Source organism: Lathyrus oleraceus, chromosome 5 (assembly GCF_024323335.1).
Source record: "Lathyrus oleraceus cultivar Zhongwan6 chromosome 5, CAAS_Psat_ZW6_1.0, whole genome shotgun sequence".
In the NCBI taxonomy this organism is placed as follows: Eukaryota; Viridiplantae; Streptophyta; class Magnoliopsida; order Fabales; family Fabaceae; genus Lathyrus; species Lathyrus oleraceus.
The window spans coordinates 474,238,301-474,382,479 of record NC_066583.1 but is presented as its reverse complement, the minus strand read 5'-3'; positions in this window follow the sequence as shown (position 1 = coordinate 474,382,479).

Here is a 144,179-nt window from a genome sequence, read left to right as displayed (position 1 = left end):
TTCCTGCGAAGTTCAAGACCCCAGATTTCGATAAGTATGACGGCCACTCGTGTCCTAATTGCTTCCAGGACTTATCTGATGCCTTCATCCAACACTACAAGTATAACATGGATATGGCCCCAGATAGGAGACAACTGCTCAGCATGTCCCAGAAAGACAAAGAGTCTTTTAAGGAGTATGCGCAACGATGGAGGGAAGTGGCCTCGCAAGTCGAACCACCTCTGGCTGAGAAGGAATTAGCGGATTGGTTCATGGATACAGTTAAACCTGTGTTCTATGAAAGAATGGTAAGTAGCGTATCTGCAAGTTTCTCTGACCTGGTCGCTGTAGGCATAAAGGTCGAACTTGGATTAAAGAATGGAAAGATGACGACTACCTCTGAAACATCTGGTAGTAATGCCAAAAAGTTTCCTGGAGGATTTCAAAGAAAGAAGGAGGGGGATACGAATGCAGTATCAACCAGTCAAAGAAGGAGTCAGTCATGGAAGAAACAACACCAATTTTCTCAACAACAACCATTTTATCCAGTACAATATGTCCAACAACCGTATGTGGCAGCTGTCACACCAAATTTTAACCAACCACAAGCTTCAGTTTATCAACCTGTTCCTGCTCAACAAGCGCCGATATATCAGCAAGAGCCCGCGCCACCTGCTTATCAACAGCCAAGGGCACAGGCTCCTCGTCCGCAAAACCCTCAAAATCAAAATAGGGTGCCAAGAAGTAGAGTTCCGTTTGCTTCAATCCCTATGATATACACTGAATTGTACCCGTCATTACTACAAAAAGGGTTAGTGACGCCCAGATCTTTGGGTCCTCCACCAAATCCTTTACCACCATGGTACAATCCAGACGCTCATTGTCCTTTCCATGGGGGTGCCCCTGGACATGATTTAGAAGGATGTTATGCTTTAAAGCATATTGTGCGAGACCTGGTTGAAAAGAAGATCCTGTCGTTTCGAGACGTCGGACCCAATGTCAAGAACAACCCTTTGCCAGCACATGGCGATGTCAATGCCGTCGAAGATGCTTCTGATGTGTGTGTAATCAAGAATGTGGAAGATGTTAAAACTCCATTGCTAGCGCTTCATGCAGGGTTGGTGAGGGCTAGATTGATTGATACATGTCACGATAGCTGTGAGGAATGTGCCATTCAGCCAAAAGGATGTAAAGTGGTACGAAACGACATTCAGAATTTGATGAATCAAGGCGTTTTACAAATTTCTGGTCCAACACTAAATGAGGAAATTTCGGTCATTGAACCTGTCTTTAACATACCTGAACCATTTGAGGTAACTTATCACAGAAGAGATGATGTTCATCCGTCACCCGTGGTGGTATGCATGCCTACACCATTTCCTTTTGAAAGTACCAAGGCAGTACCCTGGAAATACGGCATAATAGTGGTAGATGGAGTAGTGGATGGAAAACCTGAGGCCACTGAAAGTAAGAAAGGTGTGGAGAATGTTGACGTCGACATCACCAATATCGCAGGAACAAGCAGGATGACCCGCAGTGGTCGGATTTATACTCCCAATTTTGATGTGAACCCTCAAGAGCCAGCAAGGGGAGCTGCAAACGTAGATCCTACCCCAGAACGTGGAGGGGCACAGCCGGCTGTGCAAACAGATGAAGCAAGTGAGTTCCTAAGGATAATAAAGAAATCTGACTACAAGATAGTTGATCAATTACATCAAACACCATCAAAGATATCTATCTTGTCCTTGCTTCTGAATTCCGAAGCTCATAGGGAGGCTCTACTAAAAGTGCTTGCTCAGGCTCATGTTACCCAGGATATAACGGTCGGCCAATTCGATGGAGTGGTCGCCAATATCACAGCCTGCAACACTCTAAGCTTCAGTAATGAAGAGCTGCCCAAAGAGGGGAAGAATCACAACCGCGCCTTGCATGTATCCATAAAGTGCCAAGAGGATGCTCTGGCTAGAGTTTTAGTTGACACTGGATCATCCCTCAATGTTCTACCAAAGAGGGCACTTGCTAAATTGTCTTATCAAGGTTCGGAGTTGAAACCTAGTGCGCTTGTGGTGAAAGCTTTTGATGGCTCTCGAAGGACAGTAGTTGGGGAGGTAGAGTTACCGATACAGATTGGACCGCATGTATTCCCCATCAATTTCCAAGTCATGGACATAAATCCAGCGTATAGCTGCTGTAGCACCTCAAATTTGCACCTATCATTGTACATACATTTTCATATTAGGTCATAGCATATCGTGGTCCATTGCATAGCATTGCATTGCCTCTTTTGCCTCAAGTGCAAGCCAATCAAGAAATTGGGTCAAACTGGTCAAGAGATCAGTCAGCCAAGCAAGCAAGTGCATTTCTCAAGGAGCCAAGGCCCTAGGGTTGGTCCAACATGTTCACATGACTTGGGGATCCATTTGAAGTGTTAAAGTCAAGGGTTGAAGGCTCAGAGGTCATCAGTCAATGCACAATCAGGCAGAAACCCTAAAAGTCAACTGTTGGTCAACTGTCCATTTAATCAGTGATTTGATGATTGGATTTGGTTTGAGAGAGTTTATTCATGTCCAAATAGGCCTCATATATCATGTCAAACACCATCATGGAAGAATTTGAAGCCAGATCAAAAATTTCCCAAAATGGAAACTGGACCTGTAACTGAAACTTACCAAAAATGGAAAGTCTTGATCCTCAAAATTACATCATGATACAAGCCTCAAATGAATTTTTGCCCAACATGAAAGTTGAAGATCTTGTTCTCCCATTTCCAAAAAGTCCAAGAACTCTTAGTTCCCATGTGTGGTTGGCAAGTTATGATCGAATCGATTTCAGAAAATCTTGAACTTCAAAAGGCCATATCTCCCAAACCATTTGGCCAATTTTGGTGGGGTTTTTTCCTACAAGTCACATTTGATCCCCTCTTTCCAAAAATATAAATTTCATGAGCCAAAACTTCACCAATCAAAATGGCATTTTTTGACTTATCTCATTTAAATGCAAGTTTGACCAAGGGTTGACTTTTTGATATAATCATTTTTCTACCATTTGGCCAATGGAAATAGCTCAGAAATGTCATTTAAAGTATGTTTGCAAGCTCAAATTATGCAGTACTTGCACCCATCATGTATCCATACTTAGTTGCTTGAATTGGAAGAAAAGTACAAATTCAACCATACCTATCCATACTATCCACCATGCCATGCTTTGTACCAAAAACAGAAGATTAAGACATCATTTTCTGTCAATTGAGAACATTAGAAGCTGCATCAAGCCAACAGAAAATCATTAATGCTAAAAAACTTCACTTTGGCCAATCTTCAAAATCTCCAAAAAATCCTCAAAAGGACCAAAAGCCTTGCCATGCTTGGTACTTCTAACAGCAGGTTTTATGCATCATGAACACTAATGGCAGCCATTTGACAGCAGAAGAAGCATGGTTCACTCTCTCAAAATCTCACCCTGCTGTTGCATTTAAAAGAGCTGTCAAAAGAATTTCCAAAAGGACAGAAAACCTTGCCATGCTTGGTACTGCACATAGCAGTCTTGTTCATCATTTTCTGTCATGCTACAAACCCTTGGCAACTGCAACAAACCAAAAAATTCACTCATTCATTGATACGCATCCTTGGCCATTTTTCTCAAAATCTCCCAAAATCTCAAGTAACCCTAGCAAGCTTTATTGGTTCTCCTCATCCAAGCAACATGGAACAGCAAATTAAAACCCCATTTTCTGTCATGAGGAACCAACAGCAGACCAACAAACTTCATACATGCTAAAAAACTCATCTTTTGTGCATTTGTGATTCTCTGTCAAAACTTCCAACAAAACCTGGCTTTGCTTAATACCATATCTTCCCTCATTTTCTGTCATGTGAAGCCAGCAATAGCAGCCAACATACACAGCAGAACCAACCTGCTTCAATCATTCTCCAAAAACTCACTCATTGGCATTTTTCAAACTCAGTCAAGAACTCTCAATGAACTAAACCCTGGCCATTGCTTTTCACCATCTTTTCAGCATTTTTGAACCTCAAGTTGCAGCCAACATAATCAATCAAAAAAACCTTGGCTCTCATTCTCTCAAAAGATCACATTTTGACCAAGATCACTTTCTGTCAAAAAAACTCAAGTAACCTAACCATGGCCTTGCTTGTGACAATAATCAAACCTCATTTTCTGTCATGAGGAACCAGCTGCAGACAACATTTCACAGCAAAAAAACCATTGTCCTCTCATTTCTCTCAAAGCCTCACTCTTGGCCATTTTCCAAAACAGTCAACAAAACTCCAAATAACCAAGCCTGGCTTTTGTTGATTCATCATCAAGACAACATCATGAGCACATTGCAATCACCTTTTCACATCTGGAAGCACTTGTTCTAGCACTGCATTAACAGCCATTCAACCATGACAGTCCAAGGTTGAAGCCAAGCTAAGCATCCACAAGTCAAAGGACCTTCACCAATCATCATTTGGAGGATTGTGCTTCAGCTGTTTCACTTCAAAAGCATCAAACAGCCACTGCATCTCATCTGCCTTCCCAATTTGGTAAAAATTCGACCTCCCTCTTTTGTCAAATTGATACATGCTTTCAAAAGGTCTTTCCATGCTGAACTTGACAGTGGTCTTAGTTTTAAAAATGGTTGAGTAATGTTTGAATTATGATGAAATGAATGTTGGTCATCCAAGCTTGTCTCATTGATTTCTCTTTGCCCAGCTTGATTTAATGAAAACCAATGTTAGATTTAGGTTGTGTGTCGCTTGATGATCACAATGGTATGACCAATTGCTGTTTCTGAGTGAAAAAGTTTTGGTCGATTGGAAGAGGGATGAATGCTACAGTAGAAACCCTAGGTTTCCATTACCTTGCCCAGATTTTCTTTCATTTCACGTGTGCATGGCCTTTAATTTCACCAGCCAATCAAAACATTCCAATCTATTGGCCAAAACGACCGTGCAGCAATAAGTGGATTCCTATATTACAAAAATGCCATTCTTTCAATATTAATTCAATTAATTTCTTCATTTTATTTCACTTTGATATCCAATCTTCCAAAAATCATTGTGCATCCATTTTTGATCCAAAAATCATGGGGTTTTTTGCATTGCCTTCCCCATGATCTCTAGTATTTTATCATTATTTTTCCAGAATTTTTGGATGAGTGGTTTTTAAATGTTGCTAGGGTTTGTGACATGTATGCATATTTTGTACACTTTGCCAAAACATTTGTGAAATGATGAGAATGTATCCAATGGCTCCCAAATTTTTTGTGCTTAAACTAGACACACTCATGGTGATTTTGGTGTAGAGTTTGTGAATTTATCATTTGTGGTTTGTGAGTTATGATTTTTTGAATTAGGGTGTGACAATTTGTGTCACACCATTGATGTCCAACTTCATGATTTTCATTACCATGCTTCTTGACCTCCAATTGATCTGATTTTTTGCATGAACCTACTCTTGTATGTCTAGTTTACATGTGATTTTTTGTGGATTTATTTGTGGCATTTCCTAATTGTTTGAGATTTTCTCCCCTGGTTAGTCATATGTTGACTTTGTGTGACACATGTTCCCATTTCATTTGTGAAATTCTCATGCTTTATTAGATGGACATGAAATTTGACATGAGATAACTAGACATCCTCATCTTTGCCATGGTTTTAGTCCCATTCATTTATCATACACCATCTCTGATTTATGATTTTTCTAAGTTGATGCATGTTTGGTTGACTTCTTTGAGCATGTTCAAAATTGCTTTGACTTTCTGATTTTCATTGACTGCCTTCCACTTGTCCAAATGGGATGAAATTTGACATGCTTACCATGATATGTGTTAGGATTGATCATGATTTATTTGGTGATTTTTGGAAGTGTTTGAGTTTGCTTTTAATTCAAGTCTTGCTGTTGACTTCTATGAGCTTCTGTTTGCTATACCTTGACCTAAATTGTTCATGAAATGATGATGATGATTGATATGAATGTGAAACCAATTGGGTTTGTTTCTTAAATGTTTGAAATTGATTTTGATTGGGCATTGCTTGCTGTTTTGACTTTTTCATTCATGTTTGACCCTAGGCTTGTCCTAGTGGTCCCGTTACTCACCTTTGAGCTCATGTTTTCAGGTTGACCATCAAATGACCAATGAGACCAATTCTTTTTGATTGAGCTTGCTCAAATATCATTGTCTAACTTATTTGTTTTGTAGGTGGCTTGGCTCACATGCCTTGAGTTTTGTGCCTTGCACATTCATCTACTTCCAATTAACTGTTGGTGTCTGTTCTTTTGCTTTGTTTGAAGTTGCATACTAACATCTGCTTGACTGTTTCAGGTGCTTTTAGCTGCTTAGTTCCTTGTGAACTTTGCTTTGCTTTGCTTGTATAAGCAATTTGCATTGAGGTATGCTTCTAATCTTCATGTAGTCTGGAAGACCTGGCCTGTTACTTGGCCAGGCAACTGTCTGAAGTCCTCCTTAAGAGGCAATGTTTGTGTATGTTTAATTTTGTCCTTGCATAGAGTCAAAGTCCTCCTAAGTGAAGAGGCAATTGGTGGAAGGTAGGGATATGCAATCTATCCCCCACTATTCAGTGTGTCATCTGCTTTGCTCACACCACTGTGTTGATGCATTGCAGATACAAACCCAAGATCTTGTACAATTGTACAGTTGAGTCAGTTTCAAATGTGTAGAAGGGTTCCCACTTTCTGAACCCACACATTCTTGTCTTGAGCTCTCCCAGGCCAGGGATAAGAGCTGTGAAGTCTTATCTTCACTCACCTTTCATCTGCTTCACCTTAGCCCCTCAATGGCAAGGTTAAGAGCAACATTCACCCAGTTCCAGAGGTTTGTTTGTTGAGGTTGATATGACCCCTCGACTAAAACCTAACCCTTGTTTGAGCCACTTGTTTGTGTATAGTGTGTGCTATCTGTGCTTGTAGGATTGTTTGACTTGCTTCCTGTGCAAGTTAGGATTGTTTGACTTGCTTCCTGTGCAAGTTAGGATTAGTTTAGACTTGCTTCCTGTGCAAGTTAGGTTTTGTTTGGCTTGCTTCCTGTGCAAGTTAAGTGTGTGTGTGGCTTGCTTCCTGTGTGAGCCATGCTTAGGATAGGTTGGACCTTGTGCCATTTAGCTAGAAACCTTAACTTAGGGACAATCTTGCATGACAACATCTAGGCTCGAGTCGTAGTCTCCCTAGTTGTGTCTCCCTCTGTTATCTGGTTAGGCTAGTCCTTTATCCCTCTGTAGGGGAACTACATCGCCCTGATCTTCATACCAGATGAAGTATGTAGGCAGGAGATTGAGCTGATCTCTCCGGGCGCCTTTTCTTTTCTTTTGTGTGTGTTTGACAGTTATAGGCTGAGTCCCCGACTCCCTATTAACTTGTTGTGCTGTTGTGTGCTTGGAAGCTGATGTAAGTCCATCGAGTGGCATTTGGGTTCCAGTGTGCGTGTGTTTGGTTCGGATGCTGATGTAAGTCCAGTGATTGGCATTCAGGCTCCACGTTTGCCTTTGCCTGTGTTTGTTTGTGTGCGTGTCAGCCGAGCTACGAATGCTCTGATTCTTCTCTCGTCCGAGAAGATACGTATGCATAGGATGCGATATCCTAGCGAGCATGTGTCGTTTCCCCAGTCCGAACTACTTCGACTCTGATGTCTATGCTTGATAGACTAAGTAGGCCCAGGATGCGATATCCTGCCGAGTCAGTTTCAGTCTGTTTTCTTGTGTCTCTTTCAGCCAGTGTGTGTGTGAGTGTGAGCAGTGTTTAGCAACCAATTTTTCCTTCCTTTTGTGCGTGGATCCCGTAGAGTACTACGGATGCGTAGGGGTGCTAATACCTTCCCTTCGCATAACCGACTCCCGAACCCATTCTCTTTGGTCGCGAGACCATGTCTTTTCCAGGTTTACTCTGAGCGTTTCCTTTCCCTCTTTTGGGATAAATAACGCACGGTGGCGGCTCTGTTGTTCTTGTTTTCCCGCCGGTTTTTCGCGTGATGCGACAGCTGGCGACTCTGCTGGGGACATAAGAGAAGTTGACCTGTGCTGGTCCATCTTCCCTAAGCGAGTCTCTCCTAGCGCTCTCTAGGTTAGGGCTTTGGTTGCTTTATGCTGTTTTATTGCATTCTTTGTATATATTTGCATTTACTGTTTGCATTTATTATTTGCATTAATGTTTGCATTCATTCATATTCATCTGTTCATCTGGCTGTGTTTCTCTGTTTGGGGTGGGAGTTACTCGAGGTAAAAGGCCCAATACCCAGGCTATGAGTGAAATCTAGGAAACCTAGGAATAGAGTGATTCATGGGAAGCGGGTGGTATGGCGCCACTTAGCGGAACATTGATATCACGAGCAGTTCAAACCCTGGTGGGATATTATCGGTGCATACATCGGGTGTGCACAGGATGATATTCTGCGAAAGGTTATTTATGCTGCGTTTCTCTCGACCTTACCCTGGCCTAGATGACACCCGTGAGCGGGGCGGGATTGATCATTTTAACAGGTACAGTTGGTGACTCCTGGTACTGATGTTGACTACGAGTTATATTTCTGGACGCCGGAGGTTTGACCCTGGTATTGATCAGAGGGTTCCGTTTATTTCGGATCCCTGGGCTGAATTTGAGGGTACTCGCTCAGATGGTGACTCAGTTCTCCAGACATGGGTTCAGATGCCAGTTGACCAGTTGACTTTGGGTTACAGATGTTTGTGACTCCGTGTTCAAGCCGAAGCTCCGATCCGGTGTTCTAAGATGCACAACCTGCCAGTCTTGGCTCCATCATTTGCATCATAGCATGTTTATTTTCCAAAAAAAATAGTAATGCATGAAAATGAAAAAAGTTAACTCGCATACGCATATCCTTTTCAGGATCATTCATGATAAAATAGCATCCGCATCATGCATATCATGCACATACTTGCATTACAGACATGTTTGGAGAGACTTCTCACTTCGGTTCCTGACTGAGACAGGATTGCTGACCGCCGACCGCATCGTTACTCAACCAGACTCAATCATCAGAAGATTATGGATCAAGTACAAGCCGAGTTGGCTGAGATGAGGGCAAACATGGCCCAGTTCATGACAATGATGCAAGGAGTCGTTCAGGGGCAAGAGGAGCTGCGAGCCTTAGCCCAGAGACAGGAAGCCATGATTCTGCCACCCAGTCGTGCTTCACCAGAGGGGGTCCCCGTTAATGATCAAATTGCTGTTGTCACTATTCCCGTCAATAACTACGACGTGGATGATGATTTGAGGGGTATCATAATCAATGGACAGCCTCTTGCTACAGAAACTGTTAATGTCAGAGCAACCCGCGCTCCGGTTCGCCATCCTGGCTCTTCAAGTTCCTCGAGTACTAAGAAGACATACTCTGGGGCACCCAAAAGGGGAGAGATTGAAACAAATGCTGTGCACCGACGGAGGAGTGTGAACAGAGGACAGTATCGTCAGGTCGCTGTTGTGACTATTCCAGCAACTCAACAACAACAGAGAAGACCAGCTCAACAGCATCAGCGTCCACAATGTCATCCTCAGCAGCAGGCTTACCAGCCTCCCATTGATAATCAAGCTGGTACAAGTAATGAGAGGAAGAAGATCATTTTTGATCCAATCCCCATGTCCTACGCCGAATTGTATCCCTCTCTGTTAGAGCGGAACTTGATTACTCCCAGAGACCCGCCGCCCATACCCGTCAACCCTCGGTGGTGGTATAGGCCCGATCAGCATTGTGTGTATCATTCGGGTGCTCCTGGTCATGATGTGGATAGTTGCTTTCAGTTGAAGATGAAGGTTCAAGACCTCGTAAGGTCAGGTATTTTGAACTTTGAAGACTTGGGTCCCCGTGTTAATCAAGCCTGAAGATAACAAGTCCTGGGCTGGCGCCGACTTTTTCTTCAAAAGGGTTGTTCAGAAAACAGAAGCTGCTGATGCAAAGGATACTGACAGTTGTCATCCCTGGAGGGATCTATCGCAATTGGGTCACTGTGGGCGTTCCCACAGTTGTTCATAAGTCAGAGTAACAATCACTTTGTTTAAAAACCCTTCTCCCATGCCAAAAGGAGAAGTGATGACATTGTTGGCAACATTTTGTGCAATGATATTTTCATTCAAATAATTCATGTTAAAACATTTGTTTTCCATTTGTTTTCCCTTTTTGCTTTTTTGCATGAAATTGGTGATCACAAAAAACCCTAAAAAACAAGAATAAAAGCAATCTTTTCATCTGCATAACGATTGTCTTGTTTGATTTTCAAAGAGCTTTTCATCTCTAAATCATTATGCAGGTTGTTTCTCAAACCCATTGAACGTAATGATCAGACGTCATCTCCCAATTTTGAATTCCCTATATTCGAAGCGGAAGAAGATGATGTTGAAGGGATTCCTGACGAGATTTCCCGACTTCTTGAGCAAGAAAAGAAGATCACTCAGCTGCATCTCGAGAATCAGCAGAACAGCCAACTGGGGCACGTATCAAAAAAGAGAGAAAAAGAAAAAAGAAAGAGGAGGGTGCAAAATCAAAAAAAAAAAAAAAAAGAAGAGAAGTCAATCAAAATCAAAAGAATTCAAAAGAAAGAAAAAGAAAGAAATCAAAAGAAAACAAAAGAAAATAGCGCCCTCAAAGTCCCAAGTTGGCTGATGCTGAATTCGATCGAAAAGAAGAGATCAACTGCCATGTGTCATGGTCAGTTATATCAGCAGAGAGTGATGAAAGTATTCGACAAGAAGGTCAATCCTCGTGTGTTCCAAGAAGGCGACCTCGTGCTCAGGAAAGTCTTGTCTTTCGCACCCGATTCCAGGGGCAAGTGGACTTCACAAGCTACAAACGTCCGAACGTTGTCAAGAGAGCCTTTTCAGGCGATGCTTTAACACTTACTACAATGGATGAAGAAGTTCACTCGTCCTGTGAATTCCAGATGCAGTCAAGAAATACTTCGCCTAAAACAAAACAAAAAAAAAAGTAAAAGCTCGCTAAGTCGAACACCCCAAAGGGCGACTTAGGCAAAAAGGAGCGTCTCGGTGGATTGAAAACCCGAAAGGGCGATCCAGGCAAAAGTTAGAGACATTGAAAAAAAAGGAATTTGCATCCCGCTAGATTGATCACCTCACACTGGGGCAATCTAGGCAAAAATTAGGGATTTGGCAAGTAACTGCACCTTGACAAGACTGTGCTCTATATATGTCATCCGTCAGGAATTCTCGATTCGTCGTCGACTGAAGCTCTAAATACATCGAAAATTCAGAATGGTAGAGGAAAGGTCATTATGTTCAATGTAGCCCTCTCCAATATATATCACCGATTTCAAACTTGTACAGATCCATGGAGTCTCGCCCTTTGCAGACTACCATTCCATCACATCAATTTGAGCCTTTATCCAATTATTTGCATCCTTATTTGTTTCAACTCAACAAATGTTTTGCATGTTTTTAATTGATAAAGTATCATTGTTTTCAAAGTAAACAAATTTTTCAAAAAAATTTTGTTCTTAAACAAAGTGAACATTCACAAAGATGGAAGAATACTTAGGAGACCCACAGTGCTCTCCCGGGGGTGGTATGATTACCAACAGGTAAGACAATTGTTCGTATCTCGAGCATGACTGTATCTTTGTCCTGCAGAACCTCGTATGGTCTCTCCTCAGTGAAGTTGCCCGATGCAGTGTTGTTTGAAGTTGTTCATCTTCATGTTCCCGGCAGTACAGATTCTTCCTCCAAATCCCTGTTAGCTCTATTGTGGGGCATCCCCAGTAGAGTGCTGTTTGAGCCCTATCGTGGGGCATCCCCAGCAAGTTTGCTGTTTCGGACATTATTGTGGGGCAGCTCCCCTAGCAGGGTGTTTACTGAAGACTTCAACTTTCGCCTCTCCAGCAGAGCAGTCTTCCTCTCTCCCCCAACATGGGTGTTTTCTTTGAAGATTCAGTATCTGGTGGATCGACATCCCCGTAATCCGACATTCCCTCAGATAGATCCCCCAGTGGAGTTGTTCGCATAAGGAGCTTTATCAATGCTTTTGTATTTCTCATCAGAAATCTGGTTGCTTCTCGGTATCCCTGATTTCCAGCACAAGTTGTTGTGGCGCATCCGCCTGTATGTTGAACTCTGTTCTCCGGTTGCGACTGACGATCCCTCCGGAAGCCTCTGGTGGCCTTCCTCCCCTGCAGGATGATGATTGTTCCCTATTGTCCCAGTCTCCAGTGGATTTTCTTGGCTCTCTGGTGACTTTGGTTTTCTCTCCGGATGATTGATTCCCGGACCTGTGGTTTGAGCATGTCTGTTTGTCAGCATTCATCATACATTTTAGGTAAAGCATACATGCATAATCATAGCATTTAGGTACTCATGTTGCAGCTGTTGCCGTGTATCTGTTGATGATTGCCTCCTGCTATTTGGTAATACAAATCTCCCCAGTAGATTTTCCTAGCAGAGTCGGGTGTGTCTGATCTCTCCATGTAGAGCCAACCCCTTAAGCAGAAAGTGTCAATCTTTTCCTGCCATTGCCCCACTAAGATACATCCTCGTGGATGACGGTTGCTTCCGTTCCCTTCCTAATGGGATGGGTTTTCCCTATTGAGTTCTTTCCTCATTAGGATGAGTCTTGATTCAGTCTGCCTTTTTGGATCGATCCTAAATTGGCTTCTTGTTGACTATCTCTTGTGCTGCCCTGGGGCATAAATGAATAGTCGCTCACTAACCGGCACTCATTCATCTTATCCTCAGCGGAGTTTGTTGGCCTCTACCTACTACCCGGTAGTTGTAAGTCCTATCTTTGTGGTTTTCTACCTACTAGCTGGTAGTTGTAAAATCCCACTTTCATCCCCCTAGTGGAGTTTATCAGTAGACTGTTTGTGTGTCCCCCAACAATTGGGTTTGTGATGCTGTTATCTCCAGTACGGCCGTGAGTGCCTATCCCAAGCAAGTTTGTGGGAATTCATCTCCAGTATGATATGACGTGTTATCATCCTCAACAGAGTTATTACTCTCACCACTATGGTTGTTCTCTCCACTAGGATCGTTCTCCTCAGCAGAATGGTGTGGTTTTTCCTCAACAAGCTCCCCGAGTGGAGCGGGTCTTATGAAATACATCTCCAGCAGTGATTCTCCTACATATGGATTGGTTGGGTCGTCCCTAGTGGAGTAATATTTATTTCTCCAGCAGAGTTCATCCTACCAGTGGATTGGACGAGTTTCTGTAGTAGACTGATATCGGCATCCCCAGCTGAGTTGATTCTACCTATGGATCGCATGGGTTATCCCTAGCGGAGTAACAGACATTCTCCAAAGCAGGGTTTACCCTATCTGAAGATTGGTTGGGTCTTCCTCCCAGTGAAGTCGTTTCGCCATTCCCCAAGCAGAGCTCCCCGCAGAGTATTCCTCAGTCAGGGTCTCCCCACAGAGTTGAAGTATCTGATCATTTCGGCTCCCTAGCCAGGGTTCATTTGCATTTTGCATGTAGTAATCATTGCATCCTCAAAAATCGCGTAGCATTTCCATTCATAAATGGAGCATTACGCCATAGAAAAAAAATCAAACATATGCATTCATATGTTCGAAACCCCATTAGACCGTATTCCCTGCAGAGACGGATTTTTGTTCAACCTGTACAACGCATTTGCTACAGTTGCTCCAGTCAACATTTGGTGTTTATAATCCCCACAGAGGTTTATTTCCTCACCTGTTGATGACAGAAAGTTTGTTTCTCCCTAGTGAGACCTCCTGCAAGTGTTCAGCCTAGCCCTGTCATCTTGAGAATGTCAGTATACCCTGTCAGCACCCGGGTGTGTTGTTTCTTTGGTGTCGGTAAACACCATCTTTCGGTGATTTCCAGTCATGCGTAAGTGTCTGGTCTTCTTTGGCGTCGGTAAACACCATCTTTCGGTGATTCCCAGTCATGCGTAAGTGTCTGGTCTTCTTTGATGTCTGTAAACATCATCTTTCGATGTTCGTAACGTCGTCCCTCCCCTAGTGAAGATTCCTCCTCTCCGTTGGTGTCGATAAACGTCGAGTTTTTCCCGATCATCCGTTGATGATTTGGTTGTGTTCACTCTCCCCAGTAGAGTTTCCTCCTCTCCGTTGGTGTCGATAAACGTCGAGTTTTTCCCGATCATCCGTTGATGATTTGGTTGTGTTCACTCTCCCCAGTAGAGTTTCCTCCTCTCCGTTGGTGTCGATAAACGTCGAGTTTTTCCTAGTCATCCGATGATGTCTAGTTGTACCCCTCTCCATGCAGAGTTACCTCTCCGTTGGTTTCGATAAACGTCGAGTTTTTCCCGATCATCCGTTGATGATTTGGTTGTGTCCTTCTTCCCTAGTGAAGTATTCTCCTTCTCCGTTGGTGTCGATAAACGTTGAGTCTCCCTTTCGTCCTATGACGTCTGGTTGAGTTTTCTCCTTCTCCGTTGGTGTCGATAAACGTTGAGTCTCCCTTTCGTCCTATGACGTCTGGTTGAGTTTTCTCCTTCTCCGTTGGTGTCGATAAACGTTGAGTCTCCCTTTCGTCCTATGACGTCTGGTTGAGTTTTTCTCCTTCTCCGTTGGTGTCGATAAACGTTGAGTCTCCCTTTCGTCCTATGACGTCTGGCTGAGTTTTCCTCCTCTCCGTTGGTGTCGATAAACGTCGAGTTTTTCCTAGTCATCCGATGATGTCTAGTTGTACCCCTCTCCATGCAGAGTTACCTCTCCGTTGGTGTCGATAAACGTCGAGTTTTTCCTAGTCATCCGATGATGTCTAGTTGTACCCCTCTCCATGCAGAGTTACCTCTCCGTTGGTTTCGATAAACGTCGAGTTTTTCCCAATCATCCGTTGATGATTTGGTTGTGTTCACTCTCCCCAGTAGAGTTTCCTCCTCTCCGTTGGTGTCGATAAACGTCGAGTTTTTTCCTATTCGTCCTATGACGTCTAGTTGTACCTGTCCCCACGTGGATTTACCTCTCCGTTGGTCTTGGTAAACGTTGAGTTTTTCCCATTACGTCCGCTGACGTATGGTTGTATCCCTTCCAGTCATTCATTAATGTTTGGTTACCTCTCCGTTGGTCCCGATAAACGTCGAGTTTTTCCTAGTTGTCCGTTGGCATCTAGTTGTGATTTCTTTTCCCATTCATCGTCGTTGCGATGTCTGAATGTGGCCGTACCCTTTGAAAACAAAACCAAAAAATATATACCCAGCAATAAATATCAAATCCCAGTGGACGTTTCCATTGTTGGATCCCCGTATTGTGCAAATTCTACGGTTCTTGGTATTCAATCCCTGTTTACCCTGAAAGTCTGACAGCCGTTGCTCTCATCCATTCGGGTTCCCAGCTGATTGAATAGGGGCAGCTGTAGCACCTCAAATTTGCACCTATCATTGTACATACATTTTCATATTAGGTCATAGCATATCGTGGTCCATTGCATAGCATTGCATTGCCTCTTTTGCCTCAAGTGCAAGCCAATCAAGAAATTGGGTCAAACTGGTCAAGAGATCAGTCAGCCAAGCAAGCAAGTGCATTTCTCAAGGAGCCAAGGCCCTAGGGTTGGTCCAACATGTTCACATGACTTGGGGATCCATTTGAAGTGTTAAAGTCAAGGGTTGAAGGCTCAGAGGTCATCAGTCAATGCACAATCAGGCAGAAACCCTAAAAGTCAACTGTTGGTCAACTGTCCATTTAATCAGTGATTTGATGATTGGATTTGGTTTGAGAGAGTTTATTCATGTCCAAATAGGCCTCATATATCATGTCAAACACCATCATGGAAGAATTTGAAGCCAGATCAAAAATTTCCCAAAATGGAAACTGGACCTGTAACTGAAACTTACCAAAAATGGAAAGTCTTGATCCTCAAAATTACATCATGATACAAGCCTCAAATGAATTTTTGCCCAACATGAAAGTTGAAGATCTTGTTCTCCCATTTCCAAAAAGTCCAAGAACTCTTAGTTCCCATGTGTGGTTGGCAAGTTATGATCGAATCGATTTCAGAAAATCTTGAACTTCAAAAGGCCATATCTCCCAAACCATTTGGCCAATTTTGGTGGGGTTTTTTCCTACAAGTCACATTTGATCCCCTCTTTCCAAAAATATAAATTTCATGAGCCAAAACTTCACCAATCAAAATGGCATTTTTTGACTTATCTCATTTAAATGCAAGTTTGACCAAGGGTTGACTTTTTGATATAATCATTTTTCTACCATTTGGCCAATGGAAATAGCTCAGAAATGTCATTTAAAGTATGTTTGCAAGCTCAAATTATGCAGTACTTGCACCCATCATGTATCCATACTTAGTTGCTTGAATTGGAAGAAAAGTACAAATTCAACCATACCTATCCATACTATCCACCATGCCATGCTTTGTACCAAAAACAGAAGATTAAGACATCATTTTCTGTCAATTGAGAACATTAGAAGCTGCATCAAGCCAACAGAAAATCATTAATGCTAAAAAACTTCACTTTGGCCAATCTTCAAAATCTCCAAAAAATCCTCAAAAGGACCAAAAGCCTTGCCATGCTTGGTACTTCTAACAGCAGGTTTTATGCATCATGAACACTAATGGCAGCCATTTGACAGCAGAAGAAGCATGGTTCACTCTCTCAAAATCTCACCCTGCTGTTGCATTTAAAAGAGCTGTCAAAAGAATTTCCAAAAGGACAGAAAACCTTGCCATGCTTGGTACTGCACATAGCAGTCTTGTTCATCATTTTCTGTCATGCTACAAACCCTTGGCAACTGCAACAAACCAAAAAAATTCACTCATTCATTGATACGCATCCTTGGCCATTTTTCTCAAAATCTCCCAAAATCTCAAGTAACCCTAGCAAGCTTTATTGGTTCTCCTCATCCAAGCAACATGGAACAGCAAATTAAAACCCCATTTTCTGTCATGAGGAACCAACAGCAGACCAACAAACTTCATACATGCTAAAAAACTCATCTTTTGTGCATTTGTGATTCTCTGTCAAAACTTCCAACAAAACCTGGCTTTGCTTAATACCATATCTTCCCTCATTTTCTGTCATGTGAAGCCAGCAATAGCAGCCAACATACACAGCAGAACCAACCTGCTTCAATCATTCTCCAAAAACTCACTCATTGGCATTTTTCAAACTCAGTCAAGAACTCTCAATGAACTAAACCCTGGCCATTGCTTTTCACCATCTTTTCAGCATTTTTGAACCTCAAGTTGCAGCCAACATAATCAATCAAAAAACCTTGGCTCTCATTCTCTCAAAAGATCACATTTTGACCAAGATCACTTTCTGTCAAAAAAACTCAAGTAACCTAACCATGGCCTTGCTTGTGACAATAATCAAACCTCATTTTCTGTCATGAGGAACCAGCTGCAGACAACATTTCACAGCAAAAAAACCATTGTCCTCTCATTTCTCTCAAAGCCTCACTCTTGGCCATTTTCCAAAACAGTCAACAAAACTCCAAATAACCAAGCCTGGCTTTTGTTGATTCATCATCAAGACAACATCATGAGCACATTGCAATCACCTTTTCACATCTGGAAGCACTTGTTCTAGCACTGCATTAACAGCCATTCAACCATGACAGTCCAAGGTTGAAGCCAAGCTAAGCATCCACAAGTCAAAGGACCTTCACCAATCATCATTTGGAGGATTGTGCTTCAGCTGTTTCACTTCAAAAGCATCAAACAGCCACTGCATCTCATCTGCCTTCCCAATTTGGTAAAAATTCGACCTCCCTCTTTTGTCAAATTGATACATGCTTTCAAAAGGTCTTTCCATGCTGAACTTGACAGTGGTCTTAGTTTTAAAAATGGTTGAGTAATGTTTGAATTATGATGAAATGAATGTTGGTCATCCAAGCTTGTCTCATTGATTTCTCTTTGCCCAGCTTGATTTAATGAAAACCAATGTTAGATTTAGGTTGTGTGTCGCTTGATGATCACAATGGTATGACCAATTGCTGTTTCTGAGTGAAAAAGTTTTGGTCGATTGGAAGAGGGATGAATGCTACAGTAGAAACCCTAGGTTTCCATTACCTTGCCCAGATTTTCTTTCATTTCACGTGTGCATGGCCTTTAATTTCACCAGCCAATCAAAACATTCCAATCTATTGGCCAAAACGACCGTGCAGCAATAAGTGGATTCCTATATTACAAAAATGCCATTCTTTCAATATTAATTCAATTAATTTCTTCATTTTATTTCACTTTGATATCCAATCTTCCAAAAATCATTGTGCATCCATTTTTGATCCAAAAATCATGGGGTTTTTTGCATTGCCTTCCCCATGCTCTCTAGTATTTTATCATTATTTTTCCAGAATTTTTGGATGAGTGGTTTTTAAATGTTGCTAGGGTTTGTGACATGTATGCATATTTTGTACACTTTGCCAAAACATTTGTGAAATGATGAGAATGTATCCAATGGCTCCCAAATTTTTTGTGCTTAAACTAGACACACTCATGGTGATTTTGGTGTAGAGTTTGTGAATTTATCATTTGTGGTTTGTGAGTTATGATTTTTTGAATTAGGGTGTGACAATTTGTGTCACACCATTGATGTCCAACTTCATGATTTTCATTACCATGCTTCTTGACCTCCAATTGATCTGATTTTTTGCATGAACCTACTCTTGCATGTCTAGTTTACATGTGATTTTTTGTGGATTTATTTGTGGCATTTCCTAATTGTTTGAGATTTTCTCCCCTGGTTAGTCATATGTTGACTTTGTGTGACACATGTTCCCATTTCATTTGTGAAATTCTCATGCTTTATTAGATGGACATGAAATTTGACATGAGATAACTAGACATCCTCATCTTTGCCATGGTTTTAGTCCCATTCATTTATCATACACCATCTCTGATTTATGATTTTTCTAAGTTGATGCATGTTTGGTTGACTTCTTTGAGCATGTTCAAAATTGCTTTGACTTTCTGATTTTCATTGACTGCCTTCCACTTGTCCAAATGGGATGAAATTTGACATGCTTACCATGATATGTGTTAGGATTGATCATGATTTATTTGGTGATTTTTGGAAGTGTTTGAGTTTGCTTTTAATTCAAGTCTTGCTGTTGACTTCTATGAGCTTCTGTTTGCTATACCTTGACCTAAATTGTTCATGAAATGATGATGATGATTGATATGAATGTGAAACCAATTGGGTTTGTTTCTTAAATGTTTGAAATTGATTTTGATTGGGCATTGCTTGCTGTTTTGACTTTTTCATTCATGTTTGACCCTAGGCTTGTCCTAGTGGTCCCGTTACTCACCTTTGAGCTCATGTTTTCAGGTTGACCATCAAATGACCAATGAGACCAATTCTTTTTGATTGAGCTTGCTCAAATATCATTGTCTAACTTATTTGTTTTGTAGGTGGCTTGGCTCACATGCCTTGAGTTTTGTGCCTTGCACATTCATCTACTTCCAATTAACTGTTGGTGTCTGTTCTTTTGCTTTGTTTGAAGTTGCATACTAACATCTGCTTGACTGTTTCAGGTGCTTTTAGCTGCTTAGTTCCTTGTGAACTTTGCTTTGCTTTGCTTGTATAAGCAATTTTCATTGAGGTATGCTTCTAATCTTCATGTAGTCTGGAAGACCTGGCCTGTTACTTGGCCAGGCAACTGTCTGAAGTCCTCCTTAAGAGGCAATGTTTGTGTATGTTTAATTTTGTCCTTGCATAGAGTCAAAGTCCTCCTAAGTGAAGAGGCAATTGGTGGAAGGTAGGGATATGCAATCTATCCCCCACTATTCAGTGTGTCATCTGCTTTGCTCACACCACTGTGTTGATGCATTGCAGATACAAACCCAAGATCTTGTACAATTGTACAGTTGAGTCAGTTTCAAATGTGTAGAAGGGTTCCCACTTTCTGAACCCACACATTCTTGTCTTGAGCTCTCCCAGGCCAGGGATAAGAGCTGTGAAGTCTTATCTTCACTCACCTTTCATCTGCTTCACCTTAGCCCCTCAATGGCAAGGTTAAGAGCAACATTCACCCAGTTCCAGAGGTTTGTTTGTTGAGGTTGATATGACCCCTCGACTAAAACCTAACCCTTGTTTGAGCCACTTGTTTGTGTATAGTGTGTGCTATCTGTGCTTGTAGGATTGTTTGACTTGCTTCCTGTGCAAGTTAGGATTGTTTGACTTGCTTCCTGTGCAAGTTAGGATTAGTTTAGACTTGCTTCCTGTGCAAGTTAGGTTTTGTTTGGCTTGCTTCCTGTGCAAGTTAAGTGTGTGTGTGGCTTGCTTCCTGTGTGAGCCATGCTTAGGATAGGTTGGACCTTGTGCCATTTAGCTAGAAACCTTAACTTAGGGACAATCTTGCATGACAACATCTAGGCTCGAGTCGTAGTCTCCCTAGTTGTGTCTCCCTCTGTTATCTGGTTAGGCTAGTCCTTTATCCCTCTGTAGGGGAACTACATCGCCCTGATCTTCATACCAGATGAAGTATGTAGGCAGGAGATTGAGCTGATCTCTCCGGGCGCCTTTTCTTTTCTTTTGTGTGTGTTTGACAGTTATAGGCTGAGTCCCCGACTCCCTATTAACTTGTTGTGCTGTTGTGTGCTTGGAAGCTGATGTAAGTCCATCGAGTGGCATTTGGGTTCCAGTGTGCGTGTGTTTGGTTCGGATGCTGATGTAAGTCCAGTGATTGGCATTCAGGCTCCACGTTTGCCTTTGCCTGTGTTTGTTTGTGTGCGTGTCAGCCGAGCTACGAATGCTCTAATTCTTCTCTCGTCCAAGAAGATACGTATGCATAGGATGCGATATCCTAGCGAGCATGTGTCGTTTCCCCAGTCCGAACTACTTCGACTCTGATGTCTATGCTTGATAGACTAAGTAGGCCCAGGATGCGATATCCTGCCTAGTCAGTTTCAGTCTGTTTTCTTGTGTCTCTTTCAGCCAGTGTGTGTGTGAGTGTGAGCAGTGTTTAGCAACCAATTTTTCCTTCCTTTTGTGCGTGGATCCCGTAGAGTACTACGGATGCGTAGGGGTGCTAATACCTTCCCTTCGCATAACCGACTCCCGAACCCATTCTCTTTGGTCGCGAGACCATGTCTTTTCCAGGTTTACTCTGAGCGTTTCCTTTCCCTCTTTTGGGATAAATAACGCACGGTGGCGGCTCTGTTGTTCTTGTTTTCCCGCCGGTTTTTCGCGTGATGCGACAGCTGCCTTTTGGGACGCCCATGGATACATGCTGCCGGGGCAGTAACTTCTACTTTGCATCAAAAGATGAAGTTCGTTGTCGATAACAAACTCGTTATTGTCTCAGGTGAAGAGGACTTTATTATCAGTCAACTCTCCTCTTTCCGCTATATTGAGGCTGATGAGGATGCCTTAGAAACCTCCTTTCAAGCCCTTGAAATATCCAATGCTACACTTGAAGAGGTTAAGGATCCTGTTGAGAAAGCTAGTTTGTCACTCGCCTCTTTGAAGAGCGCAAAATCAGCAGTTGAAAGTGGAGGCCCTGCAGGTTGGGGGCAAGTTATCAACGTCAACGAGAAGAATGACCGTTTTGGTTTGGGATATAAGCCTTCTGCTAATGGAGGAGCCCTGGTCCCTGCAAAGGACCGTGTGCGGAGCATTCAAGAAGTTTTCCTGAGCAAAGGATTTATCCATGGAGAACAAGTTGGTGCAGTGGAAGATGGCACTGAAGATGAGGAAACATCGAATCTGATATACCGGTGTGAAGCAGCCTTGACAAACTGGGAAGCGGTTGAAATTCCAGAAGTTTTTCCTGTGTCAAAGTAATTGTTGTTTTCCTTTGTGTGTTTTTGAAAATCCTTAGCTCTGCCCAAGGCTAATGGATCATTTGTAGGGCCCCTTTTGAATTTCAAAAAAATCATTATGACAAATAAAGAGCATTTTGTTCAAATTCTTGTCGTTCATTTATCTATTGTTTTTCTTAAAATGGCAATCCTTTCAAAAAACTACAAAAATATTTTTTACTTCTTTTACATTTTATTTCCATTTTTCTAAAAAACCATCATTAAAAAATATGCAGAATAATCAATAAACCAGTTGAATTCGATGACCCCGCTACTTCCTATAATTTTGAACTCCCCATCTACCAAGCGGAAGAGGAGAGTGAAGAATATTGTGACTTCCCTGAAGAACTGGAAAGGATGCTCGAGCACGAGTCAAAGGCCCTTCAGCCACATCAGGAACCAGTGGAAACAATCAACCTTGGCACCGAGGAAGACAAGAAAGAGGTCAAAGTTGGGACTACACTTGAGGCAAGCATCAAGGAAAGATTGATCAAGTTGCTACATGAATATGTAGATGTATTTGCTTGGTCGTATCAGGATATGCCAGGTTTAGATACTGACATTGTTGTCCACAAGCTACCACTACAGCCAGATTGTCCGCCAGTGAAGCAGAAGCTCCGAAGAGCAAGACCTGACATGGCTCTAAAGATTTGTGATGAGGTGAAACGTCAATTTGATGCCGGTTTTCTAGCAGTTGCAAAGTACCCTCAATGGGTAGCTAACATAGTACCTGTACCCAAAAAGGATGGCAAGGTCAGGATGTGTGTTGATTATAGGGATCTAAACAAAGCTAGTCCAAAGGACGATTTCCCCCTGCCACATATTGACACCCTGGTAGACAACACTGCTAAGTTCGCAGTCTTCTCCTTTATGGACGGATTCTCGGGTTACAATCAAATTAAGATGGATCCAGAGGACATGGAAAAGACCACATTCATCACCCCTTGGGGAACATTTTGCTACAAGGTAATGCCATTCGGTCTCAAAAATGCTGGGGCAACTTACCAAAGAGCAATGGTCACCCTTTTCCATGATATGATGCATAAGGAAATTGAGGTTTATGTGGATGATATGATCGCAAAATCTCAAAGTGAAGAGGATCACATAGACCACTTGCAAAAGCTATTTGAGCGTCTTCGGAAATTTCGACTACGACTGAATCCTGCTAAGTGCACCTTTGGTGTCCGATCTGGAAAGTTGCTTGGCTTCATTGTTAGTCAACGAGGAATTGAGGTAGATCCTGACAAAGTCCGAGCTATACAAGAGATGCCTGCTCCACGCACCGAGCGAGAGGTTAGAGGCTTCCTAGGACGTTTGAATTATATCTCAAGGTTTATCTCACATATGACGGCCACATGTGAGCCTATCTTCAAATTGCTTCGAAAAGATCAAGCAGTTGAATGGAATTCTGACTGCCAAATGGCTTTTGAGAGAATCGGAGAATACCTGCAAGAGCCCCCTATTCTAATTCCACCTGTTCAGGGGAGACCACTCTTTATGTACTTAACGGTGCTTGAAAAGTCAATGGGATGTGTGTTGGGACAACATGACGAAACCGGTCGAAAGGAACATGCTATCTACTATCTAAGTAAGAGATTTACCGATTGTGAATCCCGATACTCACTCTTGGAGAAAACTTGTTGTGCTTTAGCATGGGCCGCTCGTCGTCTAAGACAATACATGATTTGCCACGCTACTTTGTTGATCTCAAAAATGGATCCAATAAAGTACATCTTTGAAAAGCCTGCTTTGACTGGAAGACTCGCCCGTTGGCAGATGTTACTATCTGAGTATGACATCCAATATGTGTCTCAGAAAGCCATCAAAGGAAGTGTGTTGTCTGATTACTTGGCAAACCAGCCCGTTGAAGATTACCAGTCGTTGAAGTTTGACTTCCCGGATGAAGACATTATGGTAGTGAAAGACTGTGAAATCCCAGGACTTGATGAAGGACCTGAACCCGGATCTCGGTGGAAGCTCATGTTTGATGGTTCCTCCAATTACATGGGGCATGGCGTAGGAGCTGTCCTGTTGAATCCAAACGGTGGATATACTCCCTTCACAGCAAGGTTGTGTTTTGATTGCACGAACAATATAGCAGAATATGAAGCGTGCATCCTAGGCATTGAAGCAGCCATTGATCTCCGAATCAAAATCCTTGAAGTATGTGGAGATTCAGCCTTGGTGATATACCAAGTCAAGGGCGAATGGGAAACTCGTGATACCAAGTTGATCCCATATCGTGCCTATGTCATGGAACTAATAAAATACTTTGACGAAATCACTTTCCGTCATATCCCGAGAACTGAGAATCAAATTGCTGATGCTTTGGCTATGTTGGCTTCAATGTACCAAGTCAGGTTCCATAATGAAGCGCCTCTCATTCAGATCGAGCGGAAAGTTGAGCCTGCCTACTGCCAGTCAGTTGAAGAGGAAGCCGATGGTAAACCCTGGTTTCACGACATCAAGTGCTTTTTGCAAAATCAAGAATATCCAACAGATGCCACAACCCTTGACAAGAAAACATTGAGGAAGTTAGCATCTAAATTCTTCTTAAGCAATGGTGTGTTGTACAAGAGAAATCACGACATGATTCTGCTCAGATGCGTGGATGGACGTGAAGCGGACCTGTTGATCAAGGAGATTCATGAAGGATCCTTTGGAACTCATGCCAATGGGCATGCCATGGCCAAGAAGATTTTGAGAGCTGGTTATTACTGGTTGACCATGGAATCCGACTGTTTCAATTATGCTAGAAAATGTCATAAATGCCAAATCTATGCCGACAAGGTACACGTGCCTCCGACCCTACTAAATGTTTTGACGTCACCTTGGCCTTTCTCAATGTGGGGCATCGACATGATTGGCGCCATCGAGCCTAAAGCTTCCAATGGTCACCGCTTCATCCTGGTTGCCATTGATTACTTTACCAAATGGGTGGAAGCCGCCTCTTATGCTAATGTGACAAAGCAAGTGGTAGCACGGTTTCTCAAGAAAGAGATCATTTGCCGTTATGGAATTCCAAGCCGGATCATCACAGATAATGGGACGAATCTGAACAATAAGACCATAAAAGAATTATGCGAGAGCTTCAAGATTGAGCACCATAACTCTTCACCATATCGTCCAAAGATGAATGGCGCTGTTGAAGCCGCTAATAAAAACATCAAGAAAATCCTGCAGAAAATGGTGAAAACCTATAAGGATTGGCACGAGATGCTACCCTTTGCATTGCATGGATATCGGACTTCCGTCCGCACTTCAACAGGGGCAACCCCATTCTCTTTGGTATATGGGATGGAAGCAGTTCTCCCAATTGAAGTAGAGATACCTTCAATGAGAATCTTGATGGAGACCAAGCTAGAAGAGGCTGAGTGGATTCAAAATAGATTTGATCAGTTGAACCTCATAGATGAGAAGCGATTGACTTCTTTGTGCCATGGATAATTATACCAAAAACGGCTTAAAAGGGCTTTTGACAAGAAAGTACGTGTTCGGGAATTCAGAGAAGGAGACCTCGTGCTTAAGAAGATCTTGCCAATACATAAGGACTCACGTGGGAAGTGGACTCCCAATTATGAAGGCCTATATGTTGTGAAGAAAGCTTTCTCCGGAGGTGCCTTGATTCTCACGACTATGGATGATGAAGAGCTCTCACACCCCATGAACTCTGATGCAGTTAAAAAATACTATGCCTGATAAAAACCCGCTAAATCGAAAACCTGAAAGGGCGATTTAGGCAAAAAAGGGTATCCCGGTGGACTGAAAACCCGAAAGGGCGGTCCAGGCAAAAGTTAGGGATGAATAAAAATGGTAGCTCGCTAAGTTGAAAACCTGAAAAGGCGACTTAGGCAAAAAAGAGCGTCCCGGTGGATTGAAAACCCGAAAGGGCGATCCAGGCAAAAGTTAGGGGCATAAAGGCATAAACTGCGTCAGTTGTTACTGATTAACACCGAAGAATTTGAGGTGGAAGATTAATCCAGTTACTCCCCTCAGAAGCAAGGTTTTGGGAAGTCATATCTAGTAGGGATGTTAGTGGTCACTGAATTCAATGTAAACCTTTCCTTATTGCCATTTTCAAAAAAATTGTAATACTCTATGGAGCTACGCCATTGGTGTGCTACCATTCTTGAATAAAATACCAGTTTTCCCAATCATTGTCAAATTGTGTTCATCTATGCTCTTCTTTGTTATGCAAAATGTCCTTTATTTGTCAATAATGAAGTTTTGAAACTTGGAAAAAGAATTTGGAACTTAGAACAAATTTACTTTGATACATGTGAAAATCGAAGGAAAATCATTTGTTTCCCCGAAAGGCTCAAAGTTTGCATAAATGCTCCAGGATCACCAACAAAAGTCCCCATGGAATATAACTCGTTGATCCTCTAGAAGGATGGACCTTTGGTTATTTATAACTATCAATCATGATAGTTTCTCCTCTGGTTGCGCCTGTTAATTGCACGAGTATGAGTTATTGGTGTTGATAAATCAGAATCTCTGTCTCTACAAACACCCAGTCTGCCAAGTGTCAGCATTCTCATAATCATGATCATTCATATATCATGCATAAAAGGAAATGCAAATCATGCATAGCCGAAATGTACTTCGTGCTCATTTTGCATTGACCCAGGTCTTGTTGTCGATCCTAGATCCTTTGACCTCTAATTCCAGCTTGTCTTTGGTATCCCTAAACCAACATCCGGTTTTCCCGGTCATTTTCAAGTCCAATTGTTGTTGGCAAAATCCGTTAAAAGCTGTTTGTAGTCCATTGCTTACGGTCAAAGTCCAATTGTTGCTATTCCGGGGTCAGGTCATACTTGAACTTGCTCTGAAGAGTTATCCAATTTTTGTTCAATTCTATTCAGGTCATGTATGAACCTGTTGTTGAACCTTTTTATTCCGGGGTCCGGTCATACTTGAACCTGCTCTGAAGATCTTTGTTCAATCCTATTCAGGTCATGTCTGAACCTGTTGTTGAACCTTTTATTCCGGGGTCCGGTCATACTTGAACCTGCTCTGAAGATCTTTGTTCAATCCTATTCAGGTCATGTCTGAACCTGTTGTTGAACCTTTTATTCCGGGGTCCGGTCATACTTGAACCTGCTCTGAAGATTCTTTGTTCAATCCCATTCAGGTCATATGTGAACCTGTTGTTGAACCCTTTTATTCCGGGGTCCGGTCATACTTGAACCTGCTCTGAAGATTCTTTGTTCAATCCTATTCAGGTCATGTATGAACCTGTTGTTGAACCTTTTTATTCCGGGGTCAGGTCATACTTGAACCTGCTCTGAAGTTTTTTTTTTTCTCTAGTTTGTTCAATACCATTCAGGTCGTGTATGAACCTGTTGTTGAACCCTTATTCCGGTGTCAGGTCATACATGAACCTGTTCTGAAGAGTTTCCTCCTTGATTATTCCCCAGCGTTGTCAGGTCATATATGAACCTGCTGTAGCATTCTTTTCCTTTATTCGGGTTTAGTAAGTCATGTGTGAACTTACTACCAAAATCCCTTGTATTCTAAGTGTCGTTCATCAAATCTCACTTTGAATACTCCCCAGTGTGTGTCTGATTCTCCAGCAGGACTGTTTCCCCAGCAAGTTGTTTCTTACCATTTGTCTGTCTCCCTGTGGATCATCAGTGTTCCCCATATATTGGTCTGTCTAGTAACATTTCCTGTCAAGGGTCCACCATATCCCTAGCAGGGAAGAAAATTAAAAAAAAAAAAAAAAAAAAAAATCATGCATCCATGCATATCATATCATATCATATCATATCATGTCATATCGTATCATATCATATCATATCATATCATATCACATCATGTCATAGGGATTCAGGATCAAAATCCGGGTCTTCTTAGTATTTAATCATCTTCCACTATGATCATATGAAGAGTGTCCTGCTTCATATTCTCTAGTTGAAGATACTTAAATAGGGGCAACTGTCATACCCCGATTTTGACCCTGTAATTTTTCCATTTTTTCTTTTATTTTTTGCATTTGCATACATTCATCAGTATAAAACGGACTTTAATATCTTGACTTTTTTATTTTTAATTTGATTTTAATTTTGAATTAAGTTTAATTCCAATTGTCAATTTAATCTTAATTGTTTATTTTTACTAATGATTAAAACTCTAATCGATTTTTTATTTCCAAATGAATGTTAGAGTTGATATCCAAGTAATTTTAAATGAATTATAAATTAATTTGATTTTAATTTGGTTTTTACTGATTTGTTATTATTATTTAAATTAATATTTAAGTTAGTTTTGGATTATGCCTAAAAAATCATTTCCATTTTACAAACCAACTTCTCAATTATCCACATTTTATGTTCATTTGCATATCCATAAAAAAGGGCAATATAAAAAAAAAGAGCATGGTACGTAATGCTACATTCTCATACACTTCATTCCATTAATATATCATGAGCATATTTTACATGTTAAAGCCAAGCATGTTTCCATGAGCATAGAAGATGTTAACAAGGTTTTCAAAGGAATGGCATATAGAGATGTTACTTGGAACTCAACAATTACAGCTACCAAAAATTAAGGGTTATAATATGCATCTAATTACAAACAACCGTAAACTACAAATTTGAAGCAACTAAAGCTAGGATTTGGTGTTGAACCGTGGACGTTCGAGCAATATCTTGGGGAGGCTGTTTTCATACCTGCAGGATGCCCACATCAAGTGAGAAATAGAAAGTCTTGCATAAAAGTGGCTATGGATTTCGTTTCGCCTGAGAATGTTCAAGAATGTGTTCAATTGACAGAAGAATTTCGATTACTTCCTAAAAAATCATGGATCTAAGGAAGATAAATTGGAGATAAAGAAGATGGCGCTTTATGCCGCCGATGTTGCCGTCGCTGAAGCCAATGAACTCATGGGAGCTAAATGAATGAAGCCAAAGCCTGCCACTAACAACTTTTTGAAAGAATAACTCGAGAGAAGCAATTTTGCTACTGCCTGTTGGTTTTGTTGTATCATGATTGTAACCATTTTCAAAGAGCCCGTGTAGATGGCTGTATCTTGTTGTACTGTATCATACAAGTCATTGAAAATTACATCGAAGTCCAAGTTGAATATTGGTTGCTGCTACACTGTCACTAGACACTGGCAACATGTGTACAATAAAGCGAAATACTCGTGAATATTTGAAGAGCGGTGTGTTCAACATTGGGGTGTTGGAAGCTAGTTCTAGCCAGTGGTCGTAGATCACAATCTGATTTTTTGCGAAGCTTGAGCGGTAACGGTCTTCCAATCCGGCATCTCCATTGAATTCCATCCATATCTTTAGCAGTCCCAGATGCTGCAACAACAACAGCGGAGCCTTCTGCAACCAAACCAGTCGAATACCTAGCAAATCAGCATGCAGCCGTCACTGTGATTCGAGCACACAGTTGCAACTTCTCCAATCGCCTGTAGCAGCACACACCGATGAGTAGAGCATTAGTTTGACAGAGTTTCGCCTAAAAAGAAATTAGAATTATGGCAATGACCAACAAAAAGCGAAAGAGGCACAGCAAAAATGATGCATCAAACAAGAACCAGAAATCACCAACTAACAAGGAACAAAGGATTACATCACCTTCTACAATTAAGCGTACAAAGTCGAATGAATCTTCCAGCCTTCTTGAAAAGATGCGAGCAAGGTTATCTGGTGGTCACTTTAGGATGATTAACGAGAAGCTCTATACTTGCCCCGGTAAGGAAGCACTTCATTATTTCCGCGAAGATTCATCTCTGTTTAACTTGTATCATGAAGGGTACAAAACACAAATGTCTAATTGGCCAGAAAAGCCGGTTAATGTTATTATCAAGTGGCTGAAAAAACAGACCCCAGAAAGCATCCCTCTAGAAAACAGAACAAACCTTTTCCAATTCTTTCTGTCCTCGCACGGGACATTACTGAACTGGCTTTTGAGGAGGAAGATATCTTTGGTCCCAAATTGAAGAGATAGCATCCTCTTGCTGCTGGTGTTGCGGTTGCTACCCTTCATGTGTGTTATGGAAATGAGTTGAAGAAATATGTTAAAGGTATCACAGAGTTGACACCTGATGCTATAGAAGTGTTGATGGCTGCCGACAAGTTGGAGAAAAGCATGTCTGCAAGAATAAACCTCCTGAGCACGAATCCGAGCCAAGGCCATTCCTGCATCAACCAAATTTTCACAACATGATCAATCTCCAAACTCAAAATACAAGGTTTCACATTAAAGAAAGAGCAACAAAAATTCGGTTTTCTAAAAGCCAAGAAATCGTTTCCAAACACTTATCTCCTTGTCGGATGGGTGCAATGATTTCTGCCATGTCCACAAAACAGCTACCATTTCCTACAGGGTCATTTGAATTGATTCACGGTTCAAGATGCCAGCTGTTACCCCGCTTACATGATAATCTCTGTGGTGCTGATTTTAAATCTTCGAATCTGCAACACAAGGGCAGTTACCGTCCATGGAAAGTGATGAAATTCTACTGCAAATAATCAACTGTCCAAACAATACAAATAATGGTTCAAAGATGAATCAAGGTGATAGGTCAAGGATGAGCAAAGGTTATAACCATGTTTGCTCCTCCAATAACCGGCAAGTCAGAAGTAGCTCCCAATATTCCTTTCAACAATCATGACAGCAGATCATTACCACTATGAGTTACAACAAAAACCTACAAATTCCTTCACATGGTCGAAGGCGGTTAAAAATTTGCTCCAAATTTCACTGCAAATTTCACTGCAGTAAACAATAATTACCAAGCAATTAAAATTCAAAAAAAGGAATTCCCAAATTAACATGAGGACAAAAGAATTGGAGAAAGTGTGGTTCAGATTACCTTTCCGAGTCCAATGATCAAACAGGGCAATCATCTCTGAGCATCAAAAAGCAATCCTGGAACTTTCTCCTTTCGAACTTCTGAGCATCATTTGTAACCCTAATCCGTGAGATAAATAGGAGAGGACGATTCAGAGAGAAAACCCTAATAAAAAAAGAGAGGAGAGGTTACAGCGAAAAACTTCAAAAAAGCAAAAACCCTAGAGAAGAGGGGCGGCCGACGATTCACAAGAAAAAAAACGAGAAAAGAGAGAAGGAAATCGGAGAGTTTCAATCGCAATTGCCATTACCTGAGGCTACCATTCCGGAACACAAAGGGTAGTGGAAGTAGTTCAAAGGGCGACCAAACCGTTGTCGCATTCGCGGTTTCACAGGTTATTACTTTCCCTTTATGTTTGTCGTTTCGTTTACCATTGTTGGATGTTGTTAGATTAAACTCCATTGCCGGTGTTACCTTCGTCACCACCATTTGTGCTTTTCAAAAAAATGAAAGAAGTTGTTTGAGAGAAGGTGGATTTTTTACAAAGAGACGAACACCACCGTTTGCTCTGGCTTGTGTTTTGCCTTTGGTTTTATTTTGAGTATTTGTTAATATTATCATTAATGGTTCGGTTGGCTTGGGAAACAGAGCTAGCGGTGTTTGCTATACCCAACGTATATTTGATGTTCTTTTTGCCGTTTCCCCATGAGCAGCTGACTGTTGGTCTTTATTTGTGACTGTTCGTCACCTAGTCCCACCGCCCAAATGCTCGGCCCATGCTGGCATTTTGTTATTTCGTTTATTATTATTTTTTTTTTCTTTTCTTTTTCTATTTATTTATTTATTACGTTGTTTATATATTTGAGTCACTGCAAGTCTAACAGTAAGTTAGTCATGGCCTGGTGGAAATAGAGGTAGCTCAACTCCTCTTTGGTCCTGTGTTCGACACCCATGTGTATGGTCTTGGTTTTTCAACATTTTTGATTTTCTCATATTTTCTTTAATTCTCACATTTAATTACTACTTAACTAACATGTCTCTATTGTTCATTCATTTTTTATTTATTTATTTTATTTTTTAGGTGATTATTCTTTCTTTGGGATTTATGTGAATTATTTATTTTTATGTGTGAGATATGTTTCAATCATGATAAATCATCTCAATTTCATTGATAAAAAAAAACATTAAAAAGAGTAACAATGATAAATATCACTTAATTCTCGATTCAACATCGAGCCCATTTTCATACCCTTGTAAGTCGATTGCTTTTAAGCATCGCCATCAACCTCTCATGGCTTCCTCTTGGGCCTTCTTACAATGAGCTCTTAAGCAACATCAGTTTAACTTTCAATAATTTCAAACCTCGGTACTTTAATTGTTTTAATCTAATACTCAAAAATCATTTTCTTAATAAAGTTGGAAGAAAAAGGTTACCTGGATGGAATGTCCAGTCGTAATCCCGAATATTAGGCTCAAGCTGTAAGAGCTTGCAAGCCGTTAATATTCGTCTTCTCTCTAATATTCAAATCATTTTCTAAATAAAACGTGAAGAAAAAGGTTGCCTGGATGGAATGTCCAGTCGTAATCCCGAATATTAGGCTCAAGCTGTAAGAGCTTGCAAGCCATTAATATTCGTCTTCTCTTTAACACTCTATATCTAAACCATCTTCTTAATAAAGTCGGAAGAAAAAGATTACCTGGAGGGAATATCCAGTCGTAATCCCGAATATTAGGCTCAAGCTGTAAGAGCTTGCAAGCCATAAATATTCGTCTTCCCTCCAAAACGCCTATAAACATCTCAAACCATCTTCTTAATAAAGTTAGAAGAAAAAGATTACCTGGATGGAATGTCCAGTCGTAATCCCGAATATTAGGCTCAAGCTGTAAGAGCTTGCAAGCCATAAATATTCGTCTTCCCTCCAAAACATTCATAAATATCCGAATCATTTTCTTAGCAATATTGGAAAGAAACAGACTGCCTGGGTGGAATGTCCAGACGTAGTCCCGAGTATTAGACCCAAGCTGTAAGAGCTTGTAGGTCACAAGTACTCGTCTTTCAAACTTCAAAAATACCTAATTCCTACCTTAATACTTTTTCAATAAAGATGGAAATGGAACATGGTGTATACCATGCACTCCTGAGACTAGGATTCGAGATGTATATCTCGCTCATCCAGGTCCTCGCCATCACTCAAAATACATCCAACCAATCAAACCCTTTTCTCGCCGCCGTGCGATTGATCAAAAACCTTTTTCATAAACAAAAGATATATTGTCTTAAGTGATACAAAACAATGTTTCGGCCACGATTGTTGAGTAGAGATAAGTGACGCTTTTCCGAATGTAGATTTATAAATCCGTTCGATGTGTGGTATGCGTCCACTCCTCATCTGTTTTGGGTAAAACAATGTTTTCGTCGATTAATACAATATAGCTTTCGCTAAAATCGACCAACAAACAAACATTTTCTACCCAGAACTACGTAAGCCTTGATTTCTCTTTTGAGATACGTAGGAGCAGGATTTATGAATCTTGTCAGGCCCACTAATTAAAAACTTAGGTTTAGTCCTTCGTTAAAAAATCCAAAAACATCTTCTCTTTTCTTTTGATTCTATTTATTCTTTCCCACCTAATAATTTGAAAAGCCTAATATTTCAACTGACACTAACACACACAACTAACCTAATGGTTCCCGTTGAGTACAACGGACGTGAGGGGTGCTAATACCTTCCCCTTGCGTAATCGACTCCCGAACCCTGATATTGGTTGCGATGACCATATCTTATCCTTTCTTTTGTCTTGGGTTTTATCGATATTTCCCCTTTCCTTTTTAGGAATAAATAAAGTTCGGTGGCGACTCTGTTCAGTCCATCATTGCGAGCGTGCGATCGCGCTTCGCTTTGAAGTCGTATCCCCATTTTTTCGAGGTGCGACAATTATATTCTTGAACTCCAACAGGTACACGGGATATCTTATGTTAAGACATCACACATAACATCTTGTGAACACTCTTTGTTTTACCAAAATTGCTTCCAACACTTAGAACCAACAGATATAGTCGGCATAGAACAGTTGTCCCTCAAGTCCTTGTTGGCGCGTAGCATGGCGATGCTGTTAGAATAAGATTTAGTTTTGCATCTATACCTTGAGTTTTGATGATAACAATGTTGTATTTATGTGAGAATAATTTTGGTATCCTAATGGTTTGTTATTGTGTAGCTTTAACAACCAGTTCTGATTCTGAATACATGACGTGCAACATCATCAGTTTATGAACAATGAGTTCCAAATCCTCTTTTGCACAAGTTATTATAAGTTCTGAAAGATGTTCAATATTACTGCTATGACGATCCTTCTGCTTCTGTGTTGATTCACTCCTGAGAAGCTTCTGAGAAGACGTTATGTTATTGTTGCAACATTCTCTCAGTCCGTGCTTCTGGATGTGACTCTGATCACCAAACTTCAGAAGAATGACAGGCTTCTGAAGTTATGTTATGTAGCTGAAGATTCTGAAGATCTCAAGCTAGACGATTGAAGTTATTAAGGTACTGACTGTAGATTATGAAGATTATGAATATACTGAAGATCTCAAGCCAGACTACTGACGCTGTCAAAGTTCTAACCAAAGATTTTGAAGTTTCTAAATCCAACTCTATGTTTCTTCATGTCATGCTTCATCAACTTTCATCAGAATCCAATGAACTTGAAGATAAGATCAAATGGGAGTGTGATCAAATAGTACATAATACAAATCAAATATCCTCTTCACTACCTGATATCATGGGCAAAGGACAGTACTATATATCACACTTGTCACTGATTTTGTGGGCAAAGGATAATATGCAGTATCATTCCTTTTACCATCCAATAGTGCACAACCGCTCTATGAGCTTTCCCCATTTTTCCCTCCAACGGTCTTCTTCTTATGCTATATAAGTAAGACTTGGAGACTTGAAGAAAACTCCGGTGATACAATATTTTTGACAAGTCTATTTCTTTGTGAAAAGTTATCATTATTTTGTACACAGTTTTTCTTTAAGTATTTGTTTGTCATTTATGTAAAATCTGCTTGTATAGAAGCATCTTGTAACACACAAAATATTATTCAAATTTTTTGTTTGATTCCTCAAGGAGGTTATCCTTGAGAAGACAAATAAGGTTATTCTTTGTGAGTCCCTAAGGAGACTATGGTGTAATTGGATCCTTGAGAAGACAAAGAAGGTTATTATTTATGATTATTGTAATTTGTTGATTATAGTGGATTAAGTCCCCGTGTATAAGACAAAATCACTTTGGCGTGTGGACTGGAGTAGCTTTGAGTTTCAAGTGAATCAAGATAAAAAATACTTGTGTTTTTATCTCTTTGTTACTAACTTGTTAGTGGTATTCTTGTTTTGGAAAAAAAATTGCTTGTAAAACCCAATTCAACCCCCCCCCCCCCCCTCTTGTGTTTCTCACACCTTCAAAGGGTTTATCTACACCAGCTTTGGACACCAACCACCATACTTATCACCTTCGGAAGGGAGAAAAGGGAATGTTTTTGTTTCTTATGGATTTGTACATTTAATGCTTTATTCTTCCAAATATCTTAGAAGTGTTATCATTACGACTCTTGGGAACGTAAACTCTTGAGTGTTACGTGCGAGTGATTGGATACGTTTTGTGGAGTCTTCTTTTTGTATGTTGGATTACAATCTTTGAAAAGACGGTGTTATTGTCTTTGAGTCACTTCTCAATTTATCAAATACCTCTTCTTTGGTGTTTTACTTCTTTGTTCCTAAAATGTTAGTGCATTATGGGCAAGAAATCACATAAAAGTACTCACAAACCCCGCAAAAACTCCTTTTTCTTGGGTGGATTGTGTTTATTCTTCCACTATTTCCGATTTTGCGAAGGTGGGTGGCCTTAGTGATGCTTTTACATAGGTTGGCCCCCCTTCTCACTAGGGAATCTTAAGTCTCATCAAGGATGAAATGATATGCGAAAAGTATGGTGATTGCACCATTCTCTTCTATGAATGCATTTTATTTGTTATGATCTTTCTTCTCCCTTTCACCACCTTTGAGATAGATGTTGTGAAGGACTTAGAAATAACTCATTCATAACTTCACCCCCAAAATCTAGGTGTATGTGAAGGTAAGCAAGTATTGGTGCGAGTATCTGAATGGGGAACCTTCTGCAACTCTTTTCTTTCACCTTTTAAAATGTCGTTGGAGCTCAACGACTCGTGCCTGGGGTAGAGGATTGATCTTTTTTTATCCGACCATGTGTGACTTTGGGCTTCTTCCATAGATATATCCTTTCGAAGATCGTTTCTTTTTGGTTAACCCGGTAGGCCCCGAAGCTCCTATTTTGGTTTGCATAGTCAGCGGCAGAGTGGATGGCCTATGTACTAAGTTGTTCCCTAAGTATTGGACCAAGAGTCACTTTTTGATGGGGAGTCATCTTTATTTCTACAAGTAAATGGATCTTTCTAACAAGGCTTGGTACCAGAAGACCTAGTTGATGATGTTTATCAATAATTTAGGATACTTCAGGGGAGTTACACCTACGGAGGAGGTCGCAAGGATATGCTTGCAACACCTTATTTATGTCTGATTACTGATACGAGCATGTTCCTAAGATGAGAGTAAAAATATCTTTCGTAAGCTGTGGAACCTCCTGGTTGTTTTGTTGTTAATTTTCCTATCACAACCGTGTTTGCTTTACCCATAATTGTATGCAGGTTATATGGATGACGAGATGCATCTTCGACTTATAAGTCAGGGAATATAGTCGATTGGGAGTGATGTTGTTGTGGAGGATTTTGTAACTCTACTAAGCTTTACGGGCCTGACTGTCTGTTTGCTGCTGATAAGGTCTAGCTCTCGCTCTATTGGAGATCGTTGACCTTCTCCTTCGGACGAGGACTGCTCTTACTTGGATAATTTATTCGGGCAAGCTCTAGAAGAAGAATTAGGTCATTTTTCTTGATACACTTGGTGTGCTTCTATCGCTCTAGCCCTTGTTGGATCTGACCACTAGGAGGCACTTTTGTCCGACATGCATCATGTTGAGAAGCAATGGCTCGAGGAGAGCGTTTGTGACCTAAGGCTCAGCGGGATAAATGCCTACAAGAAGTAGATAAAGATTTTACCTCTCTTACTCGCATGGAGAATACCTTCCTTCCCGTCAATCATGATGATTCTCTCTCCAACCAGATGACTCATCTAGTGAAGATAATGGTGAAAAGGAACTAGGATCTGACTTCTATTTGGGGAAGCTTATCATCTACTTATAGGGAACTAGTCACTTCACCTTTAGAATGCCTCTCTGACTCAACAATTGGTTGACTGTATGAGCGCTGCCCTTAAGGCAGCCTCATAGTCGTTTAAGAATGCTTTGCAGTAGGAGAAGCACTTCTACCTCCCTTTGAATATCTCTAAGGAGAAAATCCTACTAGATCAAGTGGTCAAAGATGCAAAGGTCATCTCTCTGCGGAAGTAGACCTGTAGGAATTTTTTAGTGTGTGTTGTATGTAGAGTACCTTGTAATGGAACCATAAATGTATATATACAGTCATGCTTTGAATGAAATTTTTTATACCATACTTTTATACCTTTTGAGGCATGTTTGTAGAATCTTGTATGCCTAGCTCTAGATCTTTGTGAACTTACGAGGTCTTATCTCAAAGTTAATTAAACGCCATTGGGGCCATGCCAACCAATGGTTCGTTCCCCTTCCATCCACCATATGAAACCCAGTTAGAGGTAGAGATGTGTGGCAGACCCACCTCGACATTTGGAGTGGCTAGGTTCCATAAGGGGGTGGATTTGACTGATGTGGCCAGACATGCAAATCGTCTCCGATAACACCCTTTAATTTTCGACAGGGAATTGATTACTTTAGTATGATGTACAAAGATTCTCCAACAACACCCCTGCATTTTGGTTGGAAATTTTTTGCTTTAGTCGAACTTGCAAAACGTCTCCGACAACACTCATAAATTTGGGTGTGGAATTGATTACTTTAGTTGTACCTACAAAGCGTCTCCAATAACACCGATAACATTTGGGGGGATTGATTGCTTTATTCGAGCATGCAAAGTGTCTTCGACTGCACCTCTGACTTTCAGTGGGGAATTGATTGCTTTAGTCGGACGTGCAAAGCATCTCTGACAACACCCCTAATTTTCTTTGTGTTTGCTTTGTAAAGTGGGGGATTGATTGCTCTAGTCGGACGTGCAAAACATCTCCAGAAGAATCCATGACTTTGAGATATACTAGACCTTAATTACATTGGTCGTACCCGAGTTTGTAGTTACTACACACAATCACGGAGAAATGAAGATATTAGAAAATATCATATTTCATTCATCATTGCAAGATTTTTTTTGTACATGCGGAAGATGACAGTATAATCACATCTTTTAATCATGAATAGGAAAAAGGATAACATAACCAAGCAGACTAAACATTACTTATTCTTGTCGCTCGTCATGGTCGGTCTAGCCACTTTTCTGAGGGAGGTTCCTGTTATACCCCCAAATTTACCCTACCTCTTATACAACTTTCATGACCCTAATGCATTAGCATACATTCATCATCCCATCATCTCATTTGCATTTAAAATCATAATAAGAAAGCATAAACTCAAGGAACGGTGTTCATATCTGAGAAGCACCAAAACCTCTTGATCATGATGGGGTGTTCCCAATCCACACTAAACCCTAATGGAAGGCTGAGCCTTCATTGGAAGTTTTTTGTTTGTCCATCTGGCCATCCATGAACCTCAACCTTAATCCCTTAATCATTTTTGGCTTGTGCAAGTCATCTTTTGACTTTGTGCTTTGGCCTTTCCCTTAAGGAACCCTAATATCCAAACATTGATTATGCATCAACCTTGTGAAACTACTCCTAGACACCTTATGCACCCAAATCCTAGTTTGTATGACCTTGATCCTTGAGGAACCTTATGATCTAAGAAACCCTAATTGTGCCCCTTTACTTCTATGCTTTACCTTTTTTCTTGATCACATTATCCTCCATTTTTCACTTCATCATCCATTGGTCCATTAACATCCAATTCAAACTCACTTCATCCATCATTCACTCAAGGAACCCAAGAGATCAATTGTGGCCAAAGTTTGACTTTGGTCAAACAATTGAATTTTTAGTCAACCTTGACCAATGTAAATATACCATTCCAAAACCTTAATCTCCACAACTTCAATCCTCATTCATCAAATATCCATCCACGTCATTCATACATGGCAAGACAAGTAAAAGTTTTTGGTTTGAACCTTTGAATCATTATTTTCAAATCATTGTTTTAATTCATAAGCATGGCCCATAATCATATTGCAAAGCATCAAGGCTTGGTTTCTATCAAGGTTTACTCATTTTAGCTTCAAACAATTATCATTGTGCCTTGGAATTCAGTCAAACTTCAAAATTGCATTTTAGGGCATGTTGGTTGGTCAAGTTTTGGCAAGTTTGGCCTACCATTTGGTCCAAACCCCATAACTTTGTCATATTTTAACCTTTTAAGGATATAATTTGAGCTAAATGTCCTAAATGAATCCCTTTCCAACTTTGTTTCAAGGCCAAATACCTAATTCAATGCATAAGGACCTTAAATTTGGGATTGGCCAAGCTGGTCAAGTTGCCTAGTCAGGCCTAAAATCATGTCATGACCTCCACTTTACACCATTGCCATTTTCACATCACAACACCTTTTGATCTGATTCCTTTTGAAACATATTAAGGGTATGACAAGGTTCACTTGTCCTAATTTTTACTCAAAATGCATGAGCCAATTTTAATTGTCCTAAGTGCAAAGATCAGGTTCCATCATGCTTCATGTACTAGGTCAGTTTAGCCAAACCATGATGCATCATGTCTCAAGTCATCAATCCTTGTGTGTTTCCATCCCATGTAAACATTGAGCATGTTATAACATTTTGTGACACCAATTGCAAGGCTAAATGAATGTAGAAAAAGGACATGAGCAAGCAAAAACCGAAATGTCAAAAAAGCAAAATTGCCCAAAATGGAAACAAGACAAATGGACCTCAACATTGTTGGGACCATCATTGTCTCACCTAAAGTGTTAGGACTTTCAAACCAAGTGGAGGGAAATGAACTGTAGAGGAAAGAGAGAACACTCTTAGCCAATAAGTTTGCAATTTTCACTCAATTTTGGGTCCCAACCATTTCTGAGATTTCCACCCCAAAACTCTAACCTAATTAATCACTCCATAAGCTTCTCTATAAATAAGTGATGCTTCTCCATTCATAAACCAAGCTTCATAGCCATTAAAACTCTGCTGAAAACTCACCATGTTGCCTTCAAAACTAGAGCAATCAATTTTAACCTTGGATCCATTTCCAGCACCAAAAAAACATGTAAACACCTTCATCAAACATCCCCGAAGCTAACTGAAATCTTGAAAGTGATTGAAACAACCTCACCTGAGCTACTCAAATCCATCGAAACCACCAACTGAAACTGATTCCGGCAAGGTAGTTAACACCATTATTTCACTCCAAGTAAGTTACCATTCTACTCCTTATTATCCACTAAAGCTAAGCTCTATTATTTAAGCTTCAATCATTATGTATCCACAATTTTATTTTATTTTTAGGGTTGACTTATAGTTGGTGTTTATCTGAAATACTCCATACTCATGAGTATGGAGGAGGCAACGATGATCAAAGGTTGAATGGAATCCATGGTTGATTCCACTAAAAAACCTTGTTTTGCAGAGGTTTGATTTCCAAATATTCCAAGGTTGAAGATGATGAACATGTTTGTTGCTTCGTGAATTTTTTATTTTGTTTAAATTCAAAAAATGTGTTGGCTTGTTTTCATTGGCTGGTTGTGTGACTTGGATCTTTAGTGTGTGTGTGTGTGTGTGTGTCTTTATTCAACGCGTGTGTCTGTGTCTTCCATCATATTTACTTTTATTAATTAATCAGATCATGTGGTTGTGATTGATCCACTTGTTTTTTTTCAATTGAGTTATTTTATTTATTTGTGTGAGCGTGTTTATTATCAGTCAAAAGCACTTGGCCTAGTGGAAAGGGGATAGGCATGTGAGCTCAAGGTCAGGGGTTCAACCCCTGGCGCCCCTTTGCACATTTTCTCACCCTTTTTCTTTTCTTTTCTTTTTTATTTTTCCTTTCTTCATTTTACTTTCAACCTTTACATTTTTATTTCTTTTTTCTTGTCTATTCCTTTTTACCAAATATTTCATTAAATATTTTCCATCAATATATATTATTTATTCATTAATCATTTTATTTTTTTTATCACTTTAATTAGACATTTTTACCCTTGTATTTAATCATTGTTGATGAGATTCTATTATTGGTCATGGTAATTGGTCTTAGGGTTGATTTAATCTTCAACACTTCAAACATGTTGATTAATGATCAATGGATCATTCTTCACACTTTGAGGTGTTGATAGGTTACCCTTATTTTATCATGTGTGAACCATTTGATTCATAGAGGAGACCTTCACTTATTTTAGCTTTGCTCTTGATTCTATTTGCTTGTGTTGTGTCCATTGATCATTAACCACTAGCACTTGGATTTGAATATCTAAACTTGTACATGATTTAACTTTTAAACTTGTAATTATTTGGGTGATACACTCTTCCACTCTTCAAATCTATTGATATATGATCATGGATCATCTTCAATACTTTGTATCAATGATATGTTATCTTTCAATGCGCCATATTTTGAGTCCTTTGAATTGTGGATAGATAGTCCCTAGGTAGTTACCTTGTGTAATTTGATTACTAACCACTAACATTCATCACTAACCATTGATATTGTTGACCTAATTTATCATCTTGTAATTTATCTTCTTGGCAACTTATTGTATTGTCATTTACTTTCAAGCATCCATTTTCATATTTATCATCATTGTACATATATCTCATGCATCTTTACTTCATTATCATTTACTTATTATCATTGTGTAGTGGTAAAAAATTTGAGATTAAGCTATCAATTAACTTAACTCATAAATCAAGAGTCTCTACCACGCTTTTACTATTTTCAAAGGAAAAGGGGAAAATTACGAGCAAAATCCAAAGAAGTTTTAAAATAAAACTAATTAAAAAAAGAGATAAGGGTTGGGGGTTAATTATGCAAAGGGAAGGTATTATCACCCTAAACATCCATGGTACTCCATGGGAACCTCTTTAAATATATGTATATTTTAGTTTGAAAAGGTGTTGTTTGTAAATGATTGGAGACATGAGGTAAGAAGTATTTTTTTCTTAACTTTTGTGTTTGTCAAGACTTTTGGAGTCTCATGTCTACGTACCAATAAAGTGCAATGGAGGATCAAAACCTCGTAGTTCATGGTAAAAGTAACAAAAAAATGTTTGTTTTGATTCATTTTTAATGAAAAGGCATTTTGTCATTTTTAGGAGAATACTCAACTAGTCACCCACAAGTATGAGAACTTTGCATCATCATGAAAAGGGCTCTAACTTGGATAAGGATCAACAAGTATCCCACTAGCTCTCATAGATGGAAACAAATTATCATCAATGCTACGGGGATAGGAGAATTATATCTCAACTATGGAAATGGATCATGTCTAAACTTTGAGAAATTTTTTAAAAGAAAAAGTGCACAAAGGGCACAAAATTATTTGAGTGAGTTATGCATTTTTTTAATTCTTTTGAAATTGGTCTGAGTATGTTTAAGGTGAAATAACATTTATTAAGGAAAGGCTTTAAAAAATTACTTGACAAAAGTCAAGGTTTATTGAGAAAGTGGTTCAAGTTTGAAAACAAGAAGATTTTTTAAAAGAGGGAGAAGATTTTAAAAATTAAAGAAGGGGAGGAGAAGAAGAAGAGACTATCTTAGAGCATAAAGTAAAAGCTAAGGAGGAAAAATCTGACCAAGAGATAGCAAGATTTATGACATAAGTCAAACAAGAATTCCATCATTTGGATTAAGCCTCAAGCAAGCCAAAATGAGCAAAGTCAAGTCTTTAAAATAAGTCCAAAGTCAAGTCAAGTCAAAATTCAAAGGTATCAGATGGATCCCAAGGTCTCAAATCACCATCTCCCAAAAGCAAGGATCAAGGTCCTAATTCTAAGTCCATAACTCCACAACAATGCTAAGGATAGTAACCTCAAGTTCATGGATCTAGATAATCAATTTTAGGTTTTGTTTTATTAATGCCTTCAAAAGAAAGAGAAAAAAAAAGAAATCCAAATAGACAAAGAGTAAAGAGTATAAATATAAACATATGATATGAGATGCTAAAGTAAAAGTATAAAGTAAATGACCAAATAAGTAAAGAACATAAAATAAGTGATATTAAAATAAAGTTAGTATAACAAAATGTTAGTAAATGGTGTTAGTGATCAAAAAGGGTAAAAACATTTTGTCATTTTTTAGAGAACACTCAACTATTCACTCACAAGCATGAAAACATGGGCCTTTATATCATATATGAGAAAGACTCTAACTTAGATAAAATCAACAAGTATGCTACTAACTCTCATAAGTGAAAAGGAAGTAATATTTTCACACAATACCATGAGGAGTAGGAGACTTACAATCTCACTTACAAAAATGATTCACGTTCAAGAAAAATTTAACTTTATGTTAAACAATCGTAATTGGACTTATGTAGAAGTCACAACTATTTGAGCTCGGTCAATAATAATATTTGTGTTCATACATGCTAGAGAAATGATATGTAAATCATTCTCCTAAAGTTATACCACAAAAAAAAGGAAATGATCAAGCATAGAGACTAGGAGGATGGTCCATTACTTCAATCCTTACTTTATAGTACTTAGGACAAACTTATGCATCAATCCAAAGTACCTTAAATGATCCATGATAAATTAAGAGGTAGATTTGAAATGATGAAAGTTCATCAAGCACCAATCCATACATCATGAATAAGATGGACACAAGTCATCCAATTGATCAAGAGAAAAAGAAAGAGATGAAGAAGAAAGGGACAAGAGAGGTCACACCCAAATTGAATTAAAGATTTGATCAAGTCATCATCAAAATCAATCATCCATTTTGGTGGATTAGGGTTTTCACCCCATCAACATCCAAGATCCATTGAGTTTGATGAGACCTATGGTTCAAACCATCATGATCTAAGGCCAACAGAAGTACACAAAGATCAAACAAATATAAGTACAAAGAGATAAAATAAAATGCATCAAAAAGATTTTTAAAATGAATTTTAAAATAGAAATAAAGTGAAAAATCCATAAAGTACTTCAAAACACCAAATAAATGGCCAAGAAAATTATGAAAGGTTAGAAATAAAATAAGAAGCATATAATAAAATTTTCAGAATTTTAAAATGTAGAAAAGTATTTTTAAAGCAATTAAGATAAAGAAGAGAAGATAAAATTCATAAAAAAATAGCAAATCAAGAAAATAAAATGTGAAAAAATAAAAATCAGATGAAGGAAAATAATAGAGAATTTTATAAATTATTTTGAGATTTTTTGGATGAAAAATGAAATTACTATGAATTTTAAAAGAAAAAGCTATTAACAAAAAGAAAAAAAAGAATTAGAATCAGAAAAATATGGAGCTTTGAATTACGCCTCATTAATTGATGTGGCAGATCCAACACTCCTCAGACTAGGGCGCACTATGGAATTTAACACAAACAACACACGAGATCTAATTCAAAATGAACCAATCAAAACATTTCATTTGTCCAACATGTCTGGCCAAGCTCAGACGACCTGAAACACTCCGGTCATCTTCCCTGGTGATCTCTCACCGGAGTTTCATCATTTGGTAAATTCAGAACAAGAGATTACCACCATTATGATCACCTTCTCATCCTGAATTCAACCTCATGCTCCAAATTTATTTATCTAAACTGAGCACGGGGAATTTCAAAGAAGTTTAAGAAATAAGCAAGCCACGAAAAATAAAATTAAATGATGAACTTGATCAATCAACACCAAATAAGATAGGGGAAAATGTAACACCCCAAATAAAGAAAAAAAGAATTATTTAATTAAGTTGATAATATAATTATTAATTTAATTAAATAAATTGGATTATTGGATTATTATTATTATTATTATTATTATTATTTTGGAATAATAATAATTGGAATATATATATAAGTGGGAATAAAGAAAAGGGTTTCATTCTTAACAAAGAAATTTCACGTGAAACTCAGAGAAGCTGCAGAGAAGAGGAAAAAGGGCAAAGAGCCGAAAGCAAGGTTGAGGAACGGAAAAGCTAAAGCTTAGAGAATTGCCGGATTAACTCAGGTAAGGGGGGTTTATCGTCGGTTAATGGGTATTATAGATTAACATGTCATGGGTAGTGATAAGCCGTTGATTTAACCCTAATTGGGACTGTATATGCTGAAATTGACGTTGGATAAACCGTGTTAAAAACTGCAAATTGAATTGATAGTTGTGTGAGTCGTAAATGTTAGACTATAGCACGGATCACAATTAAAAACTTGATTCGGCACTACTAAATTAAAGACAAATTAGGTTTTCTTAGAAAGGGTTTTAGATGCGGAAGCGGCCGGAAAACCCGATCTGCGTGAAGCTGACGGAACTTGGGATAACTCAGAAAAATCTGAGTCTGCGCGCGAGCGGTCGACCATAGGGTCGGCGTGCGCTGACCCGTGGGGCATGCGCCGACTGCATGCGTCGACGCAAGGCATTTTGGCGCCGACCCGTGAGTTAAGCGTCGACCCCATGCGTCGACGCAAGGGGTCCTTGCGCCGACTCCCTCCAGTTGAGCAGAGCCTTTGCGCCGACCGCGAACTTTGAGCTGACCCCTACGGTCGACTCAAAGCCTTCAATTTTGTTCGTAGACGTGCATGATGGTTTTTTTTGTCAGCAGCGAAACTTGATAACACTGTTGCAGTGTGGAAAATAGTTGATTTTTATGTTGTAAATGCAATTGGTAGTTGCCTTATTGCAGTTAAATTGATGAATAAAAATTGTTGGGTTTGTATTGTGAAATGTTGATGCAATTATGTTGAAAAGTTAAATTTTAAGTTGTGTTGAAAAATACTGAGTTGTAGGCTGATGAGCCAAAGTTGATTTTAAGTTGCTTTGTTGAAAAATACTGAGTTGTAGGCTGATGAGCCAAAGTTGATTTAAGTTGTTTTGTTGAAAAGCTGTTGTGTTGCTGTTGCTATTATGTTGTTAAAGTTTCAAGTCGTACATGTCATATACATCCATATGCATTAAGTCGGAGCTTCGTCTCACACCACGTTGGCCTGGATTGGCAAAAATATGGGGCTTTTGCTCACACCACGTTGGCCTGGATTGGCAAAATTTTAAGTTGAAAGTTGAAGGCTTATGCCTTGATGCCCACTAAACTGGCAATGATTTTAAGTTGGGAGTTTTACTCCAAATGGTACCACATGCATGAAGAGTCGAGTCTCATTGAGTTGCATTTTATGTTGTTATTGAGTTGCCTTTACGTTGTGTTTGAATATGATAATTGAGTTGACTGTGCCGTTGCCTAATGCATGATATAATTAGGGTGATTAACGTGTAGAATTACTTAACATAACATGATAAATTATAATATTTGTTATATCGATTGAGGAACTCACCCTTACAGCTATATTTTTCAGGTAACGAGCAGTGAGTCGAATAGAAGCTAGTGCTTGAAGTCTAGTGTGGTTAGAGGGTCATGCTCTGATAGATGTAACATCGGGACGGGATGTTTGAATTGTTGAATAAATGTTAATTTTGATGAATTACAGATGTTGAAATATTTTATCCGCTGCGTATTGTTAAAGAAGTTTTATGTTGAATAAAATTGAGCATGACTGATTTTATATTGACTTTTGTGAAGAAGTTGTTATGTGACACCCTTGAGATGCATGATTACTCTGATATGTATGATTTAATTGTTGTTGTTTTATTATTAAACATTTGGGGTATTTTAGAAGGGTGTTACATTAGTGGTATCAGAGCAGGTCGGTCCGTCCGGCCAGTTGTCGTGTCGTTTTGTCTAACAATTGTGTATTGTTACCAATCTAACTTTAAGTTGTGTTGTATTGATAAGTTGAAATGGCTGGAAGGAATGACGCTGCAATGGCTGCCGCAATGCAAGCAATGGCACAAGCTGTGCAGAACTTGCCAAATGCTGGTGGGGATGCTGGATCACGTAGCTTGGCGACTTTTCAGAGAGAGAACCCGCCGGTGTTTAAAGGAAAGCATGATCCAGATGCAGCCTTGGGATGGTTGAAAGAGATTGAGAGAATCTTCCGTGTTATGGATTGTACTCCAGCTCAGAAGGTTCGGTATGGTACTCACATGCTAGCAGTCGAAGCTGATGACTGGTGGCTAGAGACTCACGAGAGGTTGACCGCGGCAGGTGAAGTCGTTACTTGGGATGTATTCCGTAGGGAATTTCTGAGGAAGTATTATCCAGAGGATGTCCGTGGTAAGAAGGAGATTGAATTCCTTGAGCTGAAGCAAGGAAACATGTCTGTCACGGATTATGCTGCGAAATTTGTGGAGTTGTCCAAATTTTATCCTCATTACACTGGTGCTGGTGCTGAATTTTCAAAGTGCATCAAGTTTGAAAATGGATTGCGCTCTGAAATTAAGAAGGCTGTTGGGTATCAGAAGATACGCATTTTTACTGAGTTGGTTGATAGCTGCAGGATATTTGAAGAGGACAATAATGCTCATTACAAGATTGTCAGTGATCGCAGAGGCAAGCAACATCAAAACCGTGGCAAGTCGTATGATGTTCCAGCTGGAAAAGGGAAACAAGTAGCTGCTCCGGCTCAGAGGACTAGTAGGGGAGGTGCTCCTACTGGTGTAGTTTGCTTCAAATGTGGCCAGGCTGGTCATAAGAGTAATGTATGTACTGCTGAAGTGAAGAGGTGTTTTCGCTGTGGTAAGACTGGGCATGCAATAGCTGATTGCAAGCACAAGGAAGTGATTTGTTTTAATTGTGGCGAAGAAGGGCATATTGGAAGTCAGTGTCGGAAGCCGAAGAAAGGGAATCAGTCAGGAGGCAAGGTCTTTGCTTTATCGGGTTCTGAGACTTCTGCAGATGATCGTTTGATCCGAGGTACGTGTTATATTAATGGCTTTCCTCTTGTAGCTATTATTGACACAGGTGCGACTCATTCCTTTATATCTTTGGTTTGTGCTGTGAAACTTAAGTTAGAGATATCTGAGATGTTTGGAAGTATGGTAATTGATACTCCTGCGAAGGGTTCAGTGACTACTACTTCGGTTTGTTTAAATTGTCCTTTGAGTATTTTTGGTAGAGACTTTGGGATGGACCTAGTGTGTCTTCCACTAGTGCAGATTGATGTTATTCTGGGTATGAACTGGTTGGTGTTTAACCGAGTTTCTATCAATTGTTTTGATAAGACTGTAGTCTTTCCTGAGATTGAGGAAGGAAAGAGTTTGTTTCTATCAGCAAGGCAGGTGAATGAAGAAGTAGCTGATGGGGCAGAGTTGTTTATGCTGTTAGCAACTTTGGAGGCCAAGGATAAGATGGTGATTTGTGATCTAGCCGTGGTGCGTGATTTTCCTGATGTGTTTCCTGAAGAGGTGAGTGAATTACCACCAGAACGCGAAGTGGAGTTCTCGATTGATTTGGTACCTGGTACTAGACCGATATCGATGGCTCCGTACCGTATGTCTGCTGTTGAGTTAACTGAATTGAAGAGTCAGTTGGAAGATCTGTTGGATAAGAAATTTATTCGTCCGAGTGTGTCACCGTGGGGTGCGCCAGTGCTATTGGTTAAGAAGAAAGAAGGTACTATGAGGTTGTGTGTGGACTACAGGCAACTGAATAAAGTGACGATCAAGAATCGGTATCCTTTGCCGAGGATTGATGATTTGATGGATCAGTTGGTTGGTGCAAGTGTGTTCAGCAAGATAGATTTGAGATCTGGGTATCATCAGATACGTGTGAAGACTGAGGATATTCAGAAGACTGCTTTCAGGACAAGGTATGGACATTATGAGTATTCTGTAATGCCTTTTGGTGTAACTAATGCACCTGGAGTATTTATGGAGTATATGAATAGGATTTTCCATCCATACCTAGACAAGTTTGTTGTGGTATTTATTGATGATATTTTGGTGTATTCGAAATCGGAAGAAGAGCATGCTGAGCATTTGAGAGTGGTTTTGGAAGTTCTACGAGGAAAGAAATTATTTGCTAAATTGTCCAAGTGTGAATTTTGGTTAGAAGAGGTAAGTTTTCTTGGTCATGTGATTTCAAGAGGTGGTGTTGCTGTTGATCCTTCTAAGATAGAAGCGGTATCTAAGTGGGAAGCCCCGAAGTCTGTTGCTGAGATTCGAAGTTTTCTTGGTTTGGCTGGTTATTATAGGAAGTTCATTGAAGGGTTTTCTAAGTTGGCGTTACCGTTGACGATGTTGACTAGAAAGGGGCAAGCATTTGTTTGGGACTCAAAATGTGAAGAAGGTTTCCAAGAGTTAAAGAGAAGGTTAACTACTGCTCCTATTCTGACATTACCGAGTTCGTCGGAACCATTTGAAGTTTACTGTGATGCTTCATTGTTGGGTTTGGGTGGCGTGTTGATGCAGAATAAGCAGGTTATAGCTTATGCTTCAAGACAGCTGAGGATTCATGAGAGGAATTATCCGACGCACGATTTATCGTTGGCGGCTGTGGTGTTTGTTCTGAAGTTATGGAGACATTACTTGTATGGGTCAAGATTTGAAGTTTTCAGTGACCATAAAAGTTTAAAGTATTTGTTTGATCAGAAAGAGCTGAATATGAGACAGAGGAGATGGTTAGAGTTTCTGAAGGATTATGACTTTGGTTTGAATTACCATCCGGGTAAAGCAAATGTAGTGGCTGATGCGTTGAGTCGGAAATCATTGCATATGTCTATGCTAATGGTTAAGGAGTTGGATTTAATTGAACAGTTTAGAGATTTGAGTTTGGTGTGTGAGAGTACTCACAATAGTGTTAAATTGGGAATGTTGAAGTTAACAAGTGGTATTCTGGAAGAGATCAGAGAGGGTCAGAAATCTGATGTGCTTTTGGTTGATAAGTTGACTCTAGTGAGTCAAGGTCAAGGTGGCGAATTCAGAATTGATGAGACTGGTATTTTGAAATTTGGTAGTCGGGTGTGTGTTCCGGATGTTACAGAACTTAAGAAGAGTATTCTTGAGGAAGGACATCGTAGTGGGTTGAGTATTCATCCTGGAGCTACGAAGATGTATCATGATTTAAAGAAGTTATTTTGGTGGCCGGGAATGAAAAGAGAAATTGCAAGTTTTGTCTATTCCTGTTTGACTTGTCAGAAGTCAAAGATTGAGCATCAGAAGCCATCGGGGCTAATGCAACCGTTGGCGATTCCAGAGTGGAAATGGGATAGTATCAGTATGGATTTTGTTTCTGGTTTACCGAGGACAAGTAAGAATTTTGAAGCTATTTGGGTGATTGTGGATAGATTGACGAAGTCGGCTCGTTTCATTCCGATCAGAATGGATTATCCGTTAGAGAAATTGGCTGAGTTGTATATTGAGAAGATTGTAAGTCTGCATGGTATTCCGTCGAGTATTGTTTCGGACAGAGATCCTAGGTTTACATCGAAATTCTGGGAAGGTTTGCAGAAGGCTTTGGGAACTAAGTTGAGAATGAGTTCTGCATATCATCCGCAGACTGATGGTCAGACTGAGAGGACGATTCAGTCATTAGAGGATCTTTTGAGAGCTTGTGTTTTGGAAAAGGGAGGTGCTTGGGATTGTTATTTGCCTTTGATTGAGTTTACCTACAACAATAGTTTTCATTCGAGTATTGGTATGGCACCGTTTGAAGCTTTGTATGGTAGGAGATGTCGGACACCGTTATGTTGGTATGAGTCCGGTGAGAGTGCTGTGATTGGACCGGAGATTATTCAACAAACTACGGAAAAGATTAAGATGATTCAGGAGAAGATGAGAATTGCTCAGAGTCGTCAGAAGAGTTATCATGATAAGAGGAGGAAGTCACTTGAGTTCCAAGAGGGGGATCATGTGTTTCTTCGTGTCACTCCGATAACTGGTGTTGGTCGAGCTTTGAAGTCGAAGAAGTTGACACCGCGATTTATTGGTCCTTATCAGATTTTGGAGAGGATAGGAGAAGTAGCCTATCGTATCGCTTTACCGCCGTCACTTGCGAATTTGCATGAGGTTTTTCATGTGTCTCAGTTGAGGAGGTATATTCATGATCCGTCGCATGTGATCCAAGTAGATGATGTACAGGTGAGAGATAACCTGACTGTTGAAACATCGCCTATGAGGATTGAGGATCGAGAGTTGAAGCAGTTGCGGGGTAAAGAGATTGCCTTAGTGAAGGTAGCTTGGGGAGGACCAGCAGGTGGCAATGTGACTTGGGAGCTGGAGAGTCAGATGAAAGAGTCCTATCCAGAGTTATTTGCTTGAGGTATGTTTTCGAGGACGAAAACTCTTTTAGTGGGGGAGAGTTGTAACACCCCAAATAAAGAAAAAAAGAATTATTTAATTAAGTTGATAATATAATTATTAATTTAATTAAATAAATTGGATTATTGGATTATTATTATTATTATTATTATTATTATTATTTTGGAATAATAATAATTGGAATATATATATAAGTGGGAATAAAGAAAAGGGTTTCATTCTTAACAAAGAAATTTCACGTGAAACTCAGAGAAGCTGCAGAGAAGAGGAAAAAGGGCAAAGAGCCGAAAGCAAGGTTGAGGAACGGAAAAGCTAAAGCTTAGAGAATTGCCGGATTAACTCAGGTAAGGGGGGTTTATCGTCGGTTAATGGGTATTATAGATTAACATGTCATGGGTAGTGATAAGCCGTTGATTTAACCCTAATTGGGACTGTATATGCTGAAATTGACGTTGGATAAACCGTGTTAAAAACTGCAAATTGAATTGATAGTTGTGTGAGTCGTAAATGTTAGACTATAGCACGGATCACAATTAAAAACTTGATTCGGCACTACTAAATTAAAGACAAATTAGGTTTTCTTAGAAAGGGTTTTAGATGCGGAAGCGGCCGGAAAACCCGATCTGCGTGAAGCTGACGGAACTTGGGATAACTCAGAAAAATCTGAGTCTGCGCGCGAGCGGTCGACCATAGGGTCGGCGTGCGCTGACCCGTGGGGCATGCGCCGACTGCATGCGTCGACGCAAGGCATTTTGGCGCCGACCCGTGAGTTAAGCGTCGACCCCATGCGTCGACGCAAGGGGTCCTTGCGCCGACTCCCTCCAGTTGAGCAGAGCCTTTGCGCCGACCGCGAACTTTGAGCTGACCCCTACGGTCGACTCAAAGCCTTCAATTTTGTTCGTAGACGTGCATGATGGTTTTTTTTGTCAGCAGCGAAACTTGATAACACTGTTGCAGTGTGGAAAATAGTTGATTTTTATGTTGTAAATGCAATTGGTAGTTGCCTTATTGCAGTTAAATTGATGAATAAAAATTGTTGGGTTTGTATTGTGAAATGTTGATGCAATTATGTTGAAAAGTTAAATTTTAAGTTGTGTTGAAAAATACTGAGTTGTAGGCTGATGAGCCAAAGTTGATTTTAAGTTGCTTTGTTGAAAAATACTGAGTTGTAGGCTGATGAGCCAAAGTTGATTTAAGTTGTTTTGTTGAAAAGCTGTTGTGTTGCTGTTGCTATTATGTTGTTAAAGTTTCAAGTCGTACATGTCATATACATCCATATGCATTAAGTCGGAGCTTCGTCTCACACCACGTTGGCCTGGATTGGCAAAAATATGGGGCTTTTGCTCACACCACGTTGGCCTGGATTGGCAAAATTTTAAGTTGAAAGTTGAAGGCTTATGCCTTGATGCCCACTAAACTGGCAATGATTTTAAGTTGGGAGTTTTACTCCAAATGGTACCACATGCATGAAGAGTCGAGTCTCATTGAGTTGCATTTTATGTTGTTATTGAGTTGCCTTTACGTTGTGTTTGAATATGATAATTGAGTTGACTGTGCCGTTGCCTAATGCATGATATAATTAGGGTGATTAACGTGTAGAATTACTTAACATAACATGATAAATTATAATATTTGTTATATCGATTGAGGAACTCACCCTTACAGCTATATTTTTCAGGTAACGAGCAGTGAGTCGAATAGAAGCTAGTGCTTGAAGTCTAGTGTGGTTAGAGGGTCATGCTCTGATAGATGTAACATCGGGACGGGATGTTTGAATTGTTGAATAAATGTTAATTTTGATGAATTACAGATGTTGAAATATTTTATCCGCTGCGTATTGTTAAAGAAGTTTTATGTTGAATAAAATTGAGCATGACTGATTTTATATTGACTTTTGTGAAGAAGTTGTTATGTGACACCCTTGAGATGCATGATTACTCTGATATGTATGATTTAATTGTTGTTGTTTTATTATTAAACATTTGGGGTATTTTAGAAGGGTGTTACAGAAAACACCAGAGGGTGAAGGACTACATTGCGGTAACTTGTTTGAATTCAAATGACGCTCATAACTACCTTGTCCAAATGGTGATCAGAGGCTGATGAAGCTCGATTTGGTTAGAGCACTTAAGAAGGTCTCAGAGCTTGGGAATTGTTGTAAAAGCTTCAGAGGATGCCGAAGATGCTAATGGAACCAAGAAACTAAGTTGAAATAGGCTGAAATTCAAAACACGATAGTTTATTTTTTTTTTGGAAAATATCAAGTTGAAGTAGGGGTTTCTTGGCTCTTAAAAGCTTGGAAATGAATGCAGTAGCTTCCTCTATTTATAGGGAATGTGTTTGGATCCAAATACGTGTGGAATCAAGCTTAATTCGTGCAAAGCGAATTTGCTTATGAAGGGAGAAAAATGTGACTTGCAATCCATCAAAACTCAGCCAAATGATGCATTTCAAGGGTCAATTAACTTCTGGAGACTTAGTCAAACATGTTTAGGTCCAAAACACATGCTAATTTGGCTAGGAATTATGATTAGTGAAGTTCAATTTTGGGCAATGGTGATTTCTTCAATTCAAAGTCACCATGTTCAACTCAATGGGGCATCTTACTCAGGAGGCTTTTTGGTCCCATTCTTTTTGCAATGTGTTGACATCATAATAAAGATTACAATGTGACAAGAAAGGTTTCATTTGGATTTTTGAGCACAAAGTTGTGGCATGTTGAAGTTGGCACGAAAAACTGTTCATGTAACTTAGAAATTTCTAAGTATCAAATGGATGAAAGTGACCTGTAATGTTCCAATGAATTCCATGGCCTTCGAAGCATAATTTCATTTTGATCCTTGAAGAAAACTTGTATAGGGCACCACAAATGATGTTGTTCAAAAAGAATCAGCCATAAATGTTGAAAATGAAAGAAGTTGTAATCCTTGAAAGTTGAGAAAAAGTCACTTGAAAATATGTCAAATTTCACTAAGTCCATAAATGACCTATAATGTCTCCAAACTTTTGATGATCCTCCAAGTATAATCGACTTTTTTCATGTAAATAGAAGTTGTAGAGGATGTTAAGAAGAGTTATATGCAAAAAGAAGCATTCAAAAATGTTAAAATGAAAAGGAATTCAAAAATGTTTAAATGAAAAGGCATTCAAAAAATTTCAAAGAAGTTGGTGAATTAATTTTAACAAAGGTTTAAATGAAAAGGCACAAAAGGCCAAAGATTTGAATGGGGTTGTTAGCGATTTTGTATTTTGAAATTTAAGTCAATATGGTTAAGTTTATTACAATTTTGATTTAAGAAAAGAAGTTTAAAAATTCAATGGCATAAGGCCAAAGTTTCTAATCAATAAAACGTGTCTAAATTTTAAAATCACAAGCAAAGAAGGTTTTTGAAAATAGGGAGGGATTTTTGAAATTTAAGAAGGTAGGAGGAGATGAAGAGACTTACCTAAGCAAAAATTTAAAAGTTAAGAGTTGAAAAGATCTGACCAATGAGATGCAATCTGTAGCGGTGTATTCGTCACTTTATGATTTATTGATTAAATCAAAAGTAAAGCATACAAAGAATCGAGTCGCCACCGCACTTTTATTTATCCAAAGGAATGGCTAAAAAGCGAACAAAAGCCTAAGAAGTTTTACACATAGAAAACTAATGAAAAGATCAGAGAGTCTGGGTAAGGGGTTGATTACGCAATGGGAAGGTGTTAGGCACCCAAAACGTCCTAGGTACTCCTAGGGAGCCCTTTTCACATTTGTTGTATAAAAAAGTTTATTTGTTTATGACATATTGTGCAAACATGATTGGGAAGATGAGAAAAGAATGTACAATTTTATTATTTTTGTGTTTGAACGGATGAACCCGTTGCCTACGTACCTCTCCATGGAAGGTAAGGATCAAAACGCCGTAGTTCGGCTAAAAAATTTCCAAAATATGAGTGGGTTCATTTTAAAACAAAAGCCCTAAGGTCTTTCGTTATCCACGGGAGAAAACTCAACCTTATACAAACAACAAGTCCACCATGTGAGAACGGCTTCAACTTGCTAGTGAGGGGTTAACCCTATAATAAGCAAGGAAGTCTTACAATTCAATCACTAAGGACAAGAAGGTGAGATTAATATCAACCAACTAGGATAAATCAAACCTATGGCTAATGCGTGAAAACTTAACAAGAATGGACAAAGCCACAAAACAATTGAATGAGTTGAATTAACCAATTAGGATGTATTCACAAAAGAGTGGTCAAAGTATGATTAGAATTCAATTTAAAGAAGTATTATGAAATGGAGTTTGAAAAATCAAAGGCTTAATGCCTAGGTTTCTAATTTGAAAAGAGATGAGAATGTTTGCACAATAGATGTCAAAGTTTTTTGATTAACATGTGAAAAGGGAGTTTTGGAAACACACACAAAAATGGAAGGGATGAGGAAGTAAAACTTCTTAGATGTTCACCTCTTGAAATCATATGGAAGATGATTCAAGTGTGTCCTTTGGAATAGGCAACAAAGCAAGTAAGCAAATGAACAAAGCAAGGTGATGCCGGATGCCAATCAATGGACTTATACCAATCTCACAAACAAAGGTGGATACCGGATACCAATCAATGGATTTACACCAATCTCCTAAAACAAAATAATGATACCGGATGCCAATCAATGGACTTATACCAATCTCACAAACAAAGGTGGATACCGGATACCAATCAATGGATTTACACCAATCTCCTAAAACAAAATAATGATATCGGATGCCAATCAATGGACTTATACCAATCTCACAAACAAAGGTGGATACCGGATACCAATCAATGGATTTACACCAATCTCCTAAAACAAAATAATGATACTAGATGCCAATCAATGGACTTATACTAGTCTCACACCATATCATTGGAACAACTGCCAAGTAATGGACTTATGCTTGTCTCCTCCATGGACAAAGCAAAAATGCTATAAAGCAAAGCTTATGAAATGATATACAAATGATGATGATAAATGCACAAAGGCACACTTAAGCAAATATGCACAGATGAATCTAGTAAGCAGACAAACAAGTCAATTAGCACACACTATATACAAGCAATTAGGCTCAAGCAAGGTTAGACTTTAAAGTCAACTGGCATGGGGTAAGTTGTGCTCTTAACCTTAACATTGAGGGTTAAGGTGAAGCAGATGAAATGGAGATGAGGGGTGTGCCTCATAGCTCTTATCCCTGCTCTGGGAGAGCTTTGAATAATAGAATGTGTGGGAGTTCAGAAAGTTGGAACTCTCTCCATAAGAGAATGACTCTATAGATCTTGGGTTAATATCCACAATGCATCAACATGTAATGTGAGCAAAGGGATGACACACTGAATAGTAGGAGATGGACTACACATCTCTTTTATCTACCAATTTCCTCATATGAGGACTTTTCCTGCTTGGCACAAAGAGTAAACAATCACAAGCATTGCCTCTTAAGGAGGACCTCAGACAGGTGCCTGACCACATAACAGGTCAGGTCTTCCAGACTACATGAAGAAGAGAGGTTATACCTAAAGTGGTTAAGCAACCAAGCAAAAGAAAGTTCAAAATGAACTTAAGCAACTAATGTACCTGTGGAAACATCAAACAAATCAGTACACTATACAGACAAACAACCAACAGTTAATGCAACAGACAACCAATATAGGCAAAGGCATAAGCCACAAGTCAATCTCAATAGAGTCAACATCAACCTACAAAACACACATTAGTAAGCAAAAGCAAATATCAAATGCTCTCAAGATGAGGCATCATCAATTGTGTAACTTGTATGTGTAACCTGAAACAAAACTTCAAACATGAGCAACCAACCACTAGGTCAAAGCCTAGGGTCAAAGGTGGGGAAAACATTTAAAACATAAGCTGAAATTTGACATGATGAAACTTCAAACAATTATTGACACATAGCAGAAAGTCTCACATCAATATCATTTACCAAATGCATTTTATGATCAATTGAAGGCAAGGTATGCAAGTTGAAACCATATTGTGACATCAGAATGAACAAATGCACATTAATTCAAAAATGATTCAATTAATCTCAAGAAAAATCATGGATAAATAGAACACATCACATAATCAACACATTTGGATAAGTTTAAGCATGGCAAATAAATTCCTTAAGACAAGGTAAGCACAAACAAGCTCAAATAGGACACAATTTGATGCACTAACTTAGCACCAGCCTAAAACAGAATTGACAAATGATAAAGACCTCAAACCAAATCCACAATAAACTTCAAAGTGTCTATAAACAATGTGCAAAATTTCAAGTTCATAGGATACACAACCAACATTTCACAAAGCATGTAAGTTCATGACTATTCAAAAATCCACAAATGGCAATATAGAAAGAAAAATCTCAAACAAATCAGAAATGAATCCTAAAATTCCACAAAACTTCATGAGCAATCCTAACATCCATAAGAAGCAACATGCAAAAAATCACATCATTTGGCATTTATTTGGCATGGAAAAGAAAATTCACAAGTTGAGCAAGAAAAGGTGTGACACACATTGTCACACCTATATTAACCAGATCATATCTCAACAACCATAAATGCTAAAAATGCAAACTTAACACAAAAATGTCCAGCAAGATGTCTAGTTTAAGCATGCAAAGTGTAGCGGTGTATTCGTCGCTATATGATCTATCGATTAAATCATAAGCTAAGAGATACATTGAAATTTCGAGTCGCCACCGCACTTTTATTTATCCAAAGGACTGGCTAAAAAGCGAACAAAAGCCTAAGAAGTTTTACACGTAGAAAACTAATAAAAAGATCAGAGATTCTGAGTAAGGGGTAAATTACGCAATGGGAAGGTGTTAGGCACCCACTACGTCCTAGGTACTCCTAGGGAGCCCTTTTCACACTTGTTATGCTAAATTAATATTTGTTATGACATATGTATTGTGCAAACATGATTGGGATGATGAGAAAAGAATATACATTTTTTATTGGGTTATTGGGTTTTATTTATTTTTGTGTTCGAACGGATGAACCCGCTGCCTACGTACCTTCCATCAAAGGTAAGGATCAAAACGCCGTAGTTCGGCTAAAAGATTTCCAAAAGTGGGTTAGGTTCAATTTTAAACACAAACCCTAGGTCTTACGTTATCCACGGGAGAAAACTCAACCTTATACAAACAACAACGTCCACCATGTGAGAAAAGCTTCAACTTGCCAGGGAGGGGTTAACCCTATAATAGGCAAGGAAGACTTACAATTCAATCACTAAAGACAAAAGGTGAGATTAACATCAACCACTAAGATAAATCAAACCTATAGCTCATGTATGAAAAGATTAATGGACAAAGCCAAAACAAGTGAATGAGTGAAGTTACTGATTATGATTATGAAAATGGAGTCAATGTATGATTAAGGTCAATTCAAATAAGTATTATGAAATGAAGTTTGAAAAAAGGTCAAGGACTTGGGTCCAGGTTTTTAGTTAGAAAACAATGAGAATGTTTGCACAACACTTATGTCAAGTTTGAAAGATAGAGTGTGAAAAGGTTTAGGACATAATGAATGATGAATGGGTGAGGATGGATAGTAAAACTTCTCAGAAGGTTCACTTCTTGAGATCATATGGGAGATGATTCAAGTGTGTCCTTTGGAATAGCAATAAATAATAACAAACAAACGAAGCAAGCAAAAGCGGATATCGGATGCCAATCACTGGTCTTATACCAATCTCCTAAAACAAAATGGGATATCAGAAGCCACTCTATGGACTTACACTAATCTCCACAGGCAAAGAAATAAAAGCAGATACCGGATACCAATAGATGGATTTACACCAGTCTCCTAAAACAGAAAATGGATATCAGATGCCACTCAATGGACTTACACTAATCTCATCAAAAGAAAGCAAGAATGAAATGTGGAAGTCAACTGCCAATCTATCTGGACTTAGGTTAACTCCACAGTATGGTCCTAGGAAATCCAATGCCACATCACAGGGACTTATAATGGATCCTCACATACAAGAACAAAAGCAACAATATGATCACAGGAATGCAAATGCCAACTTACAGGGACTTATAATTGCAAACCTCTCACACAAACAGATAAAACAAACTATGATCACAGGAAAGCAAATGCCAACTTACAGGGACTTATAACTGCAACCTCACATACAAACCAAACAGATCAAATTATGATCACAGGATAACAGATGCCAGCTTACAGGGACTTATAACTGCAACCTCACATACAAATCAAACAGATCAAATTATGATCACAGGATAACAGATGCCAGCTTACAGGGACTTATAACTATATCCTCACATACAAACAGATAAAATAGAAGATATGAGTGACCAATGAGGTCTTACACTCTATCCTTCCATATCACAGGAGCAAATGCCAAAGCAATGGACTTACAATTGTCCTCAATGGGCAAACAACAATGATAGCATCACAAAAAGCAAATGAGATGATCATGCATTAATGGCAATTGATGATGATGATAAATGCATAACATACAGGCAAACAAGTGCATATGAAGCAATCAATCAATCAATGAATATCAGACAGCACACTCTATAGCCAAACAATGGGGGCTCACACAAGAGGGTTTGACTTTGAAAGTCCACTGTAATGGGTGAAGGTCGCTCTTAACCTTGCCATTGAGAGGCTAAGGTGAAGCAGATGAAAAGGAGAATGAGGGGTGTGCCTCATTGCTTCTATCTCAGATCAGAGAGAGCATCAAAGAAAGTGTGGGAGTTCAGAAAGTAGGAACTCTCTCCACATTATTGACTCGATTAGATCTTGGGTATTTATCTCAATGCTTCAACCATGTAATGGGAGCAAAGAGAGGACACACTGAATAGTGGGGGATAGATTGCTTATTCCTACCTTCCACCAATTGCCTTACTTGAAGGACTTTTCCTGCTTAGGACAAATATAAACAAACACAGGCATTGCCTCTTAAGGAGGGCTTCAGACAGTTTGCCCGGTCAAATAACAGACCGGGTCTCCAGACTACATGAAGAAGAAAGGTTTATACCTCAAAGCAAATGCTAAAAAGCAAAGCAAGCAACTAAAGCAACTAAAGTGTACCTGAAAAAGTCAAACTCATTAGTAAACAAGTCAACAATCAAAATCAAAAGAAAATGAACCAATAGTCAACCACAGAGGGACCAATTGTGCAAGGCACAAAGACTCAAGTATGTGAGTCACCTACAAAACAAAGGTTAGCACATTAAACAATCAAACTAAAACACATTTGAATGATCCTCAAGGCATTGGTGCTTAACCTGAAACAGATGAACTCAACATAAGCTTAGAAGACCACTAGGACTAGCCTAGGGTCAAAGATGAAAGAAAAAGTCAAGGCAGCAAGGAAAAGTCAACCCAAACCAAGTCTAAACATTCAAGAAGCATTCTCAATTGGATTCATAGTCAAATCATGCATCATGGTCATTTCATACACAAATGAATGCAAAGCATGGCAAGAGAAGCACACAAAAGTCAACAGCAAAGACTTCATCCAAAAGTCAACTCAACCAATTTCAAAAATTATGAAATAAATCACACTCAATCCTAACATCTAGCATGGTATACATGTAAAATTTCATGGCATTTGGATGAGAGGAAGGCAGTCAACAAAAATCATGAAGTCAAATCAAATTTAAGTAAGCATGGTGAAAGTCAACAAGCATGGGTCAACTTCAAAAAATCATATCAATTTGAAAACAGAAGAGAAATGAATGAGATTAACACCAATGGAAAGCTTGAGATGTCTAGTTATCACATATGAAATTTCATGATCATACAATAAGATTTGAGAATTTCACAAAGGATTTGGCAATGTATATCACAAAAAGTCAACAAAAGACTAAGCATGGAAGAAAATTCTCACATAAATGGAAAACAGCAAGATTAATTCCAAGAAAATTCATACACCAACTAGACATGTAATGGATGAATCATGCAAAATTTGGGGTCAATTGGATAAGAGGAAGCATGTGAACAAAAATTGGGAAAATACATGATCATGGTATAGCACCAAATGTAACACATAACTTCAGAAAATCATAACTCTCAATCCACAAATGATAAATGCACAAACTTTATATGGAAATGAAGGTCAATGTGTCTAGTTTCACCACAAAAAATTTCAGGCTCATAGGGTGCATCATGAGTATTTCACAAAAGGAATGGCACAATGTATCATTTATGCACACATGTTGGAAAAACAATTATCATTTAAAATCCAGCCACTGAAAAATTAATTAAAAATCACAATCAAATACTAGACATTTTCATGAGTTTAATGCAAAAAATCCCACAATTTTTGGAGTTAAAATGAATAAAAAATGAATTGTTGAAGTTGGATGAATAATTGAACAAAGTATGAAACACATAGCATGGCATATGGTCAAACAAGGGTCAACGGATGGCAGACTTGTAATATTGGGCTCACTAATCAAAACGACACAGTTTTGGGGAAGGAAATGAAATGTTCCTATTGGCTCTCAGCCAATGGAACAGTGCACGCAGCCAATAAGCTCAAAGTTCTGAGTTTTTCACATAAACCCTTAGGGTTTCTAACAGCAGCCAAACATACATCAAATAAACCAGTTTCTATCAAACAATCACAACAGCCTGGTATCGAAATGTATCATGCAACATGAGCAACAACAACAGCCAATGTTCATGCAACATAAAAGCATGATTTCTGGAAGAAAATAACAGGGTTTCAACAACATCAGCATTCATGTTTATCAACCAACAAGACAAGCATACTCATGAAAAAAACTGGGGAGGGCAAGGTTGCAGCAGCAGCATAAATCCATCATCAGTCTACAGCATGGCCAACAGCATAGCAGCAAATACAAACAACAGTAGCAGGCAACACTAGCAACACAGAAATTCGACCAACAATTACAACAGCATAGCATTTCATCATCCAACTTCACCCTCATGAACAACAGTCAACAAACAGCATCAAAAATCAATCATGGCAAGGAAACACTGTCATCATTAAGCAATATCAACCAACAACAAAACAAGCATATCAAAGGGAAGTTCTGGAAATGATAGGTTTTACACAGCAGTATGCATCTCCATCATCAACTTTCATGGTTCACCAACATCCAACAAGTTCGAGTAAAAACACACAATGGTATGGCATAATGAACAACAAGCAACATCAACCAATAACCAAGCAAACATTACTCCTGGAAATTCTGGACAAGGAAGTTTTGCAAAATAGCAGCATGTCATATTCAAGCAATCGGCATCATGAACAAAACTAGACCAAGCATACAACAGCATAGCATAATTATGGACAAAGTATTTGGTTTAAACAACAGCAGCATGTATACATTCATCATTTTCAAGCAAAAATCCATGCAATCGAAATTCCAACATGACACACAAACAATCGTGGCAAGGATGCAAGCATACTCATGCACATCTAAACAACAACAAACCAATACGCATTCAAACAAAATTCCTGGGCATACTCATCATAACAGCAGCAGGGCATACATTCGGTTTCATGATTCATCACCAACACGCAAAATCCAAACAGCATGGTAAATAGCAATTGCAGTGGAAATGGTTCAGGTGATCACAAACAACAACATCAACCAAACTTGTGCATACATAGAGACATGATTTCTGGAAAAAGACCAGGGTTTCAACTACAGCAGCATTGGCATTTGTAATCAACAATGTTCATCATCACACAGACAACTTCAAACAGGCACAATCAACAGCATGGCCAATGGAACATCATTATGCAACATCAAAATAACAACAAACCAAACACAACAAGTGGAACTTCTGGTGAGAGTAAGGTTTAACATCAGCAGTATTCATTCATCAATGTTCAAACATGAAAATTTCGGAACATCCAGTAAATGAAACCAAGCATGCCAATAGCATCAGCATGCATCATACAACCTAAATATGCTATTCATTTTCATCAAATCAGCCTGAACAAACCAAATCGATAGGAAACACATTTGTACATGAAAATGAGATTTCAGATTTAAAGCAATATAGTCAACCATTTAACATGATTCAAGCTACAATGGAACAAGCATGGGAAGGACTACAAGACACATGGCATGTTTTGATGAAAAGAGAAGGTCGAGGGCTTACTTGTTTTTGAAGAAAAACTGGAAATAGTGATGGGATGATGTTGCTGTGCTTGAAAAGATGCAGGTCCAAGTTGGTAATGATGATTGTTTGAAGCAACTTGACTTAATCAGCTCAAATCCGGCTCGAGTTCACAAATGCCATGGCTGATGCTTGGTACAAAACAGAGTGAGAAAATGAAGCTCCAGCTGGTGATTAAAGACCCAAAAGGTTTCCAAAGGTTGGTAGGATGTTGAAGGATGCAAGGGAACTCGTGGTCTTTGAGGGTTTCTTTCAAATCGAGCCAAAATGCAAAGTTGCAAGAGAGTAGAGAATGGAGTTTTTCTGTTTGGTGGCTGTGATTCCCTAGGGTTCAAATGACAGAAAACTTCCCTTATGTAGTCTGTTTAAAGCCCTTTAATCAAATGGTAAACTTGTTTATGCTTAATGACACATTTTGCAATTTTGCTAATTGGCATGTAAGTGGAGATTGGAGGGTGTATGCTGTACCCGAATTGGGCCTGGACAGGCTGTACATGACCTTGCCAACTGCTGTTTGTTGTTTGTTCATGCAATGTTAACCTTACTTTGCTTATATGACTCCATTTGCCAAAATTACTAACTTTGCATAAGTGAAAGAGGAGGTACATGCTTGCCACGATTTGGGCTTTGGTAAGGCTGCAAATGACCAATGCAATTGCTGTTTGTGGTCTGCTGCAGAACTGCTGTACCTTGCTTTGTTCTTTTAAGCCATTTGCAAAAATTGCCACATTTGTACTTTAGGCCAAAATGAGGGTAAAATGGTGATATGATGATGATTTTAAGCTTGGAGCAAACCACAAATATGATTTACAACATTTCCAAATTGGCCAAATCAAGAAAAAGTCAAAGAAGCCAAAAGTCAAAGTTTGGTCAAACTTTGAATTTAAATGAAAAAGGTCCAAAAATGCCATTTTGATTGGCAAGGTTTTAGGTCATGAAATTTATATTTTGGAAAGAGGATGAAAAATGTGGTTTGTAGGAAAAAACCCCACCAAATTTGGCCTTATGGTTTGAGAGATATGGCTTGTTGAAGTTCAAAAATTGGTGAAAATGATTTGATCATATCTTGACAACCACACATGGGATTTGAGAGTTCTTGGACTTTTTGAAAATGGGAAGACAAGATCTTCAACTTTCATGTTGGGCAAAAATTCATTTGGAGCTTGTATCATGATGTAAGTTGAGGATCAAGAAGTTTCCATTTTTGGCAGTTGAAATTACAGGTCCACTTTCTATTTCTGGAAAATTTTCTGATTGACTTGATTTTCTTCCATGATGAGGTTGAACATGATAGATGAGGTTTATACAAGCATGAATGAGCTCCTTCAAATCAATTCTATCCATCAAATCTCTGATTAAATCAACAGTTGACCAAGTTTGACTTTTCTAGGGTTTTGGATGACTGGACCACTTCTGATGAATTCCAAACCCTAATTCCTTGAGAACTTGACTTCAAATGATGTCCCAAGACATATGAACTTTTGATTATTGATCATGGTGCCCAAATTCTGCAAGAATGGCCACCATCCATTGCTTTGATTGACTGTTGACTGTCTTTGACCTAATTGCTTCATCTGCAATCAACAAGGTTAAATTGACAATATTTTTGTACTTTTTGGTTAGTAAACATATGAAAAGCAAAGATATACAAATGCAAAGTATGCTTGGTGATCAAGAAACAAACCTACAAGGCAATCTACCCACTAGGAGGGGACAAAGGCATGCAATGATCCTTGAGGCCATGATATGAATGATATGGGCCATGAGGGATCTTAGGGCCCAAAATTGGGGTCTTACAGATGCCCCTATTTAAGGTCATTCTAGCCGGAGAAGTGAAGTTTAGAAATCTTCATCTCGACGCGGTAGAATGGACTTAAATAACAGTAATGAGACAAATTTTGGTCCCTAAGAGACCTCATGATGCAGATGTATGCGTGCAAAAGACACAAATTCTGTGGGGAATATGACTCACACAGAAGAAAAGACGATCCATCGGAGTAATATACTCACCAGGAACAGAGACTCTAATAAGAATCTATGGGGATAATAAAAGAAAAAGAAATGTGTGGACAATACACGACCCCAAACTGGGGAGAAACAAAACTGACATAACGTGATCAAAACACGACTCTGATTAAGGAAAACAGAAAAACAGACTGGAGAACTCACTGGGGAGTGAAGAACTTACACTGGGGAACAGATTTCCAAAGGAAAATAAATCCATTGGAGAGACACAAGCTGACTCCTGGAGAAGCAACAAAAGGTTCCACTGGGGAAGTAACAAAGAAATGAGATGTTACCAGGCATACGGGTAACAAACTCAGGAAAATCTGACTCCACAGGGGGACCGAGGTCAAAATAGGGAGCAGAAAGGAGGGAACACCAAGGATACCGGTTACTGGGTATATAATAGGTGACCTACCAAAGCGTGAATTGGATTTCACTTCCAAAACACTCATCACCCTGAAGAGAGCTAGAAAAGCAAACTCGTTTATAGGATGGACATTCAATTCCACAAGGAAAATGAATCTTACTCTGAGGGGAAAACAATCAAAAGATCGACTCAAGAGTGAACGAGATATAATATCCATTACCGTCAGAACGTGGATAGAATACTCAGATGAGACATATTATTCATTACCGGCAGACCGTGAATAATATACTCGAAAGGAAAATTATCCTGAACCGGTTACTGGGTTGTTTATAGGATAAAATCCGAAGACGTGGATTGGTTTTCACTTCCAAAACACTCATCATCCGAAACACAAACTGGTTAAAGGATGGACATTCGATTCCACAAGGAATGCGAATCTTACTCGACTGGGGAAGATCAACAAAGGACTCCAACCAAAGAGCGCATGAGACATATTATTCATTACCGGCAGACCGTGAATAATACACTCGCATGGCAAGAAACACCAGGGATACCGGTTACTGGGTATATAATAGGTGACCTACCGAAAACGTGGATTGGATTTCACTTCCAAAACACTCATCATCCGAAAGGAGGGCTTGAAAAAGAAAATCGACTTACAGGATGGGCATTCGAATCCACAACGGGAAAACGAATCTTACTCAAATGGGGACACAAACCCAAAGAGTGCATGAGATATAATATCCATTACCGGCAGACCGTGGATAAGATACTCGCATGAGATATATTATCTATTACCGTCAGAACGTAGATAATAAACTCGCATGGTAAGAAACACCAGAGATACCGGTTACTGGGTATATAATAGGTGATCTACCGAAACGTGAATTGGTTTTCACTTCCAAAACACTCATCATCCAAAACACAAACTGGTTAAAGGATGGCTATTCGATTCTATAAAGAATACGAATCTTGCTCAGTTGGGGAAAATCAACAAAGGATTCCAACTAAAGAGCGCATGAGATATATTATTCATTACCGGCAGACCGTGAATAATATACTCGCATGGAAGATTATCCTGAACCGGTTACTGGGTTGTTTAAGGATAAAAATCCGAAAAGAAAGGCATCGGGATACCAGAATAGGTATATAATGATGACCAATCAAAAGGAGCAACAGACATTACCAACAAAAGGGTAAATGAAAGGCGAACTGCTGAGGATAAATTGTAAGCATCCGGCAATTATCGACAGGGACTAGCTGGGGATGCATTGGTAAACAACCAATGATCCGGGGAACAAATCACTAGCATACGGTGAAAAGACCCGCTGGGGATAAAATTGCTAGCATACGGCAATTATCCACAAAAGACTTGCTGAGGATATAAGTGCTGATCTGAGCAACTTATCCAAGCAAAGGAAAATCAACATCAAGAACTAGATGAAGATAACCACAAAAATTAGGGTTTACATCTATCGAATACGGGGTAGAAGACCAAAAACTCCGCGTGGGGATAGAACAAACCACAAATCCGCACGGGAAACAAAATAGGGTTTATAACAAACCACCAACTGCTGAAGAGCAGGAAAATAGGATTTACAACTACCGGGTAGTAGGTAGAAAACCAAAAACTCTGGCTGGAGAATAAAGGGTGTATAACCACAAATTCTGTTAAGAAAGCCAGGAAAAGTAGGACTTACAACTGCCGGTTATGAGGGTAGAGGCCCAAAGACATTCCGCTGGGGAACAACCCGCTGGGAAGCATAAGATATTTGACAAATAGCCGATTCGGGAATAATCCGAAAAGACAGACTGAATCAAGACACGTCCTAATGAGGATGTAACTCAAATAGGAAAATCCATCCCAATATATGTGTTGGGAGGAAACGGAAGAAACCATCATCCACGAGGATATATCTCAGTGGGGAACTGCAGAAGGAAAGACAACATTTTCTGCTTATGGGGTTGACTCTATATGGAGAGATTTTAAACACCCAACATCTGCTTGGGGAGATCTGTAAAGAGATCTATATCACCATAGCAGGAGACACTACAAACAAAAGATATATGGCAAGAAATGCGACATGAATATCTGAATGTTTATGAATATGCATGAATATGCGTGATTTATGTTTGATGAATGCTGACAAAACAGACAATTTTAACACAAACAGATTCAGGAACAAACGTCCGGTATTATACTTCCAGGGGAACAACCAGCTGGAGAGCCAATCTGCGGAGATCTACATGCTGAGAAGCAAAGATCTGCGAGTACTGCTGAAGAAGCAGAGAATCGGAGATATCAGGACACAACCCAATCAAGGTACAGAAAGTCACAACGGGCAAAACAGCCACCAAGACGGATCTGTAGGGGAACAAGAGAAGTCCCAAAGTATCTGCAGGGGATCCCAGTGTCGACTGAGAAACAAAGGTGCATACGCACGAGCACAAACTGCTGTAGGAGCAACTCCACACAACTCCGCTGGGGGAATACCCACTGAGGGAGAATGATATCATCCAAGTAGAATCTAACTGCATAAGCAACTCTACTGGGGAAAACGGTCGGCTACTCTCTTGGGGAACAACCCACTGGGGGGGACCGATCAGACAAGTAGATTCTGGACGAACCACTCGACTTGGGGAGAATACGCATAGCAAACTGATCACAACAAGTAGATTCTGCAATATAAGCCACTCTACTAGGGATCACAAACAGTCGGGAAATCAAATCCGTTCACTGGAGGTCAAAGCCATCATCCGACCATACTGGGGATTGAAGGAGTATCAGCGGGCGAAGCTGCCACAACAAACACTCTGCAGACTATGCTGAGGAAAAGATGGATGAAATACTGGGATATCAACCCAAATCAACCACTGAGTAGGAAAATAAATCCTGCTCTGCTGAAGAGAATAAACTCTGATGGAGAGATAGCAACAATTCCACAAACGACTTCGCCGGGGAGAGGGTAAAGTACTGGGTATCAAACCACTGACTTACCGAGTCTTCAAAAAAACAAACGTGCTGAGGAAACAGACAAATCCTGCTGGCACACTGCATGGGGAGAAGAGGTAACAACTCCACTTGCGACCCTGGTGGGGATGTCAATAACAGCTTTACTCGCGACTCCGAAGGGAGTATTAATCAATTAGTTATACTCATGATTGTGCTGAGGAGACAAATAAAATCTGGGGCATACGACCCACTAGAGAAAGTGACGGGGCACCAGGATGACAAACCATCAACCACCGAAACTTCACGAGAAAACACCCATGCTGGGAGAACTGCTGTTGGAGAGAACGAAGTCTTCAACAGTAAATCACTTGCGACCGTACTGGGGAACAGCCCCAACAACAACTCTGTCCGAGGAACAACCTCAACAAAGATCTGGAGAAAGAAGATACAACCAAACCAGGAATATGAACGAATGTCTTACCTGTTGGGAATCATGCCACCCTCGGGAAAGCACTGAGATATTCTTGAGTATCCTTTCAATCTTGTGAATGTTCACCTTGTTTAAAACAACAATTTTGAAAAATTTGATTTGTTTAAAACAATGACATTTTATCAATTTAAAACATGCAAAACATTTGTTGAATTGAAACAAATAAGAATGCAAATAATTGGATAAAAAGCTCAAATTGATTTGATGGAATGGTAGTCTGCAAATGGCAAGACTCCATAGATCTGTACAAACTTGAAATCAGTGATATATATTGGAAGAGGGCTACATTGAACATAATGATCCTTTCTCTACCAATTTGAATCTCGATGTATTCAAAGCTTCAGTTGACGACGAATCGAGAATCTTCTGACGAAATGACGATTGATGAACAGAAAGTCTTGTCAGGATGCAGTTACTTGCCAAACCCCTAATTTTTGCCTAGATTGCCCCAGAGTGAGGTACTCAATCTAGCGGGATGCAAATATTCTCTTTTTTCAAGTCTCTAATTTTTGCCTGAATTACCCTTGCGGGTTCTCCACCGAGACGCTCATTTTTGCCTAAGCCGCCCTTTCGGGTTTTCAACTTAGCGAGCTATTCTGTTTTTTTTTCATTCTTTTTTTTTTCATTTGCATATACTTTTTTTTAGGCAAAGTATCTCTTAACTGCATCTGAATTCACAGGACGAGTGAAATCCTCCCCATCCATTGTTGTAAGCATCAAAGCACCGCCTGAAAAGGCTCTCTTAACAACATATGGACCCTCGTAGTTTGGAGTCCACTTGCCCCTGGAATCGGGCGCGAAAGACAAAACTTTCTTGAGCACAAGGTCACCTTCTCGGAACACACGAGGCTTGACCTTCTTGTCGAATGCCTTCTTCATTCTCTGCTGATATAACTGACCATGGCACATGGCAGTCAATCTCTTTTCTTCAATCAAATTCAGTTGGTCATAACGACTCTGAATCCATTCAGTCATCAGTCAACTAGGGACTTGAGGGTATAATTTTTCTTTTTTCCTTGGAAAAATTTTGAAAAAATTTTCCTGGTTTTTGATTTTTCCTTATCTTTTTCACCCTCTTCTTTTTTTTTTTTTTTTTTTTTTTTTTTTTTTTTTTTTTTTTTTTAATGCCCCAGTTTGACTGTTTTGCTGATTCTCGTGATACAGCTGAATGAGCTTCTTTGGTGCTCAAGAAGGCGGGTAATCTCGTCAGGAATCCCCTTCAACATCATCCTCCTCTGCCTCAAATACAAGGAATTCAAGATTGGGAGATGGCGTTGGATCATTATGTTCAATGGGTTTAGAAATCCCTGCATAATGATTCTGGATAATGAAAAGCTTTGAATTTTAAACAAGCAAATCAGTTATGCAGATGAAAAAGCTGTTTTTGTTTTTCATGGTTTTTTGTGATCACTGATTTCATGCGAAAAGCAAAAAGTGAAAACAAATGGAAAAACAAATGTTTTGACAATGCAAAAATTGAATGAAAACATCATTGTATTAAATGCTGCCAACAATGTCATCACTTCTCCTTTTGGCATGGGAGAAGGGTTTTAAACAAAGTGAACAAATCACGCTGATTTATGAATGACCGTAGGAACATCCACAGCGACCCAATTGTGGCAGACACCACCAGGTATGATGAAATTGTTCAGATCTTCTGCATATACTTCCAAGATAGCAGCAGCTTCCTCTGGTTGATTATCATGGATGAATCCTCCACTCGTGAACAGACCTTGCTCCTTAAGTGCCCCAGAACAGTAGCCAACGCCAGCCCGGGATCTATCAACCAGGAATAAATCCATCAACAGGAATAAATCCATCAACAGGAATAAATCCATTAAAAGCACTTAGTCTGGCAAAATCCTCCTCGGAGTCCACAATTCTCTTGCTCAGGATGATCCATCAATCTGGCAGAGATGGCTCTGGTATAATACCGGCGAAATGCGTCTTCAAAATAAATGAAGATCGCAGGGTCAGACCACAGGACGGGAGACCGGAACAAAACACCTGTTTATGCAAATGATGCATGAAGTGTTTATGCATATGCTTGTTTTTTCCAAAGGAACTCGAAGGTTTTATTTGCAAACTTTGAAATATTTAAGCATTTTGATCATACATGAGAATATCTCATCAGATATATCAGGTGAAAATTTTTTCCCGGTTTTTTCATGTTTTGAAATTTTTTGCAAATAAACTCCTTTGAGTTTCTTGAAAATTTTCTTTTTTCTGATGACATGAATGCGGATGAATGCGTGAATGCATGAATGCAACAATCACACTCAAGGATCAAGCAAAGCACACCAAACAAAGGTCGTGGGAAAGCTCTATGTATCCCTAATATCAATCATCCATTTTGGTGGATTTAGGTTTTCACCTTATCGACACCCAAGTTCCATTGATATTAACGGTACATGAACCGGTTCAGACATTCCTAATATCAACCAGCCGCTTTGATGGATTTTAGGTTTTACACCTGATCCGGGATCCATTGATATTAACAATGTTTGAACGACTCAACCACGAATCATGGGTTTGTTGAGAGTCACGAGCATGGAGTCTCGGTTAAGAACCACCCAAAGGGAGTGTACTAGGGTTTAAACCTGCCAGACATGTTCTATCAGAGGTTCCCATAATCATCGTTCCATCTTTCGAATATTATCGGAGGAACGAATACTCGTATTCCAAGAATATTCTCAAGAGAAACTCTCATGAGTGTAGTATCGCGTAACAATCGTATCAGAACTGACATCTGAACGACCTCCGCACTACGGTCCTAAAAATAGGCCAGGATGGGTTTGGTAAACTAAGGTCCTTGGCTTCTGCGGAACATGATTGAAAGAATAATGCCTAACCACAAATAACTTGTGTGACATTATTAGTTCAACATGACCTCCACCAAGTGAATGGGCTCGCAAGTCAACTGGCTAAGGACTACTCCACACCAGTCGACAAGACTATGCCATTCTCCTATCCTAGAGTGCACTCGAGTTCGGGTATAGAACTCATCTCACAGATCACCAAAGCAAACAGCAAATGTATATCAAGCAATTCACACATTACAATCAATACAGTGATCCCAAATTGTACAAAAATATGTCAGATAACAAATAACAATATAGCACAACAAGGGTGAAAAGTAGGCAATACCACCAAGGATTGGTCATATTCCCCAGTGGAGTCGCCACTTTTCTGTAGCGGTGTATTCGTCGCTATATGATCTATCGATTAAATCATAAGCTAAGAGATACATTGAAATTTCGAGTCGCCACCGCACTTTTATTTATCCAAAGGACTGGCTAAAAAGCGAACAAAAGCCTAAGAAGTTTTACACGTAGAAAACTAATAAAAAGATCAGAGATTCTGAGTAAGGGGTAAATTACGCAATGGGAAGGTGTTAGGCACCCACTACGTCCTAGGTACTCCTAGGGAGCCCTTTTCACACTTGTTATGCTAAATTAATATTTGTTATGACATATGTATTGTGCAAACATGATTGGGATGATGAGAAAAGAATATACATTTTTTATTGGGTTATTGGGTTTTATTTATTTTTGTGTTCGAACGGATGAACCCGCTGCCTACGTACCTTCCATCAAAGGTAAGGATCAAAACGCCGTAGTTCGGCTAAAAGATTTCCAAAAGTGGGTTAGGTTCAATTTTAAACACAAACCCTAGGTCTTACGTTATCCACGGGAGAAAACTCAACCTTATACAAACAACAACGTCCACCATGTGAGAAAAGCTTCAACTTGCCAGGGAGGGGTAACCCTATAATAGGCAAGGAAGACTTACAATTCAATCACTAAAGACAAAAGGTGAGATTAACATCAACCACTAAGATAAATCAAACCTATAGCTCATGTATGAAAAGATTAATGGACAAAGCCAAAACAAGTGAATGAGTGAAGTTACTGATTATGATTATGAAAATGGAGTCAATGTATGATTAAGGTCAATTCAAATAAGTATTATGAAATGAAGTTTGAAAAAAGGTCAAGGACTTGGGTCCAGGTTTTTAGTTAGAAAACAATGAGAATGTTTGCACAACACTTATGTCAAGTTTGAAAGATAGAGTGTGAAAAGGTTTAGGACATAATGAATGATGAATGGGTGAGGATGGATAGTAAAACTTCTCAGAAGGTTCACTTCTTGAGATCATATGGGAGATGATTCAAGTGTGTCCTTTGGAATAGCAATAAATAATAACAAACAAACGAAGCAAGCAAAAGCGGATATCGGATGCCAATCACTGGTCTTATACCAATCTCCTAAAACAAAATGGGATATCAGAAGCCACTCTATGGACTTACACTAATCTCCACAGGCAAAGAAATAAAAGCGGATACCGGATACCAATAGATGGATTTACACCAGTCTCCTAAAACAGAAAATGGATATCAGATGCCACTCAATGGACTTACACTAATCTCATCAAAAGAAAGCAAGAATGAAATGTGGAAGTCAACTGCCAATCTATCTGGACTTAGGTTAACTCCACAGTATGGTCCTAGGAAATCCAATGCCACATCACAGGGACTTATAATGGATCCTCACATACAAGAACAAAAGCAACAATATGATCACAGGAATGCAAATGCCAACTTACAGGGACTTATAATTGCAAACCTCTCACACAAACAGATAAAACAAACTATGATCACAGGAAAGCAGATGCCAACTTACAGGGACTTATAACTGCAACCTCACATACAAACCAAACAGATCAAATTATGATCACAGGATAACAGATGCCAGCTTACAGGGACTTATAACTGCAACCTCACATACAAATCAAACAGATCAAATTATGATCACAGGATAACAGATGCCAGCTTACAGGGACTTATAACTATATCCTCACATACAAACAGATAAAATAGAAGATATGAGTGACCAATGAGGTCTTACACTCTATCCTTCCATATCACAGGAGCAAATGCCAAAGCAATGGACTTACAATTGTCCTCAATGGGCAAACAACAATGATAGCATCACAAAAAGCAAATGAGATGATCATGCATTAATGGCAATTGATGATGATGATAAATGCATAACATACAGGCAAACAAGTGCATATGAAGCAATCAATCAATCAATGAATATCAGACAGCACACTCTATAGCCAAACAATGGGGGCTCACACAAGAGGGTTTGACTTTGAAAGTCCACTGTAATGGGTGAAGGTCGCTCTTAACCTTGCCATTGAGAGGCTAAGGTGAAGCAGATGAAAAGGAGAATGAGGGGTGTGCCTCATTGCTTCTATCTCAGATCAGAGAGAGCATCAAAGAAAGTGTGGGAGTTCAGAAAGTAGGAACTCTCTCCACATTATTGACTCGATTAGATCTTGGGTATTTATCTCAATGCTTCAACCATGTAATGGGAGCAAAGAGAGGACACACTGAATAGTGGGGGATAGATTGCTTATCCCTACCTTCCACCAATTGCCTTACTTGAAGGACTTTTCCTGCTTAGGACAAATATAAACAAACACATGCATTGCCTCTTAAGGAGGGCTTCAGACAGTTTGCCCGGTCAAATAACAGACCGGGTCTCCAGACTACATGAAGAAGAAAGGTTTATACCTCAAAGCAAATGCTAAAAAGCAAAGCAAGCAACTAAAGCAACTAAAGTGTACCTGAAAAAGTCAAACTCATTAGTAAACAAGTCAACAATCAAAATCAAAAGAAAATGAACCAATAGTCAACCACAGAGGGACCAATTGTGCAAGGCACAAAGACTCAAGTATGTGAGTCACCTACAAAACAAAGGTTAGCACATTAAACAATCAAACTAAAACACATTTGAATGATCCTCAAGGCATTGGTGCTTAACCTGAAACAGATGAACTCAACATAAGCTTAGAAGACCACTAGGACTAGCCTAGGGTCAAAGATGAAAGAAAAAGTCAAGGCAGCAAGGAAAAGTCAACCCAAACCAAGTCTAAACATTCAAGAAGCATTCTCAATTGGATTCATAGTCAAATCATGCATCATGGTCATTTCATACACAAATGAATGCAAAGCATGGCAAGAGAAGCACACAAAAGTCAACAGCAAAGACTTCATCCAAAAGTCAACTCAACCAATTTCAAAAATTATGAAATAAATCACACTCAATCCTAACATCTAGCATGGTATACATGTAAAATTTCATGGCATTTGGATGAGAGGAAGGCAGTCAACAAAAATCATGAAGTCAAATCAAATTTAAGTAAGCATGGTGAAAGTCAACAAGCATGGGTCAACTTCAAAAAATCATATCAATTTGAAAACAGAAGAGAAATGAATGAGATTAACACCAATGGAAAGCTTGAGATGTCTAGTTATCACATATGAAATTTCATGATCATACAATAAGATTTGAGAATTTCACAAAGGATTTGGCAATGTATATCACAAAAAGTCAACAAAAGACTAAGCATGGAAGAAAATTCTCACATAAATGGAAAACAGCAAGATTAATTCCAAGAAAATTCATACACCAACTAGACATGTAATGGATGAATCATGCAAAATTTGGGGTCAATTGGATAAGAGGAAGCATGTGAACAAAAATTGGGAAAATACATGATCATGGTATAGCACCAAATGTAACACATAACTTCAGAAAATCATAACTCTCAATCCACAAATGATAAATGCACAAACTTTATATGGAAATGAAGGTCAATGTGTCTAGTTTCACCACAAAAAATTTCAGGCTCATAGGGTGCATCATGAGTATTTCACAAAAGGAATGGCACAATGTATCATTTATGCACACATGTTGGAAAAACAATTATCATTTAAAATCCAGCCACTGAAAAATTAATTAAAAATCACAATCAAATACTAGACATTTTCATGAGTTTAATGCAAAAAATCCCACAATTTTTGGAGTTAAAATGAATAAAAAATGAATTGTTGAAGTTGGATGAATAATTGAACAAAGTATGAAACACATAGCATGGCATATGGTCAAACAAGGGGTCAACGGATGGCAGACTTGTAATATTGGGCTCACTAATCAAAACGACACAGTTTTGGGGAAGGAAATGAAATGTTCCTATTGGCTCTCAGCCAATGGAACAGTGCACGCAGCCAATAAGCTCAAAGTTCTGAGTTTTTCACATAAACCCTTAGGGTTTCTAACAGCAGCCAAACATACATCAAATAAACCAGTTTCTATCAAACAATCACAACAGCCTGGTATCGAAATGTATCATGCAACATGAGCAACAACAACAGCCAATGTTCATGCAACATAAAAGCATGATTTCTGGAAGAAAATAACAGGGTTTCAACAACATCAGCATTCATGTTTATCAACCAACAAGACAAGCATACTCATGAAAAAAAACTGGGGAGGGCAAGGTTGCAGCAGCAGCATAAATCCATCATCAGTCTACAGCATGGCCAACAGCATAGCAGCAAATACAAACAACAGTAGCAGGCAACACTAGCAACACAGAAATTCGACCAACAATTACAACAGCATAGCATTTCATCATCCAACTTCACCCTCATGAACAACAGTCAACAAACAGCATCAAAAATCAATCATGGCAAGGAAACACTGTCATCATTAAGCAATATCAACCAACAACAAAACAAGCATATCAAAGGGAAGTTCTGGAAATGATAGGTTTTACACAGCAGTATGCATCTCCATCATCAACTTTCATGGTTCACCAACATCCAACAAGTTCGAGTAAAAACACACAATGGTATGGCATAATGAACAACAAGCAACATCAACCAATAACCAAGCAAACATTACTCCTGGAAATTCTGGACAAGGAAGTTTTGCAAAATAGCAGCATGTCATATTCAAGCAATCGGCATCATGAACAAAACTAGACCAAGCATACAACAGCATAGCATAATTATGGACAAAGTATTTGGTTTAAACAACAGCAGCATGTATACATTCATCATTTTCAAGCAAAAATCCATGCAATCGAAATTCCAACATGACACACAAACAATCGTGGCAAGGATGCAAGCATACTCATGCACATCTAAACAACAACAAACCAATACGCATTCAAACAAAATTCCTGGGCATACTCATCATAACAGCAGCAGGGCATACATTCGGTTTCATGATTCATCACCAACACGCAAAATCCAAACAGCATGGTAAATAGCAATTGCAGTGGAAATGGTTCAGGTGATCACAAACAACAACATCAACCAAACTTGTGCATACATAGAGACATGATTTCTGGAAAAAGACCAGGGTTTCAACTACAGCAGCATTGGCATTTGTAATCAACAATGTTCATCATCACACAGACAACTTCAAACAGGCACAATCAACAGCATGGCCAATGGAACATCATTATGCAACATCAAAATAACAACAAACCAAACACAACAAGTGGAACTTCTGGTGAGAGTAAGGTTTAACATCAGCAGTATTCATTCATCAATGTTCAAACATGAAAATTTCGGAACGTCCAGTAAATGAAACCAAGCATGCCAATAGCATCAGCATGCATCATACAACCTAAATATGCTATTCATTTTCATCAAATCAGCCTGAACAAACCAAATCGATAGGAAACACATTTGTACATGAAAATGAGATTTCAGATTTAAAGCAATATAGTCAACCATTTAACATGATTCAAGCTACAATGGAACAAGCATGGGAAGGACTACAAGACACATGGCATGTTTTGATGAAAAGAGAAGGTCGAGGGCTTACTTGTTTTTGAAGAAAAACTGGAAATAGTGATGGGATGATGTTGCTGTGCTTGAAAAGATGCAGGTCCAAGTTGGTAATGATGATTGTTTGAAGCAACTTGACTTAATCAGCTCAAATCCGGCTCGAGTTCACAAATGCCATGGCTGATGCTTGGTACAAAACAGAGTGAGAAAATGAAGCTCCAGCTGGTGATTAAAGACCCAAAAGGTTTCCAAAGGTTGGTAGGATGTTGAAGGATGCAAGGGAACTCGTGGTCTTTGAGGGTTTCTTTCAAATCGAGCCAAAATGCAAAGTTGCAAGAGAGTAGAGAATGGAGTTTTTCTGTTTGGTGGTTGTGATTCCCTAGGGTTCAAATGACAGAAAACTTCCCTTATGTAGTCTGTTTAAAGCCCTTTAATCAAATGGTAAACTTGTTTATGCTTAATGACACATTTTGCAATTTTGCTAATTGGCATGTAAGTGGAGATTGGAGGGTGTATGCTGTACCCGAATTGGGCCTGGACAGGCTGTACATGACCTTGCCAACTGCTGTTTGTTGTTTGTTCATGCAATGTTAACCTTACTTTGCTTATATGACTCCATTTGCCAAAATTACTAACTTTGCATAAGTGAAAGAGGAGGTACATGCTTGCCACGATTTGGGCTTTGGTAAGGCTGCAAATGACCAATGCAATTGCTGTTTGTGGTCTGCTGCAGAACTGCTGTACCTTGCTTTGTTCTTTTAAGCCATTTGCAAAAATTGCCACATTTGTACTTTAGGCCAAAATGAGGGTAAAATGGTGATATGATGATGATTTTAAGCTTGGAGCAAACCACAAATATGATTTACAACATTTCCAAATTGGCCAAATCAAGAAAAAGTCAAAGAAGCCAAAAGTCAAAGTTTGGTCAAACTTTGAATTTAAATGAAAAAGGTCCAAAAATGCCATTTTGATTGGCAAGGTTTTAGGTCATGAAATTTATATTTTTGGAAAGAGGATGAAAAATGTGGTTTGTAGGAAAAAACCCCACCAAATTTGGCCTTATGGTTTGAGAGATATGGCTTGTTGAAGTTCAAAAATTGGTGAAAATGATTTGATCATATCTTGACAACCACACATGGGATTTGAGAGTTCTTGGACTTTTTGAAAATGGGAAGACAAGATCTTCAACTTTCATGTTGGGCAAAAATTCATTTGGAGCTTGTATCATGATGTAAGTTGAGGATCAAGAAGTTTCCATTTTTGGCAGTTGAAATTACAGGTCCACTTTCTATTTCTGGAAAATTTTCTGATTGACTTGATTTTCTTCCATGATGAGGTTGAACATGATAGATGAGGTTTATACAAGCATGAATGAGCTCCTTCAAATCAATTCTATCCATCAAATCTCTGATTAAATCAACAGTTGACCAAGTTTGACTTTTCTAGGGTTTTGGATGACTGGACCACTTCTGATGAATTCCAAACCCTAATTCCTTGAGAACTTGACTTCAAATGATGTCCCAAGACATATGAACTTTTGATTATTGATCATGGTGCCCAAATTCTGCAAGAATGGCCACCATCCATTGCTTTGACTGACTGTTGACTGTCTTTGACCTAATTGCTTCATCTGCAATCAACAAGGTTAAATTGACAATATTTTTGTACTTTTTGGTTAGTAAACATATGAAAAGCAAAGATATACAAATGCAAAGTATGCTTGGTGATCAAGAAACAAACCTACAAGGCAATCTACCCACTAGGAGGGGACAAAGGCATGCAATGATCCTTGAGGCCATGATATGAATGATATGGGCCATGAGGGATCTTAGGGCCCAAAATTGGGGTCTTACACAAAGTTTCAAGAGCATTGGATTAAAACTCATTATTTCACAAAGCATATGGCAAGCAAGGTTCAAATTGGACATGCATACACAAATCCTAGGCCAAATTAAATTCCATCCAAGCACAATTTCAGGAAAAATAGTAGAAAATAGTAGGCACAATGAGGAACAAGATGTAAAAAATCTCATGTCATTTGGATGATTATTCATTGAGTTATGAATTTTTGAAGTGGAGGAAAAAATAAAAATGAATGAGGAAGCCTAGCATGAATGGATGGAATAAAATGCAAAAGGCCTTAGAAATTATGCTGAGCCAGGGATCGAACTGAGGGAAAATTTGAATTGGGCGCGCTCATAGGTGAAACGCACCGTTTCACTAAAGCTTATGTGGCGCTGCAAAGCGCTCTCAGCCAATCAACTTGCCACGCTGTACCAATGCATGGACACAAACATGAAAACACATGCAGAATACGCGCTAACAAGATCAAACAGCTTCTGGACACTAAAACCCTAGCACATTCATCAACCTTCATTGTGTTCACCATCCTCAAGAACAAACATCCACAGAAATTCAAAATACACATATCATTGGACTCATCTTCCATCATACATCAACAATCCAGGCTTAATTTGTTCTAAATCAACATGTATCAACAGATTCGAAGCCATACATTTTCATGTGTCAAACCTAAAATCAACATAACTACTTCATCTCTGCATGGATTTCATGGATCTAAAGTTCAGTGTACTCAGCATTAAAGGATCTACAACATGCATACATCAATTTCATAAATCATGAGAGTCGATTTCTAACCTTCAAGAAGCTACAGAACTGGAATAGGTGATTTCAAGCCTTGCTAAGCAGAAACAGATTTTCTCCAATGCTTAGATGAATGAATGGATGAAGAACAACAGCTCAATCTTGCTCGATCTGGCCAGAAACTCCAACTGCCATTGATGAGTATATGCTTCAACAGTCCTCAATTCTGCATGAAAACCTCTAGATCTTGCTTCAATCCAGATCAATTATGCTTATGGATGATGATTCAATCAAGGAAATAGCAATGTGTATGAAGAAAATTGAAGAAAAAGTTTGAGAGCAAAGTGGAGAAAAATTTCAGATCTGGAAATTATGAAGTGTTTTCTGATTTTCTGTTAGGATTAGCTATATATATGCTCTCCTAATGATGCTTGTTAATCATGCTTAAGCTAATGCCAAGGGATTAAGGAAAACCAAGTGTTGATGCAAATTGGCGAATTCACCCTCATGTGTGTAATGCAATGGAACAGTGCACGATTTCTGTTTCCAATTCACTTCAAATGTTGTTTTAGAGCCAAGGCCAATGCTAGAACATGAAAACAATGCCTAATTTTTGAATTTGGAATTTCCCTCCAAAATTCAAATGAAAAGTCCAAAAATTTTGTGATCAAAATGAATGGCTTATGATGCATGAATTGGATAGTACATGTCATGACATGAATGTTGCAAAAAGAACCGCTCCATTTGGCCATTTGGTTGAGAAGTTATACATGCTTGAAGTTCAAATTCATTTGGCCATGATTTGATCATATCTCTTCAACCACAAATGGGAACTTCATGTTCTTGGACATTTTGGAAATGGGAGATAAATATCTACAACTTTCATGTTCAACAAAATTTCATTTGAAGCATTTTTGGTCATGTAATCTTGAGGAGAAAACCTTTCCATTTTTGGAAATTCCAAATTATAGGTCACTTTCTATTTTTGGAAAGTTTTGACCTGACTTTATTTTCTTCAATGGTGATGTTTGAAATGTCAAATGAGACTTGTTTGAACATGAATGAAGTATTTCCCATCAATTCCCAACTCCAAAAATCATAGTTGATTGGCAATTGACTGGCTAGGGCTTCAGTTGACTGAAGAATGCCTTGATGAGATTCAAGCCTCTACCACTTGGGATTTTGATTCAAAATGATGTCATAGCTCATGTGAATTCTTGTGAATGAATGTGGTGTCCAAATTCTCAAGAATGGCCACCATCTATTGCTCAATGGCTGCCTTTGACTGCCTTGACCTGTGATTGCTTCATCTGCAAGTAACAAGGTTAAATGACATATTTTTGTACTTTTGGTTAGTAAACAAATGAAAAGCAATGATACACAAATGCAAAATATGCTTTGTGATCAAGAAATCACTCTCAAAAGATAACCCACCCACAAGGAAGGAGGCAAGGTGCACAATGATCCTTGAGGCAATGATATGATATGATATGATGCCATGAGGGATCTTAGGGAAAAAATTGGGGTCTTACATATGCCCCTATTTAAGGTCATTCTAGCCGGAGAAGTGAAGTTTAGAAATCTTCATCTCGACGCGATAGAATGGGCTTAAATAACAGTAATGAGACGAATTTTGGTCCCTAAGAGACCTCATGATGCAGATGTATGCATGCCAAACACAAACTCTGTGGGGATATGGTTCACACAGAAGTAAAGACAATCCATCGGAGTGATATACTCACCAGGAACGGAGACTCTTATTGGGGATAGAAAGAAAAAGAGTGCGTGAGCAGGACACGACTCTGAATTAGGGGATAAACTGACACTGCGTGAATGAGACACGACTGGACTAGAGACCTCACTGGGGAGTGAAGGACTCAAACAGGGAAAAGAAGAATTCCAAAGGAATAAGCACATCCAATGGACAGACATAAGCTGACTCAAACTATCCACAAAGGATACTTCGGATGAAAATCCGGATTCGGACCAAGGAACGATTCACAAAGAACCTCCCTGCCGGGGAAAATTGCATATATTAGGGAAAACGCCAATATAGCAAAAGGTAACATCACAACAAGGATTCCACCGGGACAGGTCTAACAAAGAGACTCCTGGGGAAACAACAAGGAAATGAGGTTTTACCGGTATAAGGGTAACAAACTCAGGAATAATGAATATCTAAGACCGGTATAAGGGTGAGAGATATAAATCAACCAACCATCTGAGAAAGACCTGAAAAAGGTACATCAACTCAGGAAAATCTGACTCCACAGGGGACCAAGGTCATAATAGGGAGCAAAAAGGAAGGAACACCAGGGATACCGGTTACTGGGTATATAATAGGTGACCGACCAAAGCGTGAATTGGTATATATGCCAAAACACTCATCATCCGAAAGGAGGGCTTGAAAAAAGCAAATCGACTTACAGGATGGACATTCGAATCCACAACAGGAAAACGAATCTTACTCAACTAGGGACACAAACCCAAAGAGTGCATGAGATATGATATCTGTAACACCCTTCTATACCCCAAACGATAATATGATATTTTAATTAGAAAACACAACCATACGGGTGTCACACACATAAAACACATAACCTGCTATGGAACATGGGTTGCCACAGAAATAAATTCAAATGCACATATTTATACCTGGGATGTTACACGACATCCAACACATCTGATTTGTACTTGGGATGTTACACGACATCCAACACATCTGATTTGGGTCAAGTACTTGTATAATAAGACATTCAGTACCTGTCCTCGCATGCTCACCCAAGAATTTACGGTATCATCGCAGCGGAATCACTAATAAACATACAAAAATAATATTGTAACTCAAGACATTAAGTCTCATGAATTTCAACTTAGTAGCATAATCAAAAGAGTCTATCAATAAAATTAAAATAACTTATAATTTCCAAAACACAAAAAGTTTGTAACATCGACAACAATGATACAAAAATTCAAATCAAGCGTTTATCCCAACCCGATGTTACATGATCAGAGCAGGAACCACTAAATAAATAGATAAACTATGTAGGTCACTTCAAGAGTTATCCTTCCACTTACTTCAGTCAAAGTTACTTCTGAATATCTGCATGATGTCCATGTAAGGACAACATTCAAACAGAAAGGGGGTTAGAATACACTTCAATAATTAGCAGTGGAAAAAAAACAAATATTAACTAACAATATCACACACTAATTACAACAATCATCAACATATCAAGTATCTTCATCCACACATCATAACACAAAAATAATAATCACCAAATGCAACACAATGCATATGTACTTGACAACTAACTCAATATGCATGTGCTACCAAATTATGAACATTCAGGTTCATTTCACTCCATGATCCCCATCATAGGATCGATCCCCTCTTGGAATCGGAGCACACAAAATCGCTACCATCATCATAGGCAACGCTTCACTAATTCCTCAATAGAATTAGCTACTCGCACTCGATCCCCACCATAGGATCAAGGCTCACCAAAACTGGACCGAAGTCCGTACACCATGACGTATGAATTTCAGCAGTATAAAATGTCACAAATTATCACCAAAATAATCACCCAAAATTATCATCCAAAATTATGACTTGATAGAATTCTCAAGAAACTCTAAAACAACTCTAAAATCTCAAAATTATTCTACCGACAACTGTTGCACATAAAGATAACTCTTATGGACTCAATCGGCAACTCTAACAACTCTACGGGAACTCCAACAAAATTGAAAATAATTTAAGTTGGCTAAATAATCCAATTATTTTTCTCGAACTCAGAACTCCAAAAGCATATTATAATAATAATATTAATTCAATATTATTACTATTATTATTATTATTATTATGGTTATTAATATTATATTAATAAAATATGTGATGCTAATAAACATATTATATTAATAAGAGATATTATACTGATGATGATATATTATGCTAATCAACATATTATATTAATAAAACATATTAATAAACCATATTATATTAACATGAAAACAAGTAACCACTTGTATATGTCGTAACAGCTACCGCGATGTACATATGTTACGCTAATGAACCTATTATATTAATAAAACATATTATATTAATATGAAAACAAGTAACCACTTGTATATGCCGCAACAGCCACCGCGATGTTTACGATAGCTACAGTATAGAATGGGACAAGTTATCGCCATAGTAATTCAACAAATATTCCGAAACATAATATATATTAATCAAACTATATCTTTGTATATATATAATTGACACATATTATATAGGAACGATACGACACCGTAAATTGATAAAAGTGATAATACAATGTATACAAGCGATGCATATAAACATATATAATAAAGCTACGGTACAATTTCAATATCAAATTATAGACATCAATTCACACAAAATTAACACAATTAAAATCAGTAAAACATCAATCTCTCCTAAAAACATAGAATTTATCAACATCACCATCCTTATTGGAGGTGAAGGGAACCTCTCTTATCATTCCATGATTTAGTACCCATATATGAATAATTCCTCCCCCTTACCTTGATTTTCCAGCAAAACGACAACAGCTTCTAAGAAATTCTTCTCTCAAATCCTAACTCTCCCTTTTTGCCTCTTTTACTCCGCCTCTCCAAAAATACGTACTCTCTCTTTTAGGTTCTTCCAAATCCTATTTTATTCCAAAAACCTCTTTCCTTCTAATTAGGTTTTTCCCTTCTTATCCTACATATTTTCCCTAATTCCAACCTTGCCCTCAATTCTTCTACATGTTTTATTTTCTTATTATTTTATTAATAAATCTGATATTCCTTATTTTTCTATCACCAATGTTATAACTAATTATTCACCTCATAATTCTATTTTTTTTCTCACTCAAATAAAAATACTATATATTCTAATAATTAGTTAAAACTCCATTAATTTCTAAAAAGTATGAAAAACTCTTACTCTCCCTATACCTCTACTTCAAGGATACTTACCCCCACAATCACACAATAATTAATTTAAAACATCAATTAATCAAATAAAAATCTAAATAATTCAAATTAACTAATTAATTGAATTCGGGGTGTTACAATATCCATTACCGTTAGAACGTGTATAGAATACTCGCATGAGATATATTATCTATTACCGTCAGAACGTAGATAATACACTCGCATGGAAGGAAACACCAGGGATACCAGGGTATATAATAGGTGACCTACCGAAAACGTGAATTGGTATATATGCCAAGACACTCATCATCCAAAACACAAACTTGTTAAAGGATGGATATTCGATTCTACAAAGAATACGAATCTTACTCTACTGGGGAAGATCAACAAAGGATTCCAACCAAAGAGCGAAAGAGATATATTAATTATTACCATCAGAACGTGAATAATACATTCGAAAAGGAAAACACCAGAGATACCGGTTACTGGGTATATAATAGGTGATCAACCAAAAAGAGAGACAATCGATACCACAACAACAAGGTAAACGAAAGACAACTCATAGAGGATAAATTGCAAGCATCCGGCAATTATCCAAGAAACAAAGAATATTCGATTCCATGAAGGAAAAACGAATCTTACTCGACTAGGGAAACACAACAGGCTTCGACTGAAGAGTGCATGAGATATATTATCCATTACCGTCAGAACATGGATAACACACTCGCATGGAAGATTATCCACAACCGGTTACTGGGTTAACAAAGGATAAATCGACCGAAAAGAAAGGCATCGGGATACCGACTAGGTATATAATGATGACCAATCGAAGGGAGCAACAAACATTACCAGGCAAAAGGGTAAACGAAAGAAGACTCACTGGGGATGCATTGATACAAAATCAATGATCCGGGGATGAATTTCATAAACAGCAATTATCCACAAGGACTTGCTGGCGACTTCAAAGGGGATAACATTGCAAGCATACAACAATGATCCAGAAGACTGCTGGGGATACAATTGCTAGCAAAAAGGCAATTATCCAGAAGCAAGGGAGGAATATCAACATCGAATACTGGATGAAGATAACCACAAAGAGTAACCATCATCAGTTAGGATGAACAACAAGGTTAACTCTGCAAAGGGGAGAAATTAAGGTTTACACCTACCGAATACGGGGTAGAAGACCAAAACTCTGGCTGGGGATAAAATTGCTAGCATCCAGCAATTATCCACAAGAAGCACAGATTCTGTTGGGAATAAAACCACAACAACATAGGATTTACAACTACCGAATACGGGATAGAAGACCACAAAATCCACCATCAACCAGACTGAACCACAAGGGTTACCACTGTTAGGGGAAAAGAGATAGGACTTACGACTACCGAATACTGGATAGTAGCCAACAACTCTGATGAGGATAAAAAGATAAATTAGGGTTTACATCTACCGAATACGGGGTAGAATACCAACTCCGCGTGGGGAATGAAGAAAATCACAAATCCGCACGGGAACAAAAATAGGGTTTATAACAAACCACCAACTGCTGAAGAGCAGAAAAACTAGGATTTACAACTACCGAATATTGGGTAGAAAACCAAATTGACTCTTGCTGAGGAATAAAAAGGTATATAACCACAAATTCCGCCAAGAAGAGGGAACATAGGACTTACAACTACCGGTATAAGGGTAGAGTCCCAAAAAGATTCCGCTGGGGATAAAAGAATTATTGCCGGTTACTGGGCAATCCATTCATTTATTTCCACAGGGAAGCACAAGAAACAGCTGACAAATGCCAATTCGGGGTCGATCCGAAAAGACAGACTGGATCAAGACACGTCCTAATGAGGATATAACTCAATAGGAACATCCATCCCAATATATGTGTTGGGAGGAAACGGAAGAAACCGTCATCCACGAGGATATATCTCAGTGGGGAACTGCCGAAGGAGAGACAGACACTTTCTGCTTATGGGGCTGACTCTATATGGAGAGATTAAACACCCGACATCTGCTTGGAGGAGATCTATTGGAGATCTATATCACCCATAGCAAGAGACAACAAACAAGAGATATATGGCCAAAATGCAACATGAATATCTGAATGTTTATGATTATGCATGAATATGCGTGATTTATGTTTGATGAATGCTGACAAAACAGACATATCTAACACAAACAAGTTCAGGAATCAAACATCCGGTACTATACTTCCAGGGGAGAATCCAACTGGAAAGCCAATCTGCTGGAGGTCCACACGCTGAAAAGCAAAGATTTGCGGGGAGGCAAAGGATCAGAGATATCGCAAAATCTCTGAGCGATGGATCAACAATCAACCCAACTGGAGAACAGAACGTCACAACAGGCAACAACAGCCACAAAGACAAATCTGTTGGGGAAACGGGAGAAGTCCCAAGATTCTGCAGGGGGATCCTCAGCATCAAAAGTTCACTGCACAAGCGAGAACTGCTATGAAAGCAAATCCACACAACTCCACTGGGCCCTCAGACGGCTCAGAATGATAGATGGTGTCGTCTATCCTAGGAATGGTATGCACGACAGGAGGAGCAGCAGCAAGGACCGGGCAAGATGCCGGCATGGAAGCAAAAGTCGGAGGTGGAATATCTGGCATGAAACCCGGAGGCATACCCCACGGAAACCCGGCTGGCATGGCGTGCGGCACGAAGTGAGCACTGGCAGCTGGCACAGTCGGAGCAACGACTTCAGATATAACCGTCCTCTGGGGAGGAGTTGCAGGAGGTGGAGAAGGTTGGTTTTGAGCAGACAGAAACTGCTCCATCAGAGCACTCAGACGAGCGACCTCTTCCTTCAATTCTCTGTTCTCTTGTTCCAATTGATCCATTACTCTAGCAAAATTGGCTCTGGTATAGTACCGGTGAGTCAACTTGTCTTCAAAATAAATGAAGAGCACAGAGTTAGGCCACAAACAAGAAGACCGGAACAATACCTGCTTACACAAAATGATGCATGCAATGCTTGTGCATATGCTTTGTTTTTTATTTTCAAGGAACTTTTAAGGTATTATTTGCAGTTTTGAATATTTAAAGCATTTAATAGCATATGGAAAATATCTCATCAAATATATTTGAAACAAAGAAGTACAACATTTTTGATTATTACAAGGGAAAAGGAAACTAAACATCCTATGGATCCCTAGAAGCTCGGGACGCTGGAAGACGAGATGCACAAAGCTTCTTGATCTCTCTCTCATAGGCTGCTTCCATATCCGCTTTCTCCTTTGCAAGTCGATCATACTTCCTTTTCCAGAATTTGGAAGACTGAGGAAGCAGAGAAGTCCAAGTATCATTCGGATCATCGATCACCTGATGCTCGAGAAACTCAATCAAAGCGTCCTTCTCCTTGAGCTGATGGAGCAACTCCTCTCTTTCACGGATCCAAGCACGTGAAAGGTCTTCTTCTCTCAACTCCTCTACATCTTGGTTAGGGAGGGTTGAAGGCCCAGCCACATCCAACGGTGTAGGTCTCGGATGATCATACGGCATAAGGTACACAGAAGTTCTCTGTCTGACCCACGAGGTATATGGCTCCAAAGCTATGCAGTTCTTCGGACCCAACTCATTCCTACCCTTCTTCTGAATCTTGCGCCAAGCGCGGACAAATCTGGCTTTCAGGCCTTGGGGATCTTTACCCTCCTGAAAGAACACACCTTCTAACAGAATGTTATGAGGTTTATCCTTTAGGGGGAACCCAAGCTGACGACGTGCTAGGATAGGATTGTAGCTGATCCCACCACATGTACCAAGAAGAGGCACATTAGGGAATTCACCACAATAGTCAATGATCTGAACAGTATCATACACGCGATCATACCAAGAGATATCATCATTAGTGAGAGACATGAGTCTCTGAGACCACCGTAGACATCCCTTGTTCTCCTTGAAAGCAACTGTCTGCGGCAAGTGAGAAATAAACCACTTATACAGCAGAGGCAAACATCACACAATAACTCCTCCACCCTTTGCATTCCTCAGATGCAAAGAGAAATAGGCATCACCCAACAGAGTCGGAACGGGATTAAGAACTGAGAAGATCCTAATGGCGTTCACATCCACAAATTTGTCGATGTTGGGGAACAATACCAAACCATAGATGAGCAGCACAAATAAAGCCTCAAAGGCATCCTCACTCCTGGCCTTCCCATAAACGGTAGCTTGAGCGATGAGGAAATCAGAAGGAAGACCCTGAATTCCACCTTTGGTGGTCATATGCGCCTCAATCAGGGATTCATCTATGTGCAACAAGTCTGCGATCTCTCGAGAAGTCGGAATACTCTCCAAGCCACTGAACGACACCTGATCCAAAATTGGGATCCCAATAAGATGAGCATACTCCTCAAGCGTAGGCAACAGCTGGAAGTCCGGAAAGGAGAAGCAGTGATACAGAGGATCATAGAACTGCGCCAGAGTACTCATCAAACCCTCATCAACCTAAGTAGTCAACAGAGGCAGAAGCTTCCCATAGCGAGCTTTGAAACCCAAGGGATCTAATACATAGGATGTCAGATTCCTTAACTCTTTCACATCGGGCTGTCTAAAGCTGTACTTCTTTGTATGCCTTTTCGGTCTTTCCATGTCTGAAAATTTTGCAAATAAACCCTTTAAGTTCCTTGAAAATTTTCTTTTTCTGATGACATGAATGCAGATGAATGTATGAATGCATGAATGCAACAATCACACTCAAGGATCAAGCAAGTCACACCAAACAAAGGTCATGGGAAAGCTCATTGTATCCCTAATATCAATCATCCATTTTGGTGGATTATGGTTTTCACCTTATCAACACCCAAGTTCCATTGATATTAAGGATACCTGAACCGGCTCAATCATCCTTAATATCAATCATCCATTTTGGCGGATTATGGTTTACACCTTATCAACACCCAAGTTCCATTGATATTAAGGATGTTTGAACGACTCAACCACGAATCACGAGTTTGTTGAGAGTCACGAGCATGGAGTCTCGGTTAAGAACCACCCAAAGGGAGTGTACTAGGGTTTAAACCTGCCAGACATGTTCTACCAGAGGTTCCCATAATCATTATCCCATCTTTCGAATATTATCGGAGGAACGAATACTCGTATTCCAAAAATATTCTCAAGAGAGACTCTTATGAGTGTAGTATCGCGTAACAATCGTATCAGAACTGACATCTGAACGACCTCCGCACTACGTCCTAAAAATAGGCCAAGATGGGCTTGGTAAACTAAGGTCCTTGGCTTCTAAGGCACATGATTGAAAGAATAATGCCTAACCACAAATAACTTGTGTGACATTATTAGTCCAACATGACCTCCACCAAGTGAATGGACTCGCAAGTCAACTTGTTAAGGAATACTCCACACAAGTCGACGAGACTACGCCATTCTCCTATCCTAGAGTGCACTCGAGTTCGGGTATAGAACTCATCTCACAGAGATCACCAAAGCAAACAGCAATTGTATATCAAGCAATTCAAACATTACAATCAATACAGTTATCCCAAATTGTACAAAAATATGTCAAATAACACATAAACAAATATCATACAACAAGGGTGAAAAGTAGGCAAAACCACCAAGGAAGGTCTAATGTCATCCCCAGCAGAGTCGCCACTTTTCTGTAGCGGTGTATTCGTCACTTTATGATTTATTGATTAAATCAAAAGTAAAGCATACAAAGAATCGAGTCGCCACCGCACTTTTATTTATCCAAAGGAATGGCTAAAAAGCGAACAAAAGCCTAAGAAGTTTTACACATAGAAAACTAATGAAAAGATCAGAGAGTCTGGGTAAGGGGTTGATTACGCAATGGGAAGGTGTTAGGCACCCAAAACGTCCTAGGTACTCCTAGGGAGCCCTTTTCACATTTGTTGTATAAAAAAGTTTATTTGTTTATGACATATTGTGCAAACATGATTGGGAAGATGAGAAAAGAATGTACAATTTTATTATTTTTGTGTTTGAACGAATGAACCCGTTGCCTACGTACCTCTCCATGGAAGGTAAGGATCAAAACGCCGTAGTTCGGCTAAAAAATTTCCAAAATATGAGTGGGTTCATTTTAAAACAAAAGCCCTAAGGTCTTTCGTTATCCACGGGAGAAAACTCAACCTTATACAAACAACAAGTCCACCATGTGAGAACGGCTTCAACTTGCTAGCGAGGGGTTAACCCTATAATAAGCAAGGAAGTCTTACAATTCAATCACTAAGGACAAGAAGGTGAGATTAATATCAACCAACTAGGATAAATCAAACCTATGGCTAATGCGTGAAAACTTAACAAGAATGGACAAAGCCACAAAACAATTGAATGAGTTGGATTAACCAATTAGGATTTATTCACAAAAGAGTGGTCAAAGTATGATTAGAATTCAATTCAAAGAAGTATTATGAAATGGAGTTTGAAAAATCAAAGCCTAATGCCTAGGTTTCTAATTTGAAAAGAGATGAGAATGTTTGCACAATAGATGTCAAAGTTTTTTGATTAACATGTGAAAAGGGAGTTTTAGAAACACACACAAAAATGGAAGGGATGAGGAAGTAAAACTTCTTAGATGTTCACCTCTTGAAATCATATGGAAGATGATTCAAATGTGTCCTTTGGAATAGGCAACAAAGCAAGTAAGAAAATGAACAAAGCAAGGTGATACCGGATGCCAATCAATGGACTTATACCAATCTCACAAACAAAGGTGGATACCGGATACCAATCAATGGATTTACACCAATCTCCTAAAACAAAATAATGATACCGGATGCCAATCAATGGACGTATACCAATCTCACAAACAAAGGTGGATACCGGATACCAATCAATGGATTTACACCAATCTCCTAAAACAAAATAATGATATCGGATGCGAATCAATGGACTTATACCAATCTCACAAACAAAGGTGGATACCGGATACCAATCCATGGATTTACACCAATCTCCTAAAACAAAATAATGATACCAGATGCCAATCAATGGACTTATACTAGTCTCACACCATATCATTGGAACAACTGCCAAGTAATGGACTTATGCTTGTCTCCTCCATGGACAAAGCAAAAATGCTATAAAGCAAAGCTTATGAAATGATATACAAATGATGATGATAAATGCACAAAGGCACACTTAAGCAAATATGCACAGATGAATCAAGTAAGCAGACAAACAAGTCAATTAGCACACACTATATACAAGCAATTAGGCTCAAGCAAGGTTAGACTTTAAAGTCAACTGGCATGGGGTAAGTTGTGCTCTTAACCTTAACATTGAGGGTTAAGGTGAAGCAGATGAAATGGAGATGAGGGGTGTGCCTCATAGCTCTTATCCCTGGTCTGGAAGAGCTTTGAATAATAGAATGTGTGGGAGTTCAGAAAGTTGGAACTCTCTCCACAAGAGAATGACTCTATAGATCTTGGGTTAATATCCACAATGCATCAACATGTAATGTGAGCAAAGAGATGACACACTGAATAGTAGGAGATGGACTACACATCTCTTTTATCTACCAATTGCCTCATATGAGGACTTTTCCTGCTTGGCACAAAGAGTAAACAATCACAAGCATTGCCTCTTAAGGAGGACCTCAGACAGGTGCCTGACCACATAACAGGTCAGGTCTTCCAGACTACATGAAGAAGAGAGGTTATACCTAAAGTGGTTAAGCAACCAAGCAAAAGAAAGTTCAAAATGAACTTAAGCAACTAATGTACCTGTGGAAACATCAAACAAATCAGTACACTATACAGACAAACAACCAACAGTTAATGCAACAGACAACCAATATAGGCAAAGGCATAAGCCACAAGTCAATCTCAATAGAGTCAACATCAACCTACAAAACACACATTAGTAAGCAAAAGCAAATATCAAATGCTCTCAAGATGAGGCATCATCAATTGTGTAACTTGTATGTGTAACCTGAAACAAAACTTCAAACATGAGCAACCAACCACTAGGTCAAAGCCTAGGGTCAAAGGTGGGGAAAACATTTAAAACATAAGCTGAAATTTGACATGATGAAACTTCAAACAATTATTGACACATAGCAGAAAGTCTCACATCAATATCATTTACCAAATGCATTTTATGATCAATTGAAGGCAAGGTATGCAAGTTGAAACCATATTGTGACATCAGAATGAACAAATGCACATTAATTCAAAAATGATTCAATTAATCTCAAGAAAAATCATGGATAAATAGAACACATCACATAATCAACACATTTGGATAAGTTTAAGCATGGCAAATAAATTCCTTAAGACAAGGTAAGCACAAACAAGCTCAAATAGGACACAATTTGATGCACTAACTTAGCACCAGCCTAAAACAGAATTGACAAATGATAAAGACCTCAAACCAAATCCACAATAAACTTCAAAGTGTCTATAAACAATGTGCAAAATTTCAAGTTCATAGGATACACAACCAGCATTTCACAAAGCATGTAAGTTCATGACTATTCAAAAATCCACAAATGGCAATCCAGAAAGCAAAATCTCAAACAAATCAGAAATGAATCCTAAAATTCCACAAAAATTCATGAGCAATCCTAACATCCATAAGAAGCAACATGCAAAAAATCACATCATTTGGCATTTATTTGGCATGGCAAAGAAAATTCACAAGTTGAGCAATAAAAGGTGAGACACACATTGTCACACCTATATTAACCAGATCATATCTCAACAACCATAAATGCTAAAAATGCAAACTTAACACAAAAATGTCCAGCAAGATGTCTAGTTTAAGCATGCAAAGTTTCAAGAGCATTGGATTAAAACTCATCATTTCACAAAGCATATGGCAAGCAAGGTTCAAATTGGACATGCATACACAAATCCTAGGCCAAATTAAATTCCATCCAAGCACAATTTCAGGAAAAATAGTAGAAAATAGTAGGCACAATGAGGAACAAGATGTAAAAAATCTCATGTCATTTGGATGATTATTCATTGAGTTATGAATTTTTGAAGTGGAGGAAAAAATAAAAATGAATGAGGAAGCCTAGCATGAATGGATGGAATAAAATGCAAAAGGCCTTAGAAATTATGCTGAGCCAGGGATCGAACTGAGGGAAAATTTGAATTGGGCGCGCTCATAGGTGAAACGCACCGTTTCACTAAAGCTTATGTGGCGCTGCAAAGCGCTCTCAGCCAATCAACTTGCCACGTTGTACCAATGCATGGACACAAACATGAAAACACATGCAGAATACGCGCTAACAAGATCAAACAGCTTCTGGACACTAAAACCCTAGCACATTCATCAACCTTCATTGTGTTCATCATCCTCAAGAACAAACATCCACAGAAATTCAAAATACACATATCATTGGACTCATCTTCCATCATACATCAACAATCCAGGCTTAATTTGTTCTAAATCAACATGTATCAACAGATTCGAAGCCATACATTTTCATGTGTCAAACCTAAAATCAACATAACTACTTCATCTCTGCATGGATTTCATGGATCTAAAGTTCAGTGTACTCAGCATTAAAGGATCTACAACATGCATACATCAATTTCATAAATCATGAGAGTCGATTTCTAACCTTCAAGAAGCTACAGAACTGGAATAGGTGATTTCAAGCCTTGCTAAGCAGAAACAGATTTTCTCCAATGCTTAGATGAATGAATGGATGAAGAACAACAGCTCAATCTTGCTCGATCTGGCCAGAAACTCCAACTGCCATTGATGAGTATATGCTTCAACAGTCCTCAATTCTGCATGAAAACCTCTAGATCTTGCTTCAATCCAGATCAATTATGCTTATGGATGATGATTCAATCATGGAAATAGCAATGTGTATGAAGAAAATTGAAGAAAAAGTTTGAGAGCAAAGTGGAGAAAAGTTTCAGATCTGGAAATTATGAAGTGTTTTCTGATTTTCTGTTAGGATTAGCTATATATATGCTCTCCTAATGATGCTTGTTAATCATGCTTAAGCTAATGCCAAGGGATTGAGGAAAACCAAGTGTTGATGCAAATTGGCGAATTCACCCTCATGTGTGTAATGCAATGGAACAGTGCACGATTTCTGTTTCCAATTCACTTCAAATGTTGTTTTAGAGCCAAGGCCAATGCTAGAACATGAAAACAATGCCTAATTTTTGAATTTGGAATTTCCCTCCAAAATTCAAATGAAAAGTCCAAACTTTTTGTGATCAAAATGCATGGCTTATGATGCATGAATTGGATAGTACATGTCATGACATGAATGTTGCAAAAAGAACCGCTCCATTTGGCCATTTGGTTGAGAAGTTATGCATGCTTGAAGTTCAAATTCATTTGGCCATGATTTGATCATATCTCTTCAACCACAAATGGGAACTTCATGTTCTTGGACATTTTGGAAATGGGAGAGAAATATCTACAACTTTCATGTTCAACAAAATTTCATTTGAAGCATTTTTGGTCATGTAATCTTGAGGAGAAAACCTTTCCATTTTTGGAAATTCCAAATTATAGGTCACTTTCTATTTTTGGAAAGTTTTGACCTAACTTTATTTTCTTCAATGGTGATGTTTGAAATGTCAAATGAGACTTGTTTGAACATGAATGAAGTATTTCCCATCAATTCCCAACTCCAAAAATCACAGTTGACTGGCAATTGACTGGCTAGGGCTTCAGTTGACTGAAGAATGCCTTGATGAGATTCAAGCCTCTACCACTTGGGATTTTGATTCAAAATGATGTCATAGCTCATGTGAATTCTTGTGAATGAATGTGGTGTCCAAATTCTCAAGAATGGCCACCATCTATTGCTCAATGGCTGCCTTTGACTGCCTTGACCTTTGATTGCTTCATCTGCAAGTAACAAGGTTAGATGACATATTTTTGTACTTTTGGTTAGTAAACAAATGAAAATCAATGATACACAAATGCAAAATATGCTTGGTGATCAAGAAATCACTCTCAAAAGATAACCCACCCACAAGGAAGGAGGCAAGGTGCACAATGATCCTTGAGGCAATGATATGATATGATATGATGCCATGAGGGATCTTAGGGACAAAATTAGGGTCTTACACAATCCAACGGACAAGAATGTCATATAGAAACCCATTTTCCTTTGGACTTTAATCAAGCAATAAGCAATAAGAAAATATCCAAACATCATTAAGATCAAGGCATCAAATAAAGGTAGCCACCATATCCAAGCAAGCATTCCAATAGCTGGCAGTCTTCAGTGTCTTCCAATGTATCAGAGAAACAAAATAATCAAGGGCACTTAAGGTCTTACATCAAATGAAGGCACATTCAAAGATAACTCAGTCTCAGATGTTGGCATTGGCCAAGTCCTTTAGCATAAGGAATGTTGCCTAATTCTAAGTCCAGAAGGTCAGATCAAATCCCATCAGTTCAACAAATGTTTTTTAGGGTTTTTGTTGTTATTAAATGTTTTAAGGTCCTAAGACCACAAATAAAACAAAGACAATCAAACAATATATACAATCCCAAGATATGGCTCAAATGAGCAAAGTGAAAATGACTTGAAACATAAACAAGTCGCATGAAATGTAAATGACAATGAATGATAAAGATACTGAAATTTAAATTGCATAAAGTAAATGACTTAAAAGTAAAGCAATATTAATAAGAATTAGTCAATGATTACTCAAATGTTTGTGTTGAGTTTTAATTGATTAAGTCATTCTTTGGAGAACACTCAATAATTTTTTCATAAGTATGAATCCTTGAACCAAGACATCTTCCATGAGAAGGGCTCCAACTTGGATAATTCAACAAGTATGCCACTAGCTCTCATGAAAGGAAAAAATGTAAAGTTCCCACATAATGCCATGAAGAACGAGAGACTTACAATCTCACTTACTAGAATGATATGCCTTGAGGGTCAAATTTAGCTCTATGTTAAGCAATCGTGATTGGACTTATGTAAAAGTCACAACTCTCTGAGGTCAGGTAATAAAAGTATAGGTGTTAATGCATGTTAGAGATTTGGCACAAAGAACCAAACTCCTAAAACATACCACACACTAAAGCAAAATGGGAAGGACCTATCTCAGTCAAACTTGTATTGATTCATCTGACACAAGGTCATTTGTGGATCAATTAGCATTTAGACATAAAGGGATTTCATTGGTCAATGAGGGAATGGGGAAGAATAGGGATGAAGATGAAGAGGGAAGGGGAAATAGAAACACAAATTGAACATGAGAGAGATTTCATTTGATCAACACCATCCATTCATTTTGGGAGATGAAATATACATTTCATCAATCCCCTAAATCCAATGGTTTTGATCAAACAAAAGTCAAATCAACCATGGCGAAGGCCAAATAGAAAGTCAAACATCACAAGACCATAAAAATGGCTCAACATAATTTTTAAACATTTAATCAATTAAAAAACGAATTAAAATGCATTTTAATTTGGAGAAAACCTCAAATCCCTTCAAAACACCAAATAAATGGCCAAGGCTTTATCCTAGGTCAAACAAAGTCAAAGGTCTTAGACAAAAAATTCATAATTTTTAGAAAGCCATAATTATTTTAAAACAATTAAAAATATGCACAAAAACATTTAATTCATGAAAAATAACAAAATGAATCCAAAAAATAATTTTAATTCAAAATATGGAAGAGGAAAATATTTAAAGATTTTTGATGAAAGTCCCATATTTTTTGGATTAAAAATGAAATTTCTATGAATTAAATAAAATGGAGGGATTAAATGAAAATTCAGAAAATAAAAAAAATAGAAAAAACGAGGGCCATCAGATCTCCCTTATTAATTGAGGTGGCAGATATGATGGCCAAGCGCACGCTTCCCACCATATACCTCAGTCAATGCGTCATAGGGATGGTATTTAAAAGGGAGGGCTGGGATTAAAACGTGGACTCATGATCAGATGGTTCAGGACATGCCAACACACTACCGCCCTAGCTCCGGTCATCTTCTCCGGTGGACTTCACCGGACTGGTCCACCACAAACCACCATCAAAATAAAAAGTAAGGATATGTTTTTAAAGGAAAAATGCTCAGGAGCTCGAATATGACCTCCATTTTATCCAATTCCAACTATATTGAAAGATACATGGATTTGAAATTTGAGGTGGATGATCTGAGTTACTTCGATTTGACCTTAAAGCAACTCAATCTTATTGTCTACATTGGTAGGACTTCAGCCAACCAAAAATCAAATAGAATGGTGAAGAACTAAGAGAGAATTTAAAGTTCAAAGTTTCTGAAAATTCACCTTCAGGTAGCTTGAATCTGGCTTGATCTTGCTTCCAATTTGCCTTGGCTCGACTCTAGAAGCTTGCAGGAAGTGAAATGGATCAATGAAATACTTGGATTCTTGGAGTTTCAATCTCAAAATAGAAGGAGAATTGAAACTTGATTTCAATTAAAATCTTCAAGTTTATCCTTTAATGGAGGTTAGGGATGCAATGCTTCAAAGCTTGGGCAGAAGGGATCCTTATTCTGATCACAATGGTAATTTATTTATAAGGTTATGAATTGCTTTTCACACACTTGAATTTTTTTCCTCCAAATTTAGCAACCTTGGTGCATGGATGCATGGGCATTAATTTTAGCCCAATTCATGATATGATCTTACTCCAATTCATGCACAATGAGTTCTGAAACATTAATATGTAAGCATGCAATAGAAAGTGGTTATTTGAATTCAAAACTTGCCAAAATAAACCTATGAAAGGAACCATGCGCACATCCCTCAATCTTTATCCAAATGAGGTGATCTTGGAATTTTTGGAATGTTGACATCAAGGGGAACAACTTTGATGTTAAACACCTTTCTATTTGGAGCTTGGATCATGATGAATTTTGAGGTGGAAGTTGGAGAAATTAAACATAATTTAAAATTTTCTAAGTATCAAGTAAAATGACCACTTCTTCAACCTTGAATAACTTTTTCTATGAGCTCCAAATGAAAATAGGTTCTTTGCCAAAGTTGTATATCTTTCATACCTCTTCAATTTGGTCACAAATTTAACATCATTTGGATTTGTAGTGAGGGAGTTATTCATTTTTGAAGTTGAGGAAAATTTCTTGTTCAATGATGATGGCCCAAAATGACCTATAATGTTTCCTCTTAGAACAAGCCCTTGCAAGTTCAATTTGACATTTCTCAAAGAATCAAAGTTGGATACGACATCCTTAATTTGATCATGACCCTTGTATGGAGTTCATATCATAAAATATGAGTAAGTTATGGTCCTTGGAAGTTGACCTCATAACTAGGGCACATACAAAATGACCTAAAATCGTTTACCATAAAAAATGACTTTCCAAGCAAAACTAGCTCTGGATGTCAAGATGAAAGTTGTTTGGAATGTCACATAGAGTAACTTTTCGTTTGTAATAATTTTCATATGACAAAAATTGTAGGAGATAGGGTCTAGGGAACCCCAACTTTGACTAGTTGACTTTCTCTGGTCAACCTCTTCGAACCAACTTGCAAACTTGAAGTTATCTTGATCTTTGGGACTCATGGAGGATAATATATGCATAAGATGATGTTAAATTAAGTATCTCTTGATATATTTGACCAAGTTTTGAAGAAACTTGCTGAGGAAGTCACACAAGATACCCAGATGAATTAAGGCTTCCAAGATAAACAAGCTTCAGACTCTTGATGAATTCTTGATAAAAATGATAAATGAAGATCATGGGGATCCATATATGATGTTTAAAACAAAATTGAACCATCCCTTGATTGATCTCTTTGCACTGAGGGTCTCAAACCCTAGTTGTGAGCTTGATGAGGCATAGATGGAAGCATACATTACCTACAAAAGAAACCAAGCTATACATAGACATATTTTTGGTATTTTTCTTAGTAAACAAAGAAAAATAAGGTATGATATAATCAAAAGTGCTTGGTGATCTCTTCCAATGAAAACCTAATGAATGAGGGATAATGAGGATGCCAAGGTGTGATCCCAAAGCCAATGCAAATGATGAGATATCATGAGGGATCTTAGGGTCAAAATTAGGGTCTTACAGCTTCCCCTATTTCAGGACATTCTAATTGAGGATATGAAGGTTAAAATATTCATATCAACTCAGTAGAATGGACTTAAATAACAACATCTAGAAACAAATTTTGGTCCCTAAGAGACCTCATGATGCACATGATATGAATGTTAAAATAATATCTGTGGGGAATAAATTGCCACAAAGATAAAGAACCCGAAGAAATTGAAAGTCCACAGGAGCATAATGCATTCCGTAAGGAAATCTCACTGGGGAGACAGAGATTCTAGGGGACAAAAGCTATATGTAGGCCAGACTACGACTTAAAAATTGATGGGAGACGCGAGGGGGTTTCCATGAAAATAAATCAATGGAAAAACTCGGTTGGGGAACCAGGAAAATCTGCAGGGGATGGGAATAGATCAGAACAAAGCTGAAATACTCAAACCAAAGGAAATTCGATTCCATAAAGAAATGAGAACCCAAACTAAACTGGGGAAGAAAAAAAACTTTAACACAGGAGTAAAAGAGATATATTATCTATTACTGCTTACTGGGTAGGAAGATGATACACTCGAATAGAGGGACATCCGTTACCGGTTAGGATAAACATATCAAGGATGACTCACTGAGGAAAAATGAGGCGTATTCATTACCGGTTAATGGGTGAAAATGATCTACTAGGGAGAAAACATCAAATAGGATTTACAACTACCTATTACTGGGCAGAAGACCAAAGAAAGAGTATATGTCACTGGTTAAAGTGAACATATCAAGGATAAACTCAAGGGGAAGAATATTTGTCATCGGTTAGGATGAACATATCATGGATAGTCCATCTGTGGAATGAGGAAGAATATCCGTTACCGGTTAGGGTAAACATATCAAGGATAAACTACTAGGGAGAAATAGGAATTATATCTACCGGTTACTGGGTAGAATACCAAAGAGAGAATATTCGTCATTGGTTAGGATGAACATATAAAGGATAGACTCAGCAAAGGGGAAAGTAGGAATTACAACTACCGGTTACTGGGTAGAATACCACAACTAAGAGAAAGTTCGTCACTGGTTAAAGTGAACATATCAAGGATAGACTCTGAGGGGAAAATAGGATTTATATCTACCATTTACTGGGCAAAAGACCGTAAAGAGGAGAAAATTTGTCACCGATAAACGTGAACATATCAAGGATAGGCCCTCTGGGGAATAAAAATAGGGATTACAACTACCTTTTTACTGGGTAGAAAACCAAAAAGGAAGAATATTCGTCACCATTTGGGATGAACATATCAAAGATAGACTTATCCGGGAAACGTGAAAACGAATTCGCTGGGGAAACAGAGGAAGTGGATTACTTTTTACCGGGTATTGAGTAAAGGTAAAGTACTCAACATCAAGAAGAATATTGCCAGTTACTGGGTAATAGACTCTTGGAGACCAAAAGATCTATCTAAGTAAGAACTAGAAAGAAACGATCAATCAAAGACTCATCCCAATAAGGATATAACTCAGGGGGAATGGTTCCATCCAGATAATAAACTGGGGAGGAAATGAAGTATCCCTTGATATATTTGACCAATTGTTGAAGAAACTTGCTGAGGAAGTCACACAAGATACCCAGATGAATTAGGGCTTCCAAGACAAACAAGCTTCAAACTCTTGATGAATTCTTGATCAAAATGATAAATGAAGATCATGGGAATCCATATATGATGTGTAGAACCAAAGCGAATCATCCCTTGATTGATCTCCTTGAATTAAGGGTCTCAAACCCTAGTTGTGAGCTTGATGAGGCATAGATGGAAGCACACACTACCTATAAAATAAACAAAGCTATACATAGACATATTTTTGGTATTTTGGTTAATAAACAAAGAAAAATAAGGTATGATACAATAAAAAGTGCTTGGTGATCTCTCCCAATGCAAACCCAATGAATAAGGGGTAAAAAGAATGCCAAGGTGTGATCCCAAAGCCAATGCAAATTATGAGATTGCATGAGGGATCTTAGGGTCAAAATAGGGGTCTTACACTCACCTGTTGGTCGTAAGCCTGCAATGGCGGCTAAGTCCAATAGAATTGGAGTAACCATCCTGCAAGGTAGATGAAAGGTATTGGTAGTACTCTCCCAGAAGTAGAGGGATGCGACCAACATATTTTGGCAATATCAAGGCCCTACCTTTGGCAGTTGGATCAAATCATAGATGACTATATTTTCTCAGAGTTGAGACTTCTTCTTTTCAACTTTCTCCAGCCATGAAATGTAATGTTATGGGTGCTTGAAGAGAGGACAGGAGAAAAACGCCCTGAGGGCTTTGCTCATATAGATAAGGTTAATTGAGTTATCAACTTCGACAGCAGCGATCTCCATCGTGCCAAAAGAAGGGGTAGGCGTTTCGACCGCAGAAGAGAATTTAGTCGAAAACGTTAGTTTTGGCCTTACTAGCTAATTTTTCTAGAAGTTTCTTCAGTACTAATTAAATTAGGGAGTGGACTCATGAATGCGAAAGTTTTTCCAGAAGTACTAATAGGAATGAGTACCGGAGATTAAAAGATTCATCGTTTCTCTTCTTCAAGAGGAGGTTCAGTAATATATTCCTAATTCCCTGAAACATTGGGTCCTAGAATTTTGTGACAAAGGGGTAGTAGAAGCTTGGAGCTTTAAGGACCTTTGGTGTTCTTTTTGGATGTTGACATGATCAAAGAAGATGGGAATCTGAGAGAAGTTGAAATATATGAAATGATTTAAGAAAGTTGTCTGAAAATAAATTTGCAGAAAAAATGGAGGAGATGAAGAAATTCTGAGGAGTGAAAAGGCGAAACGAGAGAAAGGAATAAGATTTATAGTGGAAGAAGATACTCTTCAGTTTCTAAGAGAAACAAGTGTCCATCAACATCAGACACGTGGCACCCATTCAGAGGGTAACAAAATTTTCTCTCTCTACAAATCCCCATGATTTCCTGCATAAGCAGAGCCATACTCACATGTCAGTATCACATTTCTCGATGTGATGGTTTGGTAAAGGGATATGATTATAATGACGTAAGTACAACGACAATCCTACACCCTACACATCAGAGTGAGTCAAACAGAAATGTGCCTTTCTCTAAATCAAAAGATAACGTTTTTTATGGGCAATCTGTTAGTTGGGGTTTCAACGTGATGACATGGATGATGAGTCAATGAATCGAAGATGAGTTGGCTGCTGCAAAGGAGGCATTTTGATAGAAGAAAATAAGCAAGAATTCAAAAAGAAGAAAAGGTTTCTATGGGAATAGAAGAGGGCGTCAACAGGTGAAGATGTTTCGATAAAGTTTGTCCCCAAGATCCTGTCGACACCAAAGGTTGGTTTTAAAAAACTTATTGAAGCCCATGTATGCATTGTATGATATAGGGGACTTAGTGAAAATTCATGCAAGATAAAAAGATATTTCGCTCGACCAGAGGCAATTGAGAAATAAAATGAGGCTAAATAACTACCTTTCAGCCTTATCCAAGACAAGAGGCGCGTGAAAGCACATTTGGACACGGTTTTGCATGCAGACAAAACATGGCGGGTGAGAAAGAAAGACCCGTTAAGAAGTAGTTATTTAGTTTTAGTTTAAATAAGGATTGTAACTTAGGAAAATCTATGTGTTAAAGACCCGTTAATAAGTACTTACTCACTTACTCAAAGTATATGTGTCAAACAGAGAAAAGAGTGAATTTGAGTGCAAATGTACGTTCATACACCATTTTATTTATCAAAGTCTTTACCTATATATATTTTTACTTGCTTTTTTCCAATACTTAGTTGAAATATAACAAACGTTTTACGCCTTGTTCTTCATTTGTTCTAAGAGTTATTTTCAAAACAAAACTGTTAAGTGTTTATGCAAACACTACACACAATAATCACAACTTTTGCATGTATGTTCTAGGATCAATCTAGTCGATCCCACGAGTGACCCTGTTTTGGAGGACTAGTGGTTGTTTGCCAAATTCACATGTAAATAGTTGTATGATATGAATGTATGAATTGGTCAAAGTAAACAAGCATAATCCAACTATACCTTTGTCTGATTATTGACCTTTGACCTTTGCATGAAAATGGGGCCTTATGGCCAGATGAAATGGTCATAAGAAATGACGTAGATAAAAAATGCAGATGAAATGACTTTAAAATGGGGCAAAATGTAGGGTATCACAATTACTAGGGGTACTTCAACCCATAATACAAAATTAACAAGATCGTACCTTCAACACCATTCATAGTAATTAAATTTTATTCTATCTTTATTCTGATCTCCAACTACCACCATGAAAATGTCTTAATTCTCTGCACGATAACTTCCAAATCCCCCATTCATTGTTGAATATGATCTCATTCTAGACCACCAAATACACCAACCCACTGCAAGCCAAATGACATATTTCCTCTTCTTCGAACGCCTACCTTTAAACCTTTCTAACCATAACACCAAATGATTACAACATAATTCCTCATTAATCCAATTTACACCAATCCAGTCCAAAATTTTCTGCCACACCAACCTAATCCTTGGGAAAGAAATCATAACATGATGAATATCTTCATCCTGACCAAAGCAAAATAGACATACCTTGTTAGAAGGATTATGAATAGTCCCTCTTCTAGCGAGTTGACTGCTAGTAAAAGGCATGTCCTGCAACAACATCCACCCAAACATCTTAACCTTAGACGGAACCCTCGTCTCCCAAATCAACCTTAGCACGGCCTTTACTGATGGCTCTAATCCATTTCTCCCTTAATCTACTGCAACATATCATATCACGATTTAATAGATAAATTATTCAGGGAAGCGTATGGCCAAGTCACCATGTCAGAGTCAATGTGCTTAGGATTAGTTTCAGACAATATTATTAAAAATCATCATAAGCCACCAATAATTTTGAATCCTCCCCAGACTATTGAATTCCAACTTCCACTTCCATTGATCTCCTTCTCAAACTCACATATCCCTAGCACTAGCATGTTTACTATAAGATAGTAGAAACAAACATGGGATTTATTTTGCATAGTCCTCTGTCCAATCCACCTGCTTGTCCAAAATGAGATATTAGCATCATCACCTAGCCTGAAAGTTAGCAGGTTAGTGAAGTTGGACTCATCCTCTAAGTCCCCTAACAACATCGAATCCCTCTACCAGAATGATTCTTGAGATTTAACTTTAGGTACATTTTTGAATACTATCCTCCTACCAAGGTTCCCATATCTTTCATCCATGATTCCACTTCAAATTGCCTCCCTATCCTTGATAAACCTCCACAGCCATTTAGTTAGCAAAACCCTATTGAATAAAGCCACATTTTTTATACCAATCCCTCTTTCTCCTTTGGGCTTACAAACTGTTTCCCAACTTACCCGAGCCATGCATTTTTGAACAATAGAACCAAGCCACACGAAAGTCCTCTAGATGCAAATTATTTCATTAACCACTTTACATAGAGCCTTCCAAGGTGATAGTGATGTCTTCAATCTTAAGATTACTGGGTTACAAAAACACAAACTTCTATGATTGCCCCTTAGAGTCAGCCCTAAGAATTTAAAAGGTAGGGAGTCCTTCTTACACACCAATAACTATGCAACAAAATTCAGACAAACAAGACACCCAAATTCAACAAACTTCTAGAAAAACTTGCTGAGGAAGTCACACAAGATACCCATATGAATTAGGGCTTCCAAGACAAACAAGCTTCAAACTCTTGATGAATTCTTGATCAAAATGATAAATGAAGATCATGGGAATCCATATATGATGTTTAGAACCAAAGTGAATCATCCCTTGATTGATCTCCTTGCATTGAGGGTCTCAAGCCTTAGTTGTGAGCTTGATGAGGCATAAATGGAAGCACACACTACCTACAAAAGAAACAAAGCTATACATAGACATATTTTTGGATTTTTGGTTAGTAAACAAAGAAAAATAAAGTATGATACAATAAAAAGTGCTTGGTGATCTCTCCCAATGCAAACCCAATGAATAAGGGGTAAGAAGGATTCCAAAGCCAATGAAAATGATGAGATAGCATGAGGGATCTTAGGGTCAAAATAGGGGTCTTACACCCACCTACTGGTCGTAAGCCTGCAATGGCGGCTAAGTCAAATAGAGTGGGAGTAACCATCCCGCAAGGTAGATGAAAGGTATTGGTAGTACTCTCCCAGAAGTAGAGGGATGCGACCAACATATTTTGGCAATATGAAGGCCCTACCTTTGGCAGTTGGATCAAATCATAGATGACTATATTTTCTCAGAGTTGAGACTTCTTCTTTTCAACTTTCTCCAGCCATGAAATGTAATGTTATGGGTGCTTGAAGAGAGCACAGGAGAAAAACACCCTGAGGGCTTTGCTCATATAGATAAGGTTAATTGAGTTATCAACTTTGACAACAGCGATCTCCATCGTGCCAACAGAAGGGGTAGGCGTTTCGACTGCAGAAGCGGATTTAGTCGAAAACGTCAGTTTTGGCCTTACTAGCTAATTTTTCTAGAATTTTTTTTAGTACTAATTAAAGGTTGTGTACGATAGTAAGCATGGAAGAAGTCCTTTACTTTTTCAGCATTTTGATTTAAATCAGGGAGTAGACCCATGAATGTGAAAGTTTTTCCAGAAATACTAATTGGAATGAGTACCTGAGATTAAAAGATTAATCATTTCTCTTCTTCAAGAGGAGGTTGAGTAATATATTCCTGATTCCTTGAAACATTGGGTCCTAGAATTTTGTGACAAAGGGATAGTGGAAGCTTGGTGCTTGAAGGACCTTTGGTGTTCTTCTTGGATGTTGACATGATCAAAGAAGATGGGAATCTGAGAGAAGTTGAAATATTTGAATTGATTTAAGAAAAGTTGTCTGAAAATAAATTTGCAGAAAAAAAGGATGAGATGAAGAAGTTCTGAGGAGTGAAAAGGTGAAATGAGAAAAAGAAAGAAGATTTATAGTGGAAGAAGATACTCTTCAGTTTCTAAGAGAAACAAGTGTCCATCAACATCAGACACGTGGCACTCATTCAGAGGGTAACAAAATTTTCTCTCCCTACAAATCCCCATGATTTCCTGCAGAAGCAGAGCCATACTCACATGTCAGTATCACATTTCTCGATGTGATGGTTTGGTAAAGGGAAATGATTATAATTACGTAAGTACAATGATAATGCTACACCATACACATCGGAGTGAGTCAAATAGAAATGTGCCTTTCTCTAAATCGAAAGATAACGTTTTCGAGGGGCAATCTCTTAGTTGGGGTTTCGACGTGATGACATTGATGATGAGTCAATGAATCGAAGATGAGTTGGATGCTGCAAAGGAGGCACTTTGATAGAAGAAAGTAAGCAAGAATGCAAAAATAAGAAAAGGTTTCTATGGGAATAGAAGAGGGCGTCAACAAGTGAGGATGTTTCGATAAAGTTTGTCCCCAAGATCCTGTCGACACCCAAGGTTGGTTTTAAAAAGCTTGTTGAAACCCATGTATACGTTGTGCGATCTAGGGGAGTTAGTGAAAATTCATGCAATATGAAAAGCTATTTCGCTCGACCAGAGGCAATTGAGAAATAAAATGAGGCTAAATAACTGCCTTTCAGCCTTATCCAAGACAAGAGGCGCGTGGAAGCACATCTGGAGACTAATTTGCATGCAGGCAAAACATGGAGAGTGAGAAAGAAAGACTCGTTAAGAAGTAGTTATTTAGTTTTAGTTTAAATAAGGATTGTAACTTAGGAAAATCTATGTGTTAAAGACCCGTTAATAAGTAGTTACTCACTTACTCAAAGTATATGTGTCAAAGAGAGAAAAGAGTGAACTTGAGTGCAAATGTACGTTCATACACCATTTTATTTATCAAAGTCTTTACTTATATCTATTTTTACTTGCTTTTTCCAATACTTAGTCGAAACATAGCAAACGTTTTACGCCTTGTTCTTCATTTGTTCTAACAGTTATTTTCAAAACAAAACTGTTGAGTGTTTATGCAAACACTACACACAATAATCACAACTTTTGCACGTATGTTCTAGTATCAATCTAGTCGATCCCACGAGTGACCCTGTTTGGGAAGACTAGTGGTTGTTTGCCAAATTCATAGGTAAATAGTTGTATGATATGAATGTATGAATTGGTCAAAGTAAACAAGCATAATCCAACTATACCTTTGTCTGATTATTGACCTTTGACCTTTGCATGAAAATGGGGCCTTATGGCCAGATGAAATGGTCTTAAGAAATGACGTAGATAAAAAATGCAGATGAAATGACTTGAAAATGGGGCAAAATGTAGGGTATCACAATTACTAGGGGTCCTCCAACCCATAATACAAAATTAACAAGATCGTACCTCCAACGCACTAGGATTAAAGAAAATCTAATGGGCATTTTCACCATTCATAGTAATTAAATTTAATTCTATCTTTATTCTGATTTCCAACTACCACCATGAAAATGTCTTAATTCTCTGCATGATAACTTCCAAATCCCCCATTCTTTGTTGAATATGATCTCATTCTAGACCATCAAATACACCAACCCACTGCAAGACAAATGAAGCATTTCCTCTTCTTCGAACGCCTACCTTTAAACCTTTCAAACCATAACACTAAATGATTACAACATGATTCCTCATTAATCCAATTTACACCAATCCAGTCCAAAATTTTCTGCCACACCAACCTAATCCCTAGGAAAGAAATCATAACATGATGAATATCTTCATCCTGACCAAAGCAAAATAGACATACCTTGTTAGAAGGATTATGAATAGTCCCTCTTCTAGCGAGTTGACTGCTAGTAAAAAGCATGTCCTGCAACAACCTCCACCCAAACATCTTAACCTTAGACGGAACCCTCGCCTCCCAAATCAACCTTAGCACTGCCTTTACTGATGGATCTAATCCATTGCTCCCTTAATCTGCTGCAACATATCATATCACGATTTAATAGAGAAATTATTTAGGGAAGCATAAGGCCAAATCACCATGTCAGAATCAATGTGCTTAGGATTAGTTTCAGATAACATTATTAAAAATCATCATAAGCCACCAATAATTTTGGATCCTCCTCCAGACTATTGAATTCCAACTTCCACTTCCACTGATCTCCCTCCCAAACTCCCATATCCCTAGCACTACCATGTTTACTATAAGATAGTAGAAACAAACATGGGATTTTTTTTTGCAGAGTCCTCTGTCCAATCCACCTGCTTGTCCAAAATGAGATATTAGCAGCATCACCTAGCCTGAAAGTTAGAAGGTTAGTGAAGCTGGACTCATCCTCTAAGTCCCCTATCAACATCAAATCCCTCTACCAGAATGAATCTTGAGATTTAACTTTAGGTACATATTTGAATACTATCCTCCTACCAATGTTCCCATATCTTTCATCCATGATTCCACTCCAAATTTCCTCCCTAACCTTGACACACCTCTACAACCATTTAGTTAGCAAAACCCTATTGAATAAAGCCACATTTTTTATACAAATCCCTCTCTCTTCTTTGGGCTTACAAACTGTTTCCCAACTTACCCAAGCCATGCATTTTTTAACAATAGAACCAGGCCACACGAAAGTCCTCTAGATGCAAATGATTTCATTAACCACTTTACATAGAGCCTTCCAAGGTGAGAATGATGTCTTCAATCTTAAGATTACCGAGTTACAAAAACACAAACTTCTATGATTTCCCCCTAGAGCGAGCCCTAAGATTTTAAAAGGTAGGGAGGCCTTCTTACACACCAATAACTATGCAACAAAGTTCAGAAAACTATCTCTAATGCCTACACCAAACTAACTACTCTTCCATGTATTAATTCTCAGGCCGAAAACCATTTCAAAACCCCTTAGAATAGATTTTAAAGCCCAAAGGTTAGACCTATTGTTGAAAAGTATATCTTCGGCAAATATTTTTATATCGTATCCACAGAGATTGGTTATTATTACCGCCGTTCTATAATCCAAATTGTTATAAGTTTAGAAAGTAACAAAGTTGTTTTGTTTGGAAACTTATCTTGTGAGTAAATGTCACTAAAAAAAGTAAAATGGTTTTAATCAAATGTAAAAGCTTGGCAAGATTGGAGTTCACTATTCCAAATGCTTATGATTCCTTATGATAACTATATAGATTTAAGATTATTGATGATGTTCAAGTATCCTCTCAATGTCATTTATGTCTAAATGATATTATGATAATCACTATATTGATCCTTAGACGATCTCTCCACCTAACTATCAATATAGCAATCTTTAATGGTTGATACCAATGAAGAGTAATGAACAAATCTATCTCTACAACTTATTCACTACTTGAAAATCTATTTTATGTCAAGACTCAAATAATCTCTTTCAATAACTACTCAAATCTGGTTTTCAACTTAGGGCAAAAATAGCATTCAATACATCAACAATCTTTTATCATATATATGAATCAAATGGAATACATAAACAAATGAGAATAGCTACTACCTCCAATCTTGACAAAATGGGGTTTAGCTCCTCATCATCATTTTACAAAGCAAAATGCAATGGAAGAAAACTCTATTTTTCTCTCTTATAAAATATCCAAGTATCAATGTGTGAATAATAATGAATGTCTTAGAATAATGTGTTCCCCTATCCTAAAAGGGTTGACATTTCCTTAATTGATCATTTTCATCCAAAGCAGAAAAGTTATCCCAAGGCAGACACCAAAATGGCAAAACAGCTGGTCATGAAGGAGGTTCGCGGCGTGAACTGAAGCTATCTCAGCTTCCTTGCTTTGCAGGCTTCAACCAATAAGTCTTCCAAGTCAGGCTTCCAAAATTGGGCCTCCAAATTGCATTAAACACCTCTTCCATATTATGGTGTTGCATTCCAAAAGCTCTCTTATCCAAAAATTCTATAAAAAACAAATATGTGAAATAACTATTCAAAACAAAAATAAATTAAACCTAATTGCATTTATACAAACTAGTGAGAATAAAAGTGTGTAGTTACATCAAAACTTGGCAAAAGGGACCAATAAAATGATTTAAAAAGTAGTACTAATTGGTCCCTAACAACTCTCCCCAACTTAGCATTTTGTTTGTCCCTAAACAAAAGTTTCCACCCTCACAACCAAAGCAATGATACAAAAGATTGAAACAAGGATTTACCAAGGACATTCAAATGGTTTAAAAGTGTTTGGCAATTTCTCAATCCACCTGTCTCAATTCTAGACAAAACATGAATAAGAGAAATGGTTGAGTGCAAAAATCATTCCAAGGAATTCAAAGCCATATATGTCAAAATTGAATCAAACTTACACACATCATAATAATGATGAATAACATGAAGGGTTACTTTCACTCATCAAAGCAATTAAATCAACAACAACTCAAATCATGCGGTTATCACAACAAATACCAAATCATGTGAAAAATGATAATCAAGAGGTTTTTCAAAGGTTGTAATGTGGCTTAGGTTACAAGAAAGGATATGATTAAGAGAATTCAACAAAGTTTCCTATCCTAAGGGAGTAATCCCAAACATTCAACTCTACACGATTTCCCTTTCTTTGATCCCTATCTTTTTCTTTCTTTTTTTCTTTTCAAATCCACACAACCATGAGCATTTTCTTTGCTTTTTTTTCTTTCTTTTCTTTTTCTTTGCTCTATGGTTTCAAGGGTGATTTCTTTTTCTTGTTTCTTTTCATATTTTCACCCTTTCATAAAAACTCACTTTTCCAAGTTTTTAATCAACTATATATTTTTTTTATTTACTCTCCCCAACTTTAGATTCCAAACCAAATCTATTCAATAATGCTCCCTACTTAGACATAAGCAAAAAGGCAAAAAAAAAATTACACAACTCGGTTTGAGGGTTCAATTGACACGAAAGAAATTAGGATTCATTTATTCCAAAAATTTTAAGTGATTTTACAATGATCAATCAAATGAATTCTAAAATAAGCTCAAAGGGGTTTAACTAAGGATTACTCCTCACAAGGTTAGTTGATTCAAACTTTTTAGTCAAGTGGTTTTTCTCAACAAAAAATGCCTCTATCATTTTCAAAATTTTCACACAAAAATGGATTGATGCATGATTTAGCATGATAAGAATGAGTTGAAATAATGCTCGGTTTCCCGCTTTTTAGTGTACAATGGAAAGCTTCCTCACAATTGGTTAAGTCCTATTTTGATTCAAAGATGACATACATTTCAATGAGTTTATGATATGAAATTTGCACACACCATCAAACTACTCATGTTAAGTCTAGAAAGCGATAAAGTGTACCTTGAAATGCCGACACTAATTCTTATCATCACCACTCGAGGTGTCCTATGCTTATTTCTTTGCGATCATTTCTCGGTTGCTTTAAGCTTGACTTAAGAGTAAGAACAATTAAACAAAAAATGTTGGTAAACCGATTTGATTGTAACACACTTAAATCTCAAAAAGTATTCATGCAATTATCAAAACAACTAACTAAATAAAAAAAACAAAGTTTTTGTGAACTAGAGCCACCCAAAAGTACATCAAAAAATTTCCAAAACAAAAATAATACAAAGAAAACTCAAAATGACAACAAACTTCTCAAATTCACTAACTCCTCAATCTTCCTCCTCTTGGCCACCACCAACAGATCCAAGGACGTCCTCCATCTCATCATTCTGGTTTGCACCACCTCCTGCACCCCCCATAAAAGCTGGCATGCCCTCAGGCCAATTAGCATAAGCATATATTCCGCCTGAGAAGGAAATGTGCGGGCTTCGGGTGCAAGAAACGTGTTCTGGAATTGTTGCTGCATAGCATCAAAGATAAATGACTGAGACCTCCTAGAAGCCTCAAAGCTCTCACAACAATAATTGGCAAACGCCATCTGGTCGATGACTGGAGCAGTGCGGGGTCGGGGTCGGGGTCTGGATGACGAAGTCCCAGCTCCTTCGGTTCTATCCATTTGGCTTTGGTAGAACCTATTCAGATAGGCATCGTTAATCACACTAGTGATAGAGAAGTGTACTTCATCCGGAATGGCAACATTCGCCCGACGGCAAAGTCTCATGATCAGCCCTGGGTATGCAAGCACACATGCTTTACCACCAAATTTGGTTCCACTTATAGCCATCTTCCTCATTTCTCCCGCTATGATTGATGCTACATCCACAGATTTTTCGATCATAATGTAGTACAACAAACACCCTACATCCAGAGGGATCGTGGTGGTGTGGCTCCTTGGCCGGATGTTGCTCAACAGCAGCACCAGAAATGCTCTCGCTTCCAGATTTAGATTTTCTCTTTTCCATGATTTTGGATGTCTTTGATCATTGAGGTCACATGATTTTCCTTTAAGGCACATGGTGGCATTCACCGCTTGAAGATCCCACACATTAGCCAATTCCTGGGTACGATATTCGCACCGCTCGTTCTCTCCAAGGGTTAGAGGATTACCAAGATATGAGTTAATTGCATCTCTCCCAAAAGAAATAATCCTGCCTCTTACCCTTGTTTGGTAGTTGAAATCTACTCCCTCTTCTTGATGCATGGTGTTTGCATAGAACTCCCGAACAATATCATAGTTGATTGTCGCTTCTGGTTCACAAAGTTTCGTCCACCTTCGTCTCTCAAAATTTGAAACCACGTTCCGATAAGTCCCACCCGGTAATAAACGAATGAACCTTTCCGGCTGGATGGTTCTCTTGATAAGGTTTTCGAACCGTTCCTCGTGTTCGTCACTTGTGAACCTTCTTAATGAACGGGGTTGAACGGAAGTCGTGGTTTTGGTTCTCTTTGACATCTGCATTAAACATCAGAACACCCACACAACAAAAGATGAAGAGAGTGAGCAATCAACAGCATAAAAAACATGGCCCTGGAATCTCCCAGTTCGCGGCGCGAACCCTGCGAACCAGGAAATCTCCATGAGCCTCCTAGGGTTCCAAAAATGTGAAGTTTGCTAATTCCAACAGTCATGGTCTCCAACTCTATCCTATTCCTAATCTAAATCAGACATGCAAAGTGATTTCAAGTGTCAATTTTCAAAAAAAAATTCAATCCCTAACCATACCTAAATGTGAACCCAAAAGGAAATGGAGAAGAGGATATGAAAAGCATAACATATCTTATTGAGGCACTTGATTCTTGTTAGCAAATGAAGATTTGGGAGTTGGGAAAGGAAGATTTTTAGTTTTGGGAAGTTTTGGGAGTGGAAGTGAAAAAGAGGGAAAGTTGTTGTTTTTGAATATGAAATAGAATGAACAAAAAAACTAACCTAAACGGAACTTAAGTGGTTCTGCCCCTCACCGTTCGCGGGGCGAACCTTGTTCGCGGCGCGAACTGAAGCTTTGCATTTAGTTCGCTGGGCGAACGATGGTCGCGGGGCGAACAGCAGAAAACAGAACCTCATTTTTTCAAAATTTAACACAGCAGAAAATCAACAAAACAGAATTGAGAAAATGTAAAATGCAGACTTACAACGTTGGGTTGCCTCCCAACAAGCGCTTTGTTTAACGTCGTTTAGAGCTCGACGGTCCAATGATTAGCCCGGTCCGGATAGAGAAATGACACACACATCCCGATTTACATCGCCATGATGGTAGACTTTGAGTCTTTGGCCATTTACAGTCCAACTCTCTTGTGACTTTGGATCCTCGATCACAATGGCCCCATAGTTGCACACCTCTTTGACAACGAACGGTCCTGACCACTTTGACTTTAGCTTACCCGGGAATAACTTCAACCTTGAGTTGAAAAGCAATACCATTTGTCCAACATGAAACTCCTTATGACGGACCTTTCCATCATGGTATGCCTTTACCTTTTCCTTGTAAAGTTTATTCGAATGGTAAGCGTTGTTCCTTGATTCCTCCAATTCATGGAGTTGCTCTTTTCTTCTTACCCCAGCTAAAGTGGAGTCGAAGTTCAAGAATTTGAGAGCCCATAATGCCCTATGCTCCATTTCCACTGGAAGATGACAAGTCTTCCCATACACCATTTGAAATGGAGTTAGCCCAATAGGTGCTTTGTAGGCGGTACGATACGCCCACAAAGCTTCATCCAGTTTCAAGGACCAATCTTTTCTTGAATTCGAAACTGTTTTCTCAAGAATCCGCTTGACTTCCCGGTTCGAAACCTCCGTTTGACCATTCGCTTGTGGGTGGTAGGGAGTGGTCACCTTGTGCTTTACACCATAATGTTGCAAAACTTTTTCTAGAGGTGTATTACAAAAGTGTGAGCCTCCATCACTTATCAACACCCTAGGCACACCAAAACGTGAAAATATGTTTTTCTTTAAAAATTTAATCACTGTTTTGGCATCGGCCTTAGGTGAAGCAATTGCTTCTACCCACTTCGAGACATAGTCAACGGCTACTAGTATGTACTCATTTGAGAAAGAAGAGGGGAATGGGCCAACGAAATCAATACCCCAACAATCAAAAACTTCTACTTCTAGCATGTTGGTTAGAGGCGTTTCGTCCCATTTTCCTATTCCTCCACTCCGTTGGCATGTATCACAACTCTTCGCATATTCATGTGCATCTTTAAATAAAGATGGCCAATAAAATCCCGATTGGAGCACTTTAGTGGCTGTTCTCAAACTGCTATAGTGACCTCCATACGGAGAGTTGTGACAATGCCAAAGGATGTCTCTTGACTCCTCACTTATTACACACCTTCTCAAAATATTGTCTACACCCACTTTAAACAGATAAGGATCATCCCAAACATAATATTTTCCATCCGCCAAGAATTTCCTTCTTTGATTGCAAGTGAGGTCTTCCAGTGTTAAACCGGTTGCTTTGTAATTAGCAAAATCAGCAAACCAAGGCCCCACTTGAATCGTATACAGTTTTTCATCCGGAAATTCTTCTCTAACTTCCTCTTCTTTGTTTGTAACGTCCACATTGACCAACCGAGACAAATGATCCGCCACCAAGTTTTCGGAACCTTTTTTATCCCAGATTTCCAAATCAAACTCTTGCAATAAGAGAATCCAACGAATTAGTCTTTGTTTGGAATCCGGCTTGGTTAGCAAATATTTGATCGCCGAGTGGTCAGTGTAGACTACAACTTTTGAACCAATCAAGTAAGCTCTAAACTTTTCCAATGAGTACACTATAGCTAGTAACTCTTTTTCAGTTGTCGCATAATTGACTTGTGCTTCATTTAACACTTTACTAGCATAGTGGATAGCATGAAAAACTTTATCTCTTCTTTGACCCAACACCGCACCAACCGCATAATCGCTAGCGTCACACATAAGTTCAAAATCAAGTTTCCAATTTGGTGCCACGATTATGGGTGCAGTGATTAACTTTTCTTTTAAATCAAGGAAAGCTTTGAGACATGACTCATCGAAAAGAAAATGCGTACCTTTATTGAGCAAGTTACTCAATGGCTTTGCTATCTTTGAAAAATCTTTAATGAACCTCCGGTAGAAATCGGCATGTCCGAGAAAGCTCCTTATTCCTTTTATATTTGTTGGAGGTGGTAGTTTCTCGATAACTTCCACCTTAGCTTTGTCAACCTCTAATCCTTCGGAGGAGATCTTGTGACCGAGTACAACACCTTCGATGACCATGAAGTTTCATTTTTCCCAATTGAGCACTAAGTTGGTGTCTATGCATCTTCCCAAAACCACATCAAGATGTTTTAAGCACAAATCAAAAGATGATCCATACACGGAGAAATCATCCATGAACACCTCGATGCACTCTTCTATTAAGTCCGAGAATATAGCTTGCATACACCGTTGAAATGTGGCTGGTGCATTACATAACCCAAAAGGCATTCTTCGGTAAGCAAAGATGCCAAAAGGACATGTAAAAGTTATCTTCTCATGATCCGCCGGATTGTCCGAAATTTGATTGTACCCCGAGTACCCGTCCAAGAAACAGTAGAATTTTTTGCCGGCTAACCTCTCCAACATTTGGTCCATGAAAGGTAGTGGGAAATGATCTTTCCTTGTAGCTTGGTTCAACCTTCTATAGTCAATACACATCCTCCACCCGGTTACCGTTCTTGTCGGAATCAACTCATTTTTATCATTTTTGATAACCGTCATGCCACCTTTCTTGGGAACTACTTGTACCGGACTCACCCATGCACTATCGGATATAGGATAAATCATTCCGGCTTCCAAGAGTTTGACAACTTCTTTCCGAACTACCTCTTTCATCGATGGATTTAGACGCCTTTGAGGTTGTGCAGCGGGTTTGAAATTCTCCTCCATCATGATCTTATGCATACAATAGGCCGGACTAATACCCTTCAAGTCGGATAACACCCACCCTATTGCACCTTCATTCTTTTTCAGCACTTGTATCAATTTGTATTCCTCTTTTGTAGGCAAGGTGTTACTAATGATCACCGGTTTAGTACATTTGTCACCAAGGAACACATACTTCAAGTGTGAAGGTAGTATTCTCAGCTCTAATTTTGGTTCTGTGAGCAAATTCTTTACTTGGAATAAATTTTGAATGATAGCAAATTGTGTGATCATCATCCAAATGTTGGATGTGCATTATCTTACATGATTCATTTGTGTTTTTATCCCATTCTATTGTTGCATGACTGTACACAAAGACCCACATTGATACATCTCTTAAAAGAACTCATAAAATCTATTTTGTGTCAGTATGTATCAACACATAATCCTATGCATCGATCCATACAGTATGTTGTAAACCACAAAATTCTTTTGTTCAGTATGTATCGATCCATACCAGTCATGTATCGATACATGGACATGCAAAATGCTCTATGGATCGATCCATACGAGCCTTGCATCGATCCATGTTAGTTGAAATATCCTATGCATCAATACATACGAATTATGCATCGATCCATGTTAGTTGAAAAGTCCTGTGTATCAATACATACGAATTATGCATCGATCCATGCTTACTTAAATTCCCCAAAAACTCATTAATCTTACAATATGTATCGATGCATAACCTCATGTATCAATACATAAGTCTGTTTTATGTTCTAACAGCTCTTGTTTTTGGCATATATAAGAAATGTTGTGACAGCAGTGAGGAAGTGGAATTCTGAGAGGGAAAAACAGTTGAGACACAAATCAAAGGTGTGTTTAGCAGCAATTGTTTGAGCAATTAGAAACCTGAAAGAGACTTCATCTTCTCCATCTTCTCAATCTCTTTTCTTCAAGAACATCAACACATAATCATTTTTGTTCTTTGGATTAAAGAATCAACGAGATTACCATCAGTGGTACGATCAAGGATCTAGCTGAGGTTTTCAGTGGAACGATCGAGGATCTAGCTGAGTTGAAGATTGAAGGGGGTTTCGAGGAAAAACCTATTGGTTTGTCCTTCAAGAACTGGAGTGTTCTTGCGAGTTTGTTAGTCACGTTTGCAGAACAGATCCAGCCGCAACGTTGCATTTGGAAATCGGGGGATTTCGCAAACAGGTCGTGGAACCGATGAATTGTTTGCAATTTCTTGTAGGAAATTCTTGATCGAGCTCAGATCAAGTGAAGGTTTTATACAAGAAGAAGATCTTGGGATTTAGAATTTTGTCTGTGTATTGAAACCTTGTATCAACGAATTCGGCATTATTGATAATTACAGTTCTCAATTTCATTTGAAATTGAGAGGGAGACGTACCCACACGCGAGGACGACGTGGGGAACTTCCTTACCAAATCTCTGCGTATCGTATTCTTTCCTTATCTCTCTTTACATTTTCAACAGTTTCGTAATTTCAGATAGTGTGTTGTGGCTGCACTTTTTGTGATACAATAGTGGCAAGAAAACTTCTTTAACTAAAGTCCACTGTTGTTCATTATTGATCACATACACACCAACTGTTTGACAAAACTGTTAGCTGAATTTTATTCATTGGAATTAGGATTTAGTGATAAGTGCATTCAATTTGATAAGATTCCAGTGTTAATAACTTCTGTCATTCTAATTCAAATCCAGCAATAAATTCGTGTGTCCGGTTTTCTAGTAGCGGTTCAGAATAGACGGAAGTCGATTCGGGACTGAAATTTTCCGCCAAGTTTAAAAACTCTGATAAAATTTTAAATCCGTTTATTTTCGAAGAGGTGATTTATTCACCCCCCTCTCGATCACTAGCCACACCGTCTAACAAGTGGTATCAGAGCGCCGGTTCGCTGGTGCTCTGTGGCTGCCTGTAACAGTATGGATTCTGAACCAAAGGGGGCGTATAATAGAGCGCCTATTTTCAACGGTGAAAATTACGGCTACTGGAAAGACTGCATGCGAGTTCATATAAATTCTGTGGATAGGCTAGTATGGGCTGCCATTGAAAATGGTCCTTTTCAAATTACTATGACAAATGCGGTTGGCGCCATAGTTCCTAAACCAGAAGCTGATTGGAATGAGAAAGATGAGAAAAAGTGGTCGTGTGATTGGAAAGCTCGAAATATGCTAATTTCAGCACTTGGCGTTGATGAGTATTATCGAGTATCTCATTGCACGAAAGCTAAAGAAATGTGGGATGCTTTAGAAGTTGCCCATGAGGGTACTACTGAAGTAAAACAGTCCCGCATTAACACACTAAATCAAGAGTTTGAGCTCTTTCGCATGAAACAAGGAGAATCTATCTCCGACATGCAAAAGAGATTCACTCATCTCACAAATAGGTTGAATGCACTTGGAAAACCTGTTTCCAATGAAATTGCTACTAATAAAATTCTCAGGTGTCTTAGCAGGGAATGGTAACCTAAAGTAACAGCAATTAAGGAAGCAAACGATTTAACGAGACTTACGATTACTGCTCTGTTTGGAAAGCTGGAAGAACATCAGCAAGCATTGGAAAGTCTTGAAAAATATGAGAACAAAAGTAAGAAGGAAAAGGAGAATAAAAGAGACAAAGAGGGAGAGAAGAAGGCAATAGCTCTTGTGGCCTCTAGCTCTAAGTCCTCACGAAAAGAGCAAAGTGACAATGATTCTAGTAGTGACAAAGATTCGGATGATGAGGAAATGGGACTGCTTGTAAGGAGATATAATAGATTCATTCGAAAGAATGGAGTCAAGCATTCCGACAAAAACCTCATGAAGTTTCGAAGACAATCTACAGATGCGAAATAGGAAGAGAATAAGAAGAGTAGAGGAAGAGGATCTTGTTTTAATTGTGGTAAATCTGGACATTACAAAACAGACTGTCCTATGAAATATAAGGATCAAAGAAAAGCTTCACCAAAAGGGTACAACAAACAAAGAAGAGCTTACATTGCATGGGAAAGTGATAGTGATTCATCAAGCACACAAAGCTCAAGTGATAGTGATGAAACCGCAAATCTGTGCCTTATGGCTCACACCAAAAATCTGTCCTACCACAAGAAGAAAAGCAATGACAAAAAGGTAAAACAAGCCTATTACAATAATTTCTCTTCTATGTCTTTTTCTGAACTGAAAATAGCTTTTGAAAAACTGCATAACGAAGTTGTAGATGCTTTTAAAAGACTATCTTCCGATCAACAAAATTTTTCATTTCTGGAAGGTAAAGTATACAAAGCTGAAAATGATTTAGAAGCGTTAAAAGCTAGTATTGCAGAAAATTCAAAAGATATTGACTTTGATGGATGTAGTAAAGTTAGGTACTGTGACGCTTGTCATATTTGGCAAAAAGAGGTAAACACTCTCAAGGTCAAATTAGAAAAAGCGTTACAACCTAAGGTTACTTATGCCGTTGACTCTAGGTTGTTTAAGAAGTCGTTAAATCCACCATATGCAAAATACTCTTTCATTCCAAAGGATTTAATGAACAAGAATAAACAACCACATCATCATGGTTTATGTCATTATTGTTGTCGTGCTGGCCATACCATTGAGAAATGCAAGTTTAGGAGATTTCTTGTTCCTAAAGGTATTTATCAATGGAAACCAAAAGGCAACCATGTTAGCACTTACCCACTTGGACCCAATGAAAATTGGGTACCAACTTCTCTCTTTTGATATTGTAGGATGAGTGCCTTGCTTCCGTAGATAGAAGGTGGTTTCTTGACAGCGGTTGCTCAAGGCACATGACCGGTGACATATCGTTTTTTATAGACTTCAAGGCAAAGAAGAAGGGATATGTTACTTATGGAGACAATAACAAAGGAGCCATACTCGGCAAAGGTAGTGTAGGTAATCCCTCTACCACTACTATTTCTAATGTCCATCTAGTAGAGGGACTTAAACACAATTTGTTAAGCATAAGTCAATTGTGTGACAAGGGCTATAAAGTATCTTTCACAAAAACTTGCTGCATAATTGAACATGCTGAACAGAACATTGTGTTTAAGGGTGTAAGAGTAAACAATATCTATATGCTTGATCTTTTTGATGTATCTTTAACAAGTACTAAATGTCTAGTTACCTTGAATGATGATTCTTGGCTTTGGCATAGATGTTTAGCGCATGTTAATTTCGATTTGCTTAATAAGGTTGTATCTAAGGATCTAGTAGTCGGTCTTCCAAAAATAAAATTTTCAAAAGACCACCTATGTGACGCGTGCCAAATGGGAAAACAAACAAGGGTCTCTTTCAAATCTAAAAATGTAATTTCAACTTCACGACCCCTTGAGCTTCTCCATATGGATCTCTTTGGACCTTTTAGGACAAAGAGCTTAGGTGGAAATTATTATGGTTTTGTAATTGTTGACGACTATTCTAGATTTACTTGGACTATATTCCTTCATAGCAAAGATGAAACTTTTTCTGCTTTTAAGAATTTTGCAAATCTGTCCCAAAACAAAATGAATTCCAAAATAGTTACAATCCGTAGCGATCATGGTGGTGAATTTCAAAACTATCACTTTGATAAGTACTGTGACAAGTATGGTATTGAGCATAACTTTTCAGCCCCTCGAACTCCACAAGAAAATGGCGTTGTGGAGCGTAAAAATCGTGTTTTAGAGGAGTTGGCAAGAACAATGCTAAATGAGGGTGGATTACCAAAATACTTTTGGGCTGATGCAGTTAGCACAGCTTGTTATGTTTTAAACAGGATCTTAATCCGTCCTATTTTAAACAAAACCCCTTATGAGCTTTTAAAAGGAAGAAAGCCAAACTTGTCACATCTTCACGTGTTCGGTTGTAAATGTTTTGTTTTGAATAATGGTAAGGAAAATATTAGGAAGTTTGATGCAAAAGCGGATGAAGGTATCTGTCTTGGATACTCACTACCAAGTAAAGCATATAGAGTGTATAATAAGCGTTTACTTACTGTAGAAGAATCTGTCCATGTTTCTTTTGATGAGTCTTATCCGAAAAGTGTCGAAAAAGGTATTTCTTTTGATGACGCAGGTGTATCTACAGAAGACATACTCAAGGAAACTGTTGCGGAAACTGATCAGTCCAGAACAGCTGCCCTTGAGAAGGAGGAAGATACTAGTCATGAAGAAGATGAGGAAGAAAGGACAGCTGAAGTAAATGACCTTCCACCAGCTTGGAAATCTTCAAAAGACCATCCTATCGACAACATCTTGGGAGATATTTCAAAGGGAGTAATGACTCGTTCTAAGATAAGTAACTTTTGTTCTCACTTCGCTTTTGTTTCCCAAGTAGAACCTAAAAATGCCAAAGAGGCCTTGATTGATGAATTTTGGCTAATGGCCATGCAAGAAGAGCTTAATCAATTTAAAAGAAATGACGTTTGGGAATTTGTCCCTCGTCCGCGAGATCATCATATCATATGGACTAAATGGGTTTTTAGAAATAAGCTTGATGAAAACTGAGTGATAACTAGGAACAAGGCACGGTTAGTAGCACAAGGATATAATCAAGAGGAGGGCATAGACTATGAGGAAACTTATGCTCCTGTTGCTCGCCTCGAAGCTATACGTCTTTTGCTTGCTTATGCTTGTTCTCACAATTTTAAGCTTTACCAAATGGACGTAAAGAGTGCTTTCCTAAATGGTGTCATAAATGAAGAGGTATATGTCTCACAACCTCCTGGTTTTGAGAATGCTGAAAATCCAGACTATGTGTACAAATTAAAACGAGCTTTGTATGGTCTCAAACAAGCCCCTCGGGTTTGGTACGAAAGGCTTAGCAAATTTCTAATTGATCATGGATATTCAAGAGGTAAAGTGGATAATACTCTCTTTATTAAACATAGGGGAAAGCACATCCTTTTAGTTCAAGTTTATGTAGACGATATAATTTTTGGTTCAACTAACATACACTTGGTCGAAGAATTTTCTAAGGTTATGCAGGGTGAATTTGAGATGAGTCTCATGGGGGAGCTGAACTACTTCCTAGGACTGCAGATAAAGCAACTTGATGAGGGTACAACAGTATGTCAAACAAAATACTGCAGAGAACTACTCAAGCGCTTTGGAATGAATGACTCAAAATTAATTGACATCCCTATGCCTACCAACGGAAATCTGGATAAGGATGAGCATGGTAAGTGTGTAGATGTCAAAAAGTTCAGAGGTATGATTGGATCTCTTCTGTATCTTTCTGCTTCTAGACCTGACATCATGTTTAGTGTTTGTATGTGTGCACGATATCAATCAAATCCTAAGGAATCACACCTAAAAGCTGTTAAGCGCATATTTAGATATCTTCATGGAACACCTAAATATGGGTTGTGGTACTCCAAAGGAAGTGATTGTAGTTTAGTGGGTTACTCCGATTCTGATTTTGCTGGCTGCAAATCAGATAGGAAAAGCACGAGTGGTACATGTCACCTGTTTTCAAACTCCTTGGTAAGTTGGCATAGCAAAAAGCAGGTATCTGTGGCTTTGTCAACTGCAGAGGCTGAATACGTTGCAGCCGGTAGTTGCTGCGCTCAGATTTTGTGGCTAAAGCAACAACTACAAGACTTTAACATTCAACTCAAACGTATTCCAATAAAATGTGACAACACTAGTGCCATAAACCTTACTAAAAACCATGTTTTACACTCACGCACTAAACACATAGAGATTAGACATCACTTTCTTCGCGACCATGTTGAAAAAGAAGACGTTGTATTTGAGCATGTTGACTCAAAAAATCAGCTTGCTGATATATTCACTAAACCTTTGGCAACGGAACTGTTCTTCAACATTCGTCGTGAATTAGGGATCTTAGATCTTTCTCAATTGATGTCCTAAGCATGTTGGTTCTTATTTATATTATGCCTCGCCTTGGTTGATGAGATTTGTTTTAGCTATCATGTATACGTCACAAGATTACACCAACAAAGGTAATATCACTCCTTTTTTACACTTCTTTTACAACTATGTGTATGTTAGAACAAAATTCCTTACTCTCGTTCATGTAAATTTCTTTGCATATATTGTTTGAACATTAAGAAACTGATTTATGAATCATACTTGGGCATAACTACCATGACATACTTCATAATGCATATCCATACTGCATAAAAATTCATTAAAATCTGGTTTGGCATCAGTATGTATCGATCCAAACATGTATGCATCGATTCATATCTTCTGCATTTCAAATTTTTCAAAACTGGTTCAGGATGCATCGATCCATCCGTCGCATGTATCGATACATAGACCTGTTAAAAACATAAATGCATGATATGGATCGATCCATGGCCATATGCATCGACACATACTGATGTTATTTGAATTAAATGCATTTTTTTCTCTCTCATGGATCGACACATCAGCCACACTTATCACATCCTATCTCAAGACTTCATATCAGCAGTACCCATACCTCCCAAAACCAGCGGCTAACCCTAATCTCCCTCATCATCACTCAATCTAAAACCCTAAACTCATTCCACTTTCCTTCACCCTTTCATCACAATGCCTCTACGAACCATTCCAGCTAGAGCAAAGGGAAAAGGCAAAGGAAAGGAACCAGTTGGTACTTCTCAGCAGCAACCAGACATTCCTCCAAATGCCTTAGACTTGCTTCATCCTGCAATTGCAAATGAGTTTGAGGACTCCTTCAAGACAAGGTTAGTTATGAAACCCCATGTCTTTGATAAAACTGATGCCATTCATCTGCATCTAAATAATGTGGTTGAACTCCTACATGCACAAAGACTTGGGTCATTCTTGTCTACAAAGGATGATTACCATGAGGATTTCATCCGAGATTTTTATGCTGGCCTACAATCTGGTAGAGGCTATATGTTTAGGTGTTCTATCGGTGTCAGGACGTATACTTTTGAAGCTACTGATTGGGAAACAGTGTTTCAAATTCCGTCTCCGTCGCTTAATTTCAAGTCCTGGCATGACCTGCATTTTGATACTGAATTTAACATGAAGGAGTTTACTCCATCTATCTTAAAACTAGACAGACCGCTGAGTGAGGATGAACATGTCACGTCTGGTATGATTAAGAAAACTCCGCGTATTCTTCATTGAATAATCTCACACATTCTGCGTCCGGCAAACAGTGGGCATTCTCGGTTGGACAGGGCAAGCATACATCTCCTCTACATTCTGCAAAATAAGGTCCCCTTGAATTGGGCAAATTACTTTGTAAAACGTATATTTTTCGTGCGCAACAGCTCCAAGAATGTTGCTCTAGGTTATGCTTCTCAAATAATGAAAATTATTAAGTTTTGGAATGTTGCAATCCCTCTTGTTCCTCTCCTATCTCCATTTGCTGCTCAAGAGTTTGACTCCTCCACCTTATCGCATATGGGATATCGGTGGGACAAGGACCGTAAATGCTTCTACTTATTTGAAAGAAAATCCAAAATAAGGATCTACAATTTTGATGTTCCTTCTGAACGAATCCATGTTGTTGAAGACCAGCCTGATGAAGAAATGCAGGATGCGCATGAAGCAGATGTGCCTCCAGCTGAGGACAATGCTGGTTGGGGTGATTGGGTGCCACGAAGGTGGTCTCCAACCAACTATGTGCCTGAACCTACGGCTCCTCCGTTCTCCGTTGGTACTTCATCTTCAACACCTACTGCGGACATTACTCATATGCTTCAACAAATGGAACTTGCCAACAAAGAACGTCATGAAGAGGCACGACATTGGCATGTACAACAAAATGAGTGGCATAAGGAGCATCGTGACTGGCATGATGAGCATACACGGATGTATCAGAATCAACACTCATGGCACCTAGACTTGGTTAAGTGGCACCAAGTTTTCTACAATGAAATGTCTGGCTTTATGGACGATTGCCGTGAAAATCCGGGTATTATGGACAGATTTAGAAGTATTGAAGTTCAGGACCGGTTTAGGCACTACTCCTTCATGGGCCAAAATCCAGACACAATGCCTCCTCCTCCGCCTCCGCCAAGCTTCAGAGATCCTGATAGAGATGATGAGGAGTCCTATGGTGGCCACAATCCCCATTAACCAATCATTTCATTTCACTGCATTTCATCTCATGTTGCTCAAGTTTTATTTGAATTGTTGCACAATATATGGTTTAGCTTATGTAATTCTTAAACTCTTTCTACTCCTTAAATGCTTTTCACTTTCTGTTTACCTCTATTGTTATTGCCCTTATTTGTCATTCTTTGTGAGTGATTCTTTACTTTGAAGCTTCCTTCTTTGTGTTTGCTAGCTTTTTTATCAATTTTTTTGCCATGTCCTGCTACAACATATTGCCTTGATAAACCTGTTTCTTCCTCTTTTTGATGTTGACAAAGGGGGAGAAATGCAGATATGCACAAACTCAGGGGGAGTATCACACATCTTGCCAAAAATTTGCCATCATCAAAAAAGGGGAGTTTGTGAGCAAATTCTTTACTTGGAATAAATTTTGAATGATAGCAAATTGTGTGATCATCATCCAAATGTTGGTTGTGCATTATCTTACATGATTCATTTGTGTTTTTATCCCATTCTATTGTTGCATGACTGTACACAAAGACCCACATTGATACATCTCTTAAAAGAACTCATAAAATCTATTTTGTGTCAGTATGTATCAACACATAATCCTATGCATCGATCCATACAGTATGTTGTAAACCACAAAATTCTTTTGTTCAATATGTATCGATCCATACGAGTCATGTATCGATACATGGACAGGCAAAATGCTCTATGGATCGATCCATACGAGCCTTGCATCGATCCATGTTAGTTGAAATGTCCTATGCATCAATACATACGAATTATGCATCGATCCATGTTAGTTGAAAAGTCCTGTGTATCAATACATACGAATTATGCATCGATCCATGCTTACTTAAATTCCCCAAAAACTCATTAATCTTACAGTATGTATCGATGCATAACCTCATGTATCAATACATAAGTCTGTTTTATGTTCTAACAGCTCTTGTTTTTGGCATATATAAGAAATATTGTGACAGCAGTGAGGAAGTGGAATTCTGAGAGGGAAAAACAGTTGAGACACAAATCAAAGGTGTGTTTAGCAGCAATTGTTTGAGCAATTAGAAACCTAAAAGAGACTTCATCTTCTCCATCTTCTCAATCTCTTTTCTTTAAGAACATCAACACATAATCATTTTTGTTCTTTGGATTAAAGAATCAATGAGATTACGTTCAGTGGTACGATCAAGGATCTAGCTGAGGTTTTCAGTGGAACGATCGAGGATCTAGCTGAGTTGAAGATTGAAGGGGGTTTCGAGGAAAAACCTACTGGTTTGTCCTTCAAGAACTGGAGTGTTCTTGCGAGTTTGTTAGTCACGTTTGCAGAACAGATTCAGCCGCAGCGTTGCGTTTGGAAATCGGGGGATTTCGCAAACAGGTCGTGGAACCGGTGAATTGTTTGCAATTTCTTGCAGGAAATTCTTGATCGAGCTCAGATCAAGTGAAGGTTTTATACAAGAAGAAGATCTTGGGATTTATCATTTTGTCTGTGTATTGAAACCTTGTATCAACGAATTCGGCATTATTGATAATTACAGTTCTCAATTTCATTTGAAATTGAGAGGGAGACGTACCCACACGCGAGGACGACGTGGGGAACTTCCTTACCAAATCTCTGCGTATCGTATTCTTTCCTTATCTCTCTTTACGTTTTCAACAGTTTCTCAATTTCAGATAGTGTGTTGTGGCTGCACTTTTTGTGATACAATAGTGGCAAGAAAACTTCTTTAACTAAAGTCCAATGTTGTTCATTATTGATCACATACACACCAACTGTTTGACAAAACTGTTAGCTGAATTTTATTCATTGGAATTAGGATTTAGTGATAAGTGCATTCAATTTGATAAGATTCCAGTGTTAATAACTTCTGTCATTCTAATTCAAATCCAGCAATAAATTCGTGTGTCCGGTTTTCTAGTAGCGGTTCAGAATAGACGGAAGTCGATTCGGGACTGAAATTTTCCGCCAAGTTTAAAAACTCTGATAAAATTTTAAATCCGTTTATTTTCGAAGAGGTGATCTATTCACCCCCCCCCCTCTCGATCACTAGCCACACCGTCTAACAGGTTCTTCCGTTGTCTTCGTCGCATCCAAGTCTTCCTTTGTTTCTTCTTGATAAGTAAGCTCGCCAGAAGATTCTAACTCATGCAACATTGCTTCAATCTCTTTTTCTTCATTTTCGGTCAACACATTGTAGGCTCCGATAAGAGATCTTTCTAGAGGATTAGAAATATGAACTTGGTTTGCGACCTCCACTACTTCCTCTTCGATTGCATCGATTCGGAACGAATCATGCTTGTCATTTGGATGCTTCATAGCTTCAAAAAGATTAAAGGTCACCTCTTCGTCTTGCACTCTCACCTTCATTAGTCCATCATCTATGTCTATCATCATCCGGGCTGTTTTCATGAATGGTCTTCCAAGAATTAGAGGAACATCACGATTCTTATCCATCTCTACTATCACAAAATCTACCAGAAACAAGAATTTGTCCACTTTCACTAACATGTCTTGAGCAATTCCGTATGGTGAAGTGGTAGATTTGTCGGCTAGTTGTAAAGTCATCCTTGTCGATTTGATCTCAACATTTCTCAATCTTTTAACAATGGAGAGGGGGATTAAATTGATGCTAGACCCCAAGTCAATCAAACCATTACCAATATATATGCTTCCAATGGTTACCGGTAAAACGACTCGGCCCGGATCGGATTCCTTCCTTGGGAGAGTCTTTTGAATGATAGCACTATAACGTGCATCAAGCAAGATGGTTTCGTCTTCCACGTGTATCCTTTTCTTTGTAAGAATGTCCTTCATGAACTTTGCGTACCGTGGCATTTGTTATAATGCGTCGGCAAATGGAATATTGATTTGAAGTTGTTTGAATATGTCCATGAATCGTGCATAATGCCTAGCATTGTCCTTCTTCGATGGAGCATGTGGATAAGGTAGATGTTGGGTTGGAATGAAGCTCACACCTTTCTCTCCTTTCTTCTTCTTTCTTGGTTCAGCATCCTTTTTCACCTCCAATTCAGGCTGTTCATTTGCTGGCAAATCCTGCTCTTTTCGCGGCGCGAAGGGGGATCGCGGTGCGAACTGTAGAGTTCCAGCCACTTTCTCCCTTCCACCAACCATGTCCTCTTTTTCCAGCACCCCATCCGTATCATTCTTTATTGTAATTTCCTCACTTTTTCCACTTGTCAACTCTTTACCGCTCCTCGTGACAATTGCTTTACAATGCTCCTTTGGATTGGTTTGAGTGTTAGCGGAAAAGGAATATCCTGCGTTTTGTTCCGACAGTTGCTTCGCAAGTTGGCCTACTTGATTTTCCAGATTCTTAATTGCTGCTTCGTTACTCTTCTGATTTGCCATGGAAGCTTGCATGAATTGTTGAAGAGTGTCCTCTAGCTTGGAATTTCCTCCTTGCGATTGTTGGCCTTGAGAGTTTGGGTGTTGATAGGGACTTTGTTGCTGAAAATTTTGATTATTGAACCTTGATGGTTGATAGCCTTGATTGTTTCTTGGTTGATAACCTTGATTGTTAGGAGGTTGCCTTTGATAGCCCTGATTTTGATTGTTCACATAACTCACTTCTTCTAGTGGAGGACAAAAACCAGTAGGGTGATCCCCTTGACATAATTCGCAACATGCTACTTGATGTCGAACTTGAGACCCTTGAATTTCTTTCATTTGCTGTGGAAGCATGACGTCAGATCAGCAATGTTCCCCAGTAGTGCGATACTGGAGGAAACTTTTCCGTCGGACGGAGATGGAAGTAAAATCAAAGGATGTTACGCGATCAGCACGACAATCGGGGTTCAAATGGAGAAAAGGAAATGTTGAGTCATTTTCTGGAGAATGGGGTTCAAATGGAGAAAAGGAAATGTTGAGGCATTTTCTGGCGACTGGGGTCCAAATGAAGATTGGAGTTGAAGATCGTATCCAGGATGAGGTCCTCAGGATTATCTTCTGTTCATGTGTCACCTTAGACTTTGGCTGAGGCCAATGGAGGTCGTTAGGGGTGTCTTCTGAGGAAGAGATACACATGTTACCTTCCTTTTGTGAAGGTGTACCCTCTGATATGTCGCCCTCAGAGTGGTGTTTGGTGTTATTTCCGATGTTGCCAGCGGAATTATCACAAGAAATTGGAGAACGGGGTTCAAACGGAGAAAGGGAAATGTTGAGGCATTTTCGATTCCGTGCCAAGCATTTTCGTTTTTGCCTTATTGTATTTATTCCACATGACTTCACATGCCTTGTTTCACATTTTTTTATTTTTTCATGACATTAGAAAATCCATATCTCATCCAATTTTTGTCCAAATTGAATGAGATTTTTTCCACCATGATCCTTGTAATATCTACTATTTTTTGGTTATTTTTAATAAAATTGTGCACGTGTAATTTCTGGAATGGCCTAGGGTTTGTATGAACATGTGTTTGTTTGCACCTTGCTTGGTATTTTGCTCATGAAATGATGATACCTAATTAGAAATTCTTGATATTTTGCATGCTTATTTTAGAGACCTTAATGGACATTTTGGTATATAGTTTGTGATTTTTGAGTTCTTGGATTGAGAGATATGACCTGATCATTAGAGGTGTGACAATTTGTGTCACACCATTTCTTGCCTAACTTCATGATTTTTGTTACCATGCCTATTGAACTTGAAATGAGCTGAAATTTTGCATGTTGATACTTCTGGATGTTAGGTTCATATGTGAATTTTTGTAGAACTTTTGGATGTGTTTCCAATTTGATTGAGAATTTCCTTTCTGTTTGACCAAATGTGGACCTTTTGTGAGTCATATTTTGAATTGTTTTGTGAAATTCTGGATATGTATTGGATGGACCTGAAATTTTGTGGAGTGTTTATAGACACATTGAAGTTTGCCATGGTTTTGGTTTGGTGCATTTATCATGTTCCTACACTGTTTTATGCTTGCTTGAAGTTGATACATGAAATTGTGCTTTGTTTGGACTTGCATGAGCATGCTTTAACTTGATGAATTTAATTGACTTGCTTCCCATTGTCCAATTGATCTGAAATTTGGTGTGATTGACATGTAATGAATGCTGTTTAGCTGTGAATATTTTGGAGATTTATTGAATTGTTTTGGATTGATGCATTCTGTTTGGTCCAATGAGCTTCTAAGTGACATGCTTTGCACTATTTCTTTCATGAAATGATAATGGTTGATGATATGAGCATGAGACCAATTGGACATGTTTCTAAATTGATTGAACTTGATTTTTGATAATTTTCATGTTCTGTTTTGGGTTTTTGATCCCTGTTGGTCCCTAGGCTTTGTCCTAGGGGTTTGCTTCTCATGATTGAGTTGTGTTTTCAGGACAAAAGGCAGATGGAATGGAGGAATTAATGCACTTGGCTTAAGTTGCTCATTTGAATGATGTTGATTAACATTAATTTTGTTTTGTAGGTGGTTTCTAATTCATTTGTGTTGAGCATTGGCTTATGCTTTGCTTGATGCATTGCTTGTGTATAGTTAACTGTGTGACTTTTAACTTGTCTGTTTAACTGTTTGAGCTGAGTACTGACTATATTAGATTGATTTCAGGTACCTTAGTTGCTATAGTTCTATGTGAACACGCTTTGTGCTGCTGCTTATAAGACCAAAAAAAATTGACCACCAGTTTTTTAAAATATCCAATCACACCCTTACATATTGTAACACCTCAAAATTTGCCCTCCTCTCTTGTGACTAGCTTAGCATATTGCATATCATTTTGTAGGTCATTAGGCATTGCATATTTGCATATCATGTGGTTACATGGAACAAGTCATCCTCCTAAGTCTTGATCAGAAGATAAAGAGGTTAAGATGCAAGCTAAGGTTTCATGGACTGATCATTAATCATCTGAGGATGTGTGATTCAAGTTAGGGTTTCTTGATTCTCAAGGAGGGTTGAGCTTTATCTTGGTTGAAATGGTACATCATCATCATCATGGTTTTGTCATCACCAAGAGATTCCTTATGCTTGATCATATTCCTTGAGATTAGGGTTTTGACCACTGGTCAACCCTAATCAGTTGCATTGGGCCAATCAGGGCTTGTCAAGGAGATGGGGTTTTCAATGGGTATGGGGATCATTCTATGATTATATTGAGCTTGTGGAAGCTAGGGTTTCATCATTGAGACATTTCATCAGGAGTTTGAGGCTCAATTTGATCAGTCAAGCTGAAATTCATCTATCAGTCAGAAAAGTCAACTGTGGTCAACTGTGCCTGAATTCATGGATTTGGAGATGGGAGAGGGTTAGATACACTTCATTCATGTCTAAACAAGTTTCATTTGACATTTCAAAGATCAAGAATGAAGAAAATAAAGTCAGATGGAAACTTTCCAAAAATAGAAAGTGACCTGTAATTGAAAATTGCCAAAAATGGAAAGTTTTTCTCCTCAAAATTACGTGTCCAAAAATGCTTCAAATGAAAATTTGTTCAACATGAAAGTTGTAGATCTTGCTCTCACCTTTTCAAAAAGTCCAAGAACATGAATTTCTCATTTGTGGTTGGCAAGTTATGGATTGATCGTTGTCCAAAAAAGTTGATTTTTAAAGTGGCATAACTTTTGATTCACAAGGCCAAATTGAGTGAGGTTTCTTTGAGAAAACTCCATTTGACATGAGCTATCATAATTCATCATTACATTTCATCAAAACGCATCACACAAAAAGTCAATTTTTCAAGTGGACTTAATTTGAAAAGTGGAGGGAAAAAGTGCATTTTGAGAAATATTCATTATTTTCACTCCATTCCTTTTGCACTAGCTCACATATGCTATTTGTAACTTGCTCAAACCAGAAAATTCCACTGTTACATTGGTTTTACATGAGTGAGGGTGAATGACCAAATTGCCATTTAGCATAAAAATGCATTTTCACTAATCCATTTCATTAGCACTAATTAGGATTAGAATCATGATTAACATCACATATATAAGGATAATCATAACTGTTTTCATCATAACAATAACAGAATTTCAGATCTAGATCCAAAATTGCACAATTCTCTCAACTTTTCATCTTCATTTTTTTTGCAATTTCTTCAAAAACTTTGCGTTAGATCTTCATTGATTCATCATCTACATGCATTATTGAAGCTAATTGAAGCAAGATTTCTTCATTTCCAAGCCAAATTTTGGACTGTTAAAGTGAGGTGCAACAATGGCAATTCAAGATTTCATCAAGATCGTGCGTAATTGAGCAACAAGACTTGTTCCATTCACCTATACAAGAGTCATAGCGCATCTGTTTTGCAATTTCAAGGCCAAAAACACGCAAATTCGCAACTGTCTTCAAATTAAGGTGATTTTTCGAATTCAATAATTCTTGAAATTGATTGATGATTTGGATAGATCTTTCTTAGTAGAAAATTCTGCAATTCGTTTCACTAAATTTGGTTGAGAAATGAGAGAGTTATGTTGATTTGAATTTTCATGCATGATTATGTTTGGCTTTGATTCTCTTAATTTAGGAAGAATTAGGACAAGATAATTATGAATTCATGATGTACGTTGTGAGACCTTTCCATTGATATATGGTTTGTCCAATTTGGTGGAGATTTGTTCTTGAGCCTATGAGTGTATGAATGTCATGAAAAACACTTGACAATATTTCCAGATTTCCATGCTAGATCCAAAATTCCGGTACTGTTCATGAGCTGGAGTGTTTGCGCGCGCTGCCTGTTCAAACAGGACCTCACTTCGATTCCGTGCCAAGCATTTTCGTTTTTGCCTTATTGTATTTATTCCACATGACTTCACATGCCTTGTTTCACATTTTTTTATTTTTTCATGACATTAGAAAATCCATATCTCATCCAATTTTTGTCCAAATTGAATGAGATTTTTTCCACCATGATCCTTGTAATCTCTACTATTTTTTGGTTATTTTTAATAAAATTGTGCACGTGTAATTTCTGGAATGGCCTAGGGTTTGTATGAACATGTGTTTGTTTGCACCTTGCTTGGTATTTTGCTCATGAAATGATGATACCTAATTAGAAATTCTTGATATTTTGCATGCTTATTTTAGAGACCTTAATGGACATTTTGGTATATTGTGATTTTTGAGTTCCTGGATTGAGAGATATGACCTGATCATTAGAGGTGTGACAATTTGTGTCACACCATTTCTTGCCTAACTTCATGATTTTTGTTGCCATGCCTATTGAACTTGAAATGAGCTGAAATTTTGCATGTTGATACTTCTGGATGTTAGGTTAACATGTGAATTTTTGTAGAATTTTTGGATGTGTTTCCAATTTGATTGAGAATTTCCTTTCTGTTTGACCAAATGTGGACCTTTTGTGAGTCATGTTTTGAATTGTTTTGTGAAATTCTGGATATGTATTGGATGGACCTGAAATTTTGTGGAGTGTTTATAGACACATTGAAGTTTGCCATGGTTTTGGTTTGGTGCATTTATCATGTTCCTACACTGTTTTATGCTTGCTTGAAGTTGATACATGAAATTGTGCTTTGTTTGGACTTGCATGAGCCTGCTTTAACTTGATGAATTTAATTGACTTGCTTCCCATTGTCCAATTGATCTGAAATTTGGTGTGATTGACATGTAATGAATGCTGTTTAGCCGTGAATATTTTGGAGATTTATTGAATTGTTTTGGATTGAGTTTGGATTGATGCATTCTGTTTGGTCCAATGAGCTTCTAAGTGACATGCTTTGCACTATTTCTTTCATGAAATGATAATGGTTGATGATATGAGCATGAGACCGTGCGAGGCCTCTCCGGGCACTTTTTTTTCTTTTTGCGTGTGTTTGCTTGGCAGTTGCTAGGCTCGAGTGCCTGACTCCTTAGTAACTTGTTGTTGTTTGTTTCTTCTTGTGTGTCAGGATATGGATGTAAGACCAGCGATTGGCTGTCCATATCCTGAGTGTGTTTGTTTGGTTCGGAAGCCGATGTAAGTCCAGCGATTGGCGTTCGGGTTCCATGTTTGCCTGTGTTTGTGTGTCTTGTTTGGCGTACGTGAGCCGAACTACGGCAGCTCTGATTCTCGTTCCAGACGAGATACGTAGGCATAGGATGCGATATCCTAGCGAGCCCTCTCCCCTCTTTCCCCATCTGTGTTGTCTTCAGTGTGTGTGGGTGATGTTTGTTTTAGCAACCTTTTTCTATCGTTTGAGCGTGGATCCCGTCGAGTACGACGGATGCGTAGGGGTGCTAATACATTCCCTTCGCATAACCGACTCCCGATCCCATCTCTTTGGTCGCGAGACCATGCTTTTCCCAGGTTTACTTCGAGCGTTTCCTTTCCCTCTTTTGGGATAAATAACGCACGGTGGCGGCTCTGTGTTGTTTTTGTTTCAGCCCGCCGGTTGTTTTTCGCGGATGCGACAGCTGGCGACTCTGCTGGGGAATCTGAGGTGTTGACCTGTGCTGGTCCATCTTCCCTAGGCGAGTCTCTCCTAGCGCTCTAGGATAGTTTAGGTTGCTTGTGCTTTATTTATTGCATTTATTATTCTGATTGTGTATATATTTGCATAAATATTTGCATGCATCATACTATCATGTGGCCGTCCTCTGTGCAGGTGGTTCCTCTGTTTTGGGGTGGGTGTTCTGAGTGGGGCTAAAACCCAGGCCCGAGTATACACCTAGGATTAGTGTGGTCTCACGTTCCTCACATGTTGGTTGAGCATGTTGTTGCGACGTGACATACCACAAGCCGGACGAGGTTCATCTGAGAGTACTCTTCCTCAGTGGGGTTTTCCACTTTGGTCTATTTACCTCTTTTGAGCTATTGACTTCGGTGACCGATCTTTCCCGGATCTTTGGTTTAGGCGATCTTAAGGGAGCTACAATGGCACACCCGAAAGGGCAAATCCATTGAGTATCTTTGCCCGATTGTCGAAACCATTATCCGCCTTAGGATGACCTGATTAGAATTTACCTGTGAGGGGAGGGTGATTCTTACAGATGCATGTTCAGATGGTGACTTTGATGGTGACTGATGGTTCCGTTGATCAAAGTCCTATTTATAAGTCGGATTTATGGATTTATTTCCGAGACGCCGGAGTGTTGTCCGTGTTATTTATCAGTGGGGATCCGTTTATTTCAGGATTCCCCGGGCCGATTCAGAGGTTCTGGTGGTTGTCTGCTCAGAGATTGTCTGATGATGATGGTGATGTATCTTTCAGTTCCGTTTATTTCGGAACCCCCCAAGTTGGATTTGTGGTTGCATGTCCTTCAGATGGTGGTGATCAATTCAGAGGCTGTACCTCAGTGCAACAGATGATCAGAGGACTTGGAGGATGGCAATGTATTGCATTCATACATCTGCATCATTCCCGTTTTGCATTCATCTGCACCTAACCTATGTCTAGCCATATGGGGAGTATTATTGATTAAGAATCTGGTTGAGAGATATCTTAAATGTCAGAGTGTGGATGTCAAAATGTCATCTGTCTCGATGAAACCAGAATCAAAGGACAGAATCTTCCTCATATGGATAGACGTTGCATTCATGCATATTAACCTGTTTTCTGTTTTGTAGGTGTCGGATTCTGACATGCTTGATTGTTTCAGGAGTCATTGCTCGCGCTCGTAGAACTGTACCTTTGCACTCGACCCGTCCTCACAGATATTTCACTCGACACAACACTCCCAGACTGATGGATCTTCCGAACACTGACATTCTTGAGCTGAAGGACAAGATGAACGAGCTGATCAACATCATGCAGGGTTTTGCAGTTGGTCAGAAAGCTTTGGCTGATAAAGTCGAGAAGCTCGAGCGGGCTTCAGCGGCTAATAGTGGTGTGAACCTGGATGGTGTCTCCAACCAGGGGCTGGGTGGCTCGAGAGACGGTGGAAAAAGAACGACCGTGGGGATAGTAAATAATGCTGCCGGTTTTGGTGCTGCTACTGGTGGTCAGCCTGGTCCGATGGGGCAGAATCTGAAGGACAGTCTATTCCCGCCATTCTTTGGGGTTGAAGATGACAGAGAGGAAGATAGAGAGGCTGATCAATTCTCCATGCTGAATGAGCCGTTTGGGCAATATGGTGTCCAACCACAAAGCAAAGAAATTCAGTTACTGGCAGAAAAGGTAAGGGCTCTGGAAAGCCATGCTACTCCGGGATTTGTCAACATGTCGAACATGGGGCTAGTTGAGGGGGTTGTGATCCCACAAAAGTTCAAAGCGCCCATGTTTGATAAATACAATGGGAGTTCTTGCCCGGAAACTCACCTTCAGGCTTTCGTTCGCAAGATCTCTGCTTACACCATGGACCAGAAGCTGTGGATGTACTTCTTCCAAGACAGTCTGTCCGGAGGGTCCTTGGAATGGTACACCAAGCTGAAGTCTTCTGACGTCAAGAGCTGGCAAGATCTGGGGGACGCGTTCTTTAAACAGTACCAGTTCAATGCTGACATGGCTCCGAGTCGTACCCAGCTGTAGGGTATGTCTCAGAAGTCAAGTGAAGGGTTTAAAGAGTATGCGCAAAGGTGGAGGGAGTTGGCTTCCAGAGTTCAACCTCCACTGGTGGACAGAGAGATGTCTGATTTCTTCATGGGTACCCTGCAGGGGGTTTTTGCTGAAAGAATGGTGGGTTGTCCCGTCACCAACTTTGCAGACATAGTAGTGGCTGGGGAGAGAATTGAAAGTTGGCTGAGAATGGGGAAGATCCAGGGTGGTAATGCTTCGTCATCAGGATCGAAGAAGCCCTTCGGAAATGGCCAAAGGAAGAATGAGGGAGAATCAAGTGCTGTGTATGCTCAGAGAGGACACAGTAGGGATCGTTACTACCAGCACACTGCTGCGGTAACCACCCCTGCTGGTAATCAGTCAGTACGACAACAACGTCAGCCACCTCAACAGAGAGCCGGGTATCAAGTGAGAGGAAAGGGGATTGATCGTCAGTTCGATAAGCCGCCCGTGACATATGCTGTTTTGTTTAAGAAATTGATGGATCTTGGGTTGGTTCAGCCAAGGACGATGGTTCCGTTAAGATCAGACCAGAGGCCTCCTAATTATGATGAGAACGCCCAGTGTGAATTCCATTCTGGTACACCAGGGCATAACATTGAGGGCTGTAGAGCTTTTAAGCATGTTGTCCAGGATCTGGTAGACTCCAAGGCCATCAATTTTGCACCATCTCCGAATGTTAATGCTAATCCCATGTCGGCGCATGGTCAGGCGATGGTGAGTGCAATTGCTGAAGATTCGGATCACGCCTGTGCAGTAGGTGAAGAGACTGACAGTGACTGCGAGTTTGATGGTTGGATAAAATCGTGCGTACCAGGGGTGGGAACCCAGAACTGGAAAGCCTGAAAAGATCAGCATTGTTACTCGTCCGGAAGAGTAATAATTTCTGTTTCAATTTTATCTGCATGAAAGCCATACGTGTTGCCCGACACGTAATGGTTCATTGTAAGGGCCACCTCATGTTTCATTTTGCAACATTTTGCATCATTAATAAATGGATGTTTTTCACATTAAAAGCGGTGTTCCCTGTTTTTCATTTATTTTTGCGGTTTAAAAACAAATAAAAATGGCAATGTTTGTTTTCATTTTTTTTCCTTTTGATTTGTCTCGTGCCGACATCAAAAAATAATCCTCCGGATCTCGTTGATAACAAATCGGTTACACCTCTGTATGACTTCGACAATCCGATCTATCATGCCGAAGAAGAAGGCGAAGAAGATTGTGATCTGCTGGAAGATTAACCAGGTTGTTAAAACAAGAGGAGAAGGTGATTCAGCCGCACGAGGGGCGAGTTGGGCTTGTTAACCTGTATACCGCCGAGGTCAGAAAGGAAGTGAAAATTGGGGCCGCTTCAGAGGCGAGTCGAAAGCAGAATGGTAGCCCTGTTGAAAGAGCATGTGGATACCTTCGCCTGGTCGTGTCAGGATATGCCAGGGTCGGATACCGATGTCGTTGTGCACAAGCTATCATGGAGAGGAGACTGTCCTCTAGAGAAGCAGAACGCCGGTGCTACTTATCAGAGAGCCATGGTGACTTTGTTTCATGATATGATTCATCATGAAATTGAATGCTATGTTGATGACATGATAGCAAAGTCCCAAACAGAAGAGGGGCATCTGGTAGATCTGGCCAAGCTGAGTGGACCAGTTGAGACAATTCAAACTGAGGTTGAATTCAGATAAGTGCACTATCAGAGTGCGGTCCGGTGAGTTGCTGGGGCTTGTTGTGAGCGGAAAAGAGGAATCGAGGTTGATCCTGTAAAAAAAACAAAAGAATAATATAGAAAAAATACAAGAAAATGCCTGAACCGAAAACAGAAAGAGGTTTGTGGTCTATTAGGTAGATTGAACTACATGTCATGGTTCACATCTCATCTAACAACCACGTGGGAACCCATTCAAGAAAAAAGATCAAACGGTCAGGTGGAATAATGATTGCCAAGGGGCATTGAAAAAATAAAAGAATAAGTTGCAGGAACCTCTGATTCTGTTGCCTCCCTATGGAGAGAGACTGTTAATCTGGTACTTGACAGCCCTCGAGGGGTCTATGAGGTGCGTATTGTGTCAGCATGACGAGTCTTGTCGAAAAGAGCATGCAATTTACCTTAGCAAAAAGTTTACCGACTGTGAAACAATACATTCACTGCTCGAGAAAACTTGATGTACTTTGGCATAGGCTGCTCGCCGACTGAGACAGTGTATGCTGGTTCATACCACTTTGTGGATTTCAAGATGGATCTGATCAAGTACATATCTGAGAAGCCAGCAGTGACCGGACGGGTTGCAAGAGGGCAAATGATTTTGATTGAATGCGATATTCAGTACACCGCTCAAAAAGCAATCAAGAGGAGTGTATTGTCTGATTACCTCGCCCAGCAACCCATTGAGGATTATCAACCAAGGAAGTTTGAATTCCCTGATGAGGATGTCTCGAGGTGCTCCAATCGAAAGATTGAGAGTAACCGATCCCGGAGGAGGGGCCTGACCCCGAATCCGAACGGATTCTGATGTCTGATGGGGAAGGTTAATATGGATGAGTCAGTGCCGTGTTGGTTACGCAAAAAAGGGATCCCATGTTCCCGTCGTTTCCCGGATAATATTTGAATGCACCAGCAAGGGTGGCTGAATACGAAGCTTGCATTGCCTGGGTATCGAACCTCGGTGCGTGTATCTACTAGGGCAAAAGCCTTTCTAGCTGTGTATGGAATGGAAGCGGTGCTACCGGTTGAAGTTCAGATTCCCTCTTTGAGAGTCCCGATGGACATAAAATTGCAAGAGGCAGAATGGGTAAGGACCCGGTACGGAGAATTGAGCCTGATTGAGGAAAAGAGGCTGACGGGCATCTGTCATGGGCAGTTATACCAACAACGGATGAAGCGTGCTTTTGACAGAAAGGTGCGACCTCGTGTGTATCACGTCGGTGATATGGTGCTGAAAAGGATCCTTCCTCCTCAAAACGATCGTAGGGGAAAATGGACACCCAATTATGAAGGTCCATTCGTGGTCAAGAAGGTTTTCTTCGACAGAGCCTTGTTGCTAACGGCCATGGATGGCGAGGATTTTCCATCCCCTGTGAATGCGGACGCAGTTAAAAAATACTTCGTGTAAAGAGACCCGCTGGGCGAAAAGAATAAAATAGTCCAGGCAAAAATGGGCATCCCGGCGAACCAAAAACAGAAAGAAAAGGTTCGGGCAAAAATTAGGGATAAGAATGAAAAATTGTACGCCCGGCAAGTCGAAAACCTGAAAAGGCGACTTGGGCAAAAATGGGTATCCTGGTGGACTGAAAACCCGAAAGGGCGGTCCAGGCAAAAGAGGGATTCAAACGAACAACTGCGTCTAGCATGATCGTTTGCGCTTTGAGTAAAGCATCATGGATAATCCCCGGTAGGGATCAATCAGAATCGTCTTGTTCAGAAGGCAGAAAGCACGGAGAGTCTGAGGACATATGGGGTGTAACCGAGTTGGAACTCGATGAGATCGCGGTTTCACATTTCCATTAGGATAGATTTTTCCTTTTGTGCGCAATTACCTCTTTTCAGGAATTGCTTCCTTTGTATCGCTCAATTTGAGCCACACTTTTTCAATCAATAAAATGCATATTCAGTCAAATAATTTTGTTTTTGTTTTTTATAACCGTTTTGATTGCAAAAACATCCAATTATTTTGATAAAGAATCTTTGCATTTTTAAACATATAGGTCCCTTCCAATGCATGTTTATAAGATTGAAAGCTTGAAATCTTATTCGGAAGGTTGAGTGACCCAAGTGTTGAAATCTTGACACGCATGGGGCACGGTTTTATCTAACGATCTCTTTTGCAGGTGCTGTTAGATATTTTTCACTCACTTGCAGGTTGTGATGTGGAAGCTTTTGACAAAACAAATCCCCATGGAGTCCAATCAGGGACGAACGAATAACAACATGGTGAAGAAGGCGACGAAAGGACGTACGACGATCCTTGAGAATTAATCAAGAAGACTCTTCAAAATCGGAAGATTGAAAAGTCTGTATAAATCCCAGGAGTTCGCTCTCCGTCGAGTGCGGAGCGGTTTGGAATACAAGATGATGGAGCAGAAAAGTCCAGATGAGTCTGGGAGTTCTCAAAATTGGAAAGCTGACATGGGAGTTGGATATGAATATCATGGTTCGACGAGTCGTCGGGTGTTCAGTGCCGGACTATCCTCCTCCCCAAACAGAGTCGGAATGACTAAATTCCCCAGCAAATCCAAGGTCTGTGGCTTCCCTAGCCGGGTCAGGATGGTTATCCCCAGCAGGTTTTGGATCAATGCTTCCCCAATCGTCAGGCCTGAAGGTTGCAATTTCCCCAGCGGAAGTATCTGTGTGCGGTGGTTCCTCGAGCAGAGTCTGGAGTGTTGTATCCCCACAGAATGCGTTGGTGATTTCTTCCCCAGCGATGTCCCCAAGCGGACCGGGTGCAAAGGAGGTTTTTCCCCAGCAAGGGTTGCCTTTTTCCCAGCAGCAGTGCTATTCCCCAGCAGGGTGGAGATCGGAGTGTTGACGAGTTCCTCAGCAGAGTGTCTCGAGCTCCCCAGAAGAGCCCCTTGAGGGGGATACTTTTTATACATTCATCATGTAGATAAGTATAGCATATTGCATAATGAATCGCGTAGCATTTCCATGATTGTGGAGCGTTACGCTGAAAAAGTCATGCATCATCATTGCAAGCATAAGCTAGTCTCTAGCCGTGGTTATCCTTTGAGAGGTGGTTTTGTCCGAAGGCAAAGATGTTACTCTGAGGAGTTTAGCATCACGACGTCAGGTCGGCAATGTTCCCCAGTAGTGCGATACTGGAGGAAGCTTTTCCGTCGGACAGAGATGGAAGTGAAGATCGCGATCAGCGCGACTCAAGCCGTGGTTACCATCCAAGAATGGGTTTTGCCGGTCAGTGAAGATGATACTCCGAGGAGTTCAGCATTGTGACGTTGGGTCAATGGTATTCCCCCCAGTAGCGCGATATTGGAGGAAGATTTCTGTCGTGCGAGACGGAAGTTTGAAGATGTTACTCTGAGGAGTTCAGCATTCTTGTGATACCAGTAAGTGTCGTGTCGATCCCCGTAAGGTCGAGTTTTCTTTGGTGTCTAGTAAACATCATTGTTCGATGTCCAGTAAACGTCGCGTTTCCTCTCGGTCATTGGTTAATGTCTGGTCGAGCTTTCTTTGGTGTCCAGTAAACATCATTGTTCGATGTCCAGTAAACGTCGAGTTTCCTCCCGGTCATTGGTTAATGTCTGGTCGAGCTTTCTTTGGTGTCAAGTAAACATCATTGTTCGATGTCCAGTAAACGTCGAGTTCCCTCCCAGTCATCAGTAAGTGTCTGGTCGAGTTTTCTTTGGTGTCAGTAAACATCATTGTTCGATGTCCAGTAAACGTCGAGTTTCTTCCCAGTCATTAGTCAGTGTCTGGTTGAAGGTATTACTCTGAGGAGTTTAGCATCATGACGTCAGATCAGCAATGTTCCCCAGTAGTGCGATACTGGAGGAAACTTTTCCGTCGGACGGAGATGGAAGTAAAATCAAAGGATGTTACGCGATCAGCGCGACAATCGGGGTTCAAATGGAGAAAAGGAAATGTTGAGTCATTTTCTGGAGAATGGGGTTCAAATGGAGAAAAGGAAATGTTGAGGCATTTTCTGGCGACTGGGGTCCAAATGGAGATTGGAGTTGAAGATTGTATCCAGGATGAGGTCCTCAGGATTATCTTCTGTTCATGTGTCACCTTAGACTTTGGCTGAGGCCAATGGAGGTCGTTAGGGGTGTCTTCTGAGGAAGAGATACACATGTTACCTTCCTTTTGTGAAGGTGTACCCTCTGATATGTCGCCCTCAGAGTGGTGTTTGGTGTTATTTCCGATGTTGCCAGCGGAATTATCACAAGAAATTGGAGAACGGGGTTCAAATGGAGAAAGGGAAATGTTGAGGCATTTTCGATTCCGTGCCAAGCATTTTCGTTTTTGCCTTATTGTATTTATTCCACATGACTTCACATGCCTTATTTCACATTTTTTTATTTTTTCATGACATTAGAAAATCCATATCTCATCCAATTTTTGTCCAAATTGAATGAGATTTTTTCCACCATGATCCTTGTAATCTCTACTATTGTTTGGTTATTTTTAATAAAATTGTGCACGTGTAATTTCTGGAATGGCCTAGGGTTTGTATGAACATGTGTTTGTTTGCACCTTGCTTGGTATTTTGCTCATGAAATGATGATACCTAATTAGAAATTCTTGATATTTTGCATGCTTATTTTAGAGACCTTAATGGACATTTTGGTATATAGTTTGTGATTTTTGAGTTCTTGGATTGAGAGATATGACCTGATCATTAGAGGTGTGACAATTTGTGTCACACCATTTCTTGCCTAACTTC